We start from the raw sequence: 116,557 nt of genomic DNA on the forward strand, positions 1-116,557 counted from the left end.
CTTTGAATCCATGTCTTGTTTATCTAGATTCATAACAGCTTCTGTTAGAATCATAGAATCATAGAATCGTTAGGGCTGGAAGGGACCTTCAAAGGCCATCTAGTCCAACCCCCCTGCAAGGAACAGGGATATCTCCAACTAGATCAGGTTGCTCAGGGCCTCATCCAACCGGGCCTTGAACGTCTCCAGGGATGGAGCATCCACCACCTCTCTGGGCAACCTGTTCCAGTGTTCTACAACTCTCATGGTAAAAAATTTTTTCCTAATATCCAACCTGAATCTACCTCCCTCTATTTTAAAACCATTACCCCTTGTCCTATCACAACTGGCCCTCCTGAACAGCCTCTCCCCATCTTTCTTGTAGGCCCCCTTGAGGTACTGGAAGACCGCTATAAGGTCACCCCGGAGCCTCCTCTTCTCCAGGCTGAACAGCTCCAACTCTTTCAGCCTGTCCTCATAGGAAAGGTGCTCCAGCCCTCTTATCATCTTCGTGGCCCTCCTCTGGACCCTCTCCAACTGGTCCATGTCCTTCTTATGTTGGGGACTCCAGAACTGGACGCAATACTCCAAGTGAGGTCTCACGAGGGCAAAGTAGAGGGGGAGAATCACCTCCCTCGACCTGCTGGCCATGCTCCTCTTGATGCAGCCCAGGACGCGGTTGGCCTTCTGGGCCGCAAGAGCACATAAAAAAACCAACTGAAAAGTTCCGCTAGGTTTGTCCCGTAGATTGGCATTATTGCTGCTGGAAGCTGATCTCCTGGAGGGAGTATATGCACAAAGTAAAAAGAAATGCACTACGGGTCCTACTGAGACATTTCTGCTGCTTCCTTCTCTTGGCAGAGAGTGCAGAGGGTCAGAAGCCAGACTTTTGCATGATGGGTTTAGTGATAAAACAACCTACCAGACTTGGATTAGAATTTCTGTTACTTTGCCTAAAATTGTGTGTGCATTAGGGGAGAGAGACAGGGAGGATGCATCATTTTTTGGGAATCCTGGTAGCAAATTTATTTTCTTTTTCAAGCCTTTTTACATTTGCGAGCCAGGACTTGATCTCCACATCTGTTTTGATCAGTCAGTCTAGTTTACGAATGAGGCCCCTTTTGTCCCATCTAATTTTATGTAATCTGTGATGCTGCATAAAGATTCTGGGAAGAAAAAATAGAAGGATGTGAACAGACCTTCTGGCTAATATGTACAATGAGTCACTCTATCCTTTATTTCAACTTCCATGAAGTATTTTCAGATACACTATTTATCCATTAAATGAGCTGTTTAGTTTAGCTTATGGCTAAAGCTTTTCCTAGTATTTTGATGGATTTGTCGGGAACATGACAAAGTAAATCACAGATGAGAATGTTAACAAATGCTTACATTAATCGTCTGAGACAGTCTCTTTCATTATAATCTTGTTCCGAGTAAGTAGTTATGTGTAAGAAAGAGTTTCCTGTCCCTTGATTTGCCAACTTACTTGACTTTAATGCCAAGGAAATCTCTTCTCCATGCTTGACAAACAATGGGTAACTTCATAATCTTTCTCTGTGTAAGCAGTTACTTCATGGGAAGAAATCAAGTTGGTCATACCCATTGCTGAATCTAATTTTACTATAATTTAGAGAGAAGAACCCTTCCCTGGGTAGAAGTCATTCTATAACTGCTTATTTCAGGACTTCTTTTGTTTTGCTGCTAAGGATCTGGCAGAAACTGTTGCTAGTGACAGGCATGCAGCTTGCTTGGCAAGGTCACTGCAGCACATTTCATGGCAAGCGAGAAACTTCTGCCTTGCCTTGGTTTTTAGTCATCAGCAGCTGCTTTGAGGAAAACTGAGCATGGCAGCAAGAAAATATGACCTCGCTGCACATTGAAATTCCACCTCTTGGGGAACGTAAGGATCCTAGGGTACCTCTTGGAGTCAAGCTGTCTTCAGCTTGGTCTGTCTGAACTAGTTCATCTTCATCAGCTTTCTCTTCTACAAGACTTGCTCCTTTACCCAAGCTCCGCAACCACCTGGATGTGATCCTGAATGCAAGAGAAACACACAGAAATTCATCTCTCATCCACTAAGCTCTCAACCCTTTCCTATTCTCTTAATGAGTGTTAATTGCCTGGGCCTTTCCCTGCTGAAGACCAGTCCCAGGAGAAACCCAATGCTTCTGCTCTCCCTCTGTGGGCTGTAGCAAAGCATCCTTACTCAAGAGAGAAGATTTGTGTTTTCCTTCTGCCTTACTCAGTCTGGAGGCTTGGCCCTGGCCACCGACATATCTTGCTCTTGGCTTTACAGTTTATTCCCCCTGGGTAGAATTTGTCCATCTTTTACTCGCTCCAGGCCAGGCTGACTGATGCACACACAAGGAAAAGGTCCTTTTAAAAGCAGTCTGCAGCAGTACAATTAAAAGCCTGGCTGTGAAGAGGAAGGGAGTGCAAAACAATTTATTCCTGCCTTCTCACAAAGAAATGAGAGAGAACGTGGTGCCCTTCTAATGCTGGCCACGAGAGCGTGTTTCATGGTGTCTCTTCAAGGTCAATAACACCATTCTCAGCTCTTCAAAACAGCGTATCGGTAGCAAAACTAGTGCGAATTAGATTTGGGAGAAGGCTGGTTGGTTGGTGGTGTTTTTTCTTTCTCTCTGCAGGATTCAGCCTGGCAGGCAGTCAGATTCAACCGTAGATGTAATTCGGGAAAAATACAATCCAGAGTATGTGCGCCGATGTGTGATTTATGCTAATAGTGGCAAGGTGTTGCTGCGGGATGGCTGTCGGCACAACAGCTTTGGAGGAGGTCCTGGCTGTCAAGGCAGGTGGAAATCTAAGGAGCCACTCAGTCAGGGGTCTTACTTTTTTTCGAAGAGATTCTTTGTCTTATATTTTTCCTTATTTATATTTGCAAGATCCATGAGATTGATCAGATTTTTCCCCTCAAGCAGCTCTGTAACACCAAACCTCTTTATGCAGAGCAGAGAAGTAGATTTGGTTTAGTGGTTAGAGATGAGCTTTAGAGAGGTGGTAAATGACTGAGTGAATAAACACTGCTTTTTAGTGGGTAAAGTTGTCTGTAAGACAGGCTGTTTTCTGCTTTGGTCCTGCCCTCCTCTGCTGGTGGGAAGTGTTCTTTGCAAATAAAACAATTTTCCTATAACTAACAGGCATTTCTCCATTCTCTTTCCAAAGTCTCCTACTTTTTCTCTACCCTTTATCTTCAGTTCCTCTCAGTTATGTTCACCAGGTGGGCAGCAAGCCTTTCTGGTGTTTCTGAAAAGCGCTCACATGGCAGATGCCATCCACTTTCTTTTCAATATTGCATTCTTAACATTCTGCTAACACCTGCAGAGCCCATGCTCGATCTGACTACACTTTCCTCCAAGGAGATGTTTTGTAGTGGTGGTTCCAAGTGTTATTTGGAGTTGAAAACCAGTCAGGGAAGTGTAGTGAGAAGTGAGTATGCTTCTCTTTGTACTTGCTGTGGAGGTCGGTGGTTTAAGAACCCTATTCTGCTTTACACCAGTCAAAATTGGAAGTGACAACAACTGCAACAAGGCTCTATAGAAGGTAAACAGAAATGGCGACAATGGGATGAAGGTTTTACCCAGAGAAGCAAAATGCCAGGTTGCAAATAAGGCAATAGGGTTGCAAAGCCCTATGAGCCGTGCGACAATTGGTGCTTTCTGTGCTATAGAACAAAACAGCTTTACAAAGGGTGTCTGCAGTGTACTTTAGATCACTGAAACTGTCTCTCTGGAAATTTCTGTTGTTAAATTGCAAGTTCAGCCTTGCTGCGTGGCTGGCGGGGAGGGGACAAGACTACTTCTCTGGGTGGTGATGGTGAATGGGAAGAAACTACATGTTACAGCTGAAAGAGCCCTTACCTATAACTTTTCTTCTCCACAGGTGCCCCTGGTTGACAAAAGCCATCTCCCCAGCCATCCCACTGTACAATGGGCTCGTGTTCTTGTTTGTACTGGCAAACTTCAGCATGGCAACTTTCATGGACCCTGGAGTTTTCCCTCGAGGTAACAGAGAATGGGACTGTTGGGAGGGGGGGATATGAAAACCCAAGCCAAAGGAGGTGTCAAGTGTCCAAATGCACTGTTCGCTGACTATTCCCTTTTTTCCTGGTATTCTTTCTTGTAGACTTTATTTATTTATTGGTTTGTTTGTTTAACTCAGCTGGCAGTAGAGGTGGGATGGTGGTGAAATGCTGGACATCCTCCATCTCTTTTCTGAGCTAGGAGGTGTCAGTTGTCCTTGCACTTGCTGAGACTGGCAGTTGAGGGCACAGGGTTGTGTAGAATGTTTCTCCTTGAGTAGCTCTCCTGACTGATGTGATTGCGATTGCCATCCCCTGTGTCATGCTGGCACACTGGATTTAAGTCACTGTCTTCACAATAGGTAGCAGAGCGTGGTGGAGGGGAGAGGCTAAACTTCCTGAAATGGCTTCTCAAAGCAGACCTTCCTAAAAGCCTTAAAACAAATGCAAAAGCATCAAACGCTAAAAAAATATAGATAGGACTTGCCTTAGAGTGTCTAAAAATGTATACATTTATAAAGATATGCCTGCTTAAATTAGTACTGATTCACAGCTGATTGACTAAGATAAGATCTGCTCAGCTTTTGTAATGGGAACCACAGTGCAGCTCTCTCTTTTAACACATCCTAATGAGAGAATTATCACCTCATTTTATCTGTCTTCCAATAATTATTCACATGCAGTTTGCTGCAGAGTCTGCTCCAGGCAGTCTTGCTAAACCAGTGGATTTGTGCTCTCTGCAAGCTGTGCTTTCTCACCTCTATTCACTGAATTCAATATCCGTTTTGAATTGCTCTCTGACAAGAACAAGATACCTGTCCTGCTGGCTTCCCTGAATAGCAAGTGCGAGGTTTCTCCAGGTAGCAGGGTCTCATGATGAGCATCCGTCTGCCATTCCTTTCAGCTGAAGCTTTTGAACCCCTGATTAAGTGTTGCAGCACTCCAGTTAAGGAAATAATTTTGTGTAAAGGCAAACTAAGGCAAAGGCAAGATTCAGTCTTTTGTGCAAGATTAAGTGATGCAGTGCTTAGGTGCTTAAAGGTACAAATAGATGCTGGTGAGATTTTCAGAAGAGCTAAAGCACTTAGAGCTTTTACCTAATTCCCTGGACTTTTTAGTTCTTCCATCTCAGCAGAGAATAGCAGTGGTTAAACATGCTTTGGGTGTGAGGTTATCGAAAGCATCCATGCTCTTTGTCTTCAGTAGAAGGAGAGCTGGAATAAAATTGTTCAGTTTTGAAAATCTCAATCTGGGAATCGAATATCTTTGGGCAACGTAGTTCCCTCAGACCAGTGCCTGCAGCCGGGTGCTCATCATGCCCTGCGAGTGATCAGTACTGAGGGTGTTATAAATTCACACCTTCCCTTGCACTTCTCTAACTTCCTTTTGCAAACAGGTTCTTTATTTTGGACTTCACTTTTAAAGGAGTAAAGCACAGGGAGATTAAATGGAAACTTTGGAACTTACCTCCCTTCCCATCTCCCTTAACACAAGGGAGTCAGGAGCAAAGGAGGAAGAGGAGTTTCCCAGAGCTCCCTTTTCTTCTGTCTCTTTCTCTTCATTTGTGGCCGTGGCCTTATATCTCTGTGCTGTGCATATGCTTGGTCTGGAAGAGACGGAGCGAGGAGAGTGGGGAAAGGACGAGAAAAGGGATGGAAGTCATCCTGGAAAAAAGTGATGGAGTAGGAGTTTAAACGTGTGAAGGAAGAAAACTGATAAGGAAAAGATAGAAAAGACTATAAATACCAGTGCTGGGAGGAAAGAGGAGCAGATGTTATTTCAGATCACAAGTGTGCATGCGAGAAAAGCTCTCGCCACCCCACGCCGCCCGCAGAGCTGCCAGCGCGAGGAGTTCAAAAATTGTAGGAGTGATTTGAAATGAGTATACAATAGATCTATTTGCTCTCTGTTTTTGAAATTCGGTTTAGTCGTCTTGGTTTTCAAGCTTTTTTAGCACATTTCTGATAATTACAAATTTACTTCAAAAAATGAAACAACAAACAGCAATGAAAAATCTGGAATTCTAATGAAATCACATGATTCCTTTAAGGAAACCACCCAAAATTCTAAGATATGTTCTAAAAACATGCAACTTGGCTGCCCTGTGTCACTGAATCAGAGTTTGAGAATCTGTGTAGTAAGATACGTTCCTCTGCCAATGTATTCTTCTGCTCAGATCACTGAAAGCTGGAAATGAACATATTTCTACCTACGTTGTATAAGCTTACAGGCTTGTGTGGCAGATAGAACTTGGGATATGAGGGGAAGTAAACCCAGCTAGTTCTTGTATCACTGAAGAGGACCTGAATCAAACTCCCGGATCCATTACTCCTATTTTAATCATTTCTTAATTTGCTGGCTCCCTGAATGTTTCAGATATGAATCAGAACTGGCTCTGTGCAAGCGAGTTGCCAGTAGTACACCAAAGTGAGTGAGAAGGAAAGGAAGTATTAAGTCGCTGAAATTGGGGCTGCCCTGACAAATCTGGTTTACAGTCTGGGTTGAGACTGGCAATGTTTGTTGCTGGCTAATTATAAATACCAACTACAAACTGGCGTCCGGTATTTTTGATGTGAATCTCTACAAACTCTTCAAGTGTGTGTCAATTCTGCGAGACTAATGTGTTTATATGCATGTGGTTATATACAACGTGCACATTTTTTTGGCTGCACAGTCAGTTTTTTTACAAGAGCTTAAATGGTTTGACCATTCTAGTGTCTCGTTTTCAAGACAGCAAAGGCTGGTTCATAATAGTATTGAAGAACCTACAGATTGTGTTTAAGGAAGTGCCTAATGGATTTAAAGTCTAGCTCTCACTGAGGGTCCTACTGATGAGTTATGAAGGAAAACTGTAGAGAATTGTGCCAGTACAGCACTCTGCTTCCACGCACAAACATTAATCCAGAGAATACTTTTGCAAGGTAAATACTGTAGCTGAGCCACATCTCAAGCTCATCTAAATGAAGGGAGAAACTTCCTCTGAAGTCAATAGAAACTGGATCATTTTAGTAGGGATAACGTATCTAGAGAAGATTTAATACAGAACTAAATGACAGTGATCGATGCCCCACTGGGACAATATTATCGAATTCCACCTAATTTGGAGCCAGTCAGCCAATGTCAGCTGCACTATAATGTTTAACCAGGTGTTAAATAGATGTGAACTTCTTAGATTTTTTCTGTCAAAAGGAAACAAATAAAGATTACAAGAATCTAGAATGAAAAATGAATTTTCATGGACATCATTCTCTTTTTTTTTTCCTTTTCCTCCCAATATATATTTTCTATTATAGACTGACTTTTATTTTGTGCATTTATTTTTAAATGACCTCTTTTCTTAAACAGGGCAGCACTTAGCTGAGAAGGTAAACCGTCTGCCCTCCACGTTGTCCCTCATAAGATGACTGCCATATTGTCATTCTCATCTTACTAATGGCAAAGAGGCTAAATGACTAGCTCCAGGCCAGAGTGAGAAAATTAGAATACAGGACTTCCTGATTCTGTGCTCAAATCAGTAGACCGTGCTGCCTTTGAAAGAGGTGAGATCTTCCCAGTTTTGTATTGTGACTAGAGCAAGAGCATTCTGGTATGCTATGAAGAGGTGAGCACAGGATACAAGATACTTTCAAGGATAACAGGATACAGGATACTTACAAGAAGTAAGCACTGGTGCAAGGGCTTGTTGCAGGCACACAAATTGCTTCAGAACGGTATATCTCACTGTGGCATCAGACTTCCGGGAACAAGAGATCTTTGGGATGATTGTGAGCTGACACCAGAGTGCTGAACAAATTGTCACTCAGAGTCATCTGGCTTGATTTTGGAGTTTGAACTATCACAACCTTCTTCTAATATCTGTCAATGTAATTTATTTCACTTTATGTGCTGGTAGGCTAGCATTGAATTAATCCCGAAAGCATGCAGCTGAGATTCTCACAACAAGGGCTTGGGTGATTTCCATCCCCTCTTTGACTCTAGTCGGCAGTTTGTCTTATTCGTCTTGGTTGTAAATGCTGGCTAAGACTCAGACACCTCTGCCCAGGGACTAGTGAATAAGGCAGCACAGCACTCCTGTGAGAGGTGCTAAAATGAGCCCTGATCACTGAAGTGTTCTGCAGCCCGGACAATCTGTTCTGACAGTCCGTCACTTCCACCACTCTGTTGTTTCTCTGACAAGCCCAAGAACATGTGCGGTGCCCCTGTCTCCAAGGCACTGACTGGACTAGCTCTTTTATCTTTACCCTCTGTTATTTCCACTAACTTTTAGTTTTGCATTGAGCAGCAGATGAAGATGAAGATAAAGACGATGACTTCCGAGCTCCACTCTATAAGAATGTGGAGATTAAAGGAATCCAAGTACGGATGAAATGGTGTGCCACCTGCCACTTCTACCGTCCTCCACGCTGCTCTCACTGCAGCGTCTGTGACAACTGTGTTGAGGTAATAGTTCTGTCAATTACATGATTTGTTGGCTTTGTCTCAGTGATGGGTTTGCACATACTACTCAAAACATGCAGTTGAGTGCTTCCACCAGTGTTTCAGTTCTTGGAAATTCCCAGCCTTGTTGATGGACTCCTACTCATTAGTACCATTTGAAACAAAGCCCTCAGCTGTGACATATGCATATGCAATAATGTTTGATATCAGCTTTGTTGCCAGTGATAATTAGAATAAAAATTTGTAATTCTGGTTGTGTCTTCCTTGAAGTAGTTAAGAGCTTGTAAATGTTAAAAAAAGGGTTAAAGAAGAATTGATGCAGAGGCAGAGTTCAGGAGAGCAGGAAATTTGGGGTGAACCATTGTAGCTTGTCATGTGTGAGCTTAGAGCTCATCATTTAATTTGGAACAAACTGGTGCCTACATTAGTGGACAAGCAGACAAGCCAGAATGGTGTGTGAGCTTCAGGAAAACCAAACTTGGAGTTCAGCAAGTGGTTCTCCAGTCAATGGAACAACCCATGTTTGTTTCAACACTCCAGCTCAGAGAACTTGTTCGTGTTTCTAATGTTGGTTGCTCTGAATTATGGGGCTTTCATGTTTCTTGATAGCCCTAGGGCCTTGGTGAGGCACACAGGATTTTTAAAAAATAGCCCCCAAACAGTAAGATTTGCTTTTGGGCTATAAGCATCTCCCAGACTTGTAAGTTCAGAGTGCTGTATCCACATCACTGTATTGCCAAGGGGGGATTTTTTATTGCTGAGCTAAAAATTCCACTTCTTAAGGATCATTTCTGCTGAAAGGTCTATTTTTTTCCAATAGAAAGATGAAATCTTTAATATGTCCAAAATATATTCAGCTGTACCATTAAAGTGAAAGGAATTACTAATCAGAAAGGGAACAAATACCAGTCAGCTGAAATGCTGTATACACCATCTTTGTCCTAATCCTCTTTGCCATAAGCAAGGGAATAGTCCCAAAGAAAGCAGCACAGCTACATGTGAGGGAAAGGCTGCCTAGGTTTATCTTGTGTCAGTCATTTTCTCCTTCAGGGTGATATATATCTAAGTTATAATTATCTGGAAGCAGTGCTGTGCCTAGTAACCATCGATAAATAGGACAAGGCTGTTGTGGAAAGCCTTAGAAGGATGTGGGATTTGAGAAGATGGATAGTAAGGAGCCGCCAAGGTCCCTGGGTAGAGGGGAATGCCAACAGCTATTCATGGGTCTTATCACACAATTTCTTTAGACTGCTGTGAATTGTTGAATAGAGGTGGATTTTTTGTAGAAAACCTGAGTCGTGTATCCCTAGTTTTAAACCATAAATGTTTTCACTAATTCTAGATCTTTGAGGATTGTTTAGATGATGGTAAATTCTGTTTTCCTATGGAATTTCTTTCTTCTGCCCTTCCCAGTATCTCAGCATGAATATTCATTTTCAACAAATGAAGTTTTCTCAGAAAAAGATTGCTGAAAACTCACTGGTGCAAACACTTGCAATTTCATGCTGCTGTAAAGCCTCCATGGGAGTCAATTCTGCAGCAGAAATGAAAATGGGAAAGCATCCAAAAGTAACCTAAATAAAATAGCAGAACGCAAGGTGACTGCCTAGCTCTCCAGAAGTTTTATTGATGGTCAGATCAGTTGAATGTTCTTTACTATTCTGGTGGGCAAGTAAGAAGCTCTGCTTGCATAATTAAATTATGTCTGTTGTGGAGGAATATAGGCAAAAAGCATTAATGACTTCTGAATCAATAAATCATGGTTTTCAACAGCATGCTTTATTGATTCTTGTGATGCTTATTTCCCACTCACCTGCCTATTCTAGAAGAGCTTGGAGACAATGATAGGAGTGACTCTACTGGCTTTTCTATGTGGAACCTGTTCAAAGTTGTAATTCACTTCTTTTCACTTTCAGTCTAGAATGTGCAATAAAAATTCTTTTCTCAAATATAAAACTTTTGAGCTAATTTAATAAAAATGAACAAGCAACAAACTTGCAGAAATAAAGTCATTTAAAACCTAAAGGCTGCTGTGACCCAGAGGGACCCAGAGGGACCCAAAACTGAATCTGTGACAAAAGGAGTCAGATTTTTGTTTTCTTTACTGAAGTGTTCACAGTGGGTAATTCTATAGTTTCATAATCCATAGATATTTTGGGTTGCATACAACCAGATTTGCATAATAGACATATGCTATGTCAGCATTTCAGATATAGCCTGAAATTATCTTTACTAAATTGCCTCTGTCATCTTCTAATGTGCTTTGAGAAAGCTCTAACCCGTTTTCTTGTGTTTTATAAATTTTTGGTAAATACATTGTGCAAAACTTAAAAATACAAAAACCTCTTCATCGTCATTGCGGAATGTTTAAAAATAGCATTACCACAAAACAAAGAATAAACCATTTATTGATGTAATAAGTGTGTAATATCTATTCTGAAGAATGCAGAAATAAGAAAGGTTTATTTCTTGTACCTGATCGTGTCTGCACATCAAGAATAATCCCATTGAAGACAGTGGATTTACATGCTTATAAAACTATGTAAAGGCACTTGAAAGGTGTCTGTGGCTTGCCCTTGGTATTAAATCTCCTGTTAAAAGGAATCTGACTTTATGAGGGACTTCAGACTTCTGACTGCAGCAAATAGTTAGGTTTGGGTTCATAACTATTAATGAACTTCTGCAGACCTTTGCCTGAATCTTATCCAGATGTTGCTTTTCTTTGGGGACCTGCTTGGTAAAAAAGAATCTTTTGTGATGTCTGTTTTTTTTTAAAGTGGATTCATTCAGCTATGTCTGAGTACAGAAATGTGAGGGAGAGAGTTCTGCAGCAGTATTAGATCTTCAAAACATTCTAGGTTATGATAACTTTGTTGTAATTTACTCCTCATGTTAAGGATGATAAAAAATTAGTCTTTCTGCTGCTAGCAGATAATAGCCTGTCTTTTATTTTTTTTCTGTCCTCTTTTTGAACTCTATAAACACTTAAGTACCTCTCCACCCATAGATACAGAAACCACTTGGTCCCAAGAAGAGCCTCATAACGAGAGTGTAGCATGTTGTAAAGCTGCAGAACTAGCCTGATGTAATTTTACATGATGGTGGTTCAGATTTATCTCTAAGACAATGCATTTCCTTTCACCATTTGGATATTATTCCCTGTCTCTCCTTTTCTATACAAGGATTTTGACCATCACTGCCCATGGGTCAACAATTGCATAGGAAGGAGGAACTACCGCTATTTTTTTCTCTTCTTGCTGTCCTTAAGTACGCACATGGTTGGAGTATTCACCTTTGGGCTCATCTTCGTATTAAACCATATGGAAAAGCTGGGAGCAGCTCATACGACCATTACGTATCCTTCTTTTTGGTCTTTCAAGACTCAAGGTGGCCTTGAGGAAAATGTGAAAGAAGCAATCTGAAGATTCGTCTTCCTGGAACTGGTAGAGATCTACTCCCCTCCTGATCCCTCATTGCTCTTTCCCTCCAAATGCTTAGTGCAGGTTTTCCTCTGTACCCGTCTTACCTGTGTAACCATCGATTAACCCAAAAACTGTAGCTGACCTTTTGTGTATCTCAATCTTTGCCATGACAACCCAGCAGAAGGATGTGCTGTCTCCTCAAATTTTACTTCCAATTGGTGTGACTCTAAACTGCCAGGTACTATTTACTGTATTTAACACTCTGTTACTGTGTTTTAAAGCAGAGTTTGCACTGGAAGCAGTTCCCCTGCATGCTACTGTGATACACGAACCCCTGGCTCTGAGAGGTGCTATTCCTGTTGATAGATTAGTGCAGAACAATCTTTACAGGATGGTTAGAGCCAGAATGAATAAGTTCACATTATTTTTTAACCATCTCAAGGATTAGTACTCAGGTTAGGAGCAGATGGACTTAACTTGGAGATAAAATTTAGTTAGCCTAATTAAAGGTGAGGGACACCCTCCTATTTCCACGTTGATTTTTTTTCTCCTTTTCCTCTCCCTCTCCTTCATAGCCTCTTTTTCCCTGCACTCATCCCAGTTTCTTTAACTCTTGGATACAGAATGGCTGTCATGTGTGTGGCTGGGTTATTCTTTATTCCAGTCATTGGTCTCACTGGCTTCCATATTGTTCTAGTGGCCCGAGGGCGCACAACGAATGAACAGGTAAGAAGCAGTCCTTTCTCTATGTTTGTGGCTAAGATGTTGAGTTGGGAAGGAAAGTCAGCAAGTCAGCTTGGTTGAAGCAAAAAATTATCCACATCTTAGCAGTAACACTCTTACTGGAGCTTTTGTCAAAATCTGGGAAGATTACCTAATTTTTTATTTTCAGATTTTTTCTTGAATGCACTACAAGCAAAGATTTCCCCCTTGTCCTAACCACAAAGGAACATCTCAAGCTTATTTACCATTTAAAATCCACTCATGACCTTGAAATGGGTTTTATGTGGTTTAATATCTTCATCAATGACATAGATACTGGGATGAAGTGCACCCTCAGCAAGTTTGCAGACAACACCAAACTTAGTGGTGAGGTTGACACTCCTAAGGGATGGGATGCCATTCAGAGGGATCTGGACAAGCTTGTGAAGCAGACCCATGTGAACCTCATGAGGTTCAGCAAGGCCAAGTGCAAAGTCCTGTACCTGGGTTGGGCAACCCTTCTTATCAGCACAGGCTGGAGGATGAAGGGATTTAGAGCAACCCTGAGGAGAAGGTCTTGGGGGTACTGGTGGATGAAAAGCTGGACATGAGCCAACAGTGTGCACTCACAGCCCAGAAGGCCAACTGTATCCTGGGCTGCATCAAAAGAAGCGTGGCCAGCAGGTTTAGGGAGGTGATTCTGCCCCTTTACCAGATGGGGTGGGGTGAGACCCCACCTAGAGTACTGCATCCAACTCTGGAGCCCTCAGCACAGTAAAGACATGGACCTGTTGGAGCGGATCCAGAGGAGAGCCACGAAGATGATCAAAGGGCTGGAGCACCTCTCCTATGAAGACAGGCTGAGAGAGTTGGGGTTGTTCGGTCTGGAGAAGAGAAGGCTCTGGGGAGATCTTATAGCAGCCTTTCAGTACTTACAGGGGACCTATAAAAAAGATGGAGACAAACTTTTTAGCAGAGCCTGTTGTGGTAGAACATTGGTTAATCTTTTTAAACTAAAAGAGGGTAGATGTAGAATACATAGAAGGAAGAAATTTTTTACTAGGGTGGTGAAACACTGAAACAGGTTGCCCAGAGAAGTGGTAGATGCCTCATCCCTGGAAACATTCAAAATCGGGTTGAACGGGGCTCTGAGCAATGTGATCTAGTTGAAGATGTCCCTGCTCATTGCAGAAGGGTTGGACTAGATGACCTTTAAAGGCTCTTTCCAACCCAGACTATTCTATGATTCTGTGGTGAGTACCATCAACCCCAGAAGTTCAAACTTTATAAGTCGGACTGAATAAATCATGAGATTGAATGAAAAAAAGAAAGGAATAGATTGAATCGTGCTTTTGCCCCGTCTCCTGACATTTTGAACTCCCCCAGCTAACCCACACTGCACATAAGAAGGTCTGAGTTAGCTCTTTGTCTCGCTCTCTTTGCCTCTCTCTTGTTTGCATGCACACACAGAGGCTATTGGACCTAACTTTTCTTCTTCAAACCAAATGCCAACATGACATCATGTGCCAAAAAGCCTGTAAAACTTTAGCTCCCCTGCAGTTACTCAAATGTATATAATCCAGAGCCCCTACGCGGGTGATCCGGACCCATATGCGTATGTGTATCAATAGCATGATACGAGTGATGGAGATCGAGTCCTGAGATCGACAGCATGTCGCTGCCCTTCGAAAGGGGTAGCTCAGTTAGAAAGCTTGGTTAATTGTGTCCATTCCAGTGCTTTACCCTTTCACAGCTCAGCTCCAAAGCACCCCTCACACATCTGGGGGTTTTTTCAATTTTTTTTTCCACATCACACTTCTTTTTCACATTTTTTTCTTTGAAAAAAGAATTTTTACTGCGTTTTTACTGCTCTTGCATCTATGGGCGATCTCTAGTCTGTGCTGAGCAGTGTCGTTCTGACTGCAGGCTGAAGCCTTCGTGCTTACGTAGCTGGTATGGCTGCTGTGCAGACAGAGTTGAAGACATCTGTGTGAGGCCAGGCCTTTGCAAACTGGGATGAGATTGTCTCCTATCCCACAAGAGACAATAAAGACTTTTATCTAGAATAGTGTGGGAGGGTAACATAAGCAAATAATCTGAAATCATCCTGAATTTTTGCCTAACACGGCCTTTGAACAAAGCAGGCTTACTGTAGCTGTAGATCTTTAAATGGTTTTCTCTGTCCTGCTTGGAAACAGCTGCTCTTCATTTTAAAATTGATTTTGGCCAAGTATTAGGCTTGATAGTGCTAACAATAGTAGCATGAAACCCAGGGGATTTCAGTCTCATAGCTGGAATCATGGTCTGCTATAGGCTGGTCTCTGTGCAGTGATGAAAACTGTCCGTGATAATTTTAGGCTGAGGAAGAAGGAAAAATGTAAATTAAAAGAAACCTAAAATCTAGCTTCTTGTGTTTGTAGCTACACTAACGTTTAGAAAGACTGAGAATTTTGCATTTAACTTGATTGAAATAACTATTAGAAAATGCATCCTGGCTTGGTTTGGTTTCCTGAGCTACCAAACCACTTACAATTAGTTCATCCTCCTATGCCGTTTTCTGAAAATTAAATGTAATCTGGTCTTAATTTCTGTTTAGTCATATCTACTGCCTAGCTGTAACTGAGGGATGGATGTTCCCAGCCTTCAGGCCCCTTGCAGGGGAAGCATATCTAAGTAATTAGAGCACTAGACCAGGAGTAATGGGTATGAGATCTGCTCCTGGCTTTGCCACTGTGTGAAAACTTCTCTCCTGCAGCTGATATTGATTCTGTTTTCTCACACTGTTAGTTATCTGCTGTCAGCTGTCCAGTTACAGTATGCACAGCTACACTTGTCCTCTTGTCCCAGTATGTTGTATAGGCCAGTGGTACAGACATTTTTGGTGTTTTACTGTAAATTTTTTGTATTTGTTCGTTCTGGAGTTTGTAGGCTTTGAGCATTCGTAGTAGGCAGTCTGTGGTTTAGGATTGCATAGTGGCTGAGTTTAGATGTTTGTGAACTTTCTGAATGCCTCTGAAAGTCTTTTATGGAATCAAAATAACCCGTAACGCAACATCTGCTCATATCCTGGTATTTTTAGTTTCTGAATAGAGTAAATAAATACATTTCCTTCTGAGGCTGCTTTCTATCAGTGGATTTCAAACTACTTTAGAAACCAAGTTGATATAATTAGTAATGTAATCTGTGAGTTAGAGAAATTTTATTTTCATATTGTGTTTGAGAAAATGGGCACAGAAATATGAAATGCTTTGCCAGCATCTGGCACAAGTCAGCCTAAGCCCAGGATTGAATGCAGATGTGCTGAATGTCCCAGGCCCATGTTTTAGTCATCAGGTTACTCTTCCAACACTCAGAACTTCCACCATTTCTCTCTTGGCCTTTTAAATAGTTTTATGTTATATCAAAGAGGCCAACATATTATACTGCAAAATCATTTAATTGTCATTATTTTATGTGCAAGTATTTCTGGTGCTGTATGAACTTGTTGCTAGATCAGAACTATGAGTTAATTAAAATGCATTACTTGCAAACAGCAACAGTAATGCTTTTAATGGCAACCACTATTAATCTCTCTGGCTTTACTGGTATTTATCCCCATATGGTTACTTTCAAGTATCTGCCTGTAGAGTACAAACTCTTTATGATGCTTATGAAGCTTTGAATGGATCCCGCCCGTCTAATGAGCCTTGGCTTTTATTAAACTATCTCATTTCCAAGCAAACATCGTAATCACCAGGGAGCTCCTGGCACCCTCCCGCATAAGGCCGTGGTTCGTACTGATTGCTGCTAGGGATGGGATGCTGATAGAGAGGAAACATTGCTCTCATCCAACATTGCAAATGTTGGCTTGACATTCCTGTTTGTTTGGAGGGAACTTGCCATGGTAGAGGAGGGGAAGCAACAGGGCAATGAAAGGGACCAAAACAGGATGTCTGGCTGACAGCAGGCACGAATCTAATGCAGGAGCAGCATGGAGAGGTGAACCTGGCCACTTTGAAACACAGTCACATTGAGCTCACTGCGCTTTTGGGGAGGGCTCTTTAGTTGGTGTAGCTCCTAGCTAGAAGTAGCTGGTGGAGGTGGGGTGTTAGAGCAGGAGAGGAGCACAGCATTCAAAGAAGAACAATCTGTTTGGGAGGGACAATAGGGTCAGAGCAAGGCATACGTGTTCCTGGCTTTCTGAGGGTTAAATGATAACTTTTATGTAATCAGCGGTTTGAACACTGTCCTGAATATGTTTCCAGGTGACAGGTAAATTCCGTGGGGGAGTGAATCCTTTTACCCGAGGATGCTGCGGAAATGTGGAACATGTGCTCTGCAGCCCCTTGGCTCCCAGGTAAGAGAAATGCTCTCAACTGGAAAGGAGGAAGGTAGAGTAGTTGCTGGGAAAGAGAAAGAAAATGTGCTTGTTTGGGCTCACAAGTGAAAGACTATTGATGAAATAACAGGGAAGTATAGCAAAACATTCCTGAAAGCAGAGCTCTATGATAGCTGCTTCGCTGTTGCATGGCTGCAACCTGTCACAGCAGTTGCTATCTTCATGTAATTCCTAACCCTCATCCCAGAAATGTTTATTTGGAACGAACATGTCAAATTATATCAAGAGCTGATACTCTTGTTTTCACTAACTTGTTTATCCAGTGGATTTCAGTAACAAGGTAAGTTTCAGTATGTTATCATATTCCCAACACGACTTTTTGCACTGTACAGTCAATGTCCAGGTGTTCTATTCTGCTAGAGAACAGGAAGGAATCTAAAATGAGCCTTTCTCCTTAAAACTGAAATCTAATTTAAGGCTACTGTGGTTTTCAATCTCACTGGCACTTTCATGATCATAAAACAGATTTTCAATGAGGTCTACATCATGGAACTTGGGATTTTATTGATGGCTTTCTATTTTTGGGGAAATGGATTTATCGTTTCACATTTTGAAATCAGGATTTTAATGCAATAGATCAGATTGGAGTATAAATATCCTAGTTGCTGAGCTGTCCAGCCTGCAAACATATTAATAATGGTACTACAAGAAGACTTATTTGAGCCTTTTCAGGGTGTTCAGCAATTCCAGACCCTGACACTATTATCTACAGGTGTTTTTTACGTTACTTTGCAACAACTAAGTCCTAAAAATCTGTTATGTGTGTTTAAGTGAAGACACTGGAATAGCTGCTTCTCAAACTTAACCAAAACTTTAGAATCAGGTCAAGATACGTTAAGAAAGCCAGATATTAGAAGTTGGTAAGCTCTCCTGTTAGGAGCAGGGTGTGAACATTATCATCATGGCTATTCTCAGACTTTCAGCAAGCAGAATGTGTTTTGTGAAGATATGTTCAAATTGTCCTGTACATTGAAAGTCAGTGAACCTTCACTACTAGAATGTCCTATTCACTAGATAAAACAGAGAAAGCTTGTGTGCATATTGATGTTTATGCACTATACAGCCACTGCTCAACTGCACTTAAAGAATTCTAGTCCGCTGGAAAGAAATTAAATATCTAAAGTAAACCATTTCCCTTTAGATTTGTTAGACCTGTTTCTTTTACCTCAATTTATTTTAACACTCTAAACACACTGCAGAAACAAGTCACCATGTGGTAAGCTAGAACTGACAGTACATCATCTTCTCCATGTTAACTCCCCATATGCTGGGTCTTATTCCCCCAGTCACTGTCTTCCACCACAGGGAAGCTGTTTCATGTTAGCCAGGTATCTAGTAAATTACTTCCACTGGTGGTAGGCCTCTCTTTCTCTCTTCATGTGAACTGTGTTCTTGTCCATCAGTGCTTCAAAAATTGCTTGAGTTTTTCAATGCATCCTTTCCATTTGCTCACAAAAAAAAAAAAAAAATTGATCTTTTTATTGCTTTTTAATTAATACAGCCATGGAAATATATGCAGCTTGTTTCCCCAGATTCTGACACATTCTTAAAGCATACCCTGGAATCAGGAAGACTTTCTTGTCTCTATTCTCAGGTTCTTGTTTATTAGGCACCTTGTTCTTAGGTTACTGTTTATTTTAATGATGACTGTTGAACAATTAATCAGGTATGTTGTTGAACCCAAGAAAAAGCAAGCTGTGACCGTGAAGCCGCCCTTCTTCAGACCTGATTTATCTGAGCGACAGATCACAGTGAAGATCAGTGACAATGGAATCCAAGCCAACCTCAACCGGAGCAAGGTAAGGCAGCCTTCAAGCACTGCTTTTGAAGAGCATGGATTGAGCATTATCAAGCCTGGAAATGAGTTTTTCATTGAAAATCTCTTTGAGATGATGCATTTTTTTGAGAAAATTATAGAGATTGAGTCCTTGTCATACTCTTCATCCTCTGAAAGTAACCCAGGTTCAGTAACAGCAGCTCTTGATCTAGTAACAGCTCTTTTTGCAGCTCTATAATAGAATGCCTCTGGGCATCTTTTGGAAGAGGTGGTTGTTCTTTGCAATAGTTACTTTCTGTCCCAAAAGTTGCCACCTGTTGATGTTCAAATTAATTTCAACTAACCTGACACATTGCAGGAACCCTTGTACCACCAGGTCAGCTGTTGTACTTCAAAGAAGGTTTTGAGCTTCCAGACTGAAGAAAGGCTTGTGGTCCAGTGAAAGGAATATTGGCTCAAAGATGAATTCTCTTCTCTCCTCTTCTTTTTTCTGTTTCTACTGGCATGAAATAATGAGAAGGATTTGTTTAGTCATATAAAAAGCAGTGGATTCAAAAGAAGCCACCTTGCAAGATTTTTGTGGATAGTGACTTGTTACACTCTTTGGATAGTTACTTGCTGAGAGCTGCCTGGAAAGTTGACAAAAAACACTAGAAAACACCATTGTCTTCTACCACATATTAACTAGCATGATGATAATGCTGTTTAGCATGCCAAGTAGACTAGGACAGGAAATTAAAATTATTCTGGCTTGTTATGACAATGCTGATTTTACACATGACAATCCTTGTCTGCAGTTGGTGCTAAATCATGTTTGTCTTTATAGGTATAGGTAGTTCCTGTTCTGTGATACATCCAGCACTCTGACACATGCTGTTATTTAACCAAATTATGGATAACGATTGATTCTTTGGTCATTTTCAGTCTAAAATTAGCCTGGAAGGTCTGGAGGATAAAAGTATGGATGTGCAACCACCTCTCCCACCCAAAGGAGATCCAAGCAAGTACTCTGAGCTAAAAGGGCAGCTGGGGACCAGTGAAGGTATAGTTACATTATCGGTGTTTTGTTTTTATGAATAAGAAGATATTTCAGCCTCTTTAAAAGGCTTCTGGTATTCTTTCAAAACAGTAATGGGATCTGGGTGAAGGGTTTTTTCTAATTACAAGAGCTCTGAGCTAGGGGAATAAACAGCAGAAAAGGGAGAGAAAAGTCAGTTTGAAGTGGTTCATTCAAGCCCAGGTTGGATATTTCATTTCAGTTTCACAAAGTTTTTAAACCCTATTAAACCCCTTCTTATTTTTTTATCAATTTTGAAATGAAAAATGTCATTTTCGACTAAGGAATCAGAAATATTAGTGTGCAATGTTTAGGCATAACAAACTGAATTATTTCATTTATGAAAATATGAAATTAAAGCTTTGATACTATTAAAAAAGCTCTTTTTTTTTTCCCAGACAAAACTAGAAGCTGATTTCAACTGAAATATCTAGTATTTCAAATTATGACAAAATTACTACTCACCAAAATACATCACCTCGCTTCATATATTATACATTGTTTCTTCTCTTTAGATTGCTGATCTGGCAGCAATGTACTGTTATTTCCACAGAGGCCTCATTGAGTTTGGTGGGATTCTGCACAAAAGGACTGCAAGTTTTATTCTTTCCAGAACAGATCTGTTTTCAGAGGACCATGGATAGCAAGGAATTAGGGATGATAGCATTCTGTCCACACATTTTAATAGAAAGTCTTTTTTTTTTTTTCTTTTACAGAAGGTGGCCTTTCACCCAAACTGATCAGCCCTCCTACACCTGCGATGTACAAGTATCGACCAGCTTTCAGCAACAATCCCAAAGTCCACTACCATGCTACGACTGAGCAGGTAAATGAGCCTGGGAGAATCTGCAGATTCAGGGGACGCGGAGCTAAGGATAAGTTCACGGCAGAGCATTAGTGAATGTCAGAGTGTAAAAGTAAATAACGACCCTTGGCATTGTTGTGCGATAGTGTATATTTTCACTCTGCTCCTTATGAAAACACGTCTGCTTTTGCAGCTTTCCTCTGTTGAGCTTGACATGTCTGTCCAGCTGACAGGCATGCACTGCTGCTTTACCAGTGTCTTGGCCTGATCCTGAGATGCTGAGAAGTGTCACCTCCCATTGGCTTCTCCTGACAGAGGAGCTGGCACTGCCAACTCCTGTTCACTTCAGAGGGAGCTGGGCATGCTTAGCGCTTTTCTGGATCAGACCCTTTAGCCAACAGACAACATGCTCAGTGATTCCTTAAAATGTCAGCTTGCAAAACAGAAACAACTTTTAAAGCATCCCAAGAGATATTTTACTTAAAATTAATGGAAGATTCCTCAAGTTTCAGTGCGTTTGGATTATAAAATAGAAAAGAAAAAACCTTCCTAACACTTGACATCATTGCCTTCTGTGAAGAAAACTGAGGTCCAAACAATTAGAGAGACTTGCTCTGGAATTTTGACTGTTTTCTCTTTTGCTTAGGAGTTTTGAAAGTTTACACTGTTTTCTGTGGAAGCAGTGTGGAAAACTAAGCTGACTGCTAATAGGCTTATATTTCTCCCTTATTTCTCATGGATTTGCTGCAAATATTCCTTGGCCCCCCAGGACCTGACAACAGCCATTAGAAAATCACTGGTCTAACTTGTATATTTTCCATATGTATCCAAATCTTCATACATCATTGGAGATACCCTTAAAACACACGTACCAAACTCAGTGCAGTTTTCTTATAACTAATTTCATCAGCTCCTCCAATGTCACCTCTGCACTAAAAAGAAGGGAGTGGGTGACACAAGTAAGGAAAGGATATATGGTAGAGAGATATAATTGACTGCAGCAAGACTGGAATAACACAGAATGTTCCTTAAATGGTGAAGAAAACTTTTCTAGTATCCTTTTCATTCTGAAAACACAGATAGTGATAGGTGGTGGAATTCCAGCTATCCCCAAGTTCGAGTTTTAGCCTTCCTGCAAAACCTGTAAATCTTATTATCTGGATCTGTCTAGAGAATGAAGAAAAGATTGGCTTATGAAAGGGAGCATAAGAACAACAGTGTGTTCACTGGTTCACTGTATCCAAAAAGAACAATATCCTATCATCTTCACTTTGTTACATAAAAAATGGCTTGACATCCAATTCAAAATATTCTGTTTACAGGCATCAGCTAGCAATTTTGAGCTCTCTAAGCAACAGATAGTATTTTGGGTCACAATGCCCTAAGTCAGAGAGCCACGGAAGGCAAACTTGTTTTATTCATTCAGTACATAGCCATAGATGCAATATAGATACAAGATACGTTCTGATTAGGCCAGGAGACTGGGCAGTGCTATGAAATGATAACAGGGTACAGCATCTTCACTCTGACAGCTGTTGTTTCAATCCTAGCCTAGAAAGATGTTGTTACTATAGACTGACTGGTGTGCATACTATCAGCTTTGTGGACTTGTTCAATTTTATAGTAGTCACAACTTTCTAATAGTCAAGTGGGATTGTTATAAAAAATGAGTACACTTGGCAAGCTGATAGGACAGCATGGATTTGTCTGCCAAGCGATACCTAAGTATAAAAGACTGGCTGGTGTGAAGAATATCATGTTGCCTCTTCTGTATCAGTTCCTCAGCCTATCAGTGAAATTCTGCTTTTTAGCAGTGAAAGCTGTTAGGAAAGAGGGATCAGGGCACAAGGATAAGTAGCACAAATATAAGCTACATCATTGCTCTCTCTTCCTGCTTTACAGGCTGTCACTTGGTCTCCTTTTTCCAAAGAGGGCCAAATTTAGCACCATGCTCTAGAAGACAGTCAGCTCTTTTGCATATTTCCCTATCTTCTAGCTCAAAGAAAAAAACTTGAAGAAAAATTTAGAATAAAACAGATTTTTTGCCAGTTAGGGTTTTTCACATGTTTCTTTAAAAGAAAGTAGATGAAGAACAGACTGCATTGACTGCATTTCTGATTAAATATGTGACAGATAGTAATTCTTTTTTTTGCAGAGCCAATGTAGCCAATTTATTGTTGTACATTATGGCAAAATCTTCCTTAAAAATAACAGCAAAAATTATTTGTTTAGCACAGAATGGCATTTTAAGTGAACAGAACTGTAAGCTATCTCTCCTAGAGTAAAACAAAGTGAAGTCCTATCTGTTTTCAATGCACATAAATAAATTATGGCCTATATTTCCTTCTCTGAAGTGGCCACTCTCTCCCACATAGGCAATAAAAAAAGAGAAAATTGCTTCATTTTGTTGCCTAAATGATGGGAAGGAGCCTCTCTGCTTTAATTAAGCTTATGTGCTTAATTTTGAAGACTTATGACCAGAAATTCACAATTACTAAATATTCATAGCTCTGAGTAAAGTGGATAAGAGTGTGCTGGTCCCCAGTGTGTTGACATGAAGCCTGAAGTATTTCTGCCTCAGCGTGCAGAAACAGACATCCCTCAACTCAAGAGCTTTTTGTAGAAAACTTGAAGCAAAGTGCTTTTTCCAAGGGCAGTATTACCAGTTTACAATCTGATTTACCTTGACTGACACATGAGTCTTAGTTTAGAAGGTCTCTTATTCTGTGTTTTCAGTGTCTGTGTATTGACATGTTTATTACTGTGAATATTATTTAGCACTTTATGAACAACTCCTCCATGCTGCTAAGGTGCTTATCCATATGGTGAACAGGAGTTAGGAGATTCCTTATAACGAGCCTGTGTCATATCTGAGTCTGAGAGAAGACCCTCCAGCCTTTTCTTCCCTTGCACTCACCATGGAGAGCCAATCTGTACTTACATGTCATTGCCTTCTGTTTCTCATATTCGTCTCTGTTTTAGATCACCATGCAGGAGGGACTCAGTCAAGGGGCTCTGATAGAAGAGGATGGCAGGAGCCTTGATTACCAGTCCGAACCCAGCTTGGACATCCCCAGCTACCGGAAGAGCTCCCTCCACAAGACCTATCAGTCTTCCCCACTCCAGATAGATTCCTTTGCCATCAATTCACGATCCCTGAGCCTGAAATCTGCTGGCAGGAGAGGGACAGACAAAGTGCCCCTTCATCCGATTAAGTCTGAAGGAGCAGCTTCCACCCCTTACAAAAGCATCTTTTCTCCCAATTCCCTGTCAAACAGAAATGGGAGTCTTTCATATGACAGTTTGCTAAACCCCATGTCGCCCTCGGGGAGGAAGTGCGTCACCCATTCTGCAGTCAGCTCTGTTGGGTACCACTCCCCATATTTATCAGCCAAAATGTGCCATCTGCGGGGTAGCGAGCTGCAACGCCAGCCACCACAGAGCTTCAGCCCAGTGCTGGGGGGTCCAGCTCCACATCAGCGAGACCCCTCCCCAGTCCGCTATGATAACCTTTCCAAAACCATTATGGCATCCATCCAGGAGAGGAAGGAGATGGAAGAGAGGGAGAAGCTCCTCCACTCGCACCCTGATTCAGTGTTTGCAGACTCAGGTGTCTATGACACCCCTAGCTCTTACAGCCTTCAGCAAGTCAGCACGCTCTCTGAAGACCCACGCAGCATGGCAATGAGATATGGATCTAGAGACAATCTGATGGCTGCTACGAGTTTTAGCACAAGGAACCCTATACTGCAGTCCTCAGTGTCTTCACTCTCAAGTGCAATGACAAGAGCACCAAGGACTTCCACAACCTCTCTGCAAGCTGATTTAGCCAATAATAACGTCCAGTCCCATCAAGCGCTACAGGGCAGGGTGAGCAATGGCTCCTACAAATCCCCAGGCCACCAGGTCCCATCGTCCCCTACAGGGATGCCTAGGTCACCCTCGTATGGAGGCCCAAAGGCTGTCTCGTTTGTAAACACTGTGGAAATTACAGAGGTGCAGTCAGTGGGAGCACAAAGGTACGTACTGCTTTAGGTGCTGCTTAGCAATGTGAATCTGTTTGCAAGCAGCTGTGGAGCTCTTCGCTGGAGGCACGACACAGATTACATGTTTATTGCGGGCCAGAGAGGGTGAGAGGTTTGTGGGTGCTCTTCAGTTCTGTGATACCTTCATAGCAACCTCATCATGACAAAATGTTTGCATGTTTGCTGTAATTTGAACTACAGGTGGTCAATTAAGTTGTAGAGGTCATAGTGATTTAGCATCTTAGCCAAATTGGATAATTATTTGCAAGATACGAGGCAGGTTATCCCTCTGTTATGCACAAAAGGGTGGAGCTGTTTTAGTTTGCAGCCTAAAGGGAGTCTGGACCCAGTCGTTGGTTGGACACAGAGGCAAAGATGAGATCACAGCATATGCAAGCCTGCCCTGCGCTAAGGGACACAGGAACTGAGACCAGTCCTGGGAATTGTATTTAGGTGTGTCGAGTGTCCCATAATACAGAACTGGTGATAAATGCACAGATCATCTTGCTGTTACCTTAGGGCTTCACTGTCTCCTTCCTTTCTGTGAGAAAGTGTGGGGACAGAGATGATTCGCTGTGCTGAGAGCCTAAGTGGTATCTGAGCAAGATACCTGCATCTTCTGCATGTGCTTATCTGTCTTTTCCTTCTGGAGACTATAGGCCCTGGTATGGAAAGTCTGAAAAGAGCTGCATGATCCTGTTGAGGATCCAGTATCTCAGCCATGGTGGGGCCTGGAGGACTCATCAGAAATATCTAGGTTCTCTTTGCATCTGGCACTTACTGCTCTATGCCGTCCTCCGGTTAAGGTCCCAGGCTTCTCACTCCAGCATTATCCAACATTTTGGGTAGAGTTACTGAAATGTTAGAGAACCATTATTATAGCTCTCCTGAAGTTTAGTGCCAGCAATTTTTTCCTCAATATTTTCAAGTGAATTGTAGTTGTTAAGATGGTTTGTCTACTGGTGGAAGATCTAACATTCAGGAGGTAGCCATTCTCTCCTTTTCATATGTATTAAAGAAATGAGTTTCAGTGAAAGAAGACCTGTGGACTTCCTTTTGCCTCTCCGCCCTCTGTTTGAGACCTGGATGTGTCAGCTGCTGCTGCAGAAGAGATGCTGATATGAAAAGCTGTTTGTCTTGTCTTAGTCTCTGGTTCTTGGTTATGCTGTCAGCCTGTCAATCCCGCTGTGTTTACATTGTGCTTGTTTAAAATGTAGAGCCTGTAAATTCACTCCAGTTCAGCTCTTTGAAGTAAGGAAAAATACAGTGTCTGGCAAGAGTGGTCTAGCTGCTAAAATAGCCACAGATCCCATCAGATGTTAAAGAAAGTTGCAGACATACGATACCACTGCAGAGCATCTTTTTTACTGAAGTCCCTCAAGTCAAGTACCTAGATTAAAAAATAAACAGCTTAATAAGCTTGAAGTTTTGTACCTAGTGAAGGAAACCTCCCACAGGCACTCTGTGCTTTGTAAACCTAGCATGCTTTCTCAGACAGCAACACTGCAAATGATTTTCCCTTCTCCTCTTTCCCCTAACACTCCCCAGCTCATTCTGTCTTATTTCAGGAGGCAGACTGTTCTTCAGAAGGATTTCAGCACTGAATTAGGGCTTTTGTAATACTTCAAAGAGGCAAATGTAGAATTTGGTCCCTGCATGTTTCATCTGTTTGGGGATACAGCAGCGTTTTATGAAACCATGTAATTTATTTTTTTATGTTTGTGTATGTGTGTTTTGCTGGTTCAGGCACCCACCACTCCGTTCTCTAGTGCAGGCACAGCTTAAACGCATAGCAGAAGCCAGGCTGGTGTGAGCTGGCAGACCTGCTGCTCCAGCTCCAGGGTACAGCTGTCAGACCAGGTTGCCACATAAAAATTACTTTTAGTTTTGAAGCTATTCTGAGCCTATCAAGAGCTGTGTGAAAGTCTGGGGTAGTTTGTTTTGTTTTGCAGACACATGTAAAGAAAGAAATTGCCTTTTGAATACAGTTAATCCATCAAACCCTCTGGCCTCCAGAAAAAGTCAGGGTGGTCTGAAACAGCTCAGGCTGCCTCGGTTTGCAGGCAGACAGGAAGTGTTCCCTTCTGGAAGGTGTTTCAGCCCATGGTCATGGCTGCTGGCATGAGCCAGCCTTAAGCTTTAGACTGAGGCAAACCCAAGCAGACATCCACTGTGCAGGAGTAAGATGTGAGAATACAGCAGACCCCGCTTGTGGTGGCACTTCCAGAACATGCACAAGTTCTTGGGTAGGTTTTTATCCAATTGCTTTGTGAGTCTTGGGGCTGAAACACATTAAGCTTTAGTGTGTGGTGGCCTAGATTTAAAAGATCTTTTGAGGAAAGCCTGTTGTCCATGCTCCCTGGCAGTAGGTCATTAAAGAGTCCATCTGGAATATAGTCTTTAATTACAGACATCCTAGAGTGTTCCTGACTTGATTCAGTTTGTGTCTTCTGTCATAAAGAAGTCTTATGCTTCACCTCTTATGTTTTTCAGAGATGAGCAACATAATTTTGTTTAACTGGATATTTAACTGAGAAGTGTTTTTTCTGAGTATTTTATTTCTGATTGTAAGACACAGTTTGGCTGAAGGTCAGCAGTGGTGACAGTTAAACCCTCCTGTAATCAATTTGGTTCAACAAAGCATTTAAGCAAGTAACTAAATGAACAAATATTACTGGGGCCTGATCCACTAACCTAATGGCCAAATGAATTCTCTCATTTCAGTGGCTTTTCATCAAATATCTTGGCTTCAACCAGGTTGCTCCCATGCTTGAATATTTTACACTAGGACTCAGGGTAACAGGGATAATTGTTTATCCTGAATGAAGCCGTTCTGCTATCACACTTTGGTCACTAAAATTGCATTTTTTGGTATTTCTTTCGATGCAGGGATGACATACAGTTGAAGACACCTCACAGTAAAATAAATGGACAGCCAAAAGGAATATCCAGGTTGGGTTCAACATCAAGTTCCCAGGGGACGCCTGTGAGCCCTGCTAGACACTCAAACGTTAAGAAGGTGTCTGGTGTTGGTGGAACAACCTATGAAATTTCAGTGTAAAATAAAATTAATGAAAAATAAAGAGCCATCCACTCAGCCAGCCATGAAGCTAGGAGCACTGTGAAGACTCAAAATAACAACAAAGAAGGAGCAGCAGCAGCTGGCCACTCTCCTTTTCTTGTCTTGGGTTTGTTGTGTTTTCATCTTTCTCTTTTGGCCAAAAACCAGCTGCAGCCTTATTCTTGAGGGAATAAAATTGTACAGTCCGTCAGACTCTTCCTGAAGCGACAAGCAGGAACTGGCTACAGCCTAACACCACAACCACAGAGCGGATTTCTTTTATGCAAGAGAGTGCTAAAGCCATTGTGCGTGCGTATGTCCAGCAAACCTGTTGCATACCAGTTGTGCTGTGAAAAAGTGCGGTCAGTCCAGGATCATTCAGTTTTTCCCATGCCCCCTCCCAGTTCTTCTGGCCAGCGATGTGTCTGGAAGGAGTCAGAGGCCCAACTGCTGTTTTCCCACCGACATGGAAAGCGGGCTTCCTGTGCTGGGCAGTCTGCGTGTGCGAGAACTGCTCCGTGTGCCCCAGGCGTTGCAGGTTGGGTTTCTCCTCCTGGGAAGGAGCAAGGCGAGGGCGCTTGGGCCGCGAACGCCGTGTTGTCTTTCAAAGCCTCCCTGCTCCCTGGGCCCGGATGGGAGCAGCAGAAGGGATAGCAACAGCTTCTCTCTGTCTGCCATTCGCCTCCCTGTGTGAAGTTGTGTGTATGTGTGTGCGCGCGTGTTCGTCTCTCGTGGAAACGGACTGCAACACCAGTAAGGATCTTCCACTCTGACCTCTTGCTCCCTCTGGTTTTTAAAGGCTTCTCTGACTCGGAAACAAAACTAAGCAGATAAGAAGGGAAACGTTTGGATGGGAATATATTTGAAACAGCCATCAGCTGCTTTCCCTGCACCCTCCTTATTACCTGTTGGACTTAGGCAATAACGTGGTTTACTGCCTTGCCCTGGTGCCGTCTGTGTAATCCTGCAGCAAGGTTATCATGATCTGTTGAATTTACAGTGTGTGTCACTGAGCCAAGCGTACATCTAAAGGATATGAATTTTCTATCTGCCTAACAACTAGCACATTCCCTCTGGTCTTCAATACTGTTAGACAAAGGATTTTCTGTTTGGGTTTTTTTGCCCCCAGGGAACAACTTTTTAAAAGAATATCAATCAAATCTGTTTAACATTCTGAGGTTTCCTTTTCCTGTATCCAGAAAACTACATTTACGTTGTTGGATTTAAAGACAACTTTACTATAAAAAACAAGAAAAGGGTGCATTACTTTTGTCACAAATATGAAGACTCTGGCAAAGCTAATTTTGGGACAAATAGGATTTTTTTTTTTCTTTTCTTCATTCCTTATCTCCTTTTCTTTTGCATTCAGTTACCACCTCAAAAATCAAAAGTACTGAGATCTGGACCAACGCTAACTAGCCAGATCGTGTGTGCAATTAAGAATATCCTGAGCGACTGTTGCCAAAGTCACTAAAAATTATTATTTATCACTGAGCCAGTCAGCATATGAAACCTCGACTTCCCACCTGGTTCTCCTGGTGAACCGTTTTGACTAGAGAGCTAAATTCGTTATTTTTCAGGATATTTGTTTCAAGAGGTTGAATCCTTTTCAGTCCTTGACTATAATGGAGAGCTCTCCAGATACATGGTAGCAATTTAGAATGTGTTGATAACATTTTACTTGTTTTCATGTATGTTGAAATTAATTATTCCAGAAGGCAAATATTGACCTCAGTTTTGCCTGGTTAAAATTTGTCTTTTGATTTGATAAATCTTGACGTCTGCTGCAATACATGCTTATCATGTCCCTTGTATATCACATCATTTTTTGGAGGGGAAGTTTGTAGAGAACATAAGAAAGTTAATCATCTCTCTGTGTAATGCTCTATGTCGCCTGAAGGGAGAAACCTGGAAAGCAATGCAGCTGCAACAGGCCAAAGTTATGAGAGAGTGAACTAGAAATCAGTGTGCATTTTATTGCCTTGATGATATTTTAAATGCCTAGTGAAGGGACATTGCAGAGCAGAGAAGCAATAGTCTTTCTATGCAGATTTGCTCACTGACATGTAGAATATTGTCTTTAGTTGAAGGCACCACGGTACCAGAAGGATGCTGGCAAACTGGATCAGGTGCAGACGGAGCAATATATATTAAAAGACAGGACGGGCTAGCTGATGAGAAGATTTAAAGGGCTAAACCCATGTCACTGGCTAAGCAATGAAGTGGAAGCTGAGTATCATAATTTTACAAATACATTAGTTAAAAGATGTAAAACCAAAGGCAAATCAAAGGGTTATCACTGGTAACCAATGGTCTACATTTAGAAGGGGGAAGAAAAGATGGAGGCGAAGGGGCAGTGGAATAGTCTTCCAAGGCAGAGTACTGGAGACTAACTATTTAGCACAGTCAAACTATATTTGGACAAGTCAATAAAAAAAATTCTGTAAGAGGTCAGCCAGCAGGGGCAAGGGGCTAGACCAGATGGCCTTATAGATTTCTTCCATCTTTAACTGTTATTAAGCTGCAACTCTGCCCTGATGTTAACTCCTCAGGAAGATGCAGTACTTCCTCAAAGACTGGAATTCACTCTGGTGCATAGAGTATCACAAGACTATTTGTTTTTAAAGTATCATGTGTGCCATATGTAAGCCTTGAACAAGAGGGGACATGTGACACACTGAATTTGGGCTAGGGAGCTAGACAAGGGCACATTTTATCATGCATCTTTGAATACGTACATGAAATTCATGCAAGCAAGGCTGAAAATTTGCACCAATGTAATATTTGAGATTTGCATCCTAGTGATGCTCCACTTTTATCATTCTTTCTCCTGCATTTATAAATGAAAAAGCTACTGAGGAACTTGAAGGGCCAAAGAGCCTTTGAAGTTAACTACATTAGTTCATGAGATAATTTCTCAGTAAGACTAAACACAGTATTGTGTGTATAAAGCACTAATATCCAGGGTTATTTTGACATAGTTCACAAGGGGTAAGGGAAGAAAGAATGAATGCACTGTGTCATTACAGGTTCAGATGTAAGGATTATATATTTTGTGAGTAATTTTACCCACAGTTGAGAGACATTCGACTTGTTAATAGGTTTACAATGGTACCAAAGTATTTTTTTGCTTTTGAGGTTTGCATATAATTCAGTGCACATAGCCTGGAGTAAATTATTCAAATCTAAGCAGATTTGAAAGAATAATCTAAGCAGAACTGTTAACAGGAGATTGCACGCAGCACATCCTGCCTCATTTCCATCCAAGGCACTGAACCTGCAGCTATTTTCTCATAAATGTAAGTGTCTGCTTCTGTAGCTCCTGTTGCGGGACTGGGGACCTATTTATTAAGTCTAATTTTGGGGCAGAATCCAGCCCATGTTAAAGTATAGTTCTTCAAGCAGTTTACAGATTAGCAGTAAGGTTCTTCTGCCCAGATCGTCTCAGTTTTTACAGACACTGCAGGCCAACTCTTCAGCTGGTGTTAATTGGTTTGGCTCCATCAAAGCTCATTTAAGTGATGCTAATTTACAGTAGGTGGAGATGAGCCATGAAAATCCAGCATAGATTAACACATCTTGTAAAGTAGCTTCTTTGGTTTTGTCCTGTTTATTTCATGTTTCAGAAGTCTTAAATCTTTTCAACATGTTTTTATTTTTAGCTGTGGATTGTATTACTTATTTAAAAAACAGCAATAGTTTAGTTTATGCATCAATTTTCATTGCATATTGTATTTTATTAGCCATTTGTTCCCTGTTCTTACACTCCCATTTCGCCTCCAGGTTTTCATTGTAGTACAATCTGCCTTGAAAAGTTGGATCTCTGTATCTTTAATTGTATAATATATTGAGTATTATGAAATTAAATGTACCTTACTACATGGGTGGGAGAGAGAGAGAAAATATTTTTACTTGAAGCCTTAATATTTTCTTTTTTTACTACTTTGTTTGTTGACCTCATAGGAAAGTCTGAATAGCAAAGATTTTGAAACTCTGGGCCAAGTACTGCACTGACATACAACCAGCATTTGGCCCCTACGTCAAAACTGGATGCAGACATAACCTGAAGCGAACAAGGGAAGAAGCCTCAGGGTGGCAAATTTTCCTGAAGGTCATTAGCACAGTGTCAAAACGTGTCTGTAAGCAAGTACATTAAAGAAGTCTTCAAGTCTTGAATTTTTAAGAAAGGTGGTAACAGGATCTGCCCTAATATCTTACATTTGCATTTTCTTTTTCAAGTAAATGAAACAAAACCGATGTAATTACTTAGTTTGGTTGAAGTCAGCTCTAAGGGTTGCACAGAGCTATGTGTTAGTAGCCACGTGCGGCAAACGGACTGTGTTGTGTTGCTGTTCGAAATTGCTCACCAAGCATAATGTTATGTCAGCTTGGCCTAAGATAAGCACCTCATGGGCGTTGTAATGGACATTCCTCAGATGATGCCTGTTCTCCTGTAAGCCTAATGTGGAAATTGCAATGTGGTTTTCTTTGGACTATATCTGTGGTCCAGACTAGAGATATAGATATATATATTCAATATTTTTTTTGTGTGTGGGAAAGATGGAGTCAAGGTTGCTGTCTCTGACAGTCTGGAAAGTTAACGTCAAACTGTTTTTATGGTCTGTATTTCACCTGTTCTGCCACCTTGAATTGTTGGAATGTATCCGTGCAGGCTTTGTGGAGCTCTGTCTGTAACCTTTTTTGTGGCTCTCGTAATACATATATATTTTTTAAACCTTTGAGTCACTGCAGTATTTTAAAGTGTCCAGTTTTCCCCAATGAGTTACATCTCAGATGCATTCGTTTGCCAAGATGGTTCATGGCCCACTGCCCTTTTTCACTTCCACTTGTGCAAAACGTGAACTGAAACAGTAGAACTGGAAAGGCCAGTTCCAGTGCAAAATCTGCAAGTGAGAAAATATTAAAAGGAGTGATTGCAGGTTAAGTCTCATTTTCAAGGTGCTTATGGTAGAGTAGAAAATATGCTGAGTCTTTAAAAGAGTATCTCCTAGTTGTGACCAATGGATCGTGCTTGTGTGGCCACAGTTAAGTGGTCCATGAAACAACACTAAATGAATTTTATTGAAATCATGGGGTTAATAGGGATCCTGCGGTCTGGCACAGTGCGAATCATTGCTGCAGAGTAACTGTGGAAAAAATGTTATATTGGTGTTTGTTTGAAATGTTCTATCCATGACATCTGGATTTGTACACCCCAAAGATGTACAATTTTTAGTCTATCTTCATCTATCTGTCTGTTTCTAGTCTTTGAAAATATGGCCATTTGATCTGTAAGACTGTCTTACAACACACCCGGTTGCCAAGCCCTCCTAACAGCAGCTGCTGCAGGATTTCTGATGCCATAATTTGCATATATAGGCTAATTACGTTAAGAAAGGATCCATTCAAGCATGTTCATGATAAATGCTAGTCACATTTGTGAGCCGTCGTGTCTTCACATGGCAGAGATTACCTTAAATATGAAATGACCAAAAACGTAATCACTGGGCTCCATTGATGCTGGCTACATCAAACAGAATTATATAAGCTCATGATCTGATTTCGTTCGTCTTATTTAAAGACATCTTGGCTTAAAGCAATTTTGGCTTTCCTCTCTCTAAGTAATGGATAAATTATCCAAGTTTGTATTAATTTTGCCATTATTGTTATTTTTTATTCTGCAGGACAAGTTTCAGTTCACATTTTGGAACATAATAAGGAGAGACAAAGGAAACTATTTATACAGGTGAATATATTTTTTAAGAGAGGAGCAGTTATATAATAAATGGATTAGAATTACTGTCAAAATATGTTTTGTTAATCTTGTCACAATAACTTGAATTTTAAAGTAAGGCTTATTTCACAGCTGATATCTCTGTAACCCTGAAACATTTTTAAAACGTCTTGGTTAGACATTTCAAATTATATGAAGAAATACAATCTACTTTCTCAGATTAAAAACAGTCCAAGAGAAGTGATGGTACATTTTACAGTGCCTTATATATATGTGTATATACATATGTATATATATAATGCCTATATGTATATAATGTATACATAACTGTGTACATATATTCCAGTAAAACCAGTTACAGGTGTCCCTATTTGATGTGTTTTAAATGGGATTGATCTGTGTTGATAGAAGAAAAAAAAGGTTGTATTAGCTGCAACAAACAAAACCAAAAATAATTAACTAAAACATAAGCAAATAAAATAGACTGGAAACAGTGTTTCTGCCAGTGGTTATGTTCCAGGCCATGGAAGACTGGTAGGTAGACCCACCATTTTAAGGGATATTCAGAGAGAAAAGAAAGCAGTGATGGAAGCTTGGAGAAAGTGGAGAATATGTAAGAGCATGAGGGATGTCTGAGAGCACTCCAGTGCTCAGACCTACAAAGGAAAAGTGGAGGAGGAAGGGACGGGCTAAGCTGAGACCTTAGACAAACCATCAGAAATCACCTCAAACAAGTGGCTCTTGGCCATGACAAGAAGAATCCTTCAGCCCCAGTGGCATTGATGGTTTTTCACCAGTTCTTTCAAACGAGCAAACTGATTCCTTCCCCTCCAAGTGGTCCTTTCATGCGATGTGCAGGTAAGTGGTTCCTGGGCAGTGGTTTCTTTGTGCATTCACTGCTTCAATGGATATAAGGTGGACAGGTCCTGTGTGTGCCAGTTGCAAAGCACACCTCCCTGCCACGGAACATACCTGTTAAAAGCCTCTTTCAGTTATGTAGGTGCAGAGCACATGGGGATCTTTGGATCAAAGATGACTGTGGAAGCTCATAAAATGGCATTATAATCTGGTTTAGCGGAATACAGCTATACTGTCAGCTTTCTCTCTTGTACAGTCATTTGAACAGATGGTGAAAGGATTTTTGTTGATTTTTTTTTTTTTTTATAAATACAAACCAATGCTACTTTTTTTTTAGGAAAAACTCACCTTGTAGAAACTGCAGTGTCTGAGTAAATTCGGTGAGTAACAGCATGATCCTGTTTTTGCAGTGTGAACATTATGAATCCATCTGGCCTTAGGATCAGCCCCTATTGTCTCATTGACAGATATCTAAAATAACAGACTTAAAACCAGAGAAGTAAGTAGTTATAAATAGGTGGTACTTGGTTATGACTAATTTTTCAGACACACTATGACATAACGCAGACAAACTGCTCTGTTGTTGGCCACAATCTTCTGTATCAAAATGCACATGCTTTGCACTGCTATCTTGTCGGCAGTTTCCCAGTGTTAAGCTATGATTTGCAGTAAGAGATGTACCAGTTAGATGTTCAGCTGGAAACAGGTCTGCACTTAAGGCACAAGAATGGGCTTCAGGCATTCTGGCACCGGGTTCTGGCTCCACTACAATTTGCTGCTGACTCGTACATCTTTCCGTGCCTCTTTGCTCCGTGTCAGATGGGGATGCAACTTCCTGACCTCAAAAATGCGTTGTGTTTGTCAGAGGCTCAAACCCTATCCTTCTGCAATCAGCTGTGTAGCTGGAGCCAAGCAGATGCATCCCATAGGTATCCAGGAGCAACTGGGCAGATTTGGGGCATGTTTAACCTCAAATGAAAGCACCACTCCAGGTCGTCTTCTTGAGGAGGAAGTTTTTGGGTGTTTGCGTGATGGATGTTGCTGACAGTAGTCTTAGTCTTTCACACTGACCTTGGAAAGCTGTTTTAGTCAATATTTGAAAGACGTTTCTGCCTTGATCCTTCCCTTGGCCTCCTGCATATTTACTTCTAATCCAAACCCTCTGCATAATACCCACACAGCACAATCCTCATTCCAGAAGACCATATGCTTCATTGCCTTAAGCAATTCCGCTGTTCCTTGCCTGCTTATTGGAATAGTTGTGTATATATATATAAAAATAACTAAAATTACTGAGCAGAAATACAGCAAAAGAAATAGCTGTAGGTTGGGAGTGACCTCAAAAAGGGGGACACTGCAATGTGCTCTTACAGCACAGAACGCAGTGAGAGCTGAGTTTTGCAGCCATTGACATGTTGGGGGCTGCTAAGGAAATACAGCCTTGTACAGTTTTTCTTGAGAGCAAGGACTAAGCTGCTATGTTGCCATGAGAAAACTGTTATTAATTCCTGTCTTTTTTTGTGTCTGTTTTAATGTTGTACAGAAATGCATACCTGTTTATCTATGATACTGTATTTATAATACATGAAGATTATCAAAGAAGGAAGAACTTCTATTAGTGCACAAAATACTTCCTTTTCTAGTATGGTCTTTTACTCAATACTCCCTAATAAAGAAGCAGAAAAGAGTTAGAAACCATTAATCACTGGGATTTTTAACACAGGAAAGCACATCCTGCTTTCAGGGATAGGAAGATTAGGTGTGTAAAGAGAAGTTGCATGAGTTTAACTGTAAAGGCAAAGTAAATATATTTATTTCTGCTTATATTGAATAACTGAATAGCTACATTTTTCAAAACGTGTGAAACCTTTATAAGAAAATATACCATAGTAATTTACAGTATTTCTCCCTCATTTTGCACAGAATTTATAATATCATTTTCTATGAGTATTTTCACTTATTTTTGAAAATATTTTTTTTCTTGAATTATATCCACACAAATTCTAGAGGTATCTGTACAGACTCTCTTCATCTATATCTAAAGCCCTGATGCAGCAGAACTGCATTTCAGGACTGTGTCACAAATGATGGAGAGAGTCCTTACTGGTTGCAAGAGACTTGGGGTGTGCTATCCTTGGTTTTGGCTTATTTTTATATATACCTGCAGAGACTGATCACCAGAAGGAATGTGAGCATCATGCTGTTGGGTGGAGTCATTACACAACTTGTGCGCCCAGAAATGTTTTGCCTGCCTGAAGTAGAGACCTGTGAAGTGTCTTTCTAGGTAGCGCGTGTCTGTGCTCCCTCCTAGCTCAAACACTGGGTGGTTTGGAGCAGTGAGCTCTTCTGTGGTCTTTCTCTTTGGCAATCAGGATGTGTTACCTGCCACCGAGTGGGACTGAGGCACAGACCTGGGAAACGGTGACATGGTTTGTGTTGGCAGCTGTGTCACTGACTTACTCTGTGACCGTCACACATGGCAGCTGTTACTCCAGTATGACACAGAAGCTGAGATCCTCTGGATTTAAATTGCTAAGTGACTTGCAGTGTTGGGTCATGTGGCCGTTCCTCGGGGCCACATCTGAAAGCTGTGGGCAATAGGGCATTGCCTGGAAGAGGCTATATGATGATCATGTGGACACTATGCCTTGTGACAGAGGTGTGGGACTTCAGAGGGCATTCTTACAGTCCCTAGCTCAGGTCAAAGAGAAAACAGAGGTAATGAAAAAGAGAAAAAAACTATCTTCAGCTGACGTGAAAGGGAATAGGCAGTGACAAAAGAGAGCAAAGGGCAGGTGCATTTATTGCTGGCAAGAAAAATTTCCTCTGGTTTCTATCAGCATGAAGGATTGATTAGCTGGGTCAGGCAGCACGCTGTTAAGTACACAGAAGATCTCTATGTATTTCTGTCATTATTTTGGAGAAAGACAGAAGGTTGTAATGTAGGCAGGGCCTTGATGAGGGCAGGGCTATAAGGCAGAGTAATAACATAAATCTTCAGAGCTCTGTGATAGGTTTGGCTGGGGGCTGAAAGCAGGCTGTCAGGGAAAAGTTTAAATGGTTCCCTGTCCTCACAAGATAGCCATTAGTTTTTGGCAATTCCACACTCCTCTGCACTTATCTTGGAGGGACACTTTTAGTATAAAATGTATTTTTTAATTTTAAGCTGCAACCAGACTTTCAGTGCCATATGTAATGCACATGTGAAAAAGCCAGAGTGACGCATTGTAAAAGTAATTCCCCTCCCCAAATTGTTGAAGTTGGCAAGAAGAAAACATTTGTAATTCTTTTTCCAGGGCAGTTTACAGCTCAAAATTGTGTTTTATGAGACATATTAAATTCATTACAAAATGTAAATTCAATCTGGAGCAACAGTAAATTGCTTATTGCTCTTCATTTTGCAGATATAAAATGTTATAGAAGATCTGAAACACAGATTCAAAAATCTTGCATAAAATGTATAGTGTGTATTTCAGCTATTTCTACAGTGATGTCCACTGAACCTGTATTTTTCCAATATTTTAAAAACAGTTCTCCATAAATTCCTACTAATAGCAACTTTTTTTTTTTTTAGCTAATGAACCTGTAGTTCATTTCAGCTAAGTAATTTTCATACATTCCTTCTTTTTGAAGCAAAGTCACTGGTAAATCACACCAGGTTATAACAATAAAGTACTAGTGGCAAATCAGTTAGGATAGAAAAATAATTGTCTTCAAAGAGTTTCTCTGTGGAGCATCTCCCACCAAGAACTCTCCCTGGAACTCGGTTGCTTTAAAGCTGATAAATGATGTAGTTAATGCCATGGAGGAAGCAAACAAGGAATGAGTATCTCTGTTTCCCACAGTACAAGAAACAGTGAGCACTAAATGAAATTACCAAAAAGCGGAATGAAAACACAGGCAGAACTTTTTCAAGAAAGCAGATTAAATTGCCACAGGATGTTGTAAAAACCTATCACTGGACAAGGTGGAAAGGAGTGAAGGTATCCTTCAGCACAGCATTAACTCTGCTGCTGTTACTAGCAATCCCCTGCATGGGATGTGAGAGCAACACTCTCTTTAGTCTGAGTTGACATTAGTTGAGTTTTGCAGCCTAGTTCCTTGGATACTCCATGACAGCCTAATTCTATGCTCAAGAATAAATTCATCACTTGAATCCTACAACTGATGACTTTGAAAACTCAAACTAATTGTGGTGGTCAGACTAGCTCAATGCAGAAGGCTGATTTTCCCCTGAGGGTCCTTAAAATTTCCCTAGGAAATGCAGGAATACATTAGCAGAAATTTGATTGAATGAGCTCAGTAACATCATTTGGAAGAGAGAAGAAGCCACCATGCCATTTGCCTGATCTATATGTGTAGCAATTTCCAAGTTGCTATACACGCACACATACATTTACATATATATCTATGTATGCAGATATTTATAAAAGCAACCACAGCCTTTCAATTGTGTGTGCTGTGATTCATCAGCAGCAACGGGTTTTGGCAGGGATATAATTTCAAATCTGCTGCTGAGGATGCCTGCCAAAACACTGTGGGACAGAGATAGGATGAAGAAAGTTATTTATAAATGGGGATAATTAGGTCCTGTGCTTATTAGTGTTGGGAATGAGACAGAAAAATGACGTGTAGTGATATGAGAAGATGCTCTCCATGATTTGTTGATTGAAAAAATAAAATAAATTTATCAGGTGAAACAACTTCGTTATGTGCTGCTCCCAGCTAAGAGATTCGGGTTGTGGGGGTCTGTGTGTTATGCTGTAGGACAGGTCTCAGTTATACTAACGCGAGTTTGGAATGCTTCCACAGGATCCAGGTGCTGATTGTTGTAACGGATTAGACCCTGTTTCCTCAGTCCTGAACTGTGCATTTTGTGTTCTGGCAAAAATAAACCCTGAACAGATACAGGAACTGTACGAACTCCTCTTATGTGGAAGCAATGGCTCTCGACCATACTGTCAGGAGACAGCGCTGCTCAGTCTGGTGCTGTGCTCATCATTCCTGTCAGCAGAGGCAAGACTATTTCTGTGTCTCATCAGTCGTGTCAATGTACGTTACATCCCTTTTTTCTTGATAAATACTGGCACTGGGACAAATTAATCTTTCCACTGGTATTCTCCCTAGAAGTATAATCCCAGCAAAGGCAGTGTGAACTTCATCCACGCAAGGTCTGAAAGGAGCTTGTTGTGCTCACAGTCTCTGCAGAGCACCCAGGACAACGCTCTCAGGCCATTTCTTGCTGAAGTGTTTGTCACACAGTAAGTCAAGAGAACAGCAATTAATATTCAGGAATTCTTAGCTCCTGGCTTTATGCCAAGCGTAGTACGTAGTGTGACTGATGTGTCTGTGCTTAAACAGTCGAATATCCCATTAACTTTTCTTGTCAAGCTATTTGGACTGATCTCACAATGCTTGGGATTTTTAAGGCCCCAAGCTCCTGAAGTCTCAAGTAAAACACTTGCTTATGGGGGTTTCTGCGTTTTCACTAGAGGTGAGGGGAAAAAAAATGTCTTCAGCATTGCAGAGAAAAGCTTGAAATACACAAAATTCTACCTCTCCAAAACTTCCCGAACCTGAGAAAAGTAAGTGCCAAGCTCATTATTTCTCCTGAAAAGGGTGAGGTTTTTAAACACTGGCACGATACTGACCAGGTCCACTGACTTCAGAAAGATTATTCATGTATTGAAAGGTAGGTGCAGTCTAAGCAAGTGCTTTGCTCCATCTGGGCCTTGGCCTCTCTGAAACGAGTGGTGTTTGGAAAGCTCATCTCCCTACATCTGAGCTGCAGCTGCTATTTCGGCTGTCGCCAGCAGAGAATGTCGGGTATGTGGCTGACTATCTTGCAGGTTCTCCAGACCTGTAGTTAGGGCCCCAAAAACTATTTCATCCCAGGGTTTTGCCTACACAGCCTCAGTGCAGCTTATGTGAAAACACTACATTTAAATGCTTGTTTCCAAAAAAAGGAACAGCAAGGTTTAAGTCAGCCTGTGCCAAGCTCATCCCTAGGGTGACTTTTCTAAAGTAAAGTAGGGAATATCTGAAACAGCTCCTGGCAGAGAGGTAGAAAAGAATATGCATTTTGGACGTGTTAGAATTTTGACTTTATATTTCTGGTAAATAATTAAATGGATTGTTAAAACTAGAAATCTCCTAAATTGTGCAATTATGTATGTCACAGTACCTCGAATCATTTTGCAAGCAGAGTGCTCTTTCCAGCTAAGTGAATTTTGCAGACCAGGTCTTTCAAAGGTTTGCCAATGCACCCAAAAGCAGAGCTGGGTTTAGGGCCTAGACTAGTACCTAAATTAATATTTAATAACTATTGAATGCAACAGAAGCCAACACGGTCAAGTCAAGCCTGTAACAACTACAAATTTCTTTTCTAAAACAGAATAAAAAAGCAAATTATGTAAAGAGAGATCAGTTGAACTTTGCAAAAGCAGCAAATGCTGTTGCTAAAGCAAATTCTCTCTTGCTAATCAGGATTAGGAAAAATGCCTGAGTTCTGTTTCATTGTTGTGAGCTATATCAGCAGCACCTGTGCTTCGTTAGCAAACTAAAAGTTTAGTGTTATCTAAGACAAAAACATTGGGGAGGAAAGGCAGTCCTTGAGGCAATAATATCAAATCCCCTTTTGTTTCCTGGATAGTGATTACAGTAAAATACTTTGCTTATGTTTCCATTCCTTAGACCATCTGTTTCAAATTAAATCCTTCTGGCGTGATACATCATTATTTATTAGAGCGTTACATTAGATAATGCGGTGTTAGTATTGCTGTTGTAAACCCGTAGTTGCGTGAGTATGACTTCAGGGGCAGAACTGGGTGTGTTTACTTAATGAAAGGGCTGGCTAGAGACTGTATTAATAAAACTTGTTTACCAGTTCAGAAATTACTTTTTTTTCCTAGGTCCTTCCTTTCACAAGTACATTTCTGGTATGTCATTTGATTTGTAACTTGGAATGTTTGTGTTTGGTAGAGTGAAACTTTCTGGTTTAAAATGACTGAAAGCTAAGACACTGAGAAGGACTCGTTGATAATCAACTGTTAGACATCTAAAGCTGAAAACACACGATGGGGTGACGTTCATTTTAATAAATCTGCAACGCCCTGTAGCATTCAGTGCCCGCACCCATGTGATTCTAGAGCAGCTGAAGATCTGGCAGGTAACACTCCCCACCCCGAAGGAATTTTCTAAAACATTTTATTCTTGCCCTCTGTAGCAACTCTTCTCACATGCTTTCCATCAGAGGCAGGACTTCATAACACCAATATGCAGAAGACAGACTTTTATCCTACAGCTACCCTGTCATTGCAGTCTCAACCATTCTGGGACAGTTTAAGTACATAGACCTTGCAAGAAGCTTTTTTTTTAAATTCTCAGTGTTAAAGAGACTTTAGTCACAGTGTACTAAAGAGGCTTACTCCTTACTAAAGGAGTAAGGAAAGAGATTCAGTCCCAGGAAAGAAGAGCAGTTCCTTACGCAGTGCTACTGAAGAAATTTCTTTCATTCTACTTCAGCTAGAAAGATGGTGACTGTGAGTGTAAAATTAAGAAATGGATTAATCTTTTGTAATATAAAGACTTCCTATGCTCTAGATAAGGTGAAGCCTATTTTTAAAGAGGAAAAGTCTTTCATCCTAATTGAGCTTTTCTAATTTTTTTCTGGCCAAAAAAGATCTGAAGGATCCTCTAGTGTGTGATTCACAACACCTAGATTAAATTCAAGATCTGAATCACTGCTAACATATATATATATATGTAGACTTTCTTTCATGCCAAAGTCTCCCTGAATTTTGTCTGTATTTAACCAACGCAGTACTTGCACACTTGTGCTTACCCTTCAGTGATGTGGTCAGCTACAGTGAGGGAGCCAGTATCTACTTCAAAATCTTTTATTTTTTTAACTGGTCAAGTCATACAAACCAAAGTTGCTTAAAAGCAGTATTCTCTCTTGCTTTATAAAAGATGTATTAAGTGATCTTAAGTAGCATCATTTTATAAACCAAAATTTTAAACTGGTGTTTCATTTAAATTTTGCTGCGCCTGAAGCAGGCCAGGATGACATCAATATCTCCTTTAAGAAGGCCAGCAGTAAGTCTGCAGTATATGTCTAAATACATTTGGATCAAATTACATAATATTTCCTTTTTCTTTCTCTTTCGCTCTCTCTTTGTCTCTTTTGACAATAAATGTACAGATATTTTTTTTTTACAATAGGAAGGCGATACATGGTGAGTAAATGCACTTGGGGTCATGGAAAAGGCTTTTCAAAACCACGTTTTCCTCATTTCAAATGTCATTTTATTACTCTGTTTTGTTTTTAAAAAAAATGCCTGAAAGTTCATAAATTTTGCTTGCCAACTGTAGGCTAGAGACCTGCCTTTGCTCTCCCTGTAGCTAATGGTAAAACATCCAAAGACTGACTCATCCCTGTAGTGATCCAGGGCCCATACAGAAAACAGAAGTTCTTGGTATTCCTTGTGTAGTGAGGTTAACCCCGAGGGCTGCTGTTGCTCCTGCCACAAGGTTTTTCTGCCTGGCAGGGGAAAGCAACACTGTCTGTTGGGCCACATTCCCTGACTTTTCTGCCGACTGTACTGGCTTTCTGACTTCTGTTTTGCTTTGTTCTGGTCACAACATAGTTAAGAGGCCACCATAGCCTTGGGCACCTTGATTGAAGGTATCTCTCCATCTAGCCACAGAAATGGGATAACCCCCTGGGAGTCATCCCTGAGTGTTGGACCGATGGCATCAGTAGCATAAGCATTCACTGTTTTGCTAACAGAATAATTCCATTAGTGAGTACCATCAGTAGGTCGTTATCCTCTTAGATGGATTTTCTGCTCACAGATGAAATACAAAACAATAAAACTGGATTAGAATAGTAGCAATATGAATATATATAAAAAAAACAAAGAACAAGAAGTTAAGCAGTTATTCATATAATGCAGGACTGTATATTCAAGCTAGTGGTAACTTTCAAAAAATGATTTTTAGAGATATTTTTTAACCTAATTGAATTGCAAGTTTTACAAAACCGTGAACGTAATCTAATTAAAAATAAAATTTTTGGACTTACTGAGTAAAATCTAAGATAATCTCAAAAGGCATTTGCACATTAATTGCATAAATGCATTAGTATCTAAACGAAGCAAAAATAAACTGCACAATGTGAGCATATGCACAGGAGATTTCTGATGGTGAAGTCTCATTGCCGAAGGATGACATCCAAAATGCAGCACTGGGGCAAACAATCGATATTAGCCATTTTCATTTTCTAGCACAATGAGATTGCCCAGATGTTCAGCAGTATATTTTTGCTGAGGAAACAATTTTGATTATTGCTTAACGACAGTCTCAAACTTTTCTGTCGGTGAGCTGAGTTCAGCCCTGGTGTAAGTTGGTGCCCCTGTCATGCACTTGGGAAACCTGCTTGTGTCTATACAGGGATTTTGACCTCAAGTGGCAGATTATTTGTGCGACTGATGCACCTTTAATAGTGCTGAAATTTCAGGCTGAACCACATGATTTTAGAATTCAGTTCAAGCAACTGAGAGATTTATGAGGAACTGTAGTGTTTGTCCCATCCAGCTTCAGCCTGCCCCTGTCCCCAAGTGAGTGATGGTATCTGGTGCAGTTTTTTCCTTCTTTTGAGTTGTTGGAGATCAAATATGGTAACTGCAATTCAGGTTAGAGGGCAGGCTGGAGGGGAAGAGGTAGGATACAAGCGGGACAGTTAATGGAGAATGAGTGTTATGAGGGATAAAAGAGGAAAGGCATTATGGGGGAAAAGATTTAGCAGTCATTTACAGGAAGCTAGGAGACTGAGAACTGGGGAAAAAGAACTGTGCTATTTATGAGGAACTGGATGTGGAATTTTAAAAATAAACTTTTTCCTTCTGGGCTCTTAATAAGAAAGAACATACACAGTATAAATACCGTATAAATCCACACACCTGCCTCTATGATAAGGGCTAGTACTTCCACGATAAACTAAAGAAAAAGAATTAAATTAAAATTGTAAAGCTATATGAGAAGAAACAGAAAGCTGAGTACCTTAAATATAGAGTATAAGGCAGGCAAGAAGGATAAAGAGGGAAAAGCCATCTAGCCTGTGGCAAATTTTCATCAGGGCCTCGGATTCACTTGTCTGACCCCTGGGGGACACTGTTGATCTGTACATTGTCCTAGAGCCAAAGGGCCTGTCCTACAGTCAGATCTATTTCTCTGTCTGCATCATGTATGTGAGACAGAGACACAAAGTGGTGGACAGGGGAAAGACACTCGGCTGGGAAACCTGGAAAGTGGTTGAAATTCTTTAGCAGAAAGACCATTTTCTTTTGGGCAAGTACAGCGTCCTTGTAGTTCTGCTGCAGGTGCCACAGAGCAAAGGAGCCTGTTTGCAGCAGGACGGGCAGATGGGTCTGTGCGTGCCTGGGGAGGGAACCGGTTGTTCTGGAGTCACTCACATCGATGGAAATCTGGCTGTTGGAAACAGCGTACTTGGCTGGCACGTCAGTGGCACAATGCAAATAGTGCAGTTTGTGGTGCGGGGAACGCGGGCAGGCAGGCGAAACTTGAACAGGTGGACAGGAATGGTAAGAATGCATAATTAAACATGCAAATGCTCAATAATGAGTCTGTAAAATCTGCCAGCATCCTGAGTCTGATTCGTTATAATTTCTGTCACCATTTGCAAGCTGCTGAATTTAACAGGTAGAAATCAGTGCTGAATTTTGGATGTCAGCTCAGGAAAAAGGCGCCGTGTTCTGCTTCTCCTTCCCCAAGGCTTCTGTCGTGAGGTCATTAAGACAATACCATTGCTGACCTACAGATGATTAACGTTCCAGTTTGCCCGCATAGTTTCTCCTGCACGACGCAATGCCGGTGGAGCTAAAGGGAGCTCCTGCTTCTGCAAGGAGACTCCTCGTGAAGCGAGGGGCCGCGCTCGCCGGGAGCGCGCACAAGAGAGCGCAGCGCTGCGCGGGGATGGCGCTGCCCAGCCCGCTCCGCGCTGCCGGGGGCACTTGGCTGGTGACCACTTGGATTTCCCAAAACCCTGGGAAACCCCAGTTTCCAACGCCGGGAACCCAACGCTGACTGCAAGAGACGGATTCCTATGGAAGCCAGCTCAGGGCTTGTAACTAAACAGGGAGCGTGTCCACCCGTGGGAGTTGCCGCCTCCGCTCGCGCAGCGGAGCCTGCACGGGGGGGTTAAAGCCGCGCAGGGCTGGAGGTCACCTCCCTGCCCAGCCCCTACCGAGCTCCCGGCGACTGGCCGGGCAGCATTACCCCTTCACAGCCTGCTGCCCAGCGACAGCCCCGGGCTGCAGCTCCCCGTCCCGAGGTCGCCGGGCACCTCGCCGGCCTCAGACCCCGCGGCTGGGCGAGAGGCTCCCGCGCGACGCGGAGGGCTGAGCGGGGCGGGCAGCGCAGCGCCCCGCGCCTCGCTCCGCCAGGCGCCTTCGCGCAGGAAGCTTGTCCCGCGCCGCGCTCCGTCCGGGGCGGGGCGGCGCGGCGGGCGGCGCCGGGGCTGGCAGGGCACGCGGCCCGCCGCCCGCGCCATGTCGTTCCGCCGCGCCTTGGCGCTGGCCGCCTGCGGGCTGGCCGGCGGCTCCGTCCTCTTCTCCGCCGTCGCCGTGGGCAAGCAGCCGGCCCGCGCCGGCGACGCCGAGCCGCGCCCGGGGGGCTCCGCCGTCCCCGCCGCCTCCGCGGCGCCGCCGGGTTTGCTGCTGCTGCCGCCCGCCACCGCCGCCTCCTGCCCGCCGGCTCCCGGCTGGATCGAGAGACCCGCCGGCACCGGCGGCTACTGGGACAGCAACTGGGACAGGTGGGCGCGGCCGGGCTGCGGCGGCGGGGTCTGCCTCCGCCGCCCGGGTGGGAACGGCTGCGGTGAGGGGCGCGGGGGGACCCCGCCGCGGGGGCGGCGGCGGCGGGAGCTGCCCCTGAATCGCGGGGGGGCTCGGGGCTGCGGGAAGGGGCGGCCGGGCCCCCCGCGGGAGCTGCTGCGGCGCGGCCGGGAGCTCGGGCCGGCCCCGCTCCGCCCGCGGCCGGGGCGCGCTGGGCGAGTGCGCGGCCCCGCGCGACGGGCACCCGCCGGGCTCCAGAGGCGAGTCCCGCGCCCGCAGCGCTCATTCCCCGGTGAAATTTTAGGCGGCAAACTGTCCAAAGGTCCAAAGCAGAACATCGTTGGAATTCTTGAATATTCTTGAAAATTCCAGACCTCCCGGAGCACCCGGGCGCTCCGAAGAGAGGCCTTCCCGGTGTCTCGTTTTATTCCAGCGGCTTTCCGCGCTGTAAGATGCGCAGATCCCTTTGTGCTTCCGTCCGGTGCGATCGCAGCGCCCGGGCTTGTGACACACCTGCGCGCTGTGCGGAAGGTGCGCCTGGTTTTCAGCAGGGCGCTCATCGCATCTCCGCGTCGCCTGATGCCTGCGCTCAGGATTTTCCGTGTCGTGGCTGCGCCCCCGCGGGTGGGAAACATTTCCACGCGCCGGGCGTGTGCCAGGCCCGCGGCGTGTGCCGACCGCCGAAGAGCGAGTCAGTGTTTCAAATCGCTGTGAAGGTAACGTCGCTTTGAGCCGAGCTCAGCTGTGTTCTTCGCAGTGCTGGAATGCATTCACCCAAGGGTTAACTACGTTTTTTATGATTTATTGGAATGTGCAAATATCTGTGTTGAGCTTTGGCTCATTTAGCTTCCATCTGGTAGAATTATCTCCCCAGGGAGACTTACGTCGGGCTTCAGTTTAATCATAGTAAATCCACACTTAAGCACTAACAGATTTTTATTGCATAGTGCATCCTATTTTGATTTTTGAGATACTGCGGGATCAAATGCTCATATAAGTAGGGCTGCGTACACCCTAATATAAACCCAAAATTTTAATTAAGTAAGGTTATGCCTGGTGATGCAGTTACATTCAGGGAGGTACTGTTTAGCTGCAGATCCAGGCCTTTCTGCTTCTGCTAAATGGTTGATTTTCTTCAGGGATGCTGAAGTACTTTCAGACTCGTGTAACTTTTTTTTTTTTTTCCTAACAGTTGAGGAAGGAGAAGTTGTGCTGTAACTGATGTAGCTGTCACAATTGCCTGAACAATATAGCGAGATAACACTTCATAGCAGCTAAGATAGTGTGTTATATCGCCGTTCATCATAGTGTGCAAACTGTGGGAGTGTGTTATGGAAATACATTATCACGGATCAATTTTAGTCGTCTGCTGCTTGCTGTCCAGTAGCTGGTGTGGTGTGTTTTTGGCTATACCTGGTTGAAGTCTTAATTTTGATTTTGGATGACGTTGGCAGAAATATAAAGTTGTTAAATGGCTTATAAATATACAGAGCATCTGACCGCTTCTCTTTAGGGGCGAGGAGTGATTTACAAAGCCAAATTGTGAGCAAATAACAAGATATTGCAATATTCCTAACAACTGATGGCTTTTTGAGTTTGAAACAACAGAATGCAAGTATCTTGTTTTCAAACTTCCTATCGATCTGATACGATGCTTTGCCTAGGATCTTGCATCAGTCTGTGCCGCTTGTGCAGGAATTGTACAGCTCAGGTCTTGGATAAGACTAGATACAGTTTCATTCACGTAAAACACTTTATCTGAAAGCCGTTCTAATTGAGCTTCCGTTAACTGGAAAGCTTGGAGGGGGTGTAGGGGAAAAACTCTGAATTATTGTCTGAATTTCTGGACTTCAGATACCTTCCTATATTTTCTGAGTCGTTCTTGCAAATAATTTTGTTAGAAATAAAAGTAGAAATATCTGGATTTCAAAGTATGTCACAAGAATTAAAACATTTGTCAGGCTGACTGGTGTGTTTCAGTGACGTGTAGGGCTTCCTGGAAGAAAGGTGAAAAGGGCACTGTCATGGATTAAGGGATACTTTTGTCACAGTGAGGTTTAAAGATGATCCCTGGCATTGTCCTCGCTTTTTAGAAAAGTTCTGTCCAGCTACAATCTCAGGCGATTTTTTTTTTTTTTATAAGGGAATGGAGAAAACTGCATTTGTTACCTTCTGAGTTTCAGCGGCCCGAAAGATCCTACTTAATTCTTAGCAGTAATAAAGTTTTCCCACTCATAAACTTTCTAAAACTCACTTATGCTAAAAATATTGTTGAGCTTGGTTGTGTTCTCCTGACTCGTTAAAGCATCCGGTGCTGTTCAAAGCACAGGGCACCCACTGCCGAGGTGCTGGGGGCGGGGGCAGGACTTTCCCTCGGGCGCTTCTTGTGATGTGCTTCTGCCACAGGATGAATTAATCCCTGTGTTACTTTACAAACGTGCCTGAACTTTTCAGACGTTTTTTCTGTTTTCCTTGTGTATCTTTCCAGCAATATAGTTTCTACTGAATCAAAAGAAGTATCCTATGAGGTAGCAATGGAGCTTCTTGTTACTGAGTATTGTTTCATTTTTAATGCCTTGCTGAACTTCAGCAGCTTAGGAATGCGTTGAGCCTCATTGTTTGATAGAAATCAGTCTTTACCAAAGCAAAATGGACGCAGTCTTGCTGTGAACTGTAGGAGTAGGTATGTGAAGCAGCAGTGTTCTATGACCAAACTACTTTGTCTTAAACTGAACAAAAGTTATGTTATTGATTAAAAATCTATAAACAAACAAAGAAACAAGTTTAATTATAATAATGGAAGAAGCGAGGTCTGGTATGAATTAAATAAATTTAGTTGTTCTTTAGGTCTGAGATCATGGGAACGGTTTTGCACTCCCAAGTGGACATAGCAAAAGGATTTGTCTTAATGGGGTGGAGGATCAGTGCAGAGGGGGGACTGGAAGACTAATCTGTGGAAGATTTGGACAGGATTGATGAGGATAGCGCAGCATTGGTGTCAGCAGTGGGAAACCTGTGGTGCTCATCTGCGACACTGGGGGAGGGAGGGAAAGACCCTCTGTGCCTGGTGTCCTCTTGAGGAACCAGATCAGCTGGCTGGGTGACGTGCAAGAGGGAGGGTTGTGGTGTGCAGGAAGGGGACTAGTGTGCAGTGTGACAAAATGGAAGAAAGATTAAAGTGGCGTGAGGGGAGAGAGGGATGAAAGGGTAGATAAACACTCCAGGCTGAAAAATAAAGTGTTACTGGAAAGACCTGATGTGTTTAGTTTAAAGAATAAAATAATTCTCAGTGTGCACTGCAGAAAGCTGGAGTCTTTCTAGGATATTGTTGCGGGGGGGTGGAGCAGGATTTAGTCATCTGGTGTCAGTGTGATTGATAAAGTGCAAATTTTGTAGGTGTTATCCCAGGCCTTTTAGATAGGGAATATTTCCATTCCTTTATGATGAGTCAACATCTTTTTCTCTTTTCCTGGGTGTCATTCACGGTTAGTTTTTCTTGTCAAAAAACTTACCGTTACACCTGGGACTGAAAATCCCAAGAACAACTCTTGAATTGGCAAGAATTAAAACACAAAGACTCTGCTTGTGTTTGAAATCTTCTTACAGAGAGACTGTAACTTCGGTATGTTTTAGTGTGCACCATCTGTTTGCATTAGGATTTAACTATTTCTGTTATGTTTGTTGCTTTTTTTCCCCCCAATAATTAGTTAAGAAGTGGCTGTTGCTCAACAGCAAACTTATCTGTGTCAGTTACACATTTCAATCTACAGCATGAATTATTTTATATTTTTGGAATGCAGGCTTTTATTTATAGCTCTCACATAACGGTTTGAATCAGTTTTGCAATATGAATGGTAAAAGAGTCGATTTTAGTACTTCAGCTATATCTAGAAATAAGGCAAGACTACCCATCTGTAAAATTCCTCTGCCTTTTAGTCGCCCCTGTCTAAAAATGGTGTGTTAAATGTGCTTGTTTAGACGTGAACCACTGGCTCTTATCAACCTCAAAAAGAAAAATGAAGAAACTGGGGAAGAAGAGCTTGCCTCACGCTTGGATCACTGCAAAGCAAAAGCCACCAGGCACATATTCCTTATCCGTCACTCTCAGTATAATCTGGATGGCCGGGCTGATAAGGACAGAACTCTGACCCCGCTTGGTATGTATTTTGAGAAAATTGTTTGTCACGTGCTGCTGTCCTGATGAGGACAGGTCAGTCCCTCAGCTCTGTCCTGGGTCTCACTGCCAAACTTTAATGCATTTTCTCCATCCTTTGAGGCAGAAAGATGTCATAAATAAGTTTGTTTTTTCCAGTTTTGATCCTCTAAATCCAAACACTAAAATGTGCTTTGCAGAGTTCTGAAGACACTCAGTTGTAAAGAAACTTCACAAACAAAGTTTCCAATTATACTAAGGTTGCTTGAGCAAATTTTCATGCTAGCTGACATAATTCCTCAGGGCTAAGCGTTTTAAACTTAGCTCCATGACTAGTTTTGGGATAGGTTTCTCTTAAAAGATGGCTTGTGTTTCTGTTAGTTAATTTGCTGATTTATCAAAAAAAAAATTACCCTGACTTTCCTTTCAGTTGGAGTGTTTATAGTTAAATACGCTTCACTTTTGCTACTAAGCACTGTTTTTGGGAATACTGCTGGTCAGTTACATGACATGAGGATAACCTCTGCCTGCGTTAATTCATTGATCCTGTGACCAGGTCCCAAATGTTAATTGGTGTTATTTTTTAATAGTTTACTTAAAAGCAGTGGACGCTTTGTTGATTATATGTATGCCAGCACTGTTTTGAGGGGAGAAGAATTATTATTGTGCAGTGCTGCTTGAGATTTTGGAAGTCTGGTGCCGAATATTTAGTATAAACACCTTTTTTTTCCCCTCAAATCTTAATCACCAGTGTGTAAACAGGAGTGAAATGCTAATTTCAGGACTAAGGTGCTATCTTAAACTGGTAACAAACTATAATCTTAATCCTGTCTCATCCTGTGCTTTGGGTAAGGTGCTTAAACTGTCTGTTGTCTTTTCACCTACCTGCCTGAAAGATGGAATAAAGCCTTCCCCAGGATATCCAAGGGCTGTGGTCTTAACTGTTCCAAGGTGATGTTGCCTTTATGAAAAACGCACTGTCAGGTCTCAGTGGATCTGTTTGACACAGTCTCATCTTCTGCGCCGCGCAGGCATAGAGGTGGCAGATGTCTTGGATCAGCACAGTCTTGTATTGGAAGTGGCTCCCTTGGGTTGGGGCTGGCAGGTATATGGAATACTTTAGTGAAAGTTTCTGAATAAGTTCTGATTTTTAATTTTTTTTTAATGAAAAAGAAACCCACACCAAAACGTAATTTTTCCTGCCGATGGAAACACGACTTGAAATTGTCCAGCCAATAAGCTTGATCTGAATAAGTAGTGACTCTGGTAAAAATGTTTTCCAATTACTTTTTGAAACGAAAGAAACTGACATTGACTGAGACCTTTTATGTCTACTGGACAACCTTCTTGGTAGTTTGTGGGAGGCGCTATGTGAGTGTCACTAATTTATGTAACAAATCTCATTTTTAAGGTCGAGAGCAGGCTGAACTGACTGGACACAGGCTGGCCAGCTTGGGGTTAAAATTCGATCAGATCATCCACTCCTCTATGACTAGAGCAACTGAAACAACGGAAATTATAAGCAAACATCTCCCAGGTAAGCGGCTTCCCTTAATTTTTCATTGTCTTTTGAGCCTTAAAACTGCTTCCGGTAGAATTCTAGGCTTGTCCTTAAGGTTGAGATGTTATTTAGCCAACTTCCAGCCCTGTGTGAATATGTTTGTCTTTATAAAGAAACTGACAACCCTAATTCTGCTGTTTCCAGTTCATCTTTTAAAAATACAAGCAGGGTTTGCCCCTCCGAGTGACCAGCTGCTACCTGTATGTGCTGCTGAGTAGGAGAACTCTGCTGGTTGCTCCTCACTTAGGCGTTTTGTAAAGCCAAGGCTGTCACAGGTCAGGATCAGCCCTCAGTCCAGGGGGCAACAGCACAGGAAGGAAGAGGATCATAAACTCCAGTCCTTGTAGTGATGGGTTAGTTAAAGGCCCTCCTTGTGTGCTGTCCCCCTTCCAGGGGAAGATGGGGCAAACTCACAGAGGTGCAGGGATTTTTTAATGTGGGTTTTTCTTTATATGGGGTTTTGGGTTATTGTGGGGGTTTGTTTTGTTATGGTTGTGTTTTGTGTGTTTGTTTTTTTTTCCTCCTGCTGTTCAGCCATACCAGAATCTAAACTGTTTGACTGTACGTAATTTGGTCTGGTATTTTAGCAGATATTCAGGTATGACTAGCTAAATGTCAGCTCTCTTAGCCATTCTGTGTTTTTTTTCTTAAATGTGCTGCTTCCAAAAAACGCCCAAACCAACAAAACAAAACAAAAAACCCAAACAACCCTCCCAAACCTCAAAGCAAACCAAAAAACCTTCCCTAAACCATCTTTCCTTCCTCAGAGTAAGAGATTAAAATATGAATATAAATACTAAATATCCAAAGTGCAGCACTGACATAGATCAGCAGTCAGCATGAACTGACCGACAGCTTTAGATTAACAGCCTTGCAAGTGCATTTGTTCCAAGTGCAGCAGACTGGGAAGACTTAGCTTGCTGTGGCAAACTGGTCTGGCTGTTCTCAGCTGGGATAAACTTTGTCTTGATGACAGAACAGTTGTGTTGGATTCATAGCCCTTGATAGGAAGTCTGTAGACTAAAACGGTCTTTAGGGTGGAGAGGAAGACTTCCTTGAAAAGCGAATATGAATAATGTACTGGTTGTGGAGTTGCGGGCGTGTTTGCAGTGGCACTTGAAGTAACATCTGCTTTCTGAATGTGCATTTAATATTTCAGGAGTCAAAAAAATTAGTACTGATCTGCTGAGAGAGGGAGCACCTATAGAACCAGACCCTCCAGTCTCTCACTGGAAACCAGAAGCTGTGGTAACTTTTTACTTAAAGTTTTGTGGTTTTGTTTTTTTTGACTTGTCTTTTTTTTTTTGTTTTTACAGTATATAAACATATTTGTGTTTTTACAGTATATACAGTATATTTACATATACTTTGTTTTTACAGTAGCAATAACTTACAGTGTTTGAGATGATGCTTTTCATCACAGACCTTAGATAATTGCGTACTTTTTCCTCCCCAGTAAGTGTACAGAACAGTTAAAATAACTCACAGTCCTTAGAATTAGTCCAGCCTCAAGTGTGCATCCCTTTAGAGGGCGCAGCGTGTTTGCGGGTGCGGACAGCGGCGGTGCCGCCCTGAGTGGTGTTTAACCGTGAGCTCTGTGCCATCAGCAGTATTACGAAGATGGAGCTCGGATCGAGGCCGCTTTTCGGAACTTCATCCATAGAGCTGACGCAAAGCAGGAGGAAGACAGCTATGAGATCTTTGTCTGCCACGCCAACGTGATCCGCTATATCGTGTGCAGGTACTCGTGACGTTGCTGCTCATCCATGTTCTTTCAGAGGTCGTAGTTCTCCTGCAGTGGTGTCGGTGTGTGGCACGGCTGAGCTAGGGCATGTGTTGATGTGGCTCGTTTGAAGTTGCTGGAGGTCAGTGCCTGTGTTATGAGCAGGTGCTTCTGCACCACAGGATTAATTTGCAGATACAGGACATGTTTGAAAATTAGAACATTTTCATTCTAATTCTAAAGTGAGAATGGCTAAATTGAGGAGACTCTAAACATTTCCATATGTCTGAACAGTCTCTTTAGTACGTTCTGCTTCCCGGAAACCTGAGGGCAATGCCTATGTGGACAGTTGGAAAAGACAACAAATAGAGCATCTGACTGGATGCGTCTTTTTGAGGTGACATGAATTTGATCTCATATAATGAAAAATTGATTTAGGTTTGGGAATTATTTATCAATGAAAGTTTTTGTATTATGTTTAAGTTGCATTAGTGTGTTTTTGCAGCAACATCCAGTAGTGGATGAGAGGGCAGAGTGGATCTTTCTGCCACATCAAGGTTGTTCATGAAGGAGAAAACAGTTCTGGATCTTTGCCTGTCTTTGTATCCAGTCAGCTGGTCTGTTTTATTCCTCTTCCCTATCCACAAAGCACTGTCTGCAAGATCATTTGTCTTGAGCAGGACAGATGTGATTAAACTTTAATCTGATCAATACCTACAACGATTTCGGTTCGCTTTATTTAGCTGAGCTAGTTAAATGCTGGCCTGTCTGCTCTGTGGACTGCTTTAGAGCTCTTCAAAATTGCTATACTTAAAATTATTGATCAGGTAAACAGAATGTTCTTTCCTGTGCCAAAAAAAAATTGTCTTGCTGCTACCTGGGCTTTTTCTGAACTACTTCTGTACTTTTTGCTGTTTCTTCCCTCTTCTTTTTAACTTCTCTTCTGTGCCTTCTGTTCCAGGCTATCTGATCTGATAGCACAATTGAACACAACCCATAAAGCATTCCCTTTGAATCTAGCTTGACTGCAGCTGTTACTTAATTTCTTAGACTGTCATAAGGGCCAAAACCAAGTTATTCCTCAGTATCTGAGGCAAAAGATGTTTGAGACAACATGATGTTTTTTCCAGCTGTTTACTGCAATTGATTGAACCCCTGAGCCTGCTCAGCTAGGGATTTTAGAATAGCCAGAGACTAGCTGTGATGCTCTGTCTTCTAAAAGCACAACGTACTTTTTCTTGCTGCCGATGGAAAGTAGTTCTGGTGAATTTCTTCCATAGGCACATGCAGGCAACTAGAATGAATCGCCTCTCCCTGCCTCCTCTGTGTGTTGTTACACACCTGCCCATGTGGATGAGGCTAAAAGAGGGGACAGAAGTGTGCTGCTGTTGCCCCTGACACCTGTGGTGTGTGAGGAGGCCCGCTGGCGTGGGGAGCCATCTTCCCTACCTGTCCGGAACTGCACAGGGTTTTGTGGTGCTGCAGTTGGCTCAGTGACCGACTTCAACCTGCGCCGTCAGTTGTCCTGTTTGTTACGAGGTTGCTCCGAGCGCTCCCAGCTCCGAGCGCTCCCAGCAACCTGGCTGCGTTAGAGCTTCTACCTGCTGTCCATTCGAATTAAGCCTGTCTGCAGTAATCATCCCCATCTGCTGGGCTCTGCTTATGCAAGTGCCTTGTTGGCACTGGGCCAGTTACCAATGCTGCATTTTCCTAGCAATTGCACAAGAAAAATATTTTTTCCAAGGCTGACCGTGGGAGCATTTGTGCAACCTGCAGAAGGACCAACAATTTTTTTTTTTTCCCCCTCTTATCTGGAGCAGAAGGTGATGCTGTGAGGACATGTTAATATAACATGTTAATATAAGGAATAATAATTTTTTTTTTTTTTTACTAGGGCATTGCAGTTCCCCCCAGAAGGCTGGCTGCGAATGTCTCTGAACAATGGCAGTATAACTCACTTGGTGATACGTCCGAACGGCAGAGTGGCTCTTCGAACACTGGGTGACACAGGTTTCATGCCGCCAGATAAAATCACACGCACCTGAATGAGCAAAAACGATGGCTGTCCAGGAGCTGCCTCTAGTCTCTCTGCACTAGAACGTTCAGCTGCAGTACTGCTAGATTTTATCTGTTACCCTGGGGTGTGATGCTGTCTTAAAAATGTCCCTTAGCCCCTTGCCTCCTTCATACATATTCATATCTGCCTTTCAGTCCAGAAAAGAAGAAATCTTTGTAAGCCTGAAGCTGTCCAATCCTCATGTATTCCCCAAAACTGTGGAATACAAAGAGATTGAATGTCTGCGTGCTCAGCAGTTGCGAGAGCACTGACTTCCCCCCACCCCTCTGCCGTGAATTTCTGTAACCAAAGCTTGCTCCTGTGGATCTTTTTCCTGTGCAGGAGAGCAGTTGGTGTGGGAGCTGGAAGGAACAGCCTTGTATCACACTGCAGCTAAAACCGAAGACGAGACAGCTTGTTACAACTCCTGCAGAAGTGACAAACAGGGTGTTCTGCTGGTCAAAGGGATAAGGCTTCAGTTTTTGTAAGCTGTTGGGGAATGTACGTTTATGTTGTGTCATTGTTCCCCTCTGCCCCCAAAAAGCTCCTGTAAACTGTGCCTGGAGAGTGTAAGCAGAAAGCAAAGAGGGTTAAAAAAAAAAAAAATTGCCACAGAGCTGTGGTGCTGGCGTTAACTACTGCTTATACCAAGTGTTCTCCATCCTCAGGAAGTACTTGAAGCTATTCTGAACAATGTTTTTCAGCCTCATAAAGCCTTTAACTAAAACTTGGTCTGTAGAAGGATGTAGGGGTGAGTTTGTAGGAGGAAGAGGGAAGGAAAGGAAAGCAGCAATGCTTTCTCCATTGATTTTCATTGGTCAGTACCTTGCTTTCAGAGGAGCGGAACACCACCACTGCCTCCAATGTAGTGCTACTTCAGGTCAGAGGTTCTGCAGCACTGGAGCAAACTGCTGCTTAACACTGCTGTTGCTTGAATGGTGAAAAAAGTCTCATCTATGGGATGGCTTGTCTTGGCCAAGCGCGTGGTACAGGCGTCGGGCAGAAGGCGTTAAGTGGCTCCTTTGTACAGCTCTGGCACTGCTGGACTTGTGCTAGGACACATGCAGGTGGCAGAGAACTAGGCTGCATTTCCACGGGAAAGGCTCTGACGCGTTTCAGCCTGTTTGTGAGGCACCCGACACGGTGCAGCCACGTCGCTCCGTTATTGCTACATTTCACCGTAGGCACAGTCTGCCGTGGTGACAGAGCACCGACCAGGCCGGCCAACGTACGGTAACGTGTTTGACAGGTTCTCTTGTCACCAAGAACGTTCACAGCACCCTAAATTCACTCCTGTCAGCGCTGTATGAAACATAACCATGGCACCCAACCTCGTGAGACAAGGTTTAATGGCTTATTTGATACAGGACTGCTACATCCGCACGATTTCAAGGAAACTGGGCTAGTAGGGGACAGACATGATTGTTGTGTAGTGCAAGTCGTAGGGGCAAGAGGAAACCATCATGACGTATCTGTCATTGATGCAACGAGAATAATTTATCAGTTTTTGTCTATTAACTTTTTAAAAGTTTTGAATAAAATAACTGTTCTGTCTGTCTTGTCTCTTCAGTTGAATGGTTTTTATGACCGTCTCCTGTAGAACATACGGCTGAAGTGCTGTACAGTAACTTATGTGTGATTTTGCCCGCTGAGCAGCCTTTGTATCCCACGTTGCTTGGGGCAACAATAATCTCCCAACTGTGTTTTAACTCCAACAGCTGAAATGTAAACTTGAGATAGTAGCTACCTCAGAGTTAATCATCAACTACAGAAACGTGTGCAAGTACTGTAGTATACAAGAGGGGACTGCTGTACTCTAGTCCTAGGCTGTGGGATCCTGGTGTGCTGGGAGTTACAGAGCTGTGTCACTTACCACCATGTGGAGGAGGAGCACCAGAGCTGGTAAAATGAAAATTCTGTGCATTTTTATTTGTGTGTGTGTGTGTGCACACATACCCTCTCACATACATACCCTTCTATGCCCCCATGCCAATAAATAGGTTCTTGGGGGGCAGCCAGAGGCCACACACCACCTCTTTGCACATGTACAGAAATTAACATCATTTTCAGTGGCACTGAAGTTATGGGGAGAAAGCATCCAATTTAAGTACAGAATTTTTACAGTGGTCAGACTTCCTGTCATTTAAAACATTTTGGTTGTTCTTTAAGTCTTCAGTGGCATAATCCAGTGTCATTGCACACACACACACACAGAGGATGCACAGAGTTGTGTCAGTCAGGCCTGGACAAATCTGTAATTTGCCATGTCACGGTTATCAACCATGTTACTTACCACCCTGCTCCATGAACTAAACACAGTCTGACACTTTCAGCTACTCATTTATTTTTTAATAGAAAGTGGGATAACTCTGTATTTTTTAACATGACACTTGGCTAATTAATAAAAACCAAAACCACAGCTAATCATTTGCACCTTTAAAAGTGAACTTTTGGCGAGGAAAACACAATTTAAGCAATATCAATCTGAGTTAAAGTGTCTCCACAGACTCAGGGTGCAAGAGCTTTCTTCACAATCATGGATGATCAAATCGGTACATAAATTGCTATTTTTTTTTTTAATAGCCGAAGTAAATATATTGTTAGAAAAATGACCTCTTAAGATGCAGTACAACTGGACTAATACACAGTATATAACATAGCTTAAAAAAATTATTCTCTTGACTGAACCAAAACAAAATTACAAAATGAAAGGCAAGGGGTTGGTGGAGGTGTGTGGGTGGGGGGGTGTGTCTATGTGTACATACTAGTAATATACATTTAAATACTAAAAAAAAAGGGAGCAAAGCATAATAAAAGTAAAAAGGACAAAAAGGAGAGCTCTAACAAACTCGTATTAAAACGGCAACAGCGCCCTATGACAGCTCAGGAAGGACCAGGGTGGAGAACAGCAACTTACCAAACGAATTTGGCTTTAACATGGTATTAGGCAATTACTCATCATCTGAAAAATTTCTCCAGAATGAAAGACATCATTTACATTAAATTATTAAAAAAAACCCACTAAAATTAGAAAAAAAAAAAAAACAACACACCAAACAAAACACCAACCCAAAACCGTTTAAAGTAAAACTGCAGGAATTTGAGACTTAAAAGTTGTTTGAGACCACAGAGACTGCTGCATCAAAAAATGAGACCCAAAAAAAGCCTTATGAAAAAGTCAGTTAATATATTTGGTAACATGGCAGGTTGTGGTTGGTTGTGTTTTTTTTTAAAAAAAGGTCTCTTAAAGAATGACACCCCCACCCCTTGCCCCATGACCCCCAGCTCCTTGACTGGAATACCACTGAATGACAGTCATTTGTGTAAAGCAGCAATTTGTAACATCCAGCTCACTGGAAACAGGCTTAATTATAAAGAAAGAGCCAACTAAGCTTTTTTTTTTAAAGAATAATTTCTAAAATAGGAATGCTGTCCCCCAGCGGAGAGCTACCGCACCAAATAATGAAACTTAGAAACAGAGAGACATTAAAATGTGTTACGTTCAGAAAGCCCAGGAGAAAAACTGTTATTTTTATGTGCCTATAGTAAGTGGATGCCACTTTTTAATTTTTTTAAACTTCTAAAAGAACAAAAATTTTTTAATTAAAAAAATATGTTACAAAAGGCACTATTAAGCTTGCAAAAGCATTAAGTGCAGGGTTTTTTAGGTTTGTACCAAATGATGAACCTATCGAAGGGCGTACGGAACAGCCACTCTGCAGTGTGCAACAGCCATCAAACCATCAAGCGCTGGATTCCTAAATCCAGCCTGTCTTGGTGGGACCCACAGGTGGTGCATGGACCCACTACTTACAGCACACCATCCTGCCCCCGCCGAGGGCTTCCTTAGCCATGAGCATCGCTTATGGCCGTCCAAGGAGGCTCCATGCTTTCTCACATCCTGCGTGGCACCAGGGAACCCAAATCCATCCCTTTTTACCAGCACAGCCTTGGCAGACTTCAATTTGCTGATGAGATTTTTACAGCGTAAGGATAGACAGGTCTGCCTGTTTGGGGGTTTTTACCTAGAGAGCTCTCAACACTAGAGAACTCTTTCTGGAAGCCTCTTTCAAACAACATTACAACCATTAAGCGTGATGCAGAAAACTGTCTTTGAGTTTTGAAGAGTGTTCTTCAATCCCAGCATCATACTGTCGAAACAAGTCATTCTTACAGAAGACTAAAGAATAAAATTATTGACAGCTGTAACAAAAACTCGTTACCACATCAAGACTAGAGACATAGTAAAAGCTTGGAGTTCAATATAAATATTTTTAGTCCTTATTCCTCAATCTTTACCGCTGGGAAGTAAGGAGCCACAGCATGGGTCACTGGCTACCATGTATTACAAACTAGACCATTAAGGTATCTTGCTGGTAAATTTGCTGAAATTATTGCTGATGTGCTTTTGTGTAGTAACTATTAAAATCTGCTAATATTAAAAGCTTCTGTGGGGAAAAAAACAGCTAATTTTTAGATTATTTTTTTTTAATCTTCAAACTAACATTTAAAGAAATACCAGTAATTTCTATAGTGCCCCTGTACTAAAACACTCCATATCTTGGTGTTTGTAACAGTCTTGGAAGAAGCAAAGACTCAAGGTTTTCTGTGTGAATTCGTGCAGACATGCACACATACAGTGTCAGTGTGTGGCTCTGCGACTGCCCAGACCAAACTGCTGCCTACAAACACTTTCTGTTTACGCACAGGGTTTCGCACTCACGCTCAGTACTGGGAAGTTGCCATTTCGTTACTCGGGCTTTGTTACAGGCTTTTCACTGTGAGCACTCCCCCTGCAAGTAGAAGAACAGTTTACTTCTTGCCATCGATTTCCTCTCATGACATTTCTGTTTACTGATGACCTGCTTCCTCCAGACTATCCAAGCAAAGAAATGCAGGGGAAGGCTAACAGGTTCAGGACAACAATGACAGCTGGTGATAGCAAAACACCATTTCTAAGGAAAGGTTCAGCTCACTGCTGAACTGGCAACAAGGGTGAATTCATAGCTACTGGACAACTGCACTGACTGTCACTAACTCCTTGCATATCACCGGTGATCTATCTCTCATATGCTATAAAGACATACTCTTTTTTTTTTAACATACACTTGTCCTCAATTGAGGAAAAATAAATAGCCAAATACAAACCTCATGTCACTTCAGTAACATTGTAGTTTTTTCCTCTGCTCTAACAATGAAAATATAATTCAGAAAATATAATCCCAGGAATATGAATCATATTTTAGTGGGCAGAAGGCTCTGAAAAATGACGCAGTTTTAACAGAGCATGGTTGACACAAGCTGGACTGTAGCGCCCAGGACTCCCAGGGTCTGGAGAGAACGAGGCGGCATTGCCATACTTCCCTGGACTTCCTGTTACGGGGCTGTTTCTTCCTGAATTAGAATACACTGAAGCACTTGGAAGGCTGGCAGTGCTGGGTTGGGACTTGAATCTTGCCTTCAGTGCTGCACTTGGCCAACTGAAAGAAACAAAAAGTCATTTTGTTAAGAAAACTGCCAATAAGGAGAGCAACGGCTTTACTCAGTATCACTTGTAGAGCTCAGAAATAATACACCAGCAGAGAAAAAGGGTAACTGGTTAAGAGACAGGTCACAGAAGAAACAGTGACAGCACATTATGTTACATGTAGACAGTAAGCTGCTGTTTGCTCCAAAACGGTCATTAAGAAAAGAAACGGGTGCTTGCAAAGCACCTGGACAACTGCAGCCCAATGCCCCCATGAGAAAAGGGCAGCAGGACCAAAGTTGGCCTGATGGTGGTTGGTGCCACAGCTATTGCTGGGGCTGAGCAGGATTTACCACCTCCTTTTTAAAAATCATCTTCACGTTCAGATGTCACAGAAGTAACGTCATTTTTCTATACAGTAAGCGTCAGATTTGTTCTTAAAGCAATGAGAACAAGCATCTAAAATTTCTTTGAAAGCAGAGCAAATGTTAAATTTGTTAAATTAAAAAACCTCTTCTGTAAAAAAAATTTCCTTTTTCTGTAAATTTTATCTTAAGCCAGGCAGAATGGCCAAAGGTTGATTCTTTCTTTCATATGCGAGGCAATTTCTTAAGATGAGCCACTACAGGGAATACGCTGTAAGCGAAATATATTTTGTAAGGTTTTTAAAAATAAATAAGTAAAAGCCCACACACCCCCCACCTATGAAAGACACACATGCACACAGCCTACTTAAAACCTTTTGAAAACAATTTTCTTCTGACAGACCTACTGGTACCTGCATCATTAGGTCCGATTTTTGCAGTCAAAATCCCACATGCCTAAACACAAAGTGATCTGGTGTGTCATTTCTGCTTTTGGCAGAGGTAGCACTGCAAAATTAAGGAGGCCGACAGAGTAAGCCTTGGCATTGTCAAATAATTGCAGTAATTGTTTTTACTCATGTGATAGAACAGTGATTACACCTAAAAATCTTGTGTTCAATTTTAGCACTTTCGAAGAACACCTCAGACCTTTCAGACGATGGAATAGGAATGAAAAAAGCCTGACAATTAGCCTATTTCTTTCAAAAATTAATCACAAAAATCAGGAGACAAGACAATTTGACTTTGAAAAGTGAATCGGTACAAGAACACATCAACCAGGCACATGAAAATATTTGCCTGTTTCTACGCCACTTCAAATTGCAGAAAAACCTCAGTGAGCTTCATGTTTTTTCCTAAAACTACACTTGGTGGCCCTACTTCAGTGCACTATTTGAAACACAGTGACAAAAGAAAGCTGCTTTCTTTCCCAGTGCTGAGCACTGGGCAGTACCTCTCCTTCCACTTACCATCTGCACTTCTTTCAGCCCTGTCACATGTTGTTTCAACTCTTTCCATAACATTCCTCCTGCTCCAATCTCTGCTAACTTAACAGAGTTGCACTTCTCAGCTGCTGGTTCCCAACTCCTACTCTTAATTTTGTGGCCAATAAAGCCATCAATTATAATTTTAAAATTCTCTCAAGCTCTGACAGAGCTTAAAAGGTTCTGTCTTTAAAGCGTGTTTTGAAAAATTTATGTTTAATATTTATATTAAGAACTTCTTAGTGGAAATAGTTCTCAAAGTGGAATTTCCTGCATTTAACAAAGCTAGAAGAAACAAGAAAAAAAATGAGAGTCAGTACAGGCCATTTGACGGTTTTCTGCTCCTGCCTCCTTTCCCATCTGTTGTGTGGCACTGGGTCATTAGTATCCTTTCTGAGAACTTTATCCTGACTATATAGAAATTGTAGGCTGTTTAAGCAAGGGATTCTTCAGTGTTCTGGCCCGTATCTGTCACAATGGAAATAACTCTTTGCGTTAATACAATTACCAGAAGCCACCACTCGTATGAAAACTGTCACTTTGGGTCCCCAAAAGCAACAGCATTCGAAACAAAATGTACAAATGGCATAAGACATATTCAGGCATCCCAACAAAATTCGTGTAGCAAAACTACAACATTCTCTCTGAAAACTTAGCACACACCATCGCTCACGTGAACAATTCCTTCGGACCGGGGTGACAGAGGGCAAAAATACAAATCGTAATAAAAAGATGCCTGAAGATATTAAATTCACTTTAACATCACTCTGCACAACCCAAGTACCTCAAAGCAATACCATGATATTGCACTACATCCACAATGGGCATGAATTACTCGCTGGTATCACAACTACCAGTAAGACCAATGAAGGATCCAAGAAGTAATAAATCAGCAAACTGAAAGAAACATTTGCCAACTGGAAAACACTTAGGCTCTTGAGACCTTCATTTTCTGTCTGATTTGTTTGTATAGATATGCTGAAGTTATCTGGTACTGCAGTGTAATGGAACTAATTTGACTGCAGCGCCAATAAACATTCCTTAGGAACAGACAGCAGCCAAAAAGGCTTGGTGCTTTATTTCAGAAACACACCAGTAGCCAATACAGTTTAAACCAAGGCTTTTGTGCGCAACAAGGCCTGAAACTCTAGATGTTCAAGCTGTTCTGCAGCTGATCCGCTAAAAATTTTATTTCAACTCGTTTGAATTTGCAGAAATACCTTTGCCTGTCAGATGAAGAGTACGACTGCACCGCGTGCTTCCATTTGTAAACAACTGGGAATTTCTGTGGATCAATCTCCACTGCTTCTATAGCTGCTAAGACATCACTATCCAGCTTTGAGGGCTGCTCCCTAGAATAGAAACAGAACTAGATGAAAAGAGAACTATGTATTTCTCAGGCAATAAGACATCCCAATTCCAAAACATTTACTTTTGATATAAGCAAACAAATTGCCCATACTCCTCCATAAACACTGTTTCTCTATGAACTTCTTCCAGCAGGTCCACACATAAATGACTGTACATTGTTACGTGGTAGCCTTGTAAAATAAAAGTGTTGACAATTTAATCCGAGGAGTCCCAAGAATGCAGCAAATACTTTGTTAATCTGAGTCAGGCTCATCATGAAGTTACAAGGCTGACAAATGGATGGTGAATCAAGGTAACTGAAACTGACTGGGAAACAAAGACCTCTCCTCTTCCTCCTTGTGTTTTAGACACAATATTCGGGCAATCAGCTGCAAGAGAAATGTACAGCTACTGCACAAGCATTGGAAAAAGCTTTATGATCACTCGAGGCAGACTGCAACTGGTGTTGCTTAGTATCATGTCATGTCAACCTTGCTGTCAGCAAAAAGCATCTTGTTTTGCACACATAAACCAAAGCACAAGTAAGTATTAAAAATATGATTCTTACCCAAGCAGGAATAAGTTCTTAGAATTGTCATTTGTGGGTGAAACCTTCAAAAGAAATTTCTGGGAAGAAAGTTCTTGACGTTGCTGTGCCTCATTAGTCTGAATTCCAGATGCCATGGACAGCCTCTCCTTTTCTGACGGTATCTTGTGTTCTGCCCTTAACTGGCTCTCTCCAGGTTTACCTGTAACTCTTGGCTCAGAAGAACTTGCCAGTGAAACTGCGTAGCAGGTCTTATCCGGATGGTCCTTGGATATTCTCACCTGACTTGTTCCTTCAGCCAGAATTCTCTCATTCTCAGTTTTTTCAGTGATTTTATTTGATTCTCCTGCAATCTCTTCTTCTTGGAACGACAGGCTTTCAAACTCTGACATTAAATTGGAAACGGGTGATACAAGGCATTCTCCATCGTGCAAATGCTTTCTGTCACTAATTATCCTCTCACTGGACACAGGATTACAAAATCCGTTTTTGCTGGAAGAAACCGCCTTTTCATAGTGCCTGGGGTGACCTGATGTTTCCATAATGTTTACTGTGGGCTCCATTGACAAGATATCACACTCGGCGTCTCCAATAGCACCAATGCTAGGTTCTTGGGATGCAATAGGCTGGCTGATATTCCGTGCTGCGTTTTGTCTGTTTTTAATTTCTTCTAAGCTCATGTCATCATCATCCTCATCCAAAAATGCTCCAACAGAAATAGAATTGCAGCACTTTTTGCTCTTGCCTGTAAGCAATTTTAAGGAGAGCAACACATAAAAAGACTTTCGACAGAACACCAATCAAATAAACTAGGAACAAACACACAATCTTTATGCCTCATCCTATATATCGAGGCCCTCTCTGACTTGTGCAACAGCATCAACTAACCAAACTGAATGCAAAATGACAACATTGTGGCTCTATCTTTTTTGCAAATAACCTTTTGTATCCTAGTCATTCCAGAACTGTATTTCCTACACTCCTCGCTTCAATCATTAACCAGCAACAAAGGATAAAGTCAGAATCAAGCAGAACAGGGTAGGAAAACGTTACTAATAGAGAATAGCTTAAGTTTTCATCTCGTCCAAGCACAAAGGTTTATGACTAGTCCAATGACTATCCTTCACGGTCTTTTCAGCCAGGTTTATCCCAGTAGCAGAGCCCCTTCAGATCTATAATCACACAGGAGAGAAGGAGGAAGGAGCACAAAGACTTGGGACTAGGGTGTGCCTTCCACAAACACATGGCAAGCAGTGACCTAAGAAAGAATAAAAGCTTTCCTCAGTTTTCTTCACTGTGTCTTTCATCCTCAACTGTAAAGAACTATTCCTTTATTTTAAGAAGCTATTCATTCTGTATCTGTGGATTACAAAATTCTATCCTCTGAGGTGAAATTCCCAAATTTCCAAGCAGAAACATACTGAAGAAGTAAGTTTTCTTACAGGAATTTCATCTGGGGGCTTACAATCAAATAAAGCACTTCACATAAGGTCTGTTCTAATTCTCCTATGTTCCCAGTGTTCCCAGCTACTTTTTCGATACGGCAATCAGACTGTTTGGATAACAGATGAATAACAGCAACGACAACAGGTGAATACTGCTTCCCCTGGGCACCAAGCTTTTTCTCTCCCTCTTCTCCCTAGGTACAACCTGTTGTTTGCTGCAGTTGCCCTTTTCTTACCAGAAGGATGTGGAGTTTTATATCTATTGCAGGTTTCATTTTCCCCTGTTTCTTGCTGAGCCTTTTCACTCATTTCCCGATGACTCAGGTACTCTTCTAATTTTCGCAACCCCTCCTGGGAAGACAGATCAACAAAACAGCCCAGAAATTCCCAGTATTCAACCCAAGGGAACCCCAGTTCATGAGCTAACTCCCTGCAATAAATAAAATAAAACGAATCATTTGTGAAGACATAAATATTAGTTTGACAACAACTTTTCTGAACACAATTTATCAGCTATTAATAGTATAAACGTGCAACTAGGCAACACAATTCTGCAACAATCAACAGTCTGCGAAAGCGATACACACATCCTTAGCAAACACAGTATCATCTAATTTTTTCTAGATTATTTTTCAAATTTAATCTACTATTCTTACAGTCAACACCATAAATATTGCTCTTTTTAAGCTGACTGTATCTAGATATCAGATAAGAAATGAATCCACACTGATGCAGACATAATTTGAATGATGCTCCATTCATAGCTTTTTCTATTTGGAATTGGGAGCAGGCAGGAGAAAGTAGGGGTTATTTCAAAGAAGGAAATATAATCATCTTTTAACAGTTTTTCTTCCATAAATTGCTGATACAAGGTATTTTAACAGCAAAGACACACACCACAACACACAGCTTTTACAAAGCAGAACATTTGTATTGGGATCTTTTCGTTCTGCTATTCCAACAATCCCTTAATTTTCCAGAAAAAGTAGGCTATGTATAATTTTACATCTTCTGACAAGTTAGGCAAGTAATGTTTGAGAAAAGCATTCTATGCATACCATCAATAGCAGTTAAAATATCTTTATTTCCAAAGCTAAGAAAGCTAGGTCTCACATTTTTGGCTATTTTGTTTACACAAAAATGCAGTAAAAATCCAACTACAATATACTTAATAAAATATTTCTGCCAATAACTTTTGCCCTAAGATATTGCTCAGTAAGTAATAACTGTACTCTCAGCACAAGTCTTTTGCTTTTAATTGCTCTGGCTATTGCTAATTTTTGATACTGATACTCTTTTAGATACCTTCCAACTCTTTCAACACCTCTCTCCAGGTCAGATTTCCTGACATTGTGAAAGAAGCCAGCTCGCTCCCTCGGTGGAGTCTTCCAAAGCCTGCGAAATTCTTCGGCCTTTAAAAAACAGAAATAATTTCAAAAAACTACCCCCCCCAGCATGAAGCTAACTCAGTGCTGGCTAGATGTCTACCTATGGGTCTAGAAGACATTTAGCTGTTTGCTGTCTACATGTAAACAACTCAAGTTCTGCCACAAGCATTGCCCAACTCCAGCTATGAATAATCTCATATTGAATCTAAAGTTGCTCCGCCCAGTTTTACTGGTTACTTTGATCTCATACCTGTTAATTAAAAGAGTAAGGACCATAATGTATAATCATCTTAAAGCAAACTGTACAGATACTAAATCTGCCTGGTTTTAATTTGTGTGCAGCAGGAAACAGGTATGTCTTATTATTTTCCCATGTTATTATATTTTATTTAATGACAAATGCTCTCTTGGTCACTGGTTTCTAAGACGCAAAGGTGATATTCTTGTATTTTATACTTAATTCCACAGACTTGCTGCAATTATTAGAATACATTCTTGCCGTATATTTTGAAACTAAAGGGAATACACTAATCATTTTTTGTAAAATCCCAAACCTCAGAAACAATGATGAAGAATTACATTAAGACATTCTGTCAGCAATCAAAACACTGCATTTTTTACATCCTAGGTCAAATTTTTCAGAGTATAAAATATGTTTACATTTACATCAGGTGAACAGAAAATTTACCAAAGAGCGTATTTACAAGAAAAAGCATTAAGCATTTTGGTCAAGCTCTGTTCTGGAAGAATTCAAACATTAGATGATGAAAGTCCTCAGTTGTGTTTCTTCACTATTTCTAAAGCTGCCATAGTTCCAGCAAGTTCATATTAAACAAATGAGTCAAAGAAACACCTATAGATTTATAATATATCGAACTGGTATCCAAGCATTCCTCCTGAAAACCAAAGACTCTGCTTTTCTACTATACTATCAATACTTTTCCAAAACTAACCCAACACCTACTACTTGGTCATTGTTTTTTTCCATTCGGAAAAAAAAAATTCATGTTAATTTAACAAGCAGAGGTGATAAACTGCTTCTAACATCCACTGTCCATTTCTAGAAATAAGAGAAAGTTATAGTTAAGATTTTTTAAAACCAATTCAAGTTTCTGTGCTTCTCCTTCTCTATGGAGGAAGATCCATCTCTTCAAGAAAAAGAGAGTTGCAATCTGAAACAGGACCAAGTTACACCACACAACAAATCGTGGGTGGATCTTCTAATGGTTCTTTTTTTAAAAAAAAGGGAAAAAAATAGGCATTAGAGTCATATGAAGTTCTCTGCTTACCTTTGAGGGGCTCATGGGGCCTGCGAAAGCCCTTATCGACAACACTGGATCTTTGGGGCTGCCAATGTATTTAGATAAAGTTCTTTGGGGGCTATCATCTGTCTGATCGGGTGACCACGGTGCACCAATTACAGGAGCTGAGGAATTGTCTTCTGCTCTCAAGAGTGGTACATAGTATCGACCTAAAGTAATATAAAGCTTTCTTCAGAATTTTATGTCACATTAGCCTGCTGCTCCTTTAGTAGAATATCGATACGCCCGTATATTTAAACATTTGACTTGACTTCATTAGTAAAACGACTTGTAATTCAGACTCACTGTTTCAGTATTTACTGAGTGCTCCCAGATGGCATTTTAGCACAGGCTCCCTTCTCTCTCCAATACAAAACCACCTGCACTGATAAACACACCCCCTCCCGAGTGATCTTCACCACATTTACAAACCTCCTTTTGCAAATGTCTAAACCCACATGCGACAAACCAGTGGAAGTTCTGTCAAAGAAATGACACGACTGCCCTGCGTGACAAATAAATCTCTTCTCTGTAAAGGTGTTTTATTCGCTTTTACATTAACTGCTCTGCCTCAGGCTCACTGAATAAAGTGAAGGCCACGGCTGCGTTACAGAGCGATGAAGATAACCTTGTGAGCCATACGGTAAGAGTTCCGACCATGCAATTTAAAAGACAAAGTTCTCTATTCCTTGTCAGTTTTAGTTTCCCTTTGGTTTTCACAGCACTGTACAGTAGCAACATTTATGAACAGCAATGTACATCCCTGACAGAGGGTAAAACTCTGAATACAGACCTTTCAAGTACTCTCTTAGCTTTTCTTTCAGTTCTGCGGATTTATTCTTGCTTCTTTCACAAACCACCTGTTAATATAATTTTAGTTGCTTGTTAGTAGAGCATAAGACATCAATCTCAAACCAATTGCAACGTGTGTTCTTTTGAATAGTCACATCATTGGCCTCTACCCATCTCATCCAGTACTTTCAATTCGTAGTAGAACAAACCACTAAAATGCATCCACATCCATAAAACGGGTACTGTAAAGAAAAAGCAGTGAATCACAAAATCTAGAACTTTTCCCCAGATACAGTCAATACAAAATATTTTTAATGTTATCAAAGATGTACACTCTAATCATGACACTAGTATCTTACTACAGTAGTTAGTAAATGTCTGAACCTGAAAAACATGGATTAGGCATAACATTTGCGGTTTTGTCGTGGACATGGAGAGACTTACTTCTGCTGGAGTTTGATCATATTTGTTTCTTGGATTTTTTACAATAGCTGGGTGTGAGGTAAGCACATTAACAACATCTAAATTCCCAAACTTGCAGGCAAAATGCAACGGTGTATCAAATCCCTGCAACGATAAAAAGGGAAAATTCACAGCCATTTGGAAACATGATGAAGTCAATCCCACGTATTTTATTTTGAGACTGGGAAAAGTGAATAAATGTCATGACTAATTATCAGGGCTCTTAACAGATCTTTTCTCACTATTCTGTAGAATAATGATCATTAAAACCCACAAAACTCATGAATAGCTCACTTTGCTAGAAGCATCCCCTCGTATTCTCTTTCCTTCTCCCTCACACATCCTTAACACATCCCAGTTGTTTCCATAACGATAAGAACTGGCAAGCATTCAGATCTTACCATTTTATCTGGCGTATTAAGGTAAAGGTCAACAATGTATTGGATGCGATTCTTCAACATGACATCATTATCATCTGGATACATAAGCCGCATAAATTCAGGATTTTCCAAAGTGTCCAGTAATAATTGGCAGATACCAGGTTGATTCTCCTTGGCAGCAACATGCATGACATTGTACCTACACCCTTCCTGAAAAAAAAGGACAAACATTAGAATGAACTGAAATCTAAACAGCTTTCTTACGCCCATACGCTTAACTGACATAACTGTGAAAATGCAAAGGTTCCCACACTGAGTCTTATGTTTAGATTTTTGTTTCTAACTGTTTTATTAGGAAAAGATGTTTACAAAACAGTACATAAACACTCGGAACTGCAGTAAATTACGTGATATTGTAAAGACTTACGCATCTTTATACTCACATGATTCTTACAAAAAAAAGATACTACTGAGTATAAGAATAATTTTGTTAATTGTATCTAGGGTGAAAATGTGGCAAAGGAGGTATATTAAGATATCACATAATAAAAGGGGATAGGAAGTTCAATGTATAAAAAGAGGAAGAAAATGTGTGCGTATGTATATATATAATTCAGTTTGCTGCAATACATTACATACAAAATTTCAACAACTTCACAAAGCTGGTCTGATAGAAGTCATTTGTTAAAGTAAGGTTATCAGTGTCTGCTAAATGCTACCTTATACATGGATTTTAGATGGAGACAAGGTTTGAAATTTAATGGTGGTGCCTGGGTAAGCAGTGCTATGGAATACCTACTTACAGCCTAGGCACTGCCCTGTTCCTTAAAACCATTCTATTTGAAAAAGACTGGAATTATTTGGAGGAGATCAATACTATATGACAAAGAGACTATTCTTTCACCACTGGATAAAACCGTTCTCCCCCTAAAGAACTGCCTACTCAGTTGCTTTAGCTCTTCTGGAGCAAAGCGAACTCTCAGTTACAACGGGTGACCTAACGCAAGACAGACAACGCCACGCTTCTCTTCGCTTTAACAACCAGAAACTTTGCAGTGTGGAAAAAAGATATCTTGAAGGAAGAGTAGGAAACAACACGCTTTCCAGTTCTGCTTATCAATCACTAAACCAGAACTTGGATTTTTCCAGTTGATTTTTTTTCACCTGTACAACTGTTGGGTTGTCTCCTGACCCAATCAGATAGCGAGGGTTACTCCAAATGAGTTCTGAAAACGTTGCTGTATCTCCTTTCTCAACGGCTTTCCGAAGTTTAGCAGTAAGATCTTGAGTACGTGGACTTTTATAACTGTTGGCTCTCTCCTTATTAGCAGTTTCGGTCTCAGGGGAGCATAAGCCATCTATCAAAACACAAGTAACACGTCTCTAGATACATTTTTTTCAGTGACCACTATTTTTATACCCAGACCATGAAAATAAGCTTTTAATCTAAAATATATACTAACTTTGCATCTTTAATGTACAGGAGTAAAAAAATTGAGGTCAATGACAAGACAGCTAAAAATACTAGTAGTTAGTAATAGGGAGGGAGGGGAATATGACTTAATCATCTTGTAGAACTGTTTCAGACTTCAACAGGGACTGGTAAAATTTATAATTACCATTCTGCTTCCATCCAAACTTCAAAGCAAAATTCAGTAAGAAATAAGGATTTTCTGAATATTAAAATTGCTTTTGCAGTTCTGTGACTACCGAGTCTCTCTAATCTAGTAACTGGGAACACTACAAAATGTGATCACTGTTTACCATTCTATTGCTGAACTTAAAACTCACTTAAGTATAGTTCTAATTTACTGTGCAATTTTATCAGCGTCTTATCAAACCTGAAAATCCTGAAGTGCATGAGTAAAATCACATCCTATCAAATATAACCAGAGATGACTAAGCAACATATCTATGCAGGCCATTACCAACACTTAACAGCAACATTTTTTAGTGTAAAATTCATGTGAACCAGAAAAATAACTGCTTTTAGAAGTAATCAGTTTACTTTATCATAACACAGACCACAGAAACCATACATTGAAGGCCAAACCTTATGCTTTAAAACACAAAAAGCGGTCTTTCCATAGATTCCCAGGGCTCTAATTTACTTCGGTGGTAGTTCTTTACAAAAGAAATGGCAGGATTCCAACATACTCTACTTCTTTTTTTATTTCTGCACATAAACTTTGGTGCTCCTTTCCTGGAAAAGCATCAATTAACTTTAAGGATGACTTCTCCAGTGACAGTTATCATTTTATACAGAATTAAAACCAGATTTGAATTTAAAAATTAAAATATGCTTTTTATTGCCGATTTCTAATTTATTTCACAAAAAAAAAAGTAATTAGATACTGGTTGTGATATCTATACAATAATTTTATTTGGTGAGTAAGCTCCGGAGCTATGATTTAACATTCGTTTACGGCTTATCTTAAACCTGTTGCTTCTTCTCATAAAAAAATAACAGACTGTAAATTGCATCTACTGTACACAGATGAACACCCTCACTTACCTCTGTTAAATGATCCCATTTTCACTGGAGACAAACATAAAGAGGACTTGCTTGGAGATGGGAAATAATCACAGATTCCTTTAGCAAATTTCTCAGCATCCTCTCTGTTTGAAAAAGCTTTAAAACGGGAACCCTTAATCATCTTAACAGCTTGCAGAGCTTCCTTTTTATCTTCATAAACATGTATTCTCTCTGCAACAAAGTACAATCAAAGGTATTTCCACAATCTCAGATTTGTTCCTAGAAACAGATTTCAAAATTCTCAGACCATCCTTCCAGCTTTGGTCTCAAACTGTTTCTCTACCAAACAAGGCATAAGAATCAAAATCAAGTTTGCTCTTTCAGAAACTGAGAAGAATTTCACACACTCCAGCTAACATCAGGTGGCTTGCGTAGTGTCTGACCACTCATATCAATCAGTATCTGAACACCTTTTTTAATAGATGGGCCAGCTTCCACAAGTAAGTAATTCACATCCAGATGGAAAAGCAAATGCAGAGCTTATTCACCCTGCATGACTTCCATGTTCTCTTGTTCAGAAAGATCAACCACGTAAGTGATCCACTGTCACAACTTTAAGACCTCTACACAGAACCTTAGGTATTAGTCAAATTCTTCTCCTTCCTCTCCTTTTGCATTAACACTCATGTGTTCAAATCAAGGGATTTCGACATCCTTTTTATGAGAAAGAATGCTTATTACTGTCTCAGAGTAAACAATCCTTTATGCATGACTGTAATCCTGCCACCAGGCAGTTTAATAATTTCTTATTGCAGTATTCATCAATAAAACGTGAAGAACGACTGATGCTTCTAGATACCATTTGGCATTAAGATAGAAAGTAAAGTACGGAACCTGCTAGAAGAGATCATTTAAGCTTCAATTGATGACAGTACAAACAGTTTTTTGATCGTTTATTTGTAGGATTTCTTTTTATTCTTGTGTATTGGGTTTGTGTGGCAGGTTTTGGTAGCAGGGGAGGGGCTACAGGGATGAAGTTGCTAGAAGCTTCCCCAGCTCCAAGTCGGACCTGCCTCTGGCCAGGGCCGAGCCAACAAACGCCTCTGTGAATGACATACTTCAGAAGGGACAAAGAAACCTGCGCCATGCAGGATCTGTAGCACACAGGGGAGAAGGCACGGGTGGCTGTCTGTGTCGGGCTGCGGCTTGCAGCGCCCCAAAGCACCGGGCTCCCAGAGTGCCTGCTGGGCAGAACTCATCTCATCAAGGCCAAAAGGGTTCATCAGACCAGTCAGGCCCAGCACAGCTGCAGTGGAGAGAGGAGGGGAATGTGAAAGAAACAACTCTGCAAACACTAAGGTCAGTGAAGGAGGGGGAGGAAGTGTGCCAGAGCTGAAATTCCCCTCCAGTCTGTGGTAAGAAGGCAGGCTGTCCTCCTGCAGCCTGTGCAGGTTAACAGTGGAGCAGTCTGTGAAGACCCACAGCTGTAAAGGACCCCACACCGGAGCAGGTGGCTGTGCCCAAACACAGCCATGACTCTGTGGGAAAGCCTCTGCTGGAGCAGTCTGTTCCCAAAGGGCTGCACCCTGCAGGATGGACCCACACTGGAGCAGTTCATGAAGAACTGCACCCCACAGGAGGGACTCCCGTCAGAGAAGCTTGTGGAGAACTGTCTCCCATGGGAAGGGACCCCACACTGCAGCAGGGGAAGAGTGTGAAGAGACTTCCCCCTGAAGAGGAAGAAGCAGCAGAAACAAAGTGTGACAAACTGACCACAAACCCCATTCCCTGTGCCCCTGCACTGCTAGGAGGAGGAGGTAGAGCCTGGAAGAAAGGAGGGGTGGGGGGAAGATGTTTTAAAGATCTGGCTTTGTTTCTCACTATCCTTCTCTGATGTGATTGGTAACGAATTAAATTGATTTTTTTCCCCAAGTCTATTTTGCCTGTGACCATAATTGGTGAGTGATCCCTTCCTGTCCTTATCTTGACCCTTGAGCCTTTCGTTTTATTTTCTCCTCCCCATCCCACCATGGGGGAGGAGCGAGTGAGCAGCTGCATGATGCTTAGTTGTCAGCTGGGCTAAACCATGACATCTCGAGAGGGATTAAAAGCACAGCATAGGTATGAGTAGCAGCAGGAAATAATTTTCTTCATTTGAGCTACATCAAGTAGAGGATCCTCATGTGCATCAAGTATTATGGCACAACACCTGGGATGTCTTATAACTGTGTTTCTATGCCAGAAGATCAAATAAATAGTATTTACAGAAACAAAAAAATATTTTAAGTAATGCTTAAAATACTAATACAGTGGCGCTCATAGCACCTGCTATACAGAAAAAGGTCTACTTAGACATGACTGTAAAATGCTTATCATTGGAAATAAAGGAAATGAATATTTACCATTCCTTGCCAATATGTCATCATAAACTGGACAAACACCATAGAAGAGTGGAGGATCTCTGGACGGTGTCTGAGTACAAACTTGTGAATCAACACATCCTGCTCCACAGACTGGAGCTGAACAGCTCATGTGCATCACAGCATCTTCTTCTGGAGGGTTCAGACCTACACAGTACCCAAAGTCTATCTCTTCGGAAACACTTCCATGACCGTTGTGATTCACTGCCGTAGTTTTCAAAGCCTTTTGTGCTTCTGCCCCGCTGCTCTCAGATGGGACATTTCCAGCAGCCTCCTCTGACAGAGCAGACCCTTTTTCCTCCAATGCTCCTTGCCGCTCCAGCAATGCCTGAGCCAGTTTTTTTTCAAAAATAAACCTAGTAGTTGAGGTAATGGGCCCACATTTCAGTCCTGCTCTTACAATTTCTTCTCTAAGCTCATCGGGAGGGAGCTGCTTCAATCGGGATAATATTGCATCCATTGTTATTTCACCTATGGGAAAGGCAAAAAGAGAGGAGATAAACTGTGAAGAGTAACACAACTTTTCCTGCTATTTAAATGCTGTATTAAAGCCAAGGAAAAAAAAACCATCTCACAACAATTCTTCAGATTCTGAAGAAATTATCGCAGTTGCAGAGAAGACAAAATATTTTTCAACTCAATACATTAAAAACATTTTTACGCTATCAGAACTTATCCCAAAAATTTATTCCCTCTCCTCTCAAAAACTACTTAAAAGAGTATTTACAGATTACATTTTATTTTCATTTCTCCTTTCTAATTTTTTTTAAGTGAAAATTCAATCCAGAATATTTATGCATGAAAATTTATGACAGGCTGAGAAATACTTGATTCCTGCCATGAAGGGCACAACCTGTAAATGTCATAGAATACAAGAACATGACGACTAGCTAGCCCCAGTAACAGAATCCAGTTAGACAGCACCTACGGCTAAAAGCACGGCACTGTTTCTATTATTTCCATAAGAATTTCTAGCTGACAAAAGCATAAGGCGTAAGTATGATGCAGCAACCAGGGGAGTCTATCTCCGGCCATGATACAAGGCTGGAATTATTTACACAACATGTTGTTTCCCAGCCCCCATTTTGAGAGCAAACAGCCAGGAGAACAGGTGATCTTTTCAGATTTCCCTCTCCAACAAAGAGCAGGAGCTGGAAGAATTTCTCCGTTTCCAAAGGAAAATTCTTCTCTCTGGTATGATACTACAAGCCCCTCAGCTCACTTCCTTCCCTGTAATCCACACACTTGCAGCTTCTGCACTGGTCAGCGAAAAGACATTAAAACCAATATGACGCCAACACAAATTTCTGCTGTGAAAAACACAAGTGAAAAATACCAGATTTGGGCAGCTCAAGAACCTCAGAAGCGTTAAAAGTTACTCCATCAGATATCACCCATATAGCTCCACAAAGGCTGTGACTTCTTCCTGCGGCACGCTAGTTGGAATGGACAGCTTCAGGACACACACGATCAGGCTGTTGAATTCCTTCAGCTTGCTTTCACTCCCTGCTTAAACTGACCATTCCTTCACTGCCTAGTCATTTTATGGGTTATACTGGTTTGGATAGATGTATATTTTCAATTCCGGGTTTCATCCTCAGTTTATGAACTTAAAGACTATTGGACCACACATTTGCAACTTTTCCACATGAATTCATGTGTATTTTTTAAAATCATGCTATATTTGGAATAACACAACTCCTAGTCTTACTCCATTACAGACAGAGCAATCTCCCAGTATTGAAGTCAGTATCACCTGTAATTCAAAAGAGCGTTTGTGGACGCACGTCGCAGTATGAGAAGTGCCCACAATTTAGGAGCTCTCCTGCTCTATGTACAGGGTGCACAAGCAGTCGCCAGAATGAGTCACAACCCCCACTCTGATGGGCAAGGACCTTTGTCTGGGAAAATAACGCGAGGCTTGAATGATGAATGGCTGCACCTGAACATGCCAGGGATACAGAGCTCTAAATACTGGATCCTAATAAGTTAATTATTCAATTTGTCAAAGCGTACAAACACAGAACTAATTCCAAAATTGTGTCTCCGTCACAAATCACAGGATAATCAAAATCCCTTATTTTTCCATGTGTATTGCCAATAGTAGCATCACAAAATACACCAGCAAAATAGACGTGACAATTTTGCTTTTTAAATTACCCAAGGATTAAGCTGGTAAAGAATCAAACTTTTCATATATTAAAGAAACCCAAATGCATGAAGCAGTTTTTGTAACTTTTAGCAATAGTCAATGTAAGTAAAATTTTCACTGGAATCTGACTTCAAAACTATTACATTTCTAATACTAGTAAATACTATGGAAAAGATGTTAATGCCAAACTTTTAACTAGGTCTTCAGATATTATTACAACTCAATAGTTACATGAGTTTGAAGGTTGTTTTCTTGGAAAGCCATTTCCTTTGAGAGTTGGTTTTTTTTTTTTTTCGAATGTCTGACTTTAAACATCTTGTGATTAGAGAACATATCTCAGACCCTGAATATTTCACAAATATTAACCAGAACCTCCTTGAAATGATGGGAAACGACAGTATTTAAGCTTAAAAAAAACACCCTGAAACTGTGGCAAAGCCACAGTTGATGCTGCTGAGCTACCTCCCTAAAGTATTGTAGCTCCCTTATGATTCCTGAACCTCCAAGCAACCTCATTGTTACCATTATAACGCCTTGAAATGTCAGGAAGGATAATATAATGCCTTAAAATGTCCGGTATCTTATGTTTTGATAGAACTTAGTGCCTAAAATTTTCTTCCTCATCTATGTAAGAAAAAGTATTTATTTCATGCATCCAACATGTGAAGAAATTAATCTTTGGTTTAAGATCTACTGTTATAGGAAGAATTTTCTACAATAAGCTTGCTGTGGAAATGAGAAAAACATGTTAGAATGAAAACATAGAACTTTCATGAAACATGCTTGTGTTCTGACATTAGGCTTTCAGGTAACACAGATAAGCATTTATTAATTTTTAACTGCATCACCTGTTTTGACCTGTCCAAAACAAAAGGTGTGACTTGCAAACCTAAGAAACAGCAATTGCCTGTTTTAAGATAATCCTTTATCATTTGTTACATGCAGGTGCAAAGGGTGATTATTTGAACCTTAAAACGCATTTTATATTACTTCCAATGATCCATGGTACAGCCAGCACTGATAACAGCTACCGTTTCTAGTTTAGCCTACAATGTCTTGCAAGTTACCTCCAGTGGCTTTACAAATATGAATAACTGCTTTAACAACCAATGCACGTTCAAGACTTCTTCCAAATCAACCAGAATCTGGAAGAATATGTAAGAAATATATCTTCCCTAGTCTTACTGCATCAGTATGAAACAGCAGAATCTGTTTTTTTTAAAAAAAATAAGAGTAGTACCAAGAAAGAATGGACTCACTTCTAAGGATAGCAATACTATTTTATTCCTCTGCTCATTAAATCCTTCAGTAAATGAGCAACGTAAGAAAACAGACTTTTTTCTTTTAAGGCAGGAATTAAACGAGACACGTACCCTGTCTTTTGGCTATGGTTCGACTGCGAGGATTTGCACCCGACAGAGTAACTGTGGCTATGCAAGCCGGTATTTTGCCTACACTGCCTGTAGCCAAACGGGCTAACAGTTATGAACTACGTGGCAGAAGAAGAACTGCAAAACAAAGTTGGAATAAGCTACAGGAAAGCCACGACCGGGGGGCGGGGGGGAGGGAAAGACGACTTCTGAGGAACGAGAAATGGACGCATCGTTCTAGAGCCAGTAAGGGAAGGCAGAACCGGCGCGGGAGAGGGTTTGGACAGCCGAGCGCCAGCGCAGGGCCGCGCGAGAAGGGCGGAGCAGGAGCAGCCGGCCCCGCCGCCCTAAGCCGGGCAGAGGCGGGCGCCGGGAGCGGCGGGCCGCGCCGCGCACCGCCCATGACAAAGGGGGAACGGCGCGCCGGGCGCCGCGGCGGCGGGGCCGGGCCCGGCGGGGCCCGCGAGAGGGCGGCCCCGAGCTCGGCCCGTGGGACAAGACCCCCGGGGCCGCGGACGCCGGGCGGGCGAGAGGCCGAGGAGCCGCAGGCCGCCCCGGGCGGTGCCCGCGGCCCGGCCGGCTCTCCCGCACAGACAGCGGCAGCGCCGCCCCCCCCCACCACCCCCCAGCCTGTCTCTCACCTGGGCGGCTCCCGCCGCAGCGCCGGCTCCCCGCGGACAGCGGCGCCGGGGAGGACGGGGGCGCCGGGGCGGAGACGGCCGCTGCCGGCGCCCCGCGGCCGCCCGGCCTCCTCTCCAGCAGCCGCAGCAGCCAGCCCACGGCGCCGATGACCGCGCAGGCGGCCAAGAGCTGCCAGCCCGGCCAGCGGCCCCAGCCGGCGCCCCAGAGGGAGCCCCAGCCACCCGCGGCCCCGACCCACCGCTCCATGCCGCGGCCCGCGTCCCGCCCGCCGCACGGACACTCCCCGCACGCCCTTCGGGGATGGTACCTCAGCGGCCTCCCGGCTTCCGCCTCTCCTCCTCCTTCCCCCGCCGCGCCCCGCCCCGCCCCGCCAGGCCCCCTTCCCCGCCAGCCGCCGGGCCTGCCCGACCCGCTGCCTGACGGAAAAACGCCGCCGCCCCGCCCCAGCGCCAGACGGGGTGGCCGAGCCGCCCCCGCACCGGACTGCGCCCGCCGGACCGAGGCTCTCCGCCGCCCGGCGCTCCCTGGCGCCTGACGGGAAGGCGGCCCGGCTGCGGCAGCCCGCGGCCCGGGCGGGGGGCGCGGACAAGGCGGCGGGCCAGGGAAGGGCTCTGCGCGTGGGGACGAGAGGTGGGCGGCCCGCGGCAGCGCCGCCGCGCAGGCTGCAGGGCGGCCCGTGGCCCCGCTTGCGGCCTGGACGGCGCCACGGCTCCCGCCGCCCCTTAACGCTTACCGGGACAGCGGCCGCGTTTTCTTGGCTGCCGTTCGCCGCTGCCGGTTGTCGGTACCGCACGGGGCGCGGGGAACGGCTGCTGCCAGGCTGCGCTAACCGGCTGCAGAAAATGGAGGTCACCAAACTGCGAGCTGCTTCGGCAAAACACAGGATAGAGCCTTGTCTGTCCGCAGCGCGGGTTTGTCCTTTCCCGCCCGAGAAGCGGGCTGCAGGGGCGGTTTGCAAGACGCCAGGACCAGGCAGGATCTGCAACTACACCGCGTTGTCCTCGCTCGCCCAGGCACGCATCGTGCTACCAGCAGTAGCCTTGGTGCTCGAGAAGACACACAAGCAATTTGAAAGAAAGTACCTTTAAAGTCTGAGCATTAATCTCAAAATGCTGCAGTAGCCTCAGATGAGGTGGCAGAGATGGAAAACCATGAAGAAGGAATCCCCTAGTGCGTTAGAAGGAAACATAGAAACTAGTCTCGTTATTAGGTGTGACATTACTGCCTTACAGGTACAGCGACTTCTGTAAGCAAACTGGGCAGTTGCTGGTTCACATGACCAGAGAGAGCAGCAGGCCTTCAAGAAGCTGACAACACCCCTTTTAACTCGCACTGTTTAGTATTACAAGCAAGGTACAGTTACTTCTCATCATTGCCATCGGCTCATTTGGAATCCAGATGACATTTCTAGATTGTTCCATTTTGTACACTCAGACTTCAGGTGTTGGGAAATTCAGGCCAAGTGAGATAATGCTCATTATGTTTTGGTGTGGTTTAGCCTGATTGGCAACTAAACACCGCTCACCCACCTCCACCCCCAGGGGATGGGGAAGAGAATTAAAGGGGAAAAGGGAAGGTGACCTGTGGATTGAGGTAAGAACCATTTAATAATAATATATGAATATATATATAATGATAATAATATATATAAACAAGTGATTGCTCACCAAGTGGTGAGCAACGCCTGTCAGGTCCCTGCAAACGATGCTGATAAGTCCTGACACTTCAATCCTGAACCAGTGAGAGGCCTGGGAAAAAAAAAAAAACACACAAACAGGAGAGAGGAGCAGGTGCAGGGCATGGAAAAAGAGAGAGCACTCAGAGTGAGAGTCCCTGGAAGAGCAAGAGCCCTTCTTCCTGGCCAAGCCTCATCTATATACTGGGCATGACATTGCATGATACAGAATACTTTATTGGCCAATTTGGCCCTCAATCCTAAGTCTAAGTTCAAATCATAAGGGGAGTGTAGACCCTTTGTCCTGGCCATGCTCCCCCCGGCCTGCCATGCACCTGCACACTGGCAAAACATGAGAAGCTGAAAAGTCCTTGAGGTCTCAGTACCAACTATAAACATCAGCGCGCTATCAACATTCTTCTCATAGCGAATCTCAGACTAAAACCATCTTTCCTGACATGTTCAGCAAACTAAGAAAAAGGAAACATAATGGAAACAGAAGCACAGTCAACTTTAGATGTGTGAAAAAAAAAAATCAATATGCAATAATGTAGCCTTTCAAAAGGTGGGTTCTTTCCTTAAAGGTGGCTATTACAGTGTGTTCAGAATCCTAAACATAAAAATTACTGTTCAAAGAGAAGATACCAATTTCTCTTTAAAAGTAAAAACAACATGAAACCCTTTACCAAAAATAGTTTATTGCACAAAACTTTTAAAGGAATTCCTATGCACATTGTTATTACAATCAACATGCTTTGTATGATCATAAACATTAATTGTACATAGTGTAACTCCTCCGTCCCCTGGGTTATCCACTTAAGAACATGAAATGATGAACTTCTATCTTTACAAATACAGCCTACACAGACATTACTGAATGTCATGTATAAAACATAACAATATTCCTTTTACAATATCCAGAACATCTTTCCCTCCCCTAGAAATCTGTGCATCTGTATTGGAAATTAGGCTGCCCTACTGCCCAAGACTGAAGTGTTACATATTAGTAGGAGAGAAGAGTGATCAGATGACAGCTGATGAGCATTAATAATTACTTTGGACTGTAACTGCATTCACATGAAAATATTTAAAGGCTCTGGTCACAGCAAGTCACATGCAACTATTCACACTTCCCCAGCAAAGTTAATAAAATTATACATCGCAAGCTTTTGCATCACCAGAAGTGAGTTTGTCATCTCTAACTTAAATTTATATTGATAATACTATCTGTCCCTAGTGCACCTTTAATGCTGTCATAGCTAACGTTAAAACACCCATGCCACTGCAGTTCACTCCCCTAGGAGGAATACATAATCCATGAAAATACGAGCACTAGAACTTTCATTCTGGATATTACTCTACGCACATAACATTTTCATAGATTTTGGCTAGGATATTGCCTGAATAAACAGGATGGGATCAGATCTGCCCATTCTATGAGTGGATAAGGGGCTCAGCAGATCCCAATACAGTGCACAAGTATTTCCAAGAAATCTGGAAGACAATAGAACGGAGCATTATGCAATGTTCAGCAATATCAGAGGCTAAGTAACTTTTTTCTTCCATGGTAGGGTTTGCTGGTTTTTTTGTTGTGGTTGGTTGTTTTTTAAATGCACAATTATTCAAGAGTCCTCAAAAACCCAACAGAAAAAGTAATGCCGCAGCATGTACCAGCTTTCATCACTTGGGAAAGTGTCTCACATTACAGTGACGTTTCCTCATCAACAAGACTTGGTTTAGTAGGTAGCAACCACTGAAAGAACAGACATGGCAAATACATTCTATTGCAGTGCTTGAAAAAGGAAAAAAAGAAAAAAATCTTTGAAGAGATTACCCTTCAGATTTTCTTCTCCTGTATTTGGCAGTGCTGTGACAGGCAGAGGGGAGGCAGTTTTCATTCCTACAACTAGTTTATTTTACTGCCTAGATAGCAGAGACCTGAAGCTTTGTGGAGCGAGCATGCTCAGCCTCAGGGTGAAGCTTTTTAACAAAACAGCAACTATTTATCTGGAAAATTAAGAAACATAGCTGATAAGCTTCAAAGAAAAGACCCTGCTTTTAATCATATGCTGCATGCTCCTTCTAGAAGGCTTCCCAGTGACTTCTGTAACTTAATTGACTTAGTACCTCACCAGATTGAGACCCTCAAGTCTCACCGTCTGTCCTTCATTTAAGTAAATGGCATGGTGCTTCTGTTTATGAAAAAACCACATGGTGAATATAAAATGAAAATATCTACTGTCCAGGTACTTTCAGAGACAGACAGGTAAGTCAATGTGGAAATCTAATCTGAGCACTTCACAACAGCTGCCTCACCTTTAAAAGGAAAAACATGCATCTAAGACTACTTGATTGTATAAGCTCCCATGTCTTTACAAGGAGCTAGTTCTAAAATGCAGCACTGCACTGAAAACAGAACGCAGTATGATTACTGATACATAAAGGAGAGCAGACGTTCTGAATAACTATGAGGGTTTCTGGCTTCTTTGATACCAGCTAAAACCTTTATCCGTACAACTGTTGCCAATTTAAGAGATTAAAACATAACGGATTCTCAACTGTAGGCAATGTATTTACTAAAATGAACAGCAACATTAATGCTGCACAAGTGTTATTTTATTTAAAATCCTGAATGTTTGATAACTTTTTGTACTGAATATATTATTCATTACGTAGTTTTAATTTTGTTCTTCAAAAACACTGCATTTTTTTCTTCTTCTTCGAGCTTAATATACAGGCAAATTCAAGAACATGACAGCAGTGAGATAATCAGTACCATTTACTCTGCGAAGCAGACATTAACACGTCTAAGCTAGTCTGTAAAGCTTCTGACTTGAATTGTTTGGTAACTCTGTATGATGGGTACCTAATGCCACACTAATACATTTCTTCCTTCACCAATTCCAAAACCTTGACTTTTAGCATCACTTGACTTTGATCCCAATAAAACGTAAGTAAAAATCCAGTAGCTGAGGGGCATGAAATCAGTCAGCATAGACACTTCAAGTGCAAAGCGTTCAACTGGACTAGAGCTTGAATTGGTAATTATGAGAAATCAGACTTTGGATAAATATGGATGGGTTTGGGGGTTTTGTTTATTGTTTGGTTATTTTTTGCCTTGCTGTTAAGCAAACTGCAATCATTTCCCCCCCCCCACCAACTGAACCCATCCAAAAGCAGCAAGTCTCTTTGGAAAAAATACATGAACTAGAATTTTTGTGTTTTTCCCCAGCCACTTAATCTACTTGTACTTCTTAAGATTACTTTTTTTTTAAACGCCAAACTATAGTGGATACAATTGACCTGTTTCCTTTATGTTTTAAGGACAAAAACATGCTTGCACATGAGTTGACACTGTATCTTCCAAATAATCGGTCACACGTATTTCGATTTGTACTTTAGTGCTTAGCATATTAGGCAAAGCAGTACCTCCACACTGCATTTGTGAATGAGGACAGGATGGGCTTATCACTGCACTAGGAGCCACATGGAGCAACGGCACCAAAGGTGAAGGAATCTAAAGTGGGTTGCTTTAATCATTATCTGGTCAAGGTGCTCTGCAGAAGGGCTGCCACAGTACCAACATTTCCATTCATGGTGGACACCTTGTACTAGAGGGTGCAAAAAGTAGGGGAAGTGTGTGGAAGAAGATAAAGCTAATAAAAATAATCATTTTATAGGCATTATAATTTTGTCTTTTAAAGTAAAAATAATTACATTTCTAAAAGCTCTGGCTTTAGGGGCTAATTTCCCTAAGCCATTTGTACAGTATGTCAAAAAACAGTGAACTTATATGTAACATTAAAACAATGACAGCAACAAAAACCCCTCATGTCAGCCTTAACTTACAGTATATAGGCATATTAAAACAGATACTCAAAGTCAGAAAATTATGATTTTTTTCTTATGTATATATATATATTACACACATACCTTTTTCAAGGGTGTCTACTTCAAAAGTTGAACTAAAAAGGTGCAAGAAGTGTTTGTGCAGTGAAGAAGCAAAGCTCCCTACTGGCCTGTGACTGTAAGAGAAAAACTGATACTTCATAAAACATCCCAGGCAAATCTGCCAAAGATACATATTGGTCTGCATTGCTTGTCTTTACAGTCTTGTTTCTTTTGCTATAGGTCAGAGGTCATCTTCATAACTAAAAATGGCTTCAAATGTATTTTTTTCTTTAAATACAGATATCTGTGATCAGAATTTCAAGAACAAGATATTATAGGAGGAAGGACAGAGGATGATCAGAATACCCAGTTCTCAACCACTGCTAATGTCCGAACATAAGCAGAACCTTATTTTTCCCTGCGATTTGGATACAATCCAAGATGGGGGAAAACAACACACCTCCCTCCCCTCAATTAAAAAAAAAACAAACCACAAACCCACACCAAAACCCAGATGTTACATAATTAACAGTTGTTCCTTAACAAACTCACCCGGATTGAACAAATACAGACCTGGAACCAGATGCTCCTCTTGACCTCCTTTTAAACCTTCATCTGAGTCTCTTACTGAACCCCAAAACGAGCCAGATTTACCACTTGGCAGTCCCCAATATGACAGAATTATTACGGTAAGGTTTCAGACAAACCCTTGGAATAGCATGTTCTGCATTTGATATTACACCAGTTTCTCAAAACCATGCCCTTTGCTTCTACAGGCAAAAGCACAATTCTGAACACCATTTTTAAAAATGAAATAAATAAATAATTTTGATAGAGATTTGTTTACATACTTAAAGCAACAGGAAGAAAGACAACTGATAAGGAGGTTATAGTGTCAAAGCTTCCTTGTCATTAACACTACAATTCTGTTTTTCATCTGCAGTAGCCATCTCCTGCTGGTCTGATGCAGTTGCCGGACTGGTAGAGGTAAGGTCCATTAACTGCCCCTCAATCTGAGTCCACGAAGACATTGATTCATGTACTGTAATGGTGTGTTCCTCCATCTGACGCTGAAGGCTGTCCATTTCTTGCCTTTTCAAAGTATTGAGAACAAAAAAGCAAAAATTAACAAGCAGAAAGCTAACTGCTAAATGCAAGATCAGAAACTTACTTTTCTGATTCTTCATACCTACTCCAAGACTAAGTTATAGCTGTATCCAAGAGAAAAATGTACAGGAAGCTCAGGAATTGTCTTTCCTCAATTTAAAAGCAAAACAAATACAACATGCTTAACTCAAAATAAGGGCCAACAATGCAGCAGCTCCTTTGCTGCACATACTCATTGCCAGGGATGATGCAGCAGTGCTTCCTCAGTCAAGGCACTTAGTGACTGCAACCTGATGAATGTGGTACTCTTGCAGGTATAAAAGACAACATGGGAGGTAGAGGTGAGGAAAGCAGCACAGAAAATAACTAGATAAACACATTATGACTTTAGTCAGACACCAACTTAGCAAAGCAAATACTCTGGTAGTACAAGATCACAGAACATTACACAGGCTCAGTCCCCTCAAACATCAACTGGGGTGACAGTAGCAGCTCAGATCTAGTAACCTGAGCTCCCCATCTTCCTGAAGTTGTACAGAATCTCATGTGCAACCTTGTAAGGGAAGATCTGAAAACGTATTTTTGGCAGAATGAACTTCCTCTGTAAAGATTTCTTACTAACACACTGCCTGGGCTCGTGTCATGAGCAGCCTTTCTGATGCTATGGGGGGGAGGGGGAAGGGGAGAGAGAGAGACAGACAGAGTTCCTGGTTTGTTCTGTTGTGTATGATTTAGGATGGGCATTTTGTCTAGTTTACTGTAAAGGCTTCTTTCTCTATATCATTATCATATAAGCAAGCACTTACAATGACAGAACATCCTACTATCCTAAATACAGTCCAAATAAGAGGAAAATAATTCATTTCACAAATCCTTTTTTTCCTTATGCTGGCAGCTCATTGCTTGGAAACATTTTTAAGATTATTTAATATAGCTTAAAATAACATGTCATACTTTAATTGCCGGAGACAGCTGTTCAGATTTTTTAAAGGCTCCTTGCTCACAGCTGTCGACGGTTTCAACAATTCTTCCAGCAAGGCAGCAGGCACTGGACAATCAGGAATCTTGACTGGAGTCACAGGATTTGAAGAGTTATTGTCTCCTTTCAGTTCCTTCCTCTAGTTAAATGAAAAAAAGAAAAGCCAGAAATAAATTATGTAATTAATAATTATGTCATCAATGTCATTTTTACCACACAGAAAAGAGTCTCACATCACACTACTGGTACATATCTGCATTGTAGAGCAGGAGTCAGAAGCACATTCATGTTAGGTCTCATAGGTCACAAGCAAAAGTTCCTAACCTAATGTCATCTGCTAGCCATGCTCATTAGTAAACAAGCAGCATCTTGAAGGACCTATTCGAGAACTCACCCTACTAAAGAAATAAAATAGGAAGGTTGAAATTGTGGAAGGATGAAAAACTAGACAGTATGGAGAGCACAAGCACATGAACATTAAGAAGGTATTAACTCCGTATTTGTCCATGATTCATTATTTAAGTGCAACCTTTTTTGCTTTATAAGTAAAAATGTAAATGTAAGATAATACGCTAAACAAAGATTTCTGAAGTAAAAGGTGGGAAGTCAAGAAAATACAGTTACTTTTGCTTGCAAATCTTCCTGTGTTTAGCATTTAAATATCTGAACATCCGTAAGCCTGTATCACAGGCAGGCATTTCAGTTCAGAGTTTTCACCAGGTTTCTCTGCAGCAGAGTTTCCCAGTACTTTAAGAGCATTAGCGGAGTATTTTCCAGTACCATACAACTTGTATTCTTCCTATTTAAATACCTTCTTCATCTTGCCATGCTTCAGGTCCAACTTCAGTTGCTGGTTCTGCTGCAGCAGCGACTTCATGCTGTTCTTCAGTTCAGTCACTTTAGCCTGCAGCATAAACTTATCCTTTTGAGTCACTGACAGGTCTTCCCTCACCATTTCCAACTCAGTCTTGATATTCTAAATAGGAAAAGAAGAGAATCAACATGATACAGGGAAACAGTATAAAAATTCCAGCCAACTAATGTTTTTATATTTTTTTTTCAGTTTCCAGGGGAAACTAGAAACAAACACAACACTTTTATTTGAAACCAAGTTGCCCTTGCAGAAAACCAGAAATTAGATTAAAAAAAAAAACCAGTAGCCTATTTTAATGGTGTAATGTCAAGGAAATAGAAAGCTAACGGCACAAAGTAAAACAGAAAAGTAAAAACACTGCAAAACACATAGTTAGTAAGTTTTTATGAATACAAATTTATAAAAAAGTATCAGAAAAGTATTAGTATGCTTTTGAAGAATAAAAATTTTAATTATCCTCCTACAGCAATACCAGCTATCCATCAGAATCTCCACCAGCTAGATTAAATACCTGCAAGACAACTTGCACTCCTTCTAACTCCTTGTGGCTGCGCTGTTCATTCATATCCAACTGGTGCTTAAGTGTTTCAATTTCTCTTTCCTTTTGTTCTACTTCCCACTTGAGGTCTTCCACCTATCAGAAAAAAGGAAAATAAAAATGTATCTTTAGAATGCTTTAGAGGTGCAATCAATCACAAAATCTGAAATACATTTTTACGTATGTCTCATGAACCCTTCCTGGTTCTAAGAAAACCTACAAAACTTTGTTAAAAAATACTGAATTAAAGACAAATGAAGTCACACAATACATCACAAATAGGGATAAACACAGTAAATGTGCAGTTTTTACCTCTTGGCTTATTACAGGCTGTTCACTAAGCTTGTCATCCAGCTTTTTCTGCAGAAGTTGGAGCTGGGACCTCGCTTCTGCCAGCTCTTGCTGAAACTGTGATACCTCCTGGGAATGTTTTCCATCCTCTACCCTGCACAGCAGGATTAACGGACACAGCAGTTATTCAACCTGTCCTTTAAAACAAGTACTTCACTGGGTTAGCTATGTAACCAGAAATGACAAGGCAGTGCATGGAACCTGTTCAGTTATAGCTTTGACTGAAGGCTTTGCCAACACATTCACAGCAACAGTTAAATCACAAAAAGATTTGATACGGGACAGATGCATGAATATATCATTAAATATTGAAAAAAAAAAAATTCTCTGAGCACTGGTAATAAATAGTCCAGTTACAAATAACAGATTATTCAGTAAAAAAAAATAAACAAAAACCCCCAAAAAAATCTGTCTGCAATTTTGCTTTTGTTTTAGGAGGAATAGGGTTAACATCATATATCAATTCTCATGCAGGTCTGATAACCTCTTATAATTTAAGAAAAATATCTTCTATACAAGAAAACAAATTGAATTTGGATATATCGTAGAATATATTCAACAATCAAATTCATCCTCTGTGTAGTCCTTCAGAGATGTGAAAGAGAGGAGAATAATATTGATGTGAATAATATAGATGTGAAAGAGAGGATATATATGAAGTGTTAATCCTTGCTAGTAACATCAAATATTAGCCATCTGTGTTGAAACTGTAAAAAAAGCAGATGCTTAAGCCTAAATACAGTGCAAACTTCAGGTCTAACTGAATTATGAAAACATGGAAAAATGCAAGTATTCACCTAGAGTCCAAATATGCATCTGTGGCCAGGCTCAGCTGGGGTACGTTTCGACATAATCCACTCCAGAGTGGCAAAACAAAAACGTCACTGATTACGTCTTTTTCAGATGATTTTTTTATTTACTGTTCTCTAAGAACTTGGACATTTACTCACCGCAGTTTGTCCAGTTCAACCTGAAGGGCTTGGACAAGCAGTTCTTTGGCATGTAGCTCTTTCTTGATTTCACTGAGCTCGAGCACAGCAGCTCTGTAATGACGACGGTTATGTGCTGCATCCGCTTTGGCTGCTGCTTCCTACACAAGAAAAAAGACGTAATTTTTCTTTGTTTCATCACTGTAGGTGCATCATAAGAGGAGCTAGACTAAAGGGGTACAAAACAAATCAAGAAGGAAGTTGTGCAGCTGTTAACACTCCTCTTTTTGTCTGAAAAACTTACTAGTGTTATCCTTATTAACACTTACGGTGGTTAATAACTATACATAATGGAAGAACGTGTTTTCTAGGCTGCTTTTAAATTGCCAATTTTTGGATGAAGTTTCATCACTTCAGGATATGCCCCATGCATTACAAATCAGAATGGGACTTTCCTGGTAGTCAGTGAGTATGTTTAACACAGGGCACAACAGAAAAGACGTTGACTCATCTTTCAGCCACTGGCCATCACGACAGAGAGCCTGCAGGAAGCAGTGTACTATGAAGCATCGATTTTGTTTCAAGGTACTTTTCAAATACTTGACATTTAAAATCACCTTTTAAGTAAATAAAACAAAAGATGAGCCATTACCTGCTTCTTAAGGTCTCTAACTTTTGACTTTTCTTTCTCTAAGGAAGCCTGTAAAGCTTGAATAAGTTGTTGCATTTGCTGATCTTCCTCCTCTTTCCGCTTTAGGACTGCCTGAACCTGTATCACATCAAAAAAGGAAACGCACATTTTGTATGGGCTCACTGGAGGACCAGAAATGCCAGTAGAGGAAATATAAACACAAGCCAATGCAGGGATTGCAAAACTTCTCTCTCCTGTTCACTGATAACTCCTTCTTCGTGGTACCCTTCAACCTTAAAAGTAGCTATAGTTAAACGGTAGCTCATTGCCTGTATTCCCATTTGCTTATACCCCACAAATACATTACTATTGGTATAAAAATCATTCATCTCAATGAATCCGTATGTAACAGTTTGTATGTTTCAACTAATTTGTGAGCCTTGCTTTCACTATTGCAAATATTTTAGTGTGATTGTTTTTTTTCCCAAAGAAACAGCTCTGTCTCCTTTCTGATCTCTTGTTTAGCCCCCTGTATTACTGCTGCTATGCAACACATGGGAGCCCCTGATTTAGACAAAATGCACCAACTTTGTATCACAGGAGCGGAGATGTCTACATTCCATTATCAGAAATATGAGCTAATTTCTTTCTCAAGATATTACATCACAAGGTCAAATACCTGTAGATTCAGTTGTACCAAGTCTGCCTCTCTTTTTGCTAATGCTGTTTCAAGGATATTGTTGTGCTCCCGCAAAGCGGCGTTGGACTGACTAAGACCTGTAAGTTTTCCACGTTCATGCTCCAGTTCAAGGGCCAACTTCTTATTAATTTCTTCCAAACGTTTTATCTTCCTTCTGAAGCCTCTAGATTCCTGAAGCTATAGCCAAAGAAAAAAAACAAATCAAACAAACAAAACCAAACAACTCCAGATTACCTCCACAAAAAAAACTGTGAGCTAAACTCACTAAATGTCTTGGGATTTTTTTTTTTTTTTTTTTAATGAACACTTCAAAATAAGTTCAGTGAGGTTTTTTTTTCCTTTTGGAACACTAAAATGCTTGCTAGAAATCAGAATCCAGGAGTACTGTCCAGGTGTAGATCAAGAGTAGTAGATATATGTATTTTTTTTGTGCAACTTCATAACTGAACACCACCACCCTGCCCTCAAAAATCACTCTGCATCCATGACTCCAAATAGCTTCAGAAGATAATGATTTATGCATCCTCACCATCTCATGACCAGATACAGATATATATGTACATCAGATACAGCTGGTATCTAATAAAGGAACTACTCTCTCATCTTCTTTTCCCTTATACAACAATTCATGAAACCATGGAGAACCACCACAGGGGCAGCAAAATTAGCAAGTGTCACTGACATGATGTTTCCTATGGAAGATTCTGATTTCCTGCACTGTTGGAATAAAATTGTGATACTAAAATGTCTCCCTGTCTCTCAGGCACTTTTTACTGTCACCTTCCCATGTACCATGCAAATTCAAGCAATCACCTCATCCTCAAGTTCCAGCACTTTCTCCCTGTATTCTTCAAGCTCCTGGCTGGTAAGTGAAATCACTTCTTGCAACTCTTTTTCCAGCATCAATTTACTGCTACTAACAGCTTGCAGTTCTGTCTCCAGGGCTTGAATCCTTCCCTAAAGACAAAGGGATCACAAGCATGATTATTGTATCACCCATCTACAGGAGTAATTTTGGTTTTGTTAAAAAGTATATTTCTCTAGCAAATACTGAATGAGGTGCCAGTGCTTAATGTAAAGGTCTTGCTCAGAGCTTTCCACCCTTGCACCCAGCTGCTGCTGTTAGTGTATTTGATGTCTTGCTCCATTGGTCCAAGGAATTGGAGCTTCCCTCAATAAATTAATTTTCTTATCACACGTATAACATATCAGTAAGTTATGGCTATGCTGAAGAATTTTAACTCCCAATGAGAAAAAAGCAGTAAGAGTTAGAATACTGGGAAAATCTTCAGATGCTGAGCCTTTAAAAAAAAAACAAACACCCCAAAAATCTCAAATCAACAACAAAAATTAATCAGAAAATTTAGTACTAAGGCTGATCATCCTCTTCAGCTTGGATTACAATTGGTAAACTGAAAAATATTGTAAAATTAAAGAAAAACAACCAGCCAAAACAAACCCTGCCAAATCACCTCTTGCAAATGTAGGTAAGGAAATGCTCAGTGCTCAGAAGACTGACACCATGTTCTTATCTAGCTTTATATTCCAAATATTTTCATCACTTCAGTGCAAAATAGTATTTCAGTCTTTATATTTAATAACAAGATAGCTCTGTCTTTGTACTAACAATGTGAAAAGACATCTGCATACTTGAGCAATCTGGTTGTTTTCACCATCAGTGATTTGTGCTTTCAGTTTGCTCAACTCTGCTTCGGCAGATTCCTTTGCAGCGAGAGATTCCTGTAGCCGACGACTAAGAATGCCAACTGCGTTCTCATAGGCTTTATGTTTGGCTTTCATCTCCTTCTGAGCACTCGTCAGATCTGACCCTAGACGCTTCATTTTCTGTTTCTGCTCAGTAATGGCCCTGGAGAGAAAGGAAAAACAAAACATCAGGGAAGAACAAAAATTGCCTGAAAAACAATACTAAAAGATTAATTTTTAACATGGCCCAACAGAAATCAACATCCACTGCTCTCCCCCTGTCCCAGAGACCGCTATCTCAGAGAAAGCCATCAGGTTGCTAAGGTACAATTTGTCCCTCTGCAAGACAATATCTTGAAGACTCTTGAAAACATTCTAAGAACATGCTTACAGTAATTAAGAGGTCTTTGTCAGAATTATTAAAACTCCAATAAGAAGGAATATATACCACTCTCTCTCTAAATTCTGTGTTATTTTTAGAAAGAATCTAATCTCATCTGAGATACTTGGTGGATATGTCAGGTATCATAAAAACACTGTGATCACCAGTGGAAGGAAAAAAAAAAAAAAAGGTTCTCATTAACACCAACATTCGAGCCAGTCAAGGCTAAAATTCAGTGAACAGTAATTAGGATTAGCTCCAATATGTATGTTGTATGTCAGAGACTGCTGGTTAAAAGCTGAATTGAATTAGAGAAGCAGCTACAACTCCTGCGTAGCATGCATCCAACACACTGCCATGGATATGACTATGATTCTCTATGACTCTCTGACTATTTAAGTTTTCCAAAGGAAAGACTAGGGAATAGGAAAAGAGTGATTGCTAGAAAGGTGAATATGAAAAACAAATCTGCAGTTCTTTTGTCTATGTCAAAAGAACACTTACTTTTTTGCTTCTTCTTGCATTTGTTCTACTTGTTGTTTTAATGCTTGATTTGCCTCAGCAAGAGATGCCATTTGTTCCTTATCGAACTGCAAAGACTTAACAGGAAAGAAAAAAAACACCCATGAGAGTATGAACAAAAGCGTGTTTGCTGTATGTTGGATTATAAAATAAGCATGAAGTTTCAAAATTACTTCCATCTATAAATATAATCTGTTCCAAGGTTCTCCATTGCCCTTTTCTTTCCTTTTTTTTTTTTTTTTCCCCCCTTCTTTTCCCCCCTCCTTTAATTCTTCCCTCTGTGGTCACCACCATTACATGTACGAAGAGAGTTCTATCTTGATCTTTGCTTTCAGATGGAGTTCACTTTGGGACCAAAGGAAACTGCTCCCAAATCCCACCTCTACTACTCCTGTAGTGTGCTTCTCCTGACTTGCTTACGTGAAATGTTAATAAGCAGTCATGTTTTTACAGATTTTTGGTAGGTATATGCTTAAATGTATAGACAATATTAAATATGTAACCAGAAACCTTAACTTGCAGGTGGTCATTCTGTTTCTTTCCAAAGATACGTAATAGCAACGTATCCTGGACGTAACACACTCAAAGTCCAAAGCTTAACACCTTCCATACCTGTAGGCGTGTTTCCATATCATCTCGTTCTTTCTGCACTGACTGAAGATGATTTTCTATTTCCACCATCTGCTGATGAACCTGAGATACTTCCTTCTGTAGTTTTGAATGTTCAGATTCGAGCGACTGTTTTTCAACTTGAATTTTCAGTAGCTCTCGTTTTAACTCTTTCACTTCTGAGTCCAGCCGCTTCTTTGTAGCTTTCAGTTCACTAATCAGCTGGTCCTTAGAACTTGCATCTCTTCGATAAGCTTCCACCATTACCTTGGATATAAGAGTTTCAAGAGGATGATGTCATCTCTGTCACAACTTTAAAATTTAAGAGTAATTTACAATAAAGTGTTTACTGATATTCTTTTAATTTGGGGTGAGCTTTGGTGTGCCAAAGAATACAAACCAGCATCATCTTCTGTAACATATTTACCCTGTTCAAAGATTTTTATGTGAGCTCAGATATCAAATACCACTATGTATCAGCAATTCATTAAAAAATGGAGTAGAAGTGATCATAGCAGTATGGGGTACTTTTCTTCACATTCTTTATGGAACTGCACTAGTTACATGCCTTTTTTTTAAACTAAACTAATTGTAAAAAATTAACCATCCCATGCACACAATTAATAACTGTTGCCATGAGAAGAGGGCTTAACTGTGACTGATTGTTTCAACAGTCTTCCGAAACTTAAATCTAACAAGCTAGAACAACATTTGGCATTAGGTTAATAAGCAATCAAGCAGTAAATTAATGGTATCACCCTATACATAAGATGTGTATTTGCAACACTAATTATGTATTAATTTCAAATTAATGTTTCAAAACTGTAAATTGAGAATAAAATTTGCAATAAAGCACTTATTTTCAGTCTAATTACTGAAGCAATTATTGTTTTTCAGGTGGCAAACTCCGTGAAGTCTAATGAAAGCATGAATTGGTTGATGGATCTGCTTTTACATTAAAGATAAAAACTGAACTGCACTAAATACGGAAACTGTATAATTATGTCACAAAGTTCTCTGGTACAGAAAATTGATTCAAGTGTCCTCAAAAACCCCTAAGTAGTACATGCCTTCACTTTAAGAAAAACTATAATCCGTTGGTTTATTTCTTTAAAATAATTCGCTTTTGCTTACCTTCTGCTGCAGGAACTGTTCCTTCACTTTTTGAACCTGTTTTTTAAGGCTGGCATTTTCTTGTTGCAGATTTTCTACCTGCCAGAGGAAAATAAAAAGCAAACACATTGCTTTACATGCCAGATGTCATATTCTATGTTATATCAAGCAGTGACAGTATCTTTGTTTTGCAATTCACCAATTGCCGAATCTAGTGAGGATCCTGTTTCTGACTAGGCATCTCAATAGCACTGTTGGATAACACAACATTTTATACAGAAATACCTTCAGACAGGTCACCACATAGTGAGCCTTGTCAACCCTCAGGAATGCATGAAGTCTCCTTATCCTGCCATTAAAGTTTTAATACGCATCATTAGTGCACGTATGTTGTATCCGGATGGCATCTGTTCACACATACGTGATGATCAAACGAAGAAACCAGCTGGTAAAAAAAAATGTCTGTTAAATATACTCCTATAGTTCTTCAATACTTCTGTCAGTAATACTATCAAGTCCCAGTATTATCTTCAAAAGAAATCTCTGAAGATTACCAGGAACTCATCATTAACAGCATTCAATAGGAAAGCTCTTGCTGTGGAGCTTGGATGCTCTAAAAGATACAGAGCATACACGACTATCAAACTAAGGTATGAACCATAATTTAAAGCAGCCACAAAAATATTAAAAATATGTATTAGCCTTGATCTTGTAAAATAGCTCAGCGACTGGGAAAAAAGCCTCAGCTGGTATACAGCAATACACAAAAGCAAACCCTGGTATATTGTTTCAAGAGAAAGGCACAATTAAACATGGCAAAATTACTGCATAAACATGATGTCTGGCCCACAGTGCCACAGAAAAGGAGCACACTAAAAAATTACTTCCAAAACTGTGATCTGTACTCAAAACTATGGCATTTTAAAACTGCTAGGTTACCTGGCTTGACTTGATTGCCATTTCTTGCCTCAGTTGTTCCAAGATTTCTGACGCTACTTCAGTATCTTCTCCAAGGCGCATTGCTCCTTCATCAAATTGCTCTTTGCTTGCTTTTGCTGCCTGCAAAGCTACTTCCAAGACAATCTTCTCATTTTGCAAATACTGGATCATGTCATCTTTAGAGGTAGCGTCACTTTGGAACTCTTCTAATCTGGCCTTCAGTTCATCATACTGTGTTTGCAGGTCATCCAAGGACTGCTCTTTGGTGTGCAATGCCTCTTGGGTCAGGGTGAATTGCTTCATGAGGTCTAGGTGCTCTTGCTGTAAAGATTCAAGCTGCAGATCTCGCTGATGCAAAGTCGACTTGACCTGAGAAGAAGTATATTAATAAAGATTAAATTCATAAAGAACAAGTGTTACCTTTGCAAACGCACTCCAATCAAAATAAAACATTTTAACTAAGATGTCTTAGCTTCTAGGAGAAAATATCAGAAGGTGAAAATATTTTTTAATTTTCCTAGGCCACTTATATTTGCTCTATTAATTGCATTGATTTCCTTCTGCAGCATCTGTAATTTTACAGGCTAAGAAATGACCAGAATGACAAACCTAAAATATTCTTAATTAAGATCCACAGTATTCTAAATTTTTATTGGAAAAACATGTCTACAGTAGATAGACCGGGTCAAATCAATGTTATTATTGATAATGCCATATAATTACATGGAAAAATAATACTGAGCTATCACATACTTCATCTCGTTCCAGCCCTTGACATGCTGCCTTTGTGATGTTACAAGGTTAAAACAGGACTCTGTAGTGAAGTGCAGATTTATTACGCTGTAAGTTTATATAATGATATCCTGACCACCTAACAACTTTGAACTGCTTCTTGTCTGTACTTAGAATAATCACATATTTTATTCACTAAAAAAACCCCAAATCTACAAGACAGTAGTTCTGAAATTTCAAAAATGTACGGTTATTGAGATGGTTAAAAAAAAGGGAGCCTTTTCACCTGGAACAGAGTGACTTTGATAGGGACTTCCTTTTTGCAGAAACCTTTCCGGTTTTAAAAAAGTTTAGAGCTGAGTATCTATTTACTACTGCCTTTTCAGTCAAATAAGTATTTCCTCTGAAACTCTTGGGAAGTTGCCTAACAAAGTCTACCTGTTCCAATTCTTGCTCCAATGCTGCTGCAGAATCAGCCATTTTCTGAAGCTGTTCTTTCTCATCCTCAAACTCCTCTAGTTTTCTCTGCAAGTCTTCTTCCACCATGGTTTTAGCCTCCTGGATCTGCATGAAGGCAGCTTCTTGATCTAACATGTCAGCCTGCACAGAAAAAGCAAGGAAACAACTTTTACAATTTCAATGCAGCAGGAGTGGCGGGAAAAAGAAAGAGAGGGGGGGGGGAAGAAAAAGGAAACGAACAAGGTAAATGATCAAGAAAATTTCTAGAGAAAATACACAAGCAAAAATAATTCTGATGTCTCCCTACACACCTGTATGTCTTCACTGAAGTCACCCATTCATATACTTAAGACACTTCAGAATAACAGTGAATGTCTTGTATACTTGTGACAATCTGAATTCCTCATATAACACCATGTCCCTTTGAACTTGATGAAACAAGATGTAAAGAAAAAATAATCTTTATTAAAAATCAAGCTGTTTGGAAAAATTCTGAAACAAAAGAGACTCCGTGGATGCTGTAGCTACTCCATGAAGTGGCAATTCTGTCATTTACACAACTGCTATTGGTAATACTGGAGATAGGGTGCTTCCACTAACCTGCTGCTTTACTGCCCTTTGAGACTTGGAAGTACGAATGTCACTGAAGTTCAGTGGGATTTAAGGTTCTAAGTACTTTGAAAGTGAGGGTATGGCACTTCAGATTTTACCCATCTTTTCTTACTGGAGGGCAGGAAGGACAAACCTGAGCACTGAGCAATTTCACACACTTAAGAAGCACTTTACTGACTCAATTGAACTTCTAATTAAGTTTTCTCTTGAAAAAGTTCCTGAATGGGCAAAGGAGAACATTCACATCTACCTTTAAAATTCAATTAAAAAAACGCCAGAGCTCAAAATGCAAGTATCACCTTGGAACGGGAAACACATGGCCTTGTTCCCTCTTACTGTTTGCAATGTCATGCAAATTTATTTACTCTGAAATACTTACAGGTTTTCTAATGCAGCATTTGAATCAACTCATAACAATTCAATGTTACTTTGCCGAAATAGCCTTGAGTTTGCAAAACCTAAACATTCAACCTAGGCAGAACATAATTCAAGACTACCTACAATCATACCTCAATATTTTGCAGTTGTGCTGCGATACGTTCCTTTTCTTTAATGGATCTGTGCTGGGTTTCAGTCAGCTGCTGAGACAGTGCCACATTCTCTAGTTTGAGATGTTCCAACACACCTGCTTGGGTCATTTGCCCAGCCTAAAGGAAGGAAAAAAAAATAAATCACAGATTAATACCACCAGTCAAAATTTGGCCAAAAAAAAGTTTCAGAAAAAAAAAAAAAAATCAATCACATTTAATCTATCTGTGCTGTATCTCAACTACTAGTTTCATGGCACTGCAGACCGTCATCCACAGAAGGCAAGCGCTTTGGTTAAATTTATGCCTCAGCCTTTATGTGAACTAACACTTCGTGATGAAAAACACAACACCATCCCAGCCTGCTCTCCAATTGAGGAATACCAAGTGAGACCAGCTCCCTTGTCTGAGCTCATAAACAATGTCTTCTGGATAAAACTAACATAAAAAAGAACAGATTCTCAGCCCTCCTATCTGGAAGTAAATGAGAACACCTGTATATTGGCCATCTCGCTCTGCAGCCTGACGCGGGCCTCCTGTGCGAGTACAAGCTGCTGCTGGTACCACTGCCGCACGTTTTGGAGCGATGTGATTTCTGTTTCTGACGCCTTCAACTTGTTGGTCAGTGTGGTCCGTTCCAGCTGCACCTTCTGAAGCTGGTTCTGCAAGGAAGCCAACTGCTGTCGCAGATCATGGACTAGAGAAAGAAAAATAAAGAACTTGGACTAGCACACTCCATTGTTCTATTTTTATGCACACATTTTCAAGGCTTGTTGCTATAATCATAGCTTTTTCTGGTTGGGGTTTTTTTTCCCTTTTTTTTTTTGAACAAAAATATATATGCCTAATCACATAAAGACTGGCTTTTCCTGTAAAAGTGAGAAGTGCTAGAATCCAAACTTATCAGGTCATAAACAGAAATAAAATAAAATAAATAAATCACTTTAGCATTCAAAATTCCTCAGAGGCAGAAAATATGAACTAATTAAAAATCAGGAAGCGGGTATCTTGACTGATGTAGTAATGATTGTAGATGACTGATTGTAATGATGTAGAGTCATCATTACAAATGAATATTTGTACAATTTTCTAAAACCCATTAGTTTACTGTCAAACAGTTACTAGATTACACATTTATGCCTTCCTCTCCAGGCTGGCAGCAGCAGCGTGCAAATTGTGGCACTTCTGTGACAAAATATAAAACAATCATCTTAAAATTCAGACCATTTTATCAGTATGACATCAGTGAAAACACAAATTAAAATTCTTTCTTGCTCCAGGACTTCAGAATTATGTTGAAAATAAATGATTCACGGAATAACAAATTTTTAAGATTGACATTTACATCATCCCACCTGTGCTGTCTCTGGTGAGAACATTTTTTTGCATATCTTCAACCTTCAGCAGGAGTCTTTGGTACTGCTCCTCTGCTAACTGCAAATCATTATTTGAAGAAGCCAAACTAGCATTCTTTGCTTCCAAGGCATTTTGCAGGTCAGCCATTGCTCGTTCCAGATCCCAGCAAGACTGCTTTAACGTGGCCACTTCTGAGCTCAGAGACTCCTGCTTCTGCTGGCTGTTTTGGCTGTGCTCCATCTGTGCCTGAAGCTTCATGTTCAAAGCTGCAAGTTGGGCTTGTAGCTCAGTCTTCTCTTTGAGAGCCTGAATGTGTCCCAGAAATCAAAATACAGAGGTCGTAAGAGAAAATACATTAATGGCTGGCTAAAGATGATGTCCAACAAAACGGCTTTGCTAAGGCAAAGACCACTTCCTTGTAAAAAATTCTTTTTTAAAGTGACATCTCACCTAGCAGGTATTCAAAATAGTCAAAGAAAATACAGAGGAAAGCACAGACAAGACAGTATAGTGTTATATGTCAGTAACCACGTCAGAATTTTTTGTAAGGCAGGTGTTTCCACACCTTAAGGAAGAATGTTTTCTATTACATGTTATACCATCAATCAACACAAAGAGAAAATACAACTATATAGACATCACTAGCATTACTCTGGATTTATCATCTCTCTTAATTTGTCTTTAAAAAAAAGAACCCAAAACCACAACACTTTATTTTTTAAAGCCTTTGAAGACTTTACTAACTTTACATATATCCTCTTAAGCATCCTTGTAAAGTACCTTATTCAACAGTGTTTTTACAAAACACAATTCCCACAAGTAATGAGTAGAAGGCTCTTGAAAACGAATTAACATATTAATATAATTTGCTAAATACAGAAAACTCAAATTCATTTTCTACCTGATTAGCTTCTAGTGAGAGTGCTTCCAGTTGCCCTTCAAGTCTCATCTTCTCCTTCAGAACCTGCAACATTTCGTCATGAGTTCCTGCGATAGAGCTTTCCATAGAAACACTGGAGACAGACAGCACATACACAGTTAAAGGGTTAGAATACAACAGTTATCTCGTTGAAGAAAAGTGAAGTTGAAATTAAGAGATATACTCAGGCTCCCCATGTGACGTAGAATTTAGGACATTATTTCTGGCTTTAGGATGGATCTAGAACACAGTGAAACAACTTTGACTACCATCCAAAGAGAGAAAGAAATTATGTTCACACTAAGGTTTTATACATTAGTTTCCTATATTCACAGCAGCTAGAATTCAGTGTGGCACCCATATATTTATTATTTTATAGAAGTGCAATGGTTGACTTCACCATATTCTGTATCTGCATATCCCTTTATAAGCGGACAAATGGACATAATGAGAGCACAAAACCTCCACTATTGTCCACAAGTGCCTGCTTTAATGTGAAAGTGCCTGAGAAATACCAACAGCTGCTGTAAAAGAAGGAAGAACAGGTATTTGGTATCAGGGATTCTTATACTCCTCCCCTGACATACAGCCAAGGAGTCTAGAGAAAAAGGGCAGGATATTCTCCTCTCATTACTGTAAGAATTAAGTCTAAGCTGGAACAATTGTTGACAACTGATTTTACCTTAACATCTTGGGGCATTACACTTTTCAAAGAAGGAAGAAAAAAAGGTAATTTCAAAATTAGCATGTATAAAACATGCATCTGTAGACAACTGACAAAAAACACAACTGCATTGTTAAAGGCTTCACCAGTCATCCACTCACTGGCTGAATCACAGTTTAATACCTACCACATACACATAAGCTTGTGAGACTAAATAAATCTCACTCTAAAGGGCTGAAGAGGATAAAAGTATCTAGGACAAGACTCTTGGCATTTCGTAACAATTTGAGGTCTGAAAGGTACATGCGTAGATCAGGAAAAGGACGATAACAAGTATCACAGAGTCAGTTATGTCTACCGTTCAGACTTTAAAGACCAATGCCACATCAGTGATTCTGCGAACCAATGCCTGCTTCCCAAGCAAATACAGATAGAAGCAGCTGCACGCAGTACATTTAAAACACACTATCAGTGGCAAAAGTATCTATCTCTAAAGATATACTTAGTAAATAGGTACTCAAGTGAAGTGACCTTTCAGTTTCCTTTACAATCTGTAAGTTAACAACAGATTTGATCATAACGTATGCAAGTTCAAACTAGATCCAAAGTTAGAAGATAAGAGTAATAGGCTGACTATTCCAAGAAAGTATAATGCCTAATAACGAACCTACTCTATGGTGATCTTTCTTACCTGCTCGAAATACTGTCTCTCCTACTCCGCACTTCCCCATTAACGTCTTGCTCTTGAGCTTGGTGCTCCACTGCCGCAGCCTGCAGCACCTCACTGATGGAAGGAAATTGCCCCATTGCATCAGGATGTATCTTCTGACCATTTATTGTATATGGAATACCCTGTTTGCCTTCTGCATTCTGTAAACTGTTATACAGCCCTCTTCCTGACACGCTGCTGTAGGTAGAGCTGTCACTCTCATTTCCATCCAGCCTCATTCCCACTTCACTCCCATCAATCTCTGAAATGCTATCTCCTGCCAAGGAGGAATTCTCCATTCGATCGTCTGTGTCACACGGCAGACTAATCTCAGAAACAACCGACGTTGGACCACTTCTGCTTTGATTCAGAGTCCCACCAGACAAATCAGTAGCCACAAAATTCCCAGTAGCGTTACTAGAGCCTGAGTCTTCAGTTCTGTAGTCAGCCAAGGACCGGATCTTACTGGGCTTAGATTTTGAACTTCTTCTCTCTTTTGAGGATGCTGGAAGTCCCAGGCTACCCAGTTTTGGGCCCCTGGGGACACTGGTCCGCAAAAAGGAGTATTCTTTTGTCATTGCTACAGTGCTAGCTCTTGGCAAAATTTCTGGATTTAACATCAGCTCGGGATCTAGGGTGCTGGAGGGTCGGTTTTTGGACGTAGACTGATTCGACTAAAGGAAGCAAAGAGTCAATGATAAATTCCAGAATGTTACATCTGAGCTAGCATCAAAGACTTATTTTGCTGTAGGACTTAATACGCAAAGCTCTACACTTTTACATCAATAATATATATGCATCATTTCATAAACAAGGTAAATTACATCAGCAATCAACACTATCAAGGGTCAGTATACACATGTTGAAAACAATCAAGGTAGACTCCAAAAGCTAACTGAAAAACGTATGAAAAATTCAACATTTAGCTTACTTAAGTTTTGGGTTTGTCTTTTTTCCCCTTATTTTAAATAGCACAAAATGGTGCATTACTGATGAGGTAACAGAGAACCAAATTTTGTATGTTGAGAAGAAAAAAATGCTTTCTTACATTTGAGAAAACTACTCAATGTTTAAAGCAGAGAAAACAGTAACTCAAGAGCACAGAAAGGATAAAGTTTTCAAGCTTCTCAACAACACACTGAATCTAGAAGATCTGTTGTGTGGTACTCACTCTTTCTTGATGTCTTTTCACTCTGTACTGTTTAAGCTGTTCTTCTAGCCGTCTTCTTGCTTGAAGTCTTATTTGTTCTTCTTTCTCCAATGGGAGTGAAGACTCTACTGAGCCTGTAAGTGAAAGGTATCTTTACAGCCAAACAGAAAACTCCAACACCGGCAAATCTGATGCAAAAGGAAAAAGCCCCTTCAACCATCAGCAACATGCTTCATGCTTAAGCAAGGAATGCAAGGAAAGTCCATTGGCATGCATCTCAGAATACCCTCTTCTAACGTATCCTTGTGTAAGCGCTGACAAAACCTGTGTATTTTTGTTGCTCAGTTTGCAAATGCTGTAGTTCCTCCATGTATATACCACAAGAGATTATACAGCAAGAACAAAACTATTGCTGTCATTTAATCTCATCTGGTCTGCACTTGTGACAGTACTAAAATCATAAAACTAAGCAAGACCTACACAATCCACTTGTTCCCTGCAGGTCAGAGAAAGACATTCCCTAAATACATTTTCTTTCTTTTTGTTAACTCACATTAAATCTTTCCTGTAGTAAGGCTTTTTAAAAAACAGTATTTCAGAAAATTCCTGCAGCATTAGATATCTTGATGTAAAGGTTTCCCCTTTCTTTCCCCTTTATTGCTCTTCTCTTCCCCCCCCTTTATCACTTAGCCTAAAATCACCTGGTTCCGCTGTTGCTTTTTTTTTTTAATGCCACCTGTTACTGCTAATAATCAAGAAGATTAGAATAGCTTCAGCCCCAGAAAGCATAAATTCCCCTCCAGCGTAAGAACAATTTTTAAATGGTAAGGCATGTGCCATAGCTGCAGCAGAGGGTGGTTTACTGAAGGAAAATGATTGTAGTTCAAAGTAAAAGCTTACTGCAAAAACGAAGTTTTGTCCAAGCTTAAATGACGTTATAGGATTGTAGAGCCAGGCTCAGATTAAAAAGCTTTATGCAGCAAGAGAAAGCAGGGGCACCACCGTAAACAGATGCTTACACAATTCAGTTTCTTGCATGGGAAGACTTAGTTTGAGAGACTGCAAAGCTTCTTTTCTAAGAGCTATGCCCTCAGCACTAGTTCCCTGAGACTTCTTTAGGCTGTCATGGAAACCAGTCACACCTGGGGATGACTCTTGACCCTGTGCACTGCTGGTGGGGTCAAAACATACAGGAGAGTCGGGAAAGAGTGACTCTGGCCCATTCTGGCAGGCGTCCACTTTGCTGTTTATCTCCAGACTTCCTTCTTCATTTGGCACTTCATTGATGTTAATACTGGCAGCTGAAAAAGAAAGTTTCATTGAGCTACGCTTTAAGCCACTCCATTTATCTTCACACCTCCACCCAAATACAATGCTTACCACTGTAAGAATATGGAAATTGCCAAAGACAGCAACTGGCAGGAGAAATTTTATAAAGGACTTTTGATTCTTCATTTAAAAAGACAAGAACAAGTACCTTCCATTTGCTTTACTACATTGCCTTCAAGCAGGACCTTAAAAGTGATCATAAAATATCTCCAAAACCTCACACGTTTTTTTAAGTCTTGTTAGGTTTAGAAGCGTGAAACACGCAGTGTAAGCAACGTGATCTGTGTCACCCTGAGTGGCAACCGCAGGCCTGTGCTGAATGATTCAGCTATTTGGCATGCTGCTGGGCACTGAGGAGAAAGCATCCACCATCCCGACTTCCAGCCTGGGCCAAGCAGAGTTTCTCAATTTTAAGCAGAGTTCAAATTTTTTCAAATAGGATGTCTTCATCAAAAGTACAGTAGCAAAGCTCATGTATCGAAATAAAAAATCTACCAAGTAAAAGGCAATTCAAGAATTGCTTTAATACCAATTTTATCCCTACTTACTAATATTTGGTTTTTCTTTTCCATCAGGAAAAAGGCATCTTCAAAAACACTTCAGCACTCCAGAGGTTTATATTTTGGATTTCTCACACATTTTTACTTCACTCAACTGGAGACTACTTACATTTATGAAACTGCTGTAGCAGCAAAACTGTGTATCTAACTTCAAATGCATTATTATAGATCTCAAATGAGCAAGGTACTGAAATAGCCACTGTCTTTCTGTTCATTCCCACACCATGTATCATTGGAGTAACTGGAACTCACTGGAATAATATGGAAGATTTCATTATTTTTTCATAAAGATGTTTGAAAACATTTAACTTTTACGACCACAAAGTATTTGCAAGTGGAAAAATCAAGTTTCCTCTTTCTATTTTTTATTCTGCTCAGAGCTACAGATTTGAACAAGCAATTTGGTTTTTTTTTGAAGTCTGCTCAAAGAAGATGTAGGAGAAAGGAAAAAAAAAAAAACCAAACAAACCAGAACTGAGAAGCAGATCCTCCCAAAACCAAGTGTTTCTACAATACATATGCAGAAGTATTCTGTAGCCAGGAAGTTGATTACAACGATTCAATTAAACTTTATTTATTTAGGCCAGTCCATTAAAATATTTCTATTAAACTGTTTTCCCCCACATAATTAATCATTACAAACTTCTGAAAGCAAAACAATTCAAAAAGAAAGCTATTATCATTCACGTATGTGGAGAACATTGAAGTGCACATTATATAAGTCATATTGGAAAAAGTTACAGGTAGGAAGGCAGGACTTTTAAATTGTTTCCCTTTTGCTATTGAAGAAAGCAAAAGGTTTCCTGTTAAGTGCCGTCAATTTTCACTTTAGAGCCATTTAAATAAGAAAAGATAAATTTCCAGCCCTACTCTGCGGTGCATCCTCCCTTAAGCCAGCACAGATATTTGTCGAGTGAACCAGCTCAAGGGAAACTGAATGAGGAAACTGAATGTGGGTAAAAATAAAAGGTTTTCAGCCTTAGGTTGCCAAAACCCATCGGCTCTCTAAGATTTGAATTAAAACACTTTTGATTATCTTACTTGTCACACGGAGAACATTTTCAGGACATTTTAGCCTGAATCAGTTCTCTGATTCAGTTCACCATGTGGTCACAAAAACACTTGCAGGTACGATGGAAGGGATGCATGCAACAAGGATGCAAAGGAGGACAGGACTGTCTTTTTAACGGCTAACTAAAGTCAGAGTTTAAGGCATTTTAAAACGAAATGATTGTCAAAATGAAATTTAAAACAGGTATCAGTGCTAAGAATAGCCACAAGAAGCCAAAAATAAGCAGATACCTCGCACATTCAGAAATATTGTTTCTGCCCGTCTTTCAGGAACTGCAGCTATTACCGCACCAGGTTTATACTTTATTTGCATTTTTATCTTCACTACTGGGAGTGGTATGCGTTTACAAAAATGATGCTGGAGCAAAATTCTGCAGGAACGGTTTCCTGGCAACTTCCTGAGGCCATGAGACGCTCAGAATCTGAATGCTGCCTCGAACTAAAGTAATTTAATTGCAGTAGTATCAATATAACTGCGGTCTTTTTAGAGCAGTGGGGGAGGAAATGCAATTAGACTGAAAACAGTTGAAAGACACACTACCTATTTGTAAGCCACAATTCAATTGTTGGACAACGTCCAACACAGGAGAAGCCAGGAACATGTGATCTCCAACTTCATAAAAAATGAATGAATCATCCCATAACTACACTCTGCCAGTCTGATAACGGGCAGCGTGAGAACTGCAAATAAAGTCTCAGGCCTTTACTTTACTGCGTGTGACAAGATGACAAATCTGCGGTACAAAAGGATGGCAGAAGGCTAACAACTTCATCACATGATCACCTCCTTTTACTTAAAGAACCTCTGAACTTTTGTGTATCTACACAGCCGCAACACATACACTCCCTCCACCCATCTACCACTGTATCTTTGTATACCAACGCATCCTCAGACACCTGCTGTGGAAACATGGAGATTTCAATTCAATACAAGGAAAAGACTTCCATAATGAAAGTAGTTAAATACTGGAATGGGTAGAGAGGCTCCTGAACCTCCCTCTCTGGAGATTTTCAGAATTCAACAGGACGAGGCCCTGAGCAACCTGATCTAGCTTCAAAACTAGGTCTGCTCTGTGCAGGAGGTGGGACTAGATGACCCACAGAGGTCCCTTCCGACTTAAGTTTGATTCTATAATCTACACAGGCCAGCTCTTAAGTTTCTTGTAAACAGCTGCATGATTATTTTATTAGAGCTTTTCTACATACAAAAGTTATTTTGAGATAACTTGGGGAGCACATGCCAGCATCCCTCTTCCATAAATGGAAGTTTAGAGAGACTTTTTAAGTACATATTGGCTTTTGTCTAATCAATTTATTAGGAAAATTTCTTTTGACAGAATAAAGTACTCCAGTCATGAGCTTACTCCGTAACAGTAACTTCAATACTGTTAGTTCTGGAGAATTTCAGGTATATACTCTTGGAAACACTATCAGAAGACAGAGTTAACACCCTGAACACCACATACTCAACTGACAGCCAACAGTACTTAAGTTAATAGCTTGGTTTTGTTTCAAAAGAATAAGTTTTAAAACACAAGACGGTTTTCCCATACACAGAGCCGTAGCTTTCACCAATCTTGCTTAAAACTGCTGCACAAGAAATTCCTGACCTCAAGGAAAAAAGTCCTTCAGCATCACCTGAATAAGAAAATAGATAGTTGTAGAGAAGCCTGGGTAAAACTAGGAAATTATTTGGTGCACCCAATGTAACTTACTGTTAATTTCATCTGTTGTAACTGGCAAATCTGACTTGGCTTTACAATCCAAAAGTTCTTCAGAGCTGCTAGGAGCCCCATTACTGCTTCTGTTCTCCAAGTGAATGTCCTGCTGAACAGACGAGGAGTCCATGGTAAAAACGACCCAGATCACTGGAAAGTTCTTCTTCTGAATAATTTGCTGCCAGCTGAACTACCAAGTCCTGTTTCTCTCCATCAGCAACAACAGCATCAAGATGTTACACAGGAGCACGCTTCTGAGCTTCACAGCTGTTGGCGTGCAGCAGCCAGCCAAGAATTCCAGGAGATCATGAAAACAGCTCGCAGTCAAAGTGGTAACCACCAGAGAGCTGCATCCTCTAGAAACAAAATGTAGTAGATTTACAAACACTTCTTAGAGCTTTGAAAATATGAGTTAAAAAGAAAGCAGTGCTCGAAGACTACCCACCAGCCTAACTTCAACACACAGAAACCAGGACATGGGGTAATAACAGAGACAATGAAATGCAACCAAGTGTCCAGTTTTTGTGAGTAAGAAGTGACATGCTTAACAGCTTTTTCATTATCACTCTTTTTTTCAGTAGCATGGATACACCAGCATAATGATGCAATAAGATAAATCATTGTCTTGCTGAATTTTAAGATTATTCTCCCTTTTAATGGAAATGCCTGTCTGGCATCTGTTTTAATAAGCAAGCCAGTATTCAGAGTAGCATTTTGTTCTGTGCATTACAGTCTAGACTTCACATCATGTATCTCATTTCAAGGACCAAACTCCCATTTAAGTTTCAATAACTTCAGTTAGAATGCAGTATGGAATTCAGATTTATTTTTTTTAATTAAATTACATTATTACTGTTTACTTGTCTGCAGAGCAATAAGTATGTATCACTGTACAGAGTCTGAACTACTAATTACAGCACGCACTGGCAGTCAGAACGTGACCTGGGCTGCGTTCAACACTGCCTTCTCCTATGGCGAGCCAAGAGGATGATTTCCAAACAAAGTTTATAGAATTTACAAATGATTCTCCAGGCATTTACATCTTACCTTTGGGTATAGACCAAGCCAACTAACACAATCTGACAGAAGCTGTTGCACACAGTCACTTCAAGTATTTAAATTTTGTTCAAATAGTTACTGACAGCTGAATTCCAATTACAAAATGTTATGGTTCCTATTTACTAAAGAAATATAAGAAACGTCCAGTAAAAAGAAAGGGAGGGGTTGTGGAGAGAACATCAAGTCAGGAATATGTTAATGGCATTTTTACATGAACACAAACATTTTGAGCAACATTCCTTCCATATCTCCAGAGAGCACTTGTGTAACTGCTACTGTACTGAACTGCCCTGGTCACCCAGCACCACCACCAGTCATCTCCAAAACGCTCCTGGAGCTGCTAACAGCTCAGGATACACAGCACTAGATGATCATGCAGGTGACCCTTACGTAGGTGAGCTGTGAAGGAGCCAGAAACCTGAACGCATTTCTAAATGAGAAACCTCCACCAAACAGAAAAATTAATATCTTCTCTGATTTGTTATCAATTTTGAAAGCTTTTCTGTGTAATAAAGCTTACAGAAAAACTTCTGGAAGAAGAGCCATTGTACAGCAAAGAGATACATGACAAGTCACACAGAGGAGCTGCAGACAAAAGACACGCACAATTTACACTGCTTACGCCTTGGCAGAATCCAGCCAACGTTAGATGCTTCGTTATCGTTGTCACGAAACACCTTTTAATAATCAAGGTCATGAAGCGCTGCTTTTTCCCTACCCATTCCCAAATATTAGAGTATTTTGGCTTCAAAGTCCTTTTGTCTCTCCGTGTCGAGCACAGGCAGACGCGCACCCCCCGAGACACAGGCACGCCACGGGAACCCGGCGGTAACCTGACAGGGAAAGGAGCTGTGCGAAAACAGCCGATTTTGCTAAAAATACCAACAAACGGCAGGGAAACGGAGCCCGGTCAGACCGGGGAGCCGCCCGGCGGGACGCGGCCGAGGTCCCTGGGCAGGGGGAGGGCACCGCTCTGGGGCGCCGGCAGAGACACCCGGAGCCCGGAGCCCCCTCGCAGAGCCGGGCCGGGCGGCTCCCGCACCCCGCCAGGCCGCGGCACGGAGGGCGGCCCCGGGCGCGCCCCCCGGCCTGAAGCAGCCCCCGGCCGCCCCCAGCAGCGCCCCGGCAGGCGCCGCGCCTCAGCTGCCCCCGCCGCCCCCCTTCCCGTCCAGACCCCCGCAGACCTGCGGCCGCCCGCCTGGCGCCCGGCTCCTGTCCGAGACGTGGCGCTGCCTCCGCCGGGAAGGGGAGGGCGCGGCGGTGCAACGCGGTTCTCCCTCCCCCGCCGGGCGGGCGCTGCCGCCGCTGAGGGCCGGACGGACGCGGTGAGGCCTCCCCCGCCCCGCGGCCGCGTCGCCCCCGCACAGCCGCGCCCCGCGCCCCTCGGCGGGCAGCCGCGGCCGCCTGGCGCTGCCGGAGGGGCGGCCGATGCCTGCGGGCCCGCGGGCGAGGCGGCGGCTTTTCCAGACGGACCCTTCCGGGAGCGGCGGCAGGGCGGGGCGCGGCTTTCCGCGGAGTGCGGCGGGAGCGGGGCGGCCCCGGCCTGGGGGCAGCCCGCGGCGGCGGCAGAGCCGAGCGGCGTGGCGCGGCCCGAGGGGGACTTAGCGGCTCCCTCCGCCCGCCGAGCAGCACCCCGAGGCCGGCAGCCGACTCGCAGAAATTAAAATTAAATCTGTGCCTGAATTAAAAATTAAATGTGTGCATAAAAGCGATGTGCCCCTCACAGCCTTCATTGCCTGGATCATTCACGGAAACTCTGCACGAGTGTTCCATTTACTGGATTACAGCCAGGGAGTCCAACGACATGTCTTGTTGATGTCACGTTTCCAGCATTCCTGATAGCCTGTTCCTCATAAATCAATTCTTAAAGCTTTCGGCATCTTTCCGGCATTGCACATCGCAGAAGTCCTCCAGGGTGCTGGGAACGGGTGCATCAGAGTGGTGTTCACACAACTGTTTCCTCCTACACGTATGTTGGTGGGTTTTGCTTGTCTAGATTTTTCCCATTAGTATAGTATCTTATCTCATTACACTGGGATTATTTGGGGGTTGCCAGAGAGTTTATCGCTTGGGTAGATTTTACTCCTGACTTTGCTAGAGTCTCCGTATGGACCAGAATGTTGTTTAGTAACATCATATTGTCACTCTAAATGTAATTGTCAGGTGAACACGCTTAGTCCGCTTTTCCAGATATTCTTCTTTTCTTTTATCAACCTGTCCAAATTATCCTTAATATGAACATGAACCCGCTAGCTGTTTTTCTAGGAAGACAAGTCAGGAAGATAGTTAAACCCAAACCATCAGAGTCTAAATTGTTTAAATTGCAAACCTGTTAACCCAAGCTCCTGGTGCATTGCTAATGGCAGTAACTGGGTATTTTCCTATGAGCATTATGTAGAGGTAGCCCTCGAGGCATGATTTGGAAGAGAACATTACAAACTGATTCAGGAAGAGGACTATTTTCAAGTGCAAATGCATGGATCTGAGAGAGCCTAGCAAGCCTGATGATCAGAGATAGGGACCAAATGAGCTTGATTGAGAAGGACTGCTAGTGTGCCCCTCAGCGCAATCTTCTTTCTGGGAGACTCTTCTGAATGAAACACCTTTTGCTGTTCACAAATTCACGAACACAGTGTCAGGAAGGGATCTGCAAAATTATCTGGAGAAAGTATGCCTGGATGCAGAGAACAGCAGCCTCCTGCTGTTCTGCTGCCTGATCCAGGCGCCTGTACAAGTGGGCAATCCCAGGCTGTGGCTCAGCACCAATGGGAACTGAAGTTTGACCTTCTTGGCTGGACACACATGTTCGGCATTGAGCTTGTAGATACGTGGGATTTGTATGGGTGAAGGAGAGCTGAGTGAAAGGGATGTTAACAGAGTAAGCCTCTGGTGAGACTTGAGAGGAATCCCCAAAAACTGCTGTATATGAATGAGTGTTTCAAATTCTTTAGTAGTAACTCACTGGATACTCTTCCACAGAAGGTGTCGAGGAGGACACTACGGTGAGGAAGACTTGAATGCCTAATCTTGGTTCAATCTGTTGCTTTGATTTTCTTTTAAGAATGTAAAAAGTTGGAATTTTGCCTCCTGCAGACAACTCAAATTAAGAACTGTTGAGTCGCTGTTGTAGCTGTTCAGTTGGAATATTTGTCTGTGTTTGCTTCTTGACTTGGATCCCATCACTCTAGGGAATTTATTGCTTGGGTAAAGCTCCAAAGTATCTGTTTTTTACTTATTAGTCTGCCACATGGCACCAAGCCCCCCAGCTACAGGAATAACCACTTGTTTAGAGACTACCACCCAAGCACAGCACAAAGCTGCAGCAGGCTTAAATAGGCTGCCTGAACGAGAAAGAGAATCCTTCATACTGAAAGATATCATCAGTAACGTAAGTTTTAGCACAACAGGGGAATGTTGTAGTTGTTTAAAAAGCCAGAAAAATTGTCAAACACTAACACAAATGAGGCCTTTAAGTGCAAGCATTCTTGTAAATTTGCAGGAGACATGTTTGTGTAAACTGCAGTCTCTGTCTCCAGCAGAGAAAGAGCCCATGGCTTGTCCCAAAGTCTGTTCAAGTTCCTCTTGCAGAGCACTCTTTTATTCTTCAAATATAAAAATCAGAAGGTACCACACCGAGTTGTTTAACCACAGCCAGCCGCAGCATTCTTTCACCCTACAACTAGGCTGCAGGCAGGAGCTGTCATGCCACCTTCTTTCCAGGTAAGCTCCCTCACACACTAATAGGAATTGTCTTTTTCAGTCACCCACAAGGCCTTGGCCCCTAAAAGGGGAAAGCAAATTTATTTGTCTTTGCTCTGACCAAATAAAAAAAAATGGCATATAACCCTAGATTAAAGAGCTGCACTAACAATTAAAATTAACAGGGAATGACAGATCATTTCCAGTTACCTATCCAGCAGGGTATTCTTGTAACTCGCTGTGTGTTTGCGAGCAAAGAGGAAGAGTCAGGTAAGAGAGAAAGGCCCCATACTCTGCAGAGGCAGAGGGTGGCACTCTCTGCACAGCACAAAGCCCATGCGTGGTGCTTTCCAGTAACCGCTTTACAGCTACAAACGTGTTTTTCTGCATGTTTCCTTAGAAGAGATCTTGTTCTCCAACCACTGACACCGCCATGTTCCAATTCCCTGTGCTTACTGCGTGTTTTTCTGCTTACATGTTTCTATTATTCGGTGTCACTCAGTCTGCAAAAGCTTCATTAAAAAAGAAACCTGTGCTAACCACATATAAACAGCTCTATTACCGGCAGACTGCAATCAGGCTCAGGCATCCAGCTCTCCTTTCACAGCCACTGAGTTAAAAAATAATTTTGTATTAAATATAGACTATGGGACTAGAGTTCAGGCCTACAGAAATGTGCTTTATTAAAGACTGCCTTAATATTTTATTTATATATTTTATTCACTTATAAATTTTATTTATATATGTTAAACATTTCTACAGCATTCTACCTAAGGGATTTTTAGCGTGTCTGTTCTAGCACGGATAAGTAAAGTGTTACTTTCTAAATAATTTCTATAAACGGAGGAGACACTCAGATGCAATTGTGACATGTCTGATACAACAACATAGCTCAGAATGGATTTAATGAACTTCTGCTCTACCTAAAAGAAGGCTGGGAAAGCATCACAAGCCATGTTGTGTAACCAGAAGGTTTGCAGATGAAATCTCTTGTGTACAGAGAATAAACTAAGATTTAAGGCCTTGTTACTGAAAGTATCTTGCCAATGCCCTCCTCCTGTTTAAAGCTGGATTCAGTTTGGTCACACCAGCTGTTTTGAAAAACAGAAACTGCTAAGAGCGACATTCATTTCTGTGGGACATTCCGCTACAGTCTCCCTGGGTGAGGAGTGTTACTTTTGGTATCAGGATGCCTTACATATTTAAGGAAATTAATTCAGAAAGTTCTTTTTCCATGTATCTCTGTGTGTGTGGGGGTTTTAGTCATTTCAAGCTTAGCTTTCCTACAATAAATGATTTTTGCTGCCAGCCTGGAAGCAGTAAGTTTCTACTTTTTTCTTTTTTTTTTTTTTTTCCTGGAAATGACTTTCCCAGCCTGAGGCTACTGGTTAAGAAAGTGCTGCCATTACACACACAAGTCCTGTCCACTAACTTCATAAATGTCACCGTTCCATTGAAATGTAGTGCTTGCTTCAGCATTTCAAGAGCCCTCAAAATGGCACAGTACAGTAGGTAACATCAGCTGGTCTGCTGAAGGACTTGCTAAAAGGGCATGGAAACTTTGAATTTTTCAACAGAAGCCCAAGACACAGAGGACAGGATATTTACTTTCTTAGACATGTCTCAACGACTGTGGGAGAGGCTTGGCCTTGTCTGTTCAGGGATGTGCACAGTTGCACCTGCATCTCCCCTTCCTGATGCACAGTGGGAATGGGTTACAACTCTGATCTGGGTTGTATGGCAACTATGTGAGAGGTGGAGCTGTAGAGAGCATAAGATAGGGGAATAAAGAGTAGGCAGGAAGCAAAGTCCCTTTTACCCTTCTGTCATTTCTTGATCCTTCCAGTAAATCTATCCTTGATCTACCTGCAGCTGCACGGCTGTCTCATGGGCAGCTGGGCCAGGCACTGCGGGAAGCCAGGAACCAGCTAGATGTTCCCTGGCATTAGAAGAGGCATTAGAAGCCCTGCTTGCAGGCTTAGTGCACCACTTGCAAGCCTGGATTCACGGCTGTTACCTTCAGTGTGTAGTTAGATGTCTTTTGGACCTAGTCTTCCATGCTGCCTGGTGTGGGAAGTAGTCCATGCCCATACAAAGTCCCACTGCCTGCTCACAGAGGGAGCTCATAAATATAAAACGTAATCTTCATAAAAACTACAGCTTGAAAGAGTCACCAGTCTGAGCTGCAGATGCTTACTAGCAGACTGCTATAAGTTGGATCCTTAATTCTAGGTGCTAAGTCATTGCTAAGCCATGGCAATGAAGTGCCGTGTGGACAGGTCCTCCTGCTAGCAGAGGGATGCTGAGATAAGAGAACAAAGACATATTAACAGAATTTGCTAGGCCAAGAACAGAGTAAAAACAAACATGAGAAATCAGCATACATTTGTGTCTGTGCTACACGCTCAAGGTCTGCAGCTTGGAACAGCAGCATAGCCCACACAGCAGCCTCTTTGCCTCGAAAGGATTACGGGTGCCTGCACTCAGATAACCCCTGGAAAGGAATCCAAATAACAAGGATGTAAGATCCTTAAAAAGAGACCTGCACTGCTAGACTTGGGCACGTTCTCTCTCTTTCATTTAGATCTTTTTATATTATTATTCCAGCCCTGTCCAAGTGAAGAAAAAAATCCCTTTTTGAATACCCTTTTCTGCCAGCTAGTCCTTGACTTATGTCCTCGACAACTGTGCATTAACATAAGGAAACAGCAGATGGAATCTCTGTATTTACTTCTGTCACACTGAGCCTCATGGAAAAAAAGTAGATTTCTTGTTTCAGGGATTTTTCAAAGCTTAACATGCATTTATGGTGACATCGCCCTGAGCTTTAACTGTGAGTGTTAAGAAAAGCGATGCACCACAGTGTTATGCTACAGGGACCAGACTGTCCCTCAGGCAGAAGTGTTCTGCTTGGAAAAATCCCTTCCCTCTCAAAAAAACCTCCTGCCAGAGATGCCAAGTGTCTGGGGTTATGTGTTTATTCAGAATAGATATAATGTAGTTATATATGCTTTTTCAGTTGACAGGTAACTCAAAGAAATATTACCCAGGAGGAGCAAAATGTGAATTTGAGTATGAGCAATCACAGTGAAGAACTGACAAGGTCATAGCCTGGGAACACCATTTACACAGAATTTGCCCTGAAAAGAAAAGGGTGAAATAAGAATTGGCCACACAAAGTATTATTTGCATCTTCTGCCTTCAGCGCAAGAAGGATAAACAACCCAATTAAGCTACCAGGATGTTCCTTATGTGCCTTTCTATCAAAGGGCTATTTCTACATTAGCAAATGCAAATTTTCCCAGGGAGGCAGCATAGTCCAAGAGGACAGTGAGCAGTTGGAGTCCTGTCCCTGATTCCTTCTCACCCTTGGGCTAATCATGTTGCTACTTTTTCTAGGTGTCCTCAGTTTGTACAACAAAGGATAACAGGCAGCTTCATCTCACGCACACTGCAAGGACTATGTGGATATCTGTTTCACCTCTTTGTGAGTCAAGCTTTCTTTTTTATAGACAGGACCTCAAACCCACGGAGTAGGTGAATAGCCCTGGATTACACATGAACTCAATGTCAGTTTGCATTCAGCGCGAGACTGCTGCCTCAGTGCCCGTGCCCAGCCTCTCCTGCTTTCATTATAAAGTATAAATTCAAGACATTACTTCTGATTTACACAATGAAATGACAATATGGAAAGTCAAATACAAAGTGCATTCATGCATTTATGACAAAAAATGGTTTTCTTAGACATCAGTCCTCCGACTTCATGCTTATTATATGCACTCACTTGGACACCGACTGAAGGTATTAGCCATTTTTTTCCCATTGATTATATTGCCCTCTGAAAACCAGGTTAATCTCTGCTCTTTGGGAAAGATGAATTCAGT

The 116,557-nt window shown here is 41.4% G+C and overlaps 4 protein-coding genes across 10 annotated transcripts; 2 read left to right on the forward strand and 2 right to left on the reverse strand.

The window, feature by feature from the left end:
- The first annotated feature begins 1,328 nt into the window (after nucleotides 1–1,328).
- Nucleotides 1,329–27,685, forward strand: ZDHHC8 (zDHHC palmitoyltransferase 8). Its single transcript, XM_086623734.1, has 14 exons — nucleotides 1,329–1,336; nucleotides 2,631–2,795; nucleotides 3,883–4,004; nucleotides 8,304–8,461; nucleotides 11,641–11,813; nucleotides 12,504–12,606; nucleotides 16,827–16,918; nucleotides 17,378–17,383; nucleotides 18,247–18,288; nucleotides 18,627–18,759; nucleotides 19,662–19,779; nucleotides 20,511–20,620; nucleotides 23,582–24,618; nucleotides 27,514–27,685. Exons 1-14 carry the CDS (start codon nucleotides 1,329–1,331, stop codon nucleotides 27,683–27,685), a joined length of 2,439 nt encoding a protein of 812 aa, XP_086479860.1.
- An 18,162-nt stretch (nucleotides 27,686–45,847) lies between these two features.
- Nucleotides 45,848–57,118, forward strand: PGAM5 (PGAM family member 5, mitochondrial serine/threonine protein phosphatase). 2 transcript variants are annotated; one of them, XM_086623410.1, is made up of 7 exons: nucleotides 45,848–45,979; nucleotides 46,070–46,113; nucleotides 50,111–50,289; nucleotides 51,697–51,822; nucleotides 53,006–53,094; nucleotides 53,454–53,587; nucleotides 55,464–57,118. In XM_086623410.1, exons 1-7 carry the CDS (start codon nucleotides 45,848–45,850, stop codon nucleotides 55,612–55,614), a joined length of 855 nt encoding a protein of 284 aa, XP_086479536.1. In that variant the 3' UTR covers nucleotides 55,615–57,118. The 2 variants fall into 2 exon arrangements, with proteins under 2 accessions (XP_086479536.1, XP_086479535.1); XM_086623409.1 differs by having other exon boundaries at nucleotides 45,848–46,113.
- A 1,785-nt stretch (nucleotides 57,119–58,903) lies between these two features.
- ANKLE2 (ankyrin repeat and LEM domain containing 2) lies at nucleotides 58,904–79,504 on the reverse strand. 3 transcript variants are annotated; one of them, XR_015222711.1, is made up of 14 exons: nucleotides 79,473–79,504; nucleotides 74,984–75,472; nucleotides 72,621–72,812; nucleotides 71,270–71,463; nucleotides 70,127–70,315; nucleotides 69,708–69,830; nucleotides 69,265–69,331; nucleotides 68,460–68,641; nucleotides 67,088–67,194; nucleotides 66,019–66,212; nucleotides 64,359–65,082; nucleotides 63,661–63,792; nucleotides 62,426–62,725; nucleotides 61,069–61,105 (listed from the first exon to the last, which is right to left on the reverse strand). XR_015222711.1 is itself a non-coding variant. In XM_086623443.1 (13 exons), exons 2-13 carry the CDS (start codon nucleotides 75,459–75,461, stop codon nucleotides 60,868–60,870), a joined length of 2,820 nt encoding a protein of 939 aa, XP_086479569.1. In that variant the 5' UTR covers nucleotides 75,462–75,472; nucleotides 79,473–79,504; the 3' UTR covers nucleotides 58,904–60,867. The 3 variants fall into 3 exon arrangements, 2 of the variants coding, with proteins under 2 accessions (XP_086479569.1, XP_086479568.1); XM_086623443.1 differs by lacking the exon at nucleotides 62,426–62,725 and having other exon boundaries at nucleotides 58,904–61,105; XM_086623442.1 differs by lacking the exons at nucleotides 62,426–62,725; nucleotides 79,473–79,504 and adding an exon at nucleotides 79,165–79,411 and having other exon boundaries at nucleotides 58,904–61,105.
- Nucleotides 79,505–81,526: 2,022 nt separating this feature from the next.
- Nucleotides 81,527–108,344, reverse strand: GOLGA3 (golgin A3). Of its 4 annotated transcripts, none has more exons than XM_086623287.1 (23): nucleotides 107,913–108,344; nucleotides 104,257–104,538; nucleotides 103,259–103,371; nucleotides 102,070–102,752; nucleotides 100,697–100,808; nucleotides 99,795–100,101; nucleotides 98,934–99,136; nucleotides 98,422–98,559; nucleotides 97,280–97,441; nucleotides 96,110–96,478; nucleotides 95,192–95,269; nucleotides 94,061–94,324; nucleotides 93,431–93,525; nucleotides 92,491–92,707; nucleotides 91,654–91,797; nucleotides 90,820–91,017; nucleotides 90,162–90,278; nucleotides 89,531–89,670; nucleotides 88,542–88,674; nucleotides 88,203–88,325; nucleotides 87,629–87,793; nucleotides 86,793–86,956; nucleotides 81,527–85,823 (listed from the first exon to the last, which is right to left on the reverse strand). In XM_086623287.1, the coding sequence occupies exons 1-23, from the start codon at nucleotides 108,043–108,045 to the stop codon at nucleotides 85,619–85,621; spliced, it is 4,545 nt and encodes a 1,514-aa protein (XP_086479413.1). In that variant the 5' UTR covers nucleotides 108,046–108,344; the 3' UTR covers nucleotides 81,527–85,618. The 4 variants fall into 4 exon arrangements, with proteins under 4 accessions (XP_086479413.1, XP_086479411.1, XP_086479412.1 ...); XM_086623285.1 differs by having other exon boundaries at nucleotides 102,070–102,761; XM_086623286.1 differs by having other exon boundaries at nucleotides 102,070–102,761; nucleotides 104,257–104,531; nucleotides 107,897–108,344.
- Between the last annotated feature and the right edge of the window lie 8,213 nt (nucleotides 108,345–116,557).

The sequence above is a fragment of the Tauraco erythrolophus genome, chromosome 19 (assembly GCF_009769465.1).
Source record: "Tauraco erythrolophus isolate bTauEry1 chromosome 19, bTauEry1.pri, whole genome shotgun sequence".
Taxonomy (NCBI): domain Eukaryota; kingdom Metazoa; phylum Chordata; class Aves; order Musophagiformes; family Musophagidae; genus Tauraco; species Tauraco erythrolophus.

What these genes read in the sequence shown, in the direction of transcription:
- ZDHHC8 (XM_086623734.1), top strand. An exon ending in TCTGTGACAACTGTGTTGAG is followed by an intron (nt 8,462 to 11,640) that starts GTAATAGTTCTG and finishes TTTCTATACAAG; the next exon opens with GATTTTGACCATCACTGCCC. An exon ending in AGCTGTTTCATGTTAGCCAG is followed by an intron (nt 18,289 to 18,626) that starts GTATCTAGTAAA and finishes ACAATTAATCAG; the next exon opens with GTATGTTGTTGAACCCAAGA.
- GOLGA3 (XM_086623286.1), bottom strand. Translation starts at nt 108,045, where the DNA reads ATGGACTCCTCGTCTGTTCAGCAGGACATTCACTTGGAGAACAGAAGC. An exon ending in CATGCAAGAAACTGAATTGT is followed by an intron (nt 103,372 to 104,256) that starts GTAAGCATCTGT and finishes TTTCACTTACAG; the next exon opens with GCTCAGTAGAGTCTTCACTC. An exon ending in AGAGACAGTATTTCGAGCAG is followed by an intron (nt 100,809 to 102,069) that starts GTAAGAAAGATC and finishes GTCTGTCTCCAG; the next exon opens with TGTTTCTATGGAAAGCTCTA.
- ANKLE2 (XM_086623442.1), bottom strand. Translation starts at nt 79,411, where the DNA reads ATGGAGCGGTGGGTCGGGGCCGCGGGTGGCTGGGGCTCCCTCTGGGGC. An exon ending in AATGGGATCATTTAACAGAG is followed by an intron (nt 71,464 to 72,620) that starts GTAAGTGAGGGT and finishes GTGTTTTGATAG; the next exon opens with ATGGCTTATGCTCCCCTGAG. An exon ending in TCTTCATCTGACAGGCAAAG is followed by an intron (nt 61,106 to 63,660) that starts GTATTTCTGCAA and finishes TGTTTCTTTCAG; the next exon opens with TTGGCCAAGTGCAGCACTGA.
- PGAM5 (XM_086623409.1), top strand. Translation starts at nt 45,848, where the DNA reads ATGTCGTTCCGCCGCGCCTTGGCGCTGGCCGCCTGCGGGCTGGCCGGC. An exon ending in TGGGACAGCAACTGGGACAG is followed by an intron (nt 46,114 to 50,110) that starts GTGGGCGCGGCC and finishes GTGCTTGTTTAG; the next exon opens with ACGTGAACCACTGGCTCTTA. An exon ending in CAGAACTCTGACCCCGCTTG is followed by an intron (nt 50,290 to 51,696) that starts GTATGTATTTTG and finishes CTCATTTTTAAG; the next exon opens with GTCGAGAGCAGGCTGAACTG.